The 144,179-nt window shown below is 41.3% G+C and overlaps 4 protein-coding genes and 1 long non-coding RNA gene across 10 annotated transcripts in view; 3 read left to right on the top strand and 2 right to left on the bottom strand.

Moving 5' to 3' along the window:
- Positions 1 to 4,717, bottom strand: part of LOC309694997 (uncharacterized protein) — a 14,364-nt gene extending 9,647 nt beyond the window's left edge. Inside the window, exon 1 of the mRNA XM_082515355.1 lies at positions 4,622 to 4,717. The gene's annotated coding sequence lies outside the window, so the exon portion shown is untranslated. The remainder of the gene's footprint in view (positions 1 to 4,621) is intronic.
- A 5,644-nt stretch (positions 4,718 to 10,361) lies between these two features.
- Positions 10,362 to 20,903, top strand: LOC309694994 (uncharacterized protein). Its single transcript, XM_082515350.1, has 2 exons — positions 10,362 to 10,453; positions 10,686 to 20,903. Exon 2 carries the CDS (start codon positions 16,477 to 16,479, stop codon positions 17,716 to 17,718), a length of 1,242 nt encoding a protein of 413 aa, XP_082371476.1. The 5' UTR covers positions 10,362 to 10,453; positions 10,686 to 16,476; the 3' UTR covers positions 17,719 to 20,903.
- A 27,443-nt stretch (positions 20,904 to 48,346) lies between these two features.
- Positions 48,347 to 69,915, top strand: LOC309694999. 4 transcript variants are annotated; one of them, XR_014273012.1, is made up of 4 exons: positions 48,348 to 50,711; positions 51,485 to 62,331; positions 62,546 to 62,677; positions 63,017 to 63,738. It is a non-coding gene; the product is annotated as an uncharacterized lncRNA (long non-coding RNA). The 4 variants fall into 4 exon arrangements; XR_014273010.1 differs by lacking the exon at positions 63,017 to 63,738 and adding an exon at positions 69,520 to 69,915 and having other exon boundaries at positions 48,347 to 50,711; positions 51,485 to 62,677; XR_014273011.1 differs by having other exon boundaries at positions 48,347 to 50,711; positions 51,485 to 62,677; positions 63,017 to 63,739.
- Positions 69,916 to 74,388: 4,473 nt separating this feature from the next.
- LOC309694995 (uncharacterized protein) lies at positions 74,389 to 86,571 on the bottom strand. 2 transcript variants are annotated; one of them, XM_082515351.1, is made up of 6 exons: positions 86,330 to 86,571; positions 84,870 to 84,938; positions 84,662 to 84,772; positions 83,947 to 84,100; positions 83,816 to 83,871; positions 74,389 to 82,822 (listed from the first exon to the last, which is right to left on the bottom strand). In XM_082515351.1, exons 1-6 carry the CDS (start codon positions 86,426 to 86,428, stop codon positions 82,730 to 82,732), a joined length of 582 nt encoding a protein of 193 aa, XP_082371477.1. In that variant the 5' UTR covers positions 86,429 to 86,571; the 3' UTR covers positions 74,389 to 82,729. The 2 variants fall into 2 exon arrangements, with proteins under 2 accessions (XP_082371477.1, XP_082371478.1); XM_082515352.1 differs by having other exon boundaries at positions 86,419 to 86,571.
- An 8,423-nt stretch (positions 86,572 to 94,994) lies between these two features.
- On the top strand, positions 94,995 to 117,015 carry LOC309694996 (UDP-sugar transporter protein SLC35A5-like). 2 transcript variants are annotated; one of them, XM_082515353.1, is made up of 5 exons: positions 94,995 to 95,836; positions 95,990 to 97,293; positions 115,103 to 115,168; positions 115,253 to 115,521; positions 116,145 to 117,015. In XM_082515353.1, exons 2-5 carry the CDS (start codon positions 97,206 to 97,208, stop codon positions 116,211 to 116,213), a joined length of 492 nt encoding a protein of 163 aa, XP_082371479.1. In that variant the 5' UTR covers positions 94,995 to 95,836; positions 95,990 to 97,205; the 3' UTR covers positions 116,214 to 117,015. The 2 variants fall into 2 exon arrangements, with proteins under 2 accessions (XP_082371479.1, XP_082371480.1); XM_082515354.1 differs by lacking the exon at positions 115,103 to 115,168 and having other exon boundaries at positions 95,000 to 95,836.
- Positions 117,016 to 144,179: the final 27,164 nt, after the last annotated feature.

Here is a 144,179-nt window from a genome sequence, read left to right as displayed (position 1 = left end):
CTCCAAATGCTGTTGCGCAAATTTTAACCGAGCCTTGACATGCTTTTTGTTCAGCAATGGAGTCTTGCGTGGTGAGCGTGCATGGATGCCATGGCGGTTCAGTGCATTGCTTATAGTTTTCTTTGAAACAACAGTACCTGCTGATGCAAGGTCTTCCTGAAGTTCTGTCCGAGTGGTTCTTGGCTCTTGGAGAACCCTCCTGATTATTCTTTGGACTCCTCGGACAGGGATCTTGCGTGGAGCACCTGATCGTGGCAGGTTTATGGTGAACTGATGCACTTTCCATTTCCGGATAATGGCCCCCACAGTGCTCACAGGAACATTCAGCATTCTGGAAATGCACCTATAACCATTCCCATCAAAATGCTTTTCAACGATAAGATTACGAAGATCTTGAGAGAGTTCTTTGCTTTTACCCATCATGAAGTCTTTCCTGTGTGCCTTCTGGGTAATGAGGAGCCTTTATAGGCCATCAATTAGGACTAAAGCAGCTGATATCAATTAGTACTGATAGGGGACAGGATTTCTCTATCAATACTGACAGATTTCAGGTGATCTCCTGGCTTTCTATGTCATTTTGCCCCTTGTTATCTCCATGTATTCAATACTTATTCCCTGTGTCATTTCACTTTATTTATTGTGGTTTAACTTGTATACTTATATGTTCTGATTTGTTTGTATGACGTCAATATTTGGCTTGATGGCAACATCTGGTGGAAATGTTGTGTCAATAGTCCACTTGGAAATCCCCTTACTGATAAAAATGCTGATGTGTCAAATACTTATTTTCCCCGCTGTAAGTGCTACAGGAGGAACGTAGCATGTTGAAGGTGGGGGCAATCCCCAGATTCATCATCTCCCAGGCTGCCTTGAAAAATACCGGTAGTCTATGAAGAACACCTCCACTAGAACTGTGGAAAAAAGTCGGTGCCTCCGAACCGCCTTCAACATACTCTCTGATATGATTGTAACGCTGCAACCAGGTATACTCATTCTTGTACAGGGGGACAGCTGCTTGCCCATGATATCTTTGAGTTTTGTGCTGTTTAACCTAATACATGAAAAGACATGTTTATTCAGCTGAATAAAAAAATGTCTATGTATACTTAGATTTATATCGTTTTAGTACATACACGGATGATGCGGGCACCCTGCTTAGCTTTTTCTGCCATTTCAACCTCCTCAGTAGTCATGTTGATGATCACTCCCTTTCGGTGACCAGTTATGGCAATAATATATCCGCCCAACAGTCCAAAAAACAATTTCAATATTGTTCTGCTCTGGGGTTGCTTCTCGAGGTCATCTGTAAAAACACAAAGAGAACACTACATGTATTAATATGCTATGCTAACACATACACTGCATTTACATGTCCAGTCCCTTGTGCAGATTATAGAGGGATTTTACAAGCACCATGTCTCAAGGACCATGCAAGCACCACAAAGTATCAAACAAATTTTCCAGACCAACCATACAAAAAACCCAGTTTCCAATTACAAAACCCTGTAATGTGTCTTAAGATAGAAGATAGAAAGAGATAAAAGTCTCACGCCCCGTGCCGCCTCTACATATAGATAACAAATGCAAATGTGTTTGAGTAGTAGAAATGGCTGTTATAATGGCTGAGTGTGTGTGTGTGTGTGTGTGTGTGTGTGTGTGTGTGTGTGTGTGTGTGTGTGTGTGCGCGCGCGCGCGTCTGTGCGTCCAAAATATAACTCTAAATATTGAATGTAAATCTGTTCCAGATACCATAACTTGTAACTTGTTTTACTGAGGGTTAGTTATGCTCAGTTTCTGGCATGTTGAAAATAAATGAAACAAAGGAAAGAAAATGTGTAAGTTAACCAGTGTAATGAATCTGAGAATACAGGGAGTGCAGAATTATTAGGCAAGTTGTATTTTTGAGGAATAATTTTATTATTGAACAACAAACATGTTCTCAATGAACCCAAAAAATTCATTAATATCAAAGCTGAATGTTTTTGGAAGTAGTTTTTAGTTTGTTTTTAGTTTTAGCTATTTTAGGGGGATATCTGTGTGTGCAGGTGACTATTACTGTGCATAATTATTAGGCAACTTAACAAAAAACAAATATATACCCATTTCAATTATTTATTTTTACCAGTGACACCAATATAACATCTCCACATTCACAAATATACATTTCTGACATTCAAAAACAAAACAAAAACAAATCAGCGACCAACATAGCCACCTTTCTTTGCAAGGACACTCAAAAACCTGCCATCCATGGATTCTGTCAGTGTTTTGATCTGTTCACCATCAACATTGCGTGCAGCAGCAACCACAGCCTCCCAGACACTGTTCAGAGAGGTGTACTGTTTTCCCTCCTTGTAAATCTCACATTTGATGATGGACCACAGGTTCTCAATGGGGTTCAGATCAGGTGAACAAGGTGGCCATGTCATTAGTTTTTCTTCTTTTATACCCTTTCTTGCCAGCCACGCTGTGGAGTACTTGGACGCGTGTGATGGAGCATTGTCCTGCATGAAAATCATGTTTTTCTTGAAGGATGCAGACTTCTTCCTGTACCACTGCTTGAAGAAGGTGTCTTCCAGAAACTGGCAGTAGGACTGGGAGTTGAGCTTGACTCCATCCTCAACCCGAAAAGGCCCCTCAAGCTCATCTTTGATGATACCAGCCCAAACCAGTACTCCACCTCCACCTTGCTGGCGTCTGAGTCGGACTGGAGCTCTCTGCCCTTTACCAATCTAGCCACGGGCCCATCCATCTGGCCCATCAAGACTCACTTTCATTTCATCAGTCCATAAAACCTTAGAAAAACCAGTCTTGAGATATTTCTTGGCCCAGCCTTGACGTTTCAGCTTGTGTGTCTTGTTCAGTGGTGGTCGTCTTTCAGCCTTTCTTACCTTGGCCATGTCTCTGAGTACTGCACACCTTGCGCTTTTGGGCACTCCAGTGATGTTGCAGCTCTGAAATATGGCCAAACTGGTGGCAAGTGGCATCTTGGCAGCTGCACGCTTGACTTTTCTCAGTTCATGGGCAGTTATTTTGTGCCTTGGTTTTTCCACACGCTTCTTGCAACCCTGTTGACTATTTTGAATGAAACGCTTGATTGTTCGATGATCACGCTTCAGAAGCTTTGCAATTTTGAGACTGCTGCATCCCTCTGCAAGATATCTCACTATTCTTGACTTTTCTGAGCCTGTCAAGTCCTTCTTTTGATCCATTTTGCCAAAGGAAAGGACGTTGCCTAATAATTATGTACACCTGATATAGGGTGTTGATGTCATTAGACCACACCCCTTCTCATTACAGAGATGCACATCACCTAATATGCTTAATTGGTAGTAGGCTTTCGAGCCTATACAGCTTGGAGTAAGACAACATGCATGAAGAGGATGATGTAGACAAAATACTCATTTGCCTAATGATTCTGCACTCCCTGTAGAATAACAGTGATTCTAATAACAGGCCTCACAGAGTGTCTGACCTTGGTGTGTGTGTTTCTGTGTGTTGTGTATAATGTGACACAGTGGAGCTAATAATCTCAAAGAATATCTGACAAACAAAATGTATGTTTTCATTAAATCATAAAATAACTAGAGAAATAAATGGTAATTAACTGAGTTTTAAAGCATTCGAATTGGAAAGGGATTAAGTTACAATGGATGTTCTTGTGAAAATGTCCTAAAGACAAATCTAACTGAAGTAGAATCACATAAACTGAATGAAACATGAAGTGATTGAATATGAATTCTCTATGTTAAGAATAACAATGAAAATGTAATGAAGCATTCACAATTTTAAAAGCTACACATTGATAGATAAGGTGTGGGAAGATATGACGTCCAGTAGGAGAAGGGGGGGGGGGGGGGGTGAACAGGTGAGGTGAAGAAGAGATTTTGTGTTTTTCTTTTTTGTCTTCTGCAAGATGAGCAGCCCAAAAGATTGGATCGAAGAGGTTCACAGTTGAAAACCTGTCCAACCTGTGAATTCATTCCTTTTTGTCTGCTCATTGTTGCTGTGTTAGGCGGTTAATTTAGAAGGATTTTGATTTACATCCTTCCTCCAACCTCTCCTCACCAAAGAAAAGAACACACTTAGCATTAGCTTAGAGCATCTTAGTTAGATAAGTAGAGTTTAAGTAATCTGATTATTGTTTTGTGATTATTTTATTTTCCTTATTCTTATTTAATTAAATTTCCTGCAATTAAAGTTTAAATTGTGGACACCTTTTATGAAACAATAAAAGTAAAAGTCTTATTCTTTGTAAGTGCAAATACCTCTTACACTTTATTCTAGCCATAATAATGAAAATTATCTTTACAATCATCCCAGAAATAACAAGATCAAAATGTACAGGGCTCCATCTTAAGGCAGAGCTGCACATATTTCACTGCAATGGTGATGTGTTTTAGCTCTGGCTTCATGTGCATTACATTGACCAAGCTGCACATTATTCTTAAATTTAAACTGGACATTAGACAGAAAAGACATAAGCTCAGTTTCAGTGTGTGGGTCACTGTGATGTAAAGATCTGTAGGGGCTTTGTCTTAACCCAGATCTGAAGTCTGTATAATCCCTCTTAAGTAAAATGAACATTCAGTGTCATTGTGATCATTGCAGTGATCCATACCCAGTGCGGCAGCAATCTTCTGGGGAGCCTCATCAATGAACAAAGCATGTTTTTCTGCTTTGACAAGTCTTTCTAAAAAAAAATGTAAGCACAATACCTTAGACACTTTATTATTAACATCATGTCATTAAAGTAGGTAGAGGTATAGATGTGTATTATATACGTACTAGACTTAGATCTCCGCACATTCAGCTGGTGCACGACTACTTCACGGCCTACTTCCGATAACCATCTTGTGATTGCCTGGACATCATGTCTCTCTGACAACATTTGCACCATTGGGACGTGAGAGTTGTCCCTTCCTGTTAACACACCTTGATACAGGAAGATATTTCCAGACAAACCATTAGGCCTGAGAAGCTTTTTTACAACTGAGCCAGTCGCATCAAAGGCAACTATGGGGTGCTTTTCAATCTTGTACATCAGCATTTGAGTTTGACTCCAGTAGTGACAGAAGAACTTGTCTAATCCAATGTCCCAAATGCTTCCATTGTGAGGGGAACTGTATTTTAATGAGTGGAGAGACAGTATTGGGTTTTTATGAGCAACTTCTAGTTGATTTTGTTCATGTTTGGCTTTGCGCAGAGTTGTCAAATTTGGTAGATGGCTTGGCTCTGGATCACCAAAGTCCATCAGCTTTTCTGTCTCTGATGCTCTCCACACATGGGGCTGCAGTCTGCCTTCACAAAGTTCTTTTTTTACTTGTGCCCTCAGACTTCTGGACACGGCTCTCCTAGAAAAGCCAGTGTGCATGGATTCATCTGTGTTTGCCATTACACACTTCAGCACCATTGGGCAGTGATTTTCAGGTTCCTTTTCACATGTAATGTACAGCTGGCCACTACACTCTTTGCAAAAGCCTCTGATTTAATAAAACAAGATACAGTTCTGGGGTACACCTTGGCTCGTTTAAAAGTAATGGTGCATGTACTTGTAACCTCTTTCCAGATTCCCTGGTTTACAACATGAGTCCATGTACCTGGTTTCAAAATTGTGTATTCCCTTTTCTTGAAAGTATTCTTTTTGTATGTGACTTTATGTGGAATCATATGTATCCACTGTTCAAATGGGAGCTCCACATTGAAAGTCTTGCAGTCTTTGTTTTGAAAAGGAGAGCTGCTTTGTTCAAAATCATTATCATTGTCACTACTGTCTGTGTCAGTCAGTCTCTCTTCATCACTGTAATCCAGAGCAGCCCATACATTGTGTCTGTTTAATTTAACAAAAGTGTAAAGAGCTTTTGGTGTCATCTTTTCACCAAGTTGTTTGCATAGATTTTGCCATATGTCATCACTTGGAGTTGAAACTTTTCCATTTTTTATGACTGCTTCTTTAGAAGCACGAAGGACTTCAAATACTGCAATTTTGTCCACCACTGATTTCTTTGGCATCTGTCAAGCAAAAATTAAAAATGTGATATATTACTGCTATAATTTGATTATAACTTTAATTCTACATCTTTAAGTGGACATAAAATTACTTACTTTTATACACTGTTTTGACATAGTGAATTGAAGTGTTGATGATTGCTGTTGGTCATGGAATCTAGCTTAAAAATGCAAATAAGATAGCTAGCACATGTTTTCTTCAACTCTTGTTTTTTTTCTCTCAGAAGAAGAATGTGTATGATAGCACCCCCTGGTGATCACAAACCAAACACAGGTCGCTATGTTTGGTTTTTTTGGCAGAGTTGTACCAGTTTATCCTTAACAAGATCTAGTTCAAAATTCATTTGATCGGTATAAAAATGAATGTAGTCAATGTTCATAGCTCATCATCAAAATACTTGTAGATAAATCCGTGCACTGTTGAGATAAATCTGTGTCTGTGTCAATCCCACACATGTTTAATAGCCCACTCATTTAATAGCCTTTTGTGACCATGGCTACAGAAGTTTGACTCTTGCAAAAAATATAAATCGGCCCTTTCAGGTAACATTGACAGTTACCTAAGATTTACAGTTCTTCAGGCTGTTTGGAGCCTTTGAGTTCAGATTTGCTGAATCACTGAAGTGCACTCCTGTCCTGTGTATGTTAATTTTATACAACTTGCTCATGACAGCCCACATACAAATGACAGCACTTTTGTTAATATTACCATTTGACTTAAAAGCTACAGTTCACATATTATTAGGTTAATGTTTTAACAACCATTAGCATTTTAGCATAAACCCTGCTGGTAGCACACTAGATGGAGTAAGGTAATGTTAAGAAACATGGTAGTCAGTGATCCACAACCAGCTTATTGGCTCAAAACACCTTATCTAATTATAAACTGATACGCACCTACTGGCATGCCCCTTTAAATTTCTTCATAAATGTTATTTAATGTTATTATTACGGCAGCACGGTGGTTAGCACTGTTGCTGCACAGCAAGAAGGTCCTGAGTTCAATTCCACCATCACGCCAGGGTCTTTCTGTGTGGAGTTTGCAGGTTCTCCCCGTGTTTGCGTGGGTTCTCTCCAAAGACATGCAGCTTGTGGTGATAGGTTAATTGGTTAATCCGAATTGCCCATAGGTGTGAATGTGAGTGCGAATGGTTGTCTGTCCCTGTGTGTTGGCCCTGTGACAGACTGGCAACCTGTCCAGGATGTACCCCGCCTCTTTATCTTTAAAATAATAGCGCCACAAACAAAATTTTTTGCAGCACAAACCAGCACAAACATAGCACAAACCTGTGACATCAACTTTTGTTTGATTTGGGTGATGTGGGGGGCTGGTTGACCTTTTGACGTTTGCATTTTCATTAATATCTTTAAAACAGAGGCAGCACAAACGACAATTTTAGCAGCACAAACCAGCACAAACGTAGCACAAACTTTTGACGCCAGTTTTTTTTTGATTCCATTAATGTGGGGGGCTGGTTGACCTCTGATGACCGCTAGAAATTTTTCTTGAATATCTTTAAAATGAAAACGGCAAAAAATAAACTTTTGCAGCATGCACAAACGTAGCACAAACGTTTGATACCACTTTTGTTGGATTTGAAGAAGGTGGGGGGGCCAACTTCACTCACATGCCGATCATGCAATAACCCAGCCCTCTGTGGTAGATCTCACTGACAATGAACATAATCGGGCCGCTGATGATCTGTTGGTGGAAAACATAAATTAAGAACCATCAAACCACTTTGTAAATAATGATGGAGCTTCCATAAGTGGATATTTGGAACTGAATGACACATTACCATGGGATGGTCTGCCAAATGTAGGTGAAAGTGAAGATTCTGTTGCAGTTGTTATTATTAGTGGGGATAACAGGGTGGATATTAGTGTGGTTGAACTAAACCCTGAAACACTGTTTACAGAAAAAGAGTCTGATCCACCTCATCACACATTGTCTCTCTCACCGGGGCTGACAGGAGAGGCCAATATTCCTGACCAAGCACCCCCTGAACCACGATCTTGTCCCGTAATACTGACTGTTAGAAGAGGTCATTGTCTTACTGATTTGATCAGTGCCATTCATCCGGCATGACTTTCAGTGTGAAGAATGGCAGGCTATAGCTAGAATGTTTGTTGTAGGGTGGAAACAAGCTGGTTACTTCCCAGTGAAGCTTGCAATACCCTTTCTGGAGGAGATACAGCTCGACAACCAGTAGTTTAAAAGATTCCTTTCTTTTGTATGTCTCACAAGAAGAGCGATCTGTTCTCCTGAAGGCTTTGGATGACTTCAATTCAGTGGATACAGATGAATTGCTGGAAGTACTTGATGCACATGAGTGCAAGCAGGTCCCTACCAAGGACACACTGCTCCCTGTTTTGGCACAGACAGGACAAAAAGTACTTATTGAGGCCCCAATGTTTGTAATCAAGTGCTGGCGTCCCATTGTGGGTTCTGTAGCTGGTTTACTCCCACCAGAAGGACTGCATCATTTCATTGAAGAAAAAAAACCAACTGTAAAAACAGTGAAGGAGCTTCTAGACTTTCCAGAGGAGATGACAGCTGCCCAGTCAACAGTTTCTCGTTACCTGAAAAGGTACATTGGAGAAATTGATTTCAATTATCTTCAGCTTTTCCTGCAGTTCTGTACAGGATCCAATCTGTTGGATAAAGCCATACTAATTGAGTTAATAGAAACTACAGATTTCCTCCACAGACCACAATCCCACACATGTGGATGTGTACTAAAGCTGCCACTTGGTTATCACAGCTATCCAGACTTTTGCAGTGAATTTTACAGCATTCTCGCAAGCTCTATGTGGGTGATGGATGTGGTGTAGGTCAGTGTTTTCCAACCTTGGTCCTCAAGGCACTCTGCCCTACACGTTTTAGGTTTTCCACCCTAACAGTTCATAAAAACACGGGTGTAGTTAACAGTAACATGAAGGAATGAATGTGAATGTTCAATAGACTGGGTGGTTAAGTTCTCTTAACAGTGCAGCCTTTTTTTCCCCCATCTGGTCAGTAAGTGCTTCCTTAGTCCCCCCCCCCCCCCCCCCCCCCAATTAAAATAGTAAGCTAAAGGGAATGTTCAGGTTTTTTGAAGTGGAGTTACCTGTAGTAGACAGCACTTAGCACTCTGACTTTGCAGAAGCAGCAGTGAGTGTTGGGGACAATATAAGGCAACAAATTGCTTGGGGAATGAGACCACAAAATAACACCAGTTGAAAATACATATACATATTTAAATAATATTTTCAGTGCTTCACCTGGTGGGAATCCTAAACATAGAAGTGCATCTGTTCCTGCTGCACACATTGTTACTGTGTTTCTGGTTAGTGCCAAAATAAATTACTAATTTTAACATTCTAATTCTAAAGCAATCTAGGATTGCTTTAATCTATTCCACAATAACAAAACTATATGCATCCCTGTCTGCAATTATTCGGGCTTGCAGTATAAAGAAAAAAAAGTCTACTGTTATAAAAACTGGTTAAAATATAAATAGTTGATAAAAGGTTTAAAAATCATATGCTTTGGTACAAATGTATTTCATTTACAGTTAAGAGTCCAATAATTAAAAGGGTTTCATGATTTAGAGTTATTTTCTGTGCACAATAAATATGTTGGGGTGTAACCTAAGCTTATTTACCCATCTAATGTCAGTTATCTCAATATTGTATTGTCATTGGTTGTTGTGCTGACGAGCCAGTCAATGTCATTCTTTTCTGCTATGGGGGCGGGACGAGTGGTAAGTTTGTGTGAATCTGTGGGAGCGGACACAGAAGCTAAGTCCGAAGAGAGAGATGTCGTAAGGCAGGGGTGCTCACACTTTTTCCTCATGTGAGCTACTTATAAAATGACCAAGTCAAAATGATCTACCCACTACAAAAATCCAAAACATATACTTATTTATAAATATATTGAGGATTCTTTATATCTACATACATGCATAACCGCAATATCCAATATTTCACAACACAATTAACTATGTAAATTTTTTGTCATTACCTGAGTTTACTCTGATGACTTGCACTGAATTGAATCAGCCAGGGATGTATAGTCCGGACAGTAGCTGCTGACGGCCAGGTTTAAGAGAAAAAACCGAGAGCTAAAAATTGGAGTTAACTCGCTGACTAGCTTGTCAGTTTTACTACACTTCGCGCCGCTGTTTGCGCATGCGCAGCGACCTAAGCGTCAGAAAAAATCTGCTGTCATCTGACTGGCTTCCCTGTATCAATCAAGTGACGGGATGGATGATAGGCTGGCATCTATTTTTTTAATGCCATGCGATCTACCAATACTACCTTTGCGATCGACTGGTCGATCGCGATCGACGTATTGAGCACCCCTGTCGTAAGGCAAACGTGGTGTGGATTTTGCATCTAAGTGTATCATTGAGGTCGACTACCCGTGGTCCTGATATTACTTATTTGTGATCTGCAAGAGGTAAATGAGACTGTGTGCCTTGACATTTGTACTGTAACTATTCGTTATAGTGGTAAAATGGCGTGATATGTGATGCTAACTAGCGGCTTGCTAATTAGCGCAGCTTACCGCATTATGTGGTGTGATGCCATGCTGTATGTTTAGCTCTGTGATTTTCAGTCAAAGCATGCTAATGCTAAATCGTTATGTGATAGCATTTGGTATTGTAGCTCAAGTGTTTTAATATGTTTAGAAGCCGATGGACGCTCTGAAAGGAGAGGGAGAGAGAGGTTTCTGCCCGGATGGACCCTGCTGTTTTCTTACCCCTGACTGTCTACACTACTGGTGAACTAACTGCCCGTTTCTGATTGCCCCACTAACAAACTCATTGGACTTGTGAGTACTAACTGGAACTAAAGTGCACGTATTTTGTTTTATGGCTCGGTTTGAGTGAAGCGGCCATCAGTTTTAGGCCTCACCGCACCCGAACTTCGAATCAGGCCTGCAACAAGCACCGTGCTACAGGTGTAGTGTGGACAGATTAAAGCAGGGGTGTCAAACTCAAATACACAGTGGGCAAAAATTCAAAACTGGAACAAAGTCGCGGGCTAACATTAATATTTATTGAAAAAAAAAATCTTCCTCCAGATATGAGAATGAATCTTTTCTTATGGACTCAAACAAGTTTTGCTGAAAAACTGAATATGGAACAAGCAAAGCTTAATACTAAACAATATATATATTAGCTGTATAATACCATTAGGCCAGCTCTAATAGTAATTTGGTGTGGCTTTGCGGGCCAAATGTAATTAGGCTGCGGGCCAAATTTGGCCCGCGGGCCAGAGTTTGACACTTATGGGTTAAAGTGTGTGTGTGTGTGTGTGTGTGTGTGTGTGTGGGCCCACTGTTACAAATTCGGTTTAAATTGAGTAAGTGTGTAGTTTTAATCAAAGTTATTATCAAAGGTTGAAATTCATCCCTTTTAAAGGTGTGATCTGTTGTAACTGGAATAACAGTTGGCACCTAAGAAAGAGGTATTTTGTGTTGATAATCTTTTATTGAAAACCCATGTAGTCACTCTTACAGTAATTTTGTTTGTTTATTTTAATTCAATTCATTTTATAAAAGTAACTGTTTATTTTATTTCTTTTTGTCTAAATAAATACCCGGTGAGGGATTTAATTTGTGTAAAATACAGTTGTGGTGGTCCTTATTAATTCAATTAGAGGGTATCAGGTAGGGCTGCTCGATTATGGCAAAAATGATAATCACGATTATTTTCACTGAAATTGAGATCACGATTATTTGACGATATTTATTTAACCCTTTAAGACCTACCATAGAACCAAGTCCGCCAGAGCTTATATTATTTTTTTTTTACATGTTGTAGTGCCATTTGTGGGAGCATTTCAAGTTGCTATACATCAGTACAACTGTTATAGCCCATATTTTAATAATATGTATGCATTAAGTCCATAGTAACAACATTAATTGCAAACAAGTGCAATAAACTATAAAACAAATTGAAAATTGTTGTTTTTTTACATATATTTCTACTTGGAGAAATTTAAGAGGTTTATGCCTCAAAACTTTAAATACAAAAAAGTTGCAAAAAATAGTTTACAACAACAGGAAATTTATTTTGAGTGTCTTCATAGTTTTATTTTGGAGATACAGCAATTTTTATATACTGCAGGAAAAACAAAAAAACAATCCTATGATGCAAATTTGCAAAGAAAACAGCATGTGCATCAAAATAAACTATTTCCAGCAGTGCAATTCGAGTTCTAAGCATCCCAGAAACTATTCAGAAAAGTCAAACATGACTTATAAAAACACTAGTATAGGCTTTTATGGCCTACAAGTAAAAAACTAGATTTTCTGCAAAAATGACGTCACTTCCAGTTTCGGGCAGGAAATGCGATAGTTCCCGTTGACGTTTTTTTCAAAGTGGGAAGTATTATGAACAGCTGATGGATCGGCAAAGCGTGTTTCTGGAATATTATGTTTTTGTTCCTGCAAGCGCTTTTTTATGCAATTTTTGCAAAGCTATATGTGGAAGGAAACCGTGACCGAGGACAAGCTGATGGCATAAGATGCAAGTACAACTCCTCCGGTTTCATATGCAAAACAAATTATTGCGCTAGCTTACATGGTTCAGGTTCTACAGGGATTTAAAAATAGTTACACAAAACGGAGCGTGCAGCTCTGACCGGCTTTAAAGGGTTAACAATAACAACGTATTGAATAATGACTTTAAAAAATAATATAAAATAGTGTGCAAATACTGATAACAGTGCAAATGTTTGCAATATAAGAAATAAATGAAAAATGTAAACATCTATGTTTAGTGACCTTTGCAGTGTTGCTCTGTGGTGCAGCTACGACACTGTAGCAAAGTTTACACACTATGTCTACTTGATCCACGTCTGACTCCGCCAACCCATAATGTTTCCACTCCACTGAAGTTTTTTTTTTTTTTTTTACCTCTCTTTTCAACCAACGGCAGTCACTCTCCTCTCCAAATAACTTCTGCTTAGCTTTCCGAGCTTCCCTCGGGTCCTCTTAATTGTTGTGACGCGTGTTCGAAATGGAGAGAGGTGCGCTTGATTTACCACACGGAGCAGCGCGAGAGTAAAGCACGAGGGAGGGGCTAATAATCGGCTCAGTCATTTTTAATGATCGTTGAAAGCCCAGATCGTAATCGTGATTAAAATTCGATTAATTGAGCAGCCCTAGTATCAGGTATCATTATTAGTAGCACTACGAACCCAGGCCCAGTCTCATTGTACTATATACTCTAGCTTTACCATAGCTACGTGGGACCTGGGTTACATATAGGCTCAAGAAACATTTCTTGGCTGCTAGGGTGCATACACACAGCTTGGCAGGTCCTGTGCGTTTGCCAAAAAACCCACCTAAAAAACCATCTAAAAACCCCTGGATCTTGACATCAACTTGTCTTTTTGTTTTTATACATTTTTATCTTCTGTGGAGTTTGACATGTCCAAGAAAGCTGGATAATTATACCACTTTCCCAGCCAAATGGAGTCAACATCTTTTGTTCACAAGATTCTTGGATTTTGTTCATGCTAGACCACCCCCAGGTAAACATGAACAATCAAATATACCACAACTGTCGCTGGAGATTCTGAAACTTGTTCTGATGCTACTTTTGGCTGGTGATATAGAACTAAATCCTGGACCTAATTCAAACATCAGTGATTTGGACTGGCTACAACTAATTAGCCTAGGCCTGCCTGGGCCTCCACCTCGGCTGCCTGGGCCTCCACCTCGGCTGCCTGGGCCTCCACCTCGGCTGCCTGGGCCCCCACCTGCTGTACCCAAACTACAGTCTCCGGTAAAGGGTTTCTCATCATTAAATGCTCATAGCATTGTCAACAAAAGGACAAGAAATCCTGCTATTAAAATTTACAGAGGAACGAAGATCTGCAAGACATTTAATCAGGCTAAAGTAATCTGGGACACTAAAAATAAACCAAAGGGGCTTCTATGTGGACACATTAACATTCGCAGTATGTTACCAAAGCATGAGCAACTGGAACATATTCTAAGCAATTCCAATATTTCTATTTTGGGTATCTCTGAATCTTGGCTCACAAGTTCTTCTCCTGAGTCTGCGGTTGTCTTTCCAGAGTACACAGTATTCAGAAGGGATAGAATTGGAACAAGAGGAGGAGGAATACTTGTGTATGTGGAAAAAAAAAAAAAAAAAAAAAAAAAGCAAACAAAAAAAACACCTGGATTGCTCTTTACTTAGTTCACCAATAGATGTCGAAATAGAACATATTACTGTTAAAATCACTCTTTCCCCAGAAATGTCATTTACGTTGATCTGTTTATATCGCCCTCCTTCCGCAAAGAATATTTTTTATGAACAACTACAGATATTACTTAAATATCATGCTATAAATAATAAGTCTAATGAAATAATTGTAATGGGAGATTTTAATGTCAACTGGGACTGTGAAAAGGACAGAAAAACACTCAAGGACATAATGGAGACTTTGAACTTTACTCAACACATTGAACAACCCACAAGAATAACAAGACACTCTAAAACTAAAATAGATCTGGTTTTCAGTAAGAAGCCCGAGCGAATTATTAAATCTTATAATTTTATCACTGGTATTTCAGACCACAATTTTATATTATTTTCTAGAAAACTTATAAAATCACGGGTTAAGAATGACTTTCAAAGTTCATCTAATAGGAGATCCTTTTATGAATTCATACCAAGAAGTCGGCGACAAAATGTAGCAGAAGCATTAGCATCAGCTAACTGGGAGCGTTTATTGTGTAGTGATGATCCACAATTCTGCAGCAGTCACTTCACTGACATTGTCAAGGATGTTATATCAACATACTCCATTAGAGGTCGACAAAAAATAAAGACAACATTTAATTTGCCCTGGTTAAACAAAGAGTGCAAGAATTTAATGAAAACAAGAGATCAATTACTAAAGCAGTTCCTGAAAACCGGTCTAACTCTGGATAGACAGAGATTTACTTCAATGCGGAACAAAGTAACAAGAAGTTTGAGACAGGCCAAAGCAAAATTTTTTATAAATATAATTGAAAGAGCCAAAGGTAATGGTAAAATTATCTGGCAACAATTAAATAAATTACTAGGCCGTCATTCAAACAAAAGTAAAAATACAATTGAACTTTATCTAAATAACTCTATTGTTAGAGAGCCTCTATCTATTGCCAGTAACTTAAACACTTTCTTTATTTCATCTGTTAAGGAGATCAGTCAGAGCTTTGACTCAGTCGTATGCTCTGATAATGTGAATGATGCTGGTCAAAATTTGTTCACCATCACTCATATTTCAGACACTGAAGTTGCTAAACTAATTACAGGTTTAAAACAATCAAAAGCACTTGATGTATATGGTATTAACACAAACTTCCTAAAGGAACATATGGATTTTCTTGTACGTCCAACAACTCATGTTTTGAATATGTCTTTCAAACACTCCATTGTTCCAACAGATTGGAAAATTGCTGCAGTTACACCAATTTTCAAAGCAGGTGTGAAGACTGACATGGCTAATTATCGCCCCATAAGCATACTCCCGGTCGTATCTAAAATAGCTGAGAAGTGGGTGGTTAAACTCGTCACTGCTCACCTAGAAAACACCCAACCCTCATTACATCCATTGCAGTTTGGCTTTCGGGCACATCACTCCACAGATACTGCCCTGTGTATGTTAGTGGAGAACTTAAAGAGCTTGCTGGACAAGAGTCCCTGTGTTGGAGCTGTATTTTTAGATCTGAAGAAGGCTTTTGACTCTGTAAACCATCAGATATTGTTGTCCAGATTGACTCAGTTTAATATCTCCAGTCAGGCTCTTCAGTGGTTTGCCTCATATCTCTCACACAGGAAACCGTGTGTGGTGTTGGATGGGGTTAAATCTCCATATTTAGACTGTGATACAAGGGTTCCTCAAGGATCTGTTCTTGGGCCCTTATTGTTCTCTCTTTTTATCAAGAACTTACCTGAAGTCTGTCCAAATATATTTGCTCAAATGTATGCGGATGATGCAGTTATATATACGCAAGCAAATAGTGTCCAGCAGGTGGCAAAAGATCTTACAGCTGCTTTACCATTAATGCATAGCTGGCTGGAGGACTCATGCCTAATGTTGAACACCTCAAAAACTGTCTGTATGTATTTTTCAAAACGCCCCTTAAACTTGAAGCAGTCAAACATATTCCTGGATGGAGTCGAGCTTGAATTAGCTCCAGAATTTAAATATCTTGGGGTCATTCTAGACCCAACATTATCCTTCAAGAGTCACATAAGTGACTAAGCCAAACAGTGAAGCCACGAGCCTGCACTACAAAGACTCGTAAACAGGCATAAGTTTTGGAAGTTTTGGAAGTTTGGTTTTGCCTTTGCTGGATACTGATCTGAAACTCTTTTCTTGCTGCGTCACGACTGACTTTTTAGCTAACGTAAGCTAAAGTGACAGTTTCTGTTTTTGTTTTTGACGCTGTTGCCGGTACGAGATTCCGGAATGGCACCACTTACCTCAACATCCAGTTGTGAAAGCTGCATCAACCTGAGCCAAAAAGTGATCGAGCTGGAACAAAGGATATCCACGCTATACCAAATCCAGGGGGCTGAATGCGAACTTGACACGATCCTCCTTGGCAAAGCTCAAACCACCGCTACTAGCGCTGAGCTAGCCGACACAGTGCACCATCCAGCTGCTGTGTCCCAAGATCCCGCCAACAGTCAACACAGGCTCTCAACTTGCGTCGCTGGTGCTTCTGCCAAGGACAAGAACTCCTGGTTTCAGCTAGTTGCCAGACCCAAGGCTCTGGTCAGCTCCACTCCACTCCAACCAGCGCCATGGACCACGGTTGAGACGCGTGGTGGCTGCAGAGGGGGCAGGAGGATCCGTCTCTCGCACCCTCACCCCTCCGGTGCGGTAGTATTGGAGAATAAATTCAATGTCCTGGATCCTGTGGACTTTCCTCCTCTGACCGCTAGCCCTCGCCATCCCGCTGTGTCGCTGAGGTCTGCGCCATCTCCACCACTACGCCCCCGGAGCCGCGGCGGGCAACCCGACGCTGTGGTGCGGACTAGCCGCGGAGAGCTGTGCTTTACCCCGGCTCCTCGGAGAGGAGGACCCACGGCGCGGCTACCTGGGAGTCACTCACGCAGTCCGCCTGGCGCATCTCCATCTGAACACCCCCGATGTCGCGGCGCGGGCGTCTCAGATGGCCAACAGCCCCCGGTGGCACCTCCTCTCTCCACGCTGGTCCTCGGGGATTCCATCGTCAGGAACGTGCGGATGAGGGGGGCGCTCACGCTGTCGTTCCCGGGAGCCATAGTGGACAGAATTCCCAACATTCTGGCATCCCACCCACAGGTTAACCGGATCATCATCCACATCGGCACCAATGACATCCCCAAACAGCAATCTGAGCTGCTGAAGCTGGACTTCCTCCAACTCTTCAGCCTCCTTGGTCAGTTGCAGGTGAGTGCTTTTATCTCCGGGCCCACCCCCACCTGTGGCAGAGGGATAGGCCATTTCAGCCGGCTGCTCAGCCTTAACACCTGGCTTTCCTCCGCCTGTGTCTCCCACAGCTTGGGTTTTATTAACAACTTTGATGCCTTCTGGGAGACGAGGCATCTTTTTGGGGCAGACGGGCTCCACCTCAACGCCTGGGAACGCCGTTTGCTGTCCGCCAATTTGGCATTTGGCGTACAGCACTCCCTGTCACTACCCCAAACCGACATTACCTGCTGATCTGTCTGCCACTGACTGATGTTCCCCTGGTCCCAGCTCCTATATTTGTTCCACTTTTAACAGTAATACGCAAAACTCTGGACTAGGACCTCTCTCTCCCATAGTCAACACAATACCCGTCATAATCACAAACAGAGAGCAACAGAATTATCATAAATCCAGTAACTCCAAAAACATTAATAACCTCCGGCCTCTTCAAAAATATCAACATCCATTCAACTCTATTGTCAAAAATCCACCAGTCTCAATCAGTATGGCACTTTTAAATGTACGCTCTCTGTCGAACAAGTCTTTTATTATTAATGATTTAATTTTAGATAGTAGACTTGACTGTTTATTTTTAACTGAAACATGGCTGGGTTCGGATGCACCAGTTGTTCTCACTGAGGCCTCCCCACCAAATTTTAATTTCTCTTTTTCTATTAGAAGTGGTAAGAGAGGTGGTGGGACTGCATCTTTAGCCAACAACACACTCACCACCAAACAAATTTTATTTGATCATTTTACCACTTTTGAATTCCATGCTATTGTTTTCAGCAGCCCTCCAGTTTTATCTGTCACAATTTATAGACCACCCAAAGACAGCGCTGCTTTTATCAAGGAATTCACAGAATTTTTAAAAAACATACATTCAAACTATAATATGATAATTTTAACCGGTGATTTTAACCTGCACATAGATAATCCTTCTGACCCTGCAGCAAAAGAATTCTTAAACATTCTTCACTGTTTGGATTTTACCCAGCACGTCACGCAGCCGACTCACAACAGAGGACACACTCTGGACCTGGTCATCACCCATGGGCTGTCCACCAGCGTGTCCTCTGTTGTTGACTTGGCTGTCTCTGACCACTACTGTGTTTTTTTTTTTTTGTTTTTGTTTTTTTTTTTTTTTTTTAACATCACCGGTTTTATTCAGCGGGAGACCTCGGTGCGAACTGTGAGGAGGCGCTATCTAACCTCCGAAGTGGCTGCAAATTTTACCAGGGTTTTAGACGAATGCCCCCCTGTGATTTTACCTGCACCCTGCGATTTGATTTTTAATTATTTCAACAGCAAACTGAAGAAAAGCCTTGACTCCGTTGCTCCACTCACCACCAAAAAGATTAACGTAAAACATGCATCACCCTGGAGAAACGAAGAAGTCAAAAAACTCAAAAGAAATTGCAGGGCAGCAGAAAGGAGATGGAGGAAAAATAAAAATACAATCAACCATCAAATATTTTGCGAGCAACTTAAAATGTACAATAATACATTAAGGAAGTCAAGAAATTCATACTTCGCCAAAATAATCAGTATTAACAAAAATAATCCCAAGGTCCTCTTTTCCACCATAGATCATTTATTTAACCCTGATTTTAACAGCTCCCAAAAAAGCCCTACAGACTCTCTCTGTGAGCAGTTTGCAGACCACTTCAGGGGAAAGATCAGCGCCATCAGATCTGATATTTTATCTAATCACGATATGATTTTAAACACATCTGAGGGCTCGATTGTACCTGAGGAGACACTGGACAGCTTTGTCCTGGTTAATGCTGAGAACCTTCAGAAAGTTTTCTCCACAGTGAGACCCACCACATGTCTTTTAGATCCAATCCCTTCTTCACTCTTTAAAACACTTTATGGATTCTTTGAGGCTGAGCTTTTATACATGATGAATTGCTCTCTTCAGTTGGGTGTCTTCCCTGCTGCCTTTAAAACGGCGGTGGTGAGGCCCCTTCTGAAGAAGAGCAATTTGGATTGTAATGATTTTAATAACTACAGACCTGTATCCAACTTGCCATTATTAAGTAAAGTCTTAGAAAAACTTGTTTTTACTCAGATTACTAATTTTCTCAATGATAGACAGATCCTGGAGATATTCCAGTCTGGATTTAGGGTGAACCACAGCACAGAGACGGCTCTCCTAAAGGTTCTAAATGATCTTAGATGTAACTGGGACTCCCAAAAGCTCTCAGTCCTGGTGCTACTGGATCTAAGCGCAGCCTTTGATACAGTAGACCACGCTATTCTTTTAAACGGATTGAAACACATGGTGGGCCTCTCTGGTGCTGTACACAACTGGTTCACTTCCTATCTCTCTGACAGATCTTTTATGGTGAGTATGGATACATGCTCCTCTAAGATCCATAAAATGACATGTGGTGTGCCTCAAGGGTCGGTTCTAGGCCCTGTACTTTTTAATTTGTATATGCTCCCTCTCGGCAGTGTCATCAGGAGGCATGGAGTGAACTTCCACAGTTACGCTGATGACACGCAGCTGTACAGCTCCGTGTCTCCTGATGACACCAGACCAATGGATGCCCTTTTTAACTGTATCTTAGATATACGATCCTGGATGGCAGAAAACTTTTTACAGCTTAACCAGGACAAGACTGAAGTTTTAATCGTCGGTCCTGAGGCTCAGAGAGAGAAACTCTTGTCTAAATTAGAGGCATTTTCACTATGTCCTTCGCTACAAGTGAAAAACCTGGGTGTTATTTTCGACTCTGAGCTTGGTTTTATCCCACATATTAAACATGTAACCAAAATTGGATTTTACCATCTAAAGAATATAGCCAGAGTCCTCCCTATTCTCTCTCGGGCCAACACGGAGATGCTGATGCATGCTTTTATTAGCAGTCGCATTGATTACTGTAATGCCCTGCTCTCTGGTCTTCCTAAGAAGAATATTTCAACTTTACAACTTTTACAAAACTCTGCAGCTCGTGTGCTGACGAAGACCAGAGGGCGGGCCCACATTACACCGGTTTTAGAATCGCTGCACTGGCTCCCCGTGTGTTTCAGGATCGATTTTAAAGTTCTTTTATTGGTTTTTAAATGTCTTAATGGTCTTGGGCCTTCTTATCTCTCAGATCTGCTTTTACCATATGAACCCTCGCGGACCCTGAGGTCCTCTGGTACTGGCCTTTTGATTGTCCCTAAAGTCAGGACACACTCACGGAGAGGCAGCTTTTCAGTGGTATGGTCCTCGTCTGTGGAACAGCCTGCCGGAGGAGCTCAGGGCCGCAGAGAACGTACATGTTTTTAAGAACAGGCTCCTTTGCCTCCCTCCTGCTGTGTGCCCAGCCTGGAGGCTGCAGTCTGTGACCGGCTCCCGGTGCAGACGGCTCCCTGTTATAGTGTTTCCTCACTTGGCTCATGTGAACCCAGCCCAATTTTTATTCTTTAAGTGTGCGCGTGTGTGTGTGTGTGTGTGGGGGGGGGGGGGGGATATATGTGTATTGAGAGTGTGGGGAGTGAGTTGGAGGGTGGGGTGGGCTGCTTTTAACTATGTAAAGCACTTTGTGCTACTTTTTTTTTTTTGTATGAAAAGTGCTTTATAAATAAAGATTGATTGATTGATAAATAAAGTTTCCCAGGTACTTAAATTTAATAATCGAAATTTTAATCATATATGTAATAATTTACATATGAATGTTGCAAAAACTTACTTTTACTCAATGATCATCTCTCATATGGACTATTGTTTGACGTCCTGGTCACTTGCTTGTCCAACAACACTTAAAACTATTGAAAACATTTATAAAAGAAGTTTAAAACTACTTGACAAAAAACCGACTTCCCACCACCACTGTCATGTGTTAAAAAAACAAATTACTGAACTTCAATAACTTAGTGAAACTTAAAAGAGTGTGTTTAATATATAAAGTCTTATACTCCCTTGCTCCACCACCACTAAAGCAGTTCATTAGGCATAAAGAAAGCTCAGACAGGACCACTCGAGCTACAATCCGAGGAGGCTTGTTTATACCCCACAGACGGACAGCATTTGGGCAGAACGTCCTCTCTGTTAAGGGTGGCCATCTGTGGAACAGTCTTCCTCAACCCATTAGAGCAGGGGTGTCAAACTCAAATACACAGTGGGCCAAAATTCAAAACTGGAACAAAGTCGCGGGCTAACGCTAATGTTTATTGAAAAAAAAATCTTCCTCTAGATATGAGAATGAATCTTTTCTTATGGACTCAAACAAGTTTTGCTGAAAAACTGAATATGGAACAAGCAAAGCTTAATACTAAACAATATATATATTAACTGTATAATACCAGTAGGCCAGCTCTAATAGTAATTTGGTATGGCTTCGCGGGCCAAATGTAATTAGGCTGCGGGCCAAATTTGGCCCGCGGGCCAGAGTTTGACACCTATGCATTAGAGAATGCTCTATTGGTCTATTTTTTATGCTTAAGGACAACAGATGGAAATTAGCTTTTGGCTATAATCTGGCATGTTTACATTCATGTAATTTTTTTTTTTTTTAACATTTATGTTCATTAACATGCACTGTCCTAAATAAATAAATAAAATAAAATTTCGAGCATTGGTGACACAACTATGATTCTACTTGGTCTTCTTGTCTAATTGATCACAACATTAGATATATTGCCAGTCTATGTGGTTGTTATCCAAGGTGCTCTTGTTTTTGTTAGAAATGAACACATTTTTGCTACCAAAAACTATTATGAACAACTTTTGATGCTTTAACAGTGTGATAAGTTTAACTCAATCCCAAAAGGATTTATTTCTCTCTAACCTGTATCATGTTTTAGTTTAATACTCCACGCTTTGTAGCTACCAAGAAAAAGCAACACTTCATGATGAGTTCATTTACTGACATGGATAAAATGAAAATTATGTTATACAGTCTTTTCTGATAATTTTGATACAAAGACAAGATAACCACACACTGGAGACAAATAATTACTTAATAATAAGTACATTAAGCTGTAGGAATAAGTACTAAAGTACAAAATGTACTACATTTGTATGTTTGTGTCTATTTAAGTAGCCTCAAATAACTGTGAATGAACTGTATCCCTGAGATGAAAATATAAATCAAGGGCCTGGGACATGGTAGATGGGAATTCCAAGCTTGATTCCTCCATTATTATTGTGCACAAATCAAACACTTGCACATCACATGGGACTGAACTAACAAAAGTGCAGCTATTTTTACACAAGGTCAAATCTTCTGTTAGTGGAACGAGACAGTCTTCTGCACCCTAAAGGTGAGGGGCCATGTGCATGAATTTGTTTACAGGTGCACAGTGGGAGAATATGTGAGGTTTCAATTTACTTACAAATATATATGGGAGGTTTCGCACAGGGCAGCGTGTCTGAAACGAGACAGAGGGAGAGAGGGCAATTAGCAAGCTGTGCTGCCTGAAGTGGGATGTGACTGTACTGTGGAGTATGAAGAGAGCTTACTTGGAGCCGGAGTGAGCGTAGCTGCGGGGAGAGGCCATAATGGTCCAGTGTGTCGGGGAGCAGAGAGGAGAACCTCCCTCTGAGCGAGGCAGCCGATAGCAGTGCATAGCAAGGCAGGCAGGCGGGTGGTTTTTCTTTTTCCCCAAGGACCCAGGTGATTAAACTGCTGCCTCTGACTGCCGGTGTTGTGCCAAAAAGTGATCGCCTGCTAAAAGATGATTTCCAATGTTTTTGTGTGTTTTTTATGTGTAATATCGGGGCGACCGTGGCTCAGGGGGTTTGGAATCGCATCTGTAACCGGAAGGTCGCCGGTTCGATCCATGGGCTCTCTGTCCTGGTCGTTGTGTCCCTGGGCAAGACACTTTACCCTACTTGTCTACTGGTGTTGGCCAGAGGGGCCGATGGCGCAATATGGCAGTCTCGCTTCTGTCAGTCTGCCCCAGGGCAGCTGTGGCTACAACTGTAGCTTGCCTCCACCAGTGAATGAATAGTGGTATTGTAAAGCGCTATATAAATCCAATCCATTATTATTATTAATATCTTCACATATGTTGTGTTACGAGTTCAAAATTGGGGATGGAGACAAGAGAAAAACCATAATAACAACACTGGTCCGGTCGGGTTGAGTCAAACGATGATTCTAATGAACACACACGTGGGAGATGGACACTGTATGCAGACAGCCTCAGATCTCAAAATGGTGGAGCATTGCTCAAACTCTTATAGCCTCTGGTTCTTCCATCTTATCATAAAAGCCAAAACATTCACATGCTTTTCTCTCACACGGCGCCTAAGCTACGACCTTGGCTCCCCGTTTATCTGCTCCTGCTGAGATGGGGCAGAAAACTCCAGTATATTCTGTCTCTTCTAATCAGACAAATAAAGCGATGACTCTCTGCGAACAGTATTCCTTATAACTCAGCAGTATAATGCATCATAAACAATATCATTCATTCACAATAAATCAGCAGTTTACTGTAATGATTTTTGTCATATCGTAAGACGATTTGTTTTGTTTGTTCCGCTGTTGTACGGCACTACGTTGCCTGGCGGAAGGGCATGTGATCAGACACACAGTATCGGGGTTTAAGAGTGGTATGTTGGTCACATGTCCATCCGCCAGGAAACATAGTGCCGTACAAGTAGCGCGAAAAACAAACTTCAAAGTAGCGCTACGCGTTCAGCGGGAGTCGTGGATGGTGTGCGGCAATAAACTTGCGAAAAGCAAGTTATGCTCAACTCCACCGGTGGAATCTGACAGCGTGGCAAAGTGTGAAAACATCCATCCATCCACCTGAGCCTAAAAGGTAGTCTGAATCTATTTTTCTGGTGTGCTGTAGGTTATTGTTATGTACTACATTTGTTAGTCGTTTATGAAGCACAGTACATGTTTCGTACTTGTAATTACCGCTACTTGTACATATACCTAGAAAGTTGTGCAAATATGTGCCCATAACTTGTTTTTCAAAATATTAATAAAAGGGGTGTGTCTCCAAACAGCCATCTCTTTCCTGACAATTCGCTTTGTGCATATTCTCTTACATATGATAAGTCAACATTGAAACACCTGCGGCTTTTAGTCAGGTGCGGCTAATGTATGTACAAAACTGGATTTTCCCCTGATTTTAGCTTGTGCGGCTAATATTCAGGTGCGCTCTGTAGTCCGGGAAATACGGTACATTATAACTAATCTGGTCCTTTTTGTCCATTTAAAATAGAGGTGTTGAACTCCAGGCCTCGAGGGGCTGTGTCCCTGCAGGTTTTGGATGCGTCCTTGATCCAACACAGCTGATTTAAATGGCTAAATTACCTCCTCAACATGTCTTGAAGTTCTCCAGAAACCGGAGAATGAACCAATCATTTGATTCAGGTGTGTTGACCCAGGGTGAGATCTAAAACCTCTGATTTAAAATGCTGTACAAAAGGCAGGCTCTCATCAACAAATACGCGTAGATTGTTTAACTTAATAGACTACTCATGCAGTAAAATCATTGAAACCATAATTTTGACTCCTGATGCAAAAAAGGGCGTTTGAAAGAGTTAACTGCAAATTTCTATTTGCAACCTTACACAAATTTGGTTTTGGAAACTCTTTCATAAGCTGGTTAAAAATATTATATAATTCCCCAACAGCTTGTGTCAGAACAAATGACCCGACATCCTCCAGCTTCTGTCTCCTAAGGGGCACCAGGGAGGGATGCCCACTCTCCCCTTCATTGTTTGCAATTTTTATTGAGCCACTAGCAGCAGCAATTAGACAGGCTACAACAATTAAGGGCATAAAATGTAAGACCGTAGAACATAAAAGCAGGCTTTATGCGGATGATGTGTTGCATATTTCTAAATTCCTTTGGAAAGATACAGAAGGGTTGCATTGTTGTACTTTGTCATGTTTCTCAGGTCTTTGTCTGAATTTCTTATGAACATTACTTGTCATGTTCTTATGTTGTTGCTAAGGATTGTCTTATTGCACTGGAGTCACACTGGGTTAAATTTTTACACTTGGGTTATAAGGGGTATTTATTATTTTCTTCATTATTGTATTTATGGGTTGTATGGAAGCCCCAAACGCAATTTCATTGTTCCTGACAATGACAATAAATACTTAAATCTAAATCTAATGAAGGTCACATCAGGAGCTTTTCTCAAACACATTTCCAATCGGTTTATTTTTTTACAAGAAGTGTAGCTCATACAATGGTATAAATGTATTATTTGCGATACTTTATAAAGATGAAACTCTAAAGATTTGAGTTCATGCACATTGTGAAACAAGAATCTAAATATTTGTGTCACAATGCAGGCTATTGTGCACACAACACATTGTGGGGTAAGAGTAATGATCGGAATGGGGCGGTGATTGAGGAATTGATGGAGCTAAAGATTTATGTGTGTTTGAATGATGGAGGTGGGACTAGGGTCAATGTTAGGACGGGGGTCGAATCATCAATTGATCTTACACTAGTGTCGGACTCTTTGGCAGGCATTTGTTCATGGGAGATATTAAAAGGGACTACTTTAGGGAGTGACCATTATTATATTATGATAAAGGTAGAGCTGGGTGTTGAGAAAATGGATATGAGTGGTGTCCAGAAGTGGTGTTTCAGTGGTGCTGATTGGGATACATTTAGATTAATTAGTGATCAGGAAGTGCAAAGGATCGATGTGAATGTTGAGGTGGATGATTTAAATGATTCTATTTGTAAGGCAGTATCGGAGGCGGCAGGTAGGGCAATAAAGAAGAAGGAAGGTACAAGGGAAAAGAGGATTGTACCTTGGTTTACAAAGGAGTGTGAGGATGTGATTAGATATCGAAATATGGCTTTTAAAATTTTAAAGAGGAATCACAATTTTCAGAATCTTGTTGGATACCGAAAGTTACAAGCTAAAGTAAGGCTAACCATTAAAAAAGCAAAGAGGGATTTCTGGAGAGGTTTTTGTAACTCAGTTGGGAGGGAGACCAAAATACACAGTGTGTGATCGATGATTAGAAGGATGAATGGCATAAAAAGGGAGTATGGGTATCCAATTATGAGGGATGGAGAAGTAACAGCGGATAAAGATGAGGACAAGGTTAACATGTTGGCAAAAGCGTTTGTCAAAATCCATAGTTCAGGCAATGTTGGTGAAGAAGGGCGAAGAGGCAGAGAATTGACAGTCACAGAAAATAGAGATGTATTGGGTATGGTAGAAGATACAGTTGATCTATGGACTCAGACAGAGCCCCAGGCCCTGGTGTGGTGTAGATGGCCTCAAACAGCAGCACAGATCCTGGTGTGGTGTAGTTTGCCTCAGCAAGTAGCACAGGCCCTGGTGTGGTGTAGTTTGCCTCAGCAAGTAGCACAGGCCCTGGTGTGGTGTAGATGGCCTCAGCCAGAAGCACATGCCCTGGTGTGGTGAAGATGGCCTCAGAGAGAGCCACAGACCCTGGTGTTTTGTAGTTGGCCTCAGCGTGCAGCACAGCCCCTGGTGTGGTGTAGTTGGCCACAGCCAGAAGCACAGGCCCTGGTGTGGTGTAGGTTGCCTCAGCAATAAGCACAGGCACTGTTGTGCTATAGATGGACTCAGACAGAGCCCTGGCCCTGGTGTGGTGTAGATGGCTTCAGCCAGCAGCAAACGCCCTTGTGTGGTGTAGGTTGCCTCAGCAAGAAGCACAGGCCATGATGTCATGTAGTTGGCCTCAACCAGGAGCACAGGCCCTGGTGTGGTGTAGATGGCCTCAGACAGAGCCACAGACTCTGGTGTTTTGTAGTTGGCCTCAGCCTTGGTGTGGTGTAGTTGGCCTCAGCCAGAAGCACAGGCCCTGGTGTGGCGTAGGTTGCCTCAGCAATAAGCACAGGCACTGTTGTGCTGTAGATGGACTCAGACAGAGCCACAGGCACTGGTGTGATGAAGATGGCTTCAGCCAGAGCCAAAGGCCCTGGTGTGTTGTAGTTGGCCTCAACCAGCAGCAATCGCCCTTGTGTGGTGTAGATGGCCATCAGATCTTGTTCTTTTACAAAGTTATTCGTGGACCGGCATCCTTTCCTTAATAAGGTGCGGCAAGGTGATAATATCACTCATCTGGAAGAAATTCCAACAATTTCAAAATATCACATTTGTTACAAAACATCTCAAAAGCATTTCATCTTTTGGATTATAGTACATCTAGAAGTGCTTTGTCGGTACATTTTTTTTTTTTGTTTTCATATCACTCAGTGCTCGGTTGTGAAAAATCATCAAAGTTACAATTTTCGCTGCAGTACCGCTGGTTTCAGGAGGGCGCCAGCGCTCCATGGAACACCAACTTGGAATGGGAAATTATATTTGGAATTGCCGATCCCTTTATTCATTTGGATACATTTGCACGTCACACTTGGACTTTAGATTCCTGCATTGATGGATGTGCCATTTGGAAGTTCACTTTTTATTCTTACATTAATACGTCTGATACAGCAATTAACTGTTCTTTCCTATATTTTTGGATGTTTCAAATGTATTTCAAAAGATGAATAAATTCCATAGAATAACTGTATGTTTTTGTGGTTATTTAATAAAAACTTTTTATGAATACCTTGACAGCATTACACTAATTACATGTAAGCAAGGAAATAATGGGAACTGCGGGAACTGAACACAGTTTATTTAAATTAATAGTTTGTCTAATTTCTTAGATAAGCCAAGGTGACAGGCATATCTATTTGATCTGTGTGATCTGAAGATTAGTACACGATAGGTGGAAAGAACCAAACAAACAGTGGCAGAAAAACAACATCTAAAATAGAAATAGAATAGACAATATTCACAGGAAATCGTATTCCATATATATATCGGGACTTATAAATGCAATGCTTTGCACCTCTGGTATGCAGACAGACATTATGGTGAGAGTTTTGAGTTGACATTATTGATAAGGAATTTGAATGCAGTTTTATTTACCCATCCCACTTTGCTTGTTATTGTATTGTATTTTGCGATTAGATTAGATTAGATTTGGAACTACTGTTAACGGATGTCATTAAATTGACCTCACCTGTTTCCCATCATCATTGTCCTGTTTATTTAAGCCCTCAGTTTCACTCAGTTTCTTGTCTCGTCACCGTCAACTCCTAATGTGTGTTTCCAATCCAGCTCAGTCATTCAGTTCAGCTTAGTTTAGCCTTTTATGTTCAGTTCATCTAACCACTATAATAAACACTGTAAACTTTCTCAGCCATCCTATGTTTGGGTCCTCTCTTCTTCCATCCATTTTAGCTCTGGGTTTGCCACTTATCTGTACTCTAATTTTGATAATTGCACAGTACCAATTGGCAACTATTTTCAATGATGTAAATATGTAAAAAAAAAAATAGTGTGCTTCTGTTCTATGTCCTGTCCTGTTTTTTTTTTTTTTTATATATGTGTCTTTTTGCTGTTGTTACAACCAAATTTCCCCTTGTGGGACAATTAAAGGATACTCTACATATGTGATGAAAAGAGTTCCAATCAGCCCATAGATGAAAAAGGCATTTTTATCAAAGTTGGGGATTAAAGATGGTTTTACCTTTTTACAAGTAGCTTGAAACATTATTTATATGATACAAGGATCAAGAAGTGGTCAATTTAAGATCAATTCAGAATTCAAGATGAATTTGATGATTAGAATATCGGATCTTCCTTTCGGAATGGTTGTAAATCATGATGTTATGGCATAGTATATGGTTTTTAATCTTTTTATCCAATACTTTACAGGTGTGGTGAAAAGCATTCCTGAAAAAACTCAGTTCACAGTGTCATTGAAATTAAAGTTTGTAATTCATATAATTTATACTTATCAGGGGCAGCTGCTATCACGCTGACATATGTTACGAGACCACATCATCAGAGAATTGTCTGCTGGACTGAATGAGTAAGCAAAGGTTATAATCCTTTTAGATTAGGAGATAGACAGTGGGGAGTCAGGTAGGTGAATCATTCAGCAGTCTAATGTAATGTAAATCAGTTTAACAAATGCAATAGTTATCACCTTCTTCTAATTCAGGAGAGTAATGCAAACTAAGACTACATAATAATTCACAATCTTTAATTAGGGGTATAACATGGCATAAAATAATATTATAATCTCACACTGTTGTGTGTGCCTTCGCTCCGCTCTTGTGGGGGGGGGGGGACTTTTTCGCTTTATTTTGACCACGAAAATGGCGCATCAGGCCAAAATCCTTTCCACGCCCACCCCTGTGACATCACGCTCCAAAGCCATATGGTAACTAATGTTATAAAAATGCTCCGCCCCTAATGAGCATTTGAGCAGCCAATCATAATCATCTATGTCATGTGATCATGAGTAAGGCAGCGGATTTTTCTACTGAAAGTTTCGAAGCACCATGGATGAGGAATTTGAAGGTACCAGCTCTCAGGTATGAAGCTAACTTTCAAAAGTTACATGAATATAAACAGGTACCTTGTCAGGGGTTTCTTTGTTTGTTTTTGTTTGTTTGTTTTTTTTAACCCTGTCCTGTCTGGCAGGTATATTGCAATCAGACTTGTGATCTGAATGCAGGGCTCTAGAGTGCGACCAATTTGGTCGCAAATGTGACCAAATTTTTCAGTGGTGCGACTAAAAATAAATATTTCGTCGTGCAACCAACTATTCTGGTAACAAAAAAAATATCTCTGCAACTCTCGGTGTGGTCAACAACAGACACACATTATGCCCCTATCGTGGACTAAACCAATCAGAGATAGTCACCGGCGGGACCTCTCTGATTCACAGATATCACAGAGCGGACCCCACGCATCAGAATCAGCTTTGTCTTTCTCGGCTTTCTCACCCGACAGCCCGAACACGGACACACTGTCGGAGCTGTCGGGTCCGTTCTGTGTTTACGTCTGTTTTGCGCTGATTCTGAGCTGCAGGTTTTGTTTCTCTCCAACCAAAATTCGCCGAGCCAGCAGCAAAAGAAGCAGCAAACTACGCTTAACATTTGATCAATGTCGTCATGAATTCCCTCTGACTTTTGCTGTTTTGCTTCCACCACGATAAAAATCACACTTCGTGCAGAGCTCTCTCTTCAGGAACAGTTTCCCGTCTCAAATCTCTGTTTTCGGCATTATTCATTCGCTTGTTACCCATCAGTCTACCGTTGTTTACAGCGCTGTCTTTTTCTTTTTTCACTTAAATGACCTCGGACAAGAAAGCCTAATTTCTGCTGTTCAATACTGAAGAAATTTAAACTTCTTAAAATTATGCAAAATTGCAGAATTTTGCAGAATATTTTTAAGGTTATCTGCTATAAAAAGCCAGACCAGGAAAATCTTCTTCATGTTTTTCTGTGTTTTATTCTCAGTTACTTTCACACAAAGGCATGTGCTGTGATGTTCACAATTCTGATGAAGTCTCACATGTATTAGTACTGATAAATGATCAGAACTATAATATTTCTGACTGCCTGAGGCTAAATTGAATCAAATCAGGACTTTGAGAACTGGAATTGAATGGATTATAGAAATCAGTGATGATACCCAGCCCTAGTGAGCAGCCTAGGCCTGAGAGAAGTGGATATAGCTGTGGGTAATAAGAAAAGATGAAAAGAACTATTGATAACTTTTTTGTTAAGGCCTGATCTGTCTGAAATTCATAGCCAGTGATCTGACACGGTGCCATCAATCTTTGAATGCTGAAAAAGCACAGTGTATCCAGGAAACACATTATATGCTGCAATAAATGCACTGCCCAAGTGTCCCCTCTCCCCACTGCCTTTCAGCAACAGACAGCAGCAAACAGGTCGTCAGAGGAGGCCGAGATGATGATTAAGTTTAACATTTTCTACAATATTGACAAAGCACTTTAAGCACAAGTTTGTTAATTAATAATTTAGAAATGAATATTGTTTGTATGGACTTCCCCCCCTGTGATGGACCAAGTTGAAAAACAGGAGTCGTCCCAGGAATTATTAGAGAAATATACTTTTCATTTATTTAACCCCAAAAAATTATATTTACAAAAGCAATAAATGTTGAGCTCATAAAAGAGGTCAAAGAAACAAAACTGAACACAGGCAAAGACTGCAAACTTAACAAACCAAATGACTGCCCAAACATACATAATTGACCTAAACATGAAATGACATACAAGGGTATATTTAATGGCTGATCAGACCATTGTGACACATGAGGGGTAACAAACAAAACACAATCATAAATCACAAACAATGCAGTACAATCTAGTTTGTTAATAAACTAAACACTAAAGAAGAAAATCAAAAAACCCCATTAAACCCTAAACTCAAATATTTAATTAAATACAAATACTTTGTAAAGAAAACACACATTCCCCCCCTTCAGCAGGAAGTGGTGGTGTGGTCCAATTATCTTCCTTCATATTTAATGGTTTCAAACCCTGGCTACCATCTTTTGTCCAGCAACTCCCAGGGATGATGGCAGGTAAGAAATAAAAAGACAAAGGTTAGTCAGAAAGCAAAGAAATGAAGTAGTATGAATTAGAGATGGCACGATACCACTTTTTTATGTCCGATACCGATATCATAAATTTGGATATCTGCCGATACCGATATGAATCCGATAGTGTTTTTTAATCAACAAAACAGTTTTTTTAAATATCTTGCTGCATTTTGTATAAGTTCATACTCAAGTTTAAAACAACAACTACACTAAAGCTATTCTGTTATACCTGTATGCAAAAACAATATTTCATAGTTCAGCAATACTGATCAATCTAATAAACTTAAACCTACACCATCCTCCCTATTCTGGTATTTTAAAGAGTACTTAGCGTAAATATTAAGCAACCTAACTAATAGGATTCCAACTCCCAGCAACAACAAAAATAAATAAATAAAAAATAGGGAACCACCCCTCACGCTCCACCTCATGATGCTTAATCGACGTAATCAACCTTAATTTGATGCAGTGTGAAAAAAAATGCACAGAAATCAATTATTTTTCAAGAAATATTAAATAGATTCAACATCTTTCTTCAACAAAATTGCAGACTCCACAGATGGTACCTTCCCAAAGGAAAAAGTACTATAGCTTACTAGGGTATACACTCAACAAAAATATAAACGCAACACCTTTGTTACTGCTCCCATTCCCCATGGGATGGACGTAGAGACCTAAAATTCATTCCAGATACACAATATAACCATCCCTCCCAAACAGTGGTCACAAATCAGTCCAAATGTGTGGTAGTGGGCACATCTGCTATATTGAGATAATCCATCCCACCTCACAGGTGTGCCACATCAGGATGCTGATCTGACATCATGAGTAGTGCACAGGTGTACCTCAGACTGCCCACAACAAAAGGCCACCCTGGAATGTGCAGTTTTGTCTCACAGCAAAATGCCACAGATGCCACAAGCAATGAGGGAGCGTGCAATTGGCATGCTGACAGCAGGAATGTCAACCAGATCTGTCGCCCGTGCATTGAATGTTCATTTCTCAACCATAAGCCGTCTCCACAGGCGTTTCAGAGAATATGGCAGCACATCCAACCGGCCTCACAACCGCAGACCTCGTGTAACCACACCAACCCAGGACCTCCACATCCAGCAGGTTCACCTCCAAGATCGTCTGAGACCAGCCACCCAGACAGCTGCTGGAACAATTGGTTTGCACAACAAAACAATTTCTGCACAAACTGTCAGAAACCGTCTCAGGGACGCTCAACTGCATGCCCGTCGTCCTCATCGGGGTCTTGACCTGACTCCAGCTCGTCGCCGTAACAGACTTGTGTGGGCAACTGCTCACATTCGATGGCGTCTGGCACGTTGGAGAGGTGTGCGCTTCACGGATGAATCATGGTTCACATTGTTCAGGGCAGATGGCAGCTGAGAATGTCCCAGTTCTTGCATGGCCAGCATACTCACCGGACATGTCACCCATTGAGCATGTTCGGGATGTGCTTGACCGGCGTATACGACAGCGTGTACCAGTTCCTACGAATATCCAACAACCTCGCACAGCCATTGAAGTGGAGTGGACCAACATTCCACAGGCCACAATTGACAATCTGATAGACTCCATGCGACGATGTGTTGCACTGCATGAGGCAAATGGTGGTCACACCAGATACTGACCGGTTCTGGGTCCCCAGACCCCCAATAGCGCAAAAAACTGCACATTCCAGGGTGGCCTTTTGTTGTGGGCAGTCTGAGGTACACCTGTGCACTACTCATGATGTCAGATCAGCATCCTGATGTGGCACACCTGTGAGGTGGGATGGATTATCTCAATATTCTTGAGATACCCCAATATTCAGCAATTTCCTAATGTTGTAAACCTCAACATCTGGCAATAAACCCCATTCTGATTCTGATTCTGATTCTGAATATAGCAGATGTGCCCACTACCACACATTTGGACTGATTTGTGACCACTGTTTGGGAGGGATGGTTATATTGTGTATCTGGAATGAATTTTAGATCTCTACGTCCATCCCATGGGGAATGGGAGCCGTAACAAAGGTGTTGCGTTTATATTTTTGTTGAGTGTATATTAGACTTAATAGTCACTATATACAGTAATTGACTTCAATTCCTTTTACATCAAATTAAAACTTTGGGTGTCAGATAATTATTTATTAAAAGCTAGACATTTTAAATGAGAATAAGAAAGAAAAGTATGTCTTTGTGCCCCCTTTTCCCTGTTAATGCCCTATCGGCCCCCCTGGCTAAACTTTGCTAGATCCGCCCCTGCACAGTTACCAGCGTCAGCTACGTAGAAAAAGATCCTGGTGTAGAAAGTAATATTAAATACATTCTAACAACAGCTTATCAAGCTTAAACGTGCTGCTGTTGTTCAGCCGCTGGTTTCCTCTTTCTGGTGCAAAGTGGGCCAAAAACAAACAAGAGAGACGTACTGGCGACAGAAAAGCTGATCAGCTGATCATTAAGCAGTTTCATGATTGAAGTAGCATCAAGAAGAGGCAGTCGCTTGTTAAGCTTAACGCAGGAATGCTTTACAAACATTCAGAGATGGACTTACACACTTGCTGTACTTCTCTCGGGATAACTTTGTCGGAGATGAAATGCCGGGTTGCTAACGAAGCTCCAAATGCTATCCAGACCACTGACAGGTCCTGTATGGCAAGCCATTAGAGCCAAAATTCACCACTTTCCTAACCCGTTTGGTTAAGAAATGGCGTAAAAAACGCCGTTTAATTATTCAAAACGCCAAAAAAAAAAACGGCGTTCTGTTCCGACAAACGCCGCTTTTTCCGCCACTCGGATGGCGCCCTGAACGCACCATCCGAGTGACGTAAAAAGCGGCGTTCATAGACAGACGGAAACGCCGTTTTTTACGCTACTCGGCACAAAACGCCGTTTTTATGCATCTTTGAACGGCGTTTTTTACGGCGTTCTCTGCCAGCTGTAACGGCGTTTAAAACGGCGTTTTATTGAAATTATGCAGGGCACTCCCCATGGTTCCCTCATCCAATTACTTTCAACTCATTTCACCCAATCAAAGAAGAGGAAGTGCAGACCACACTAATGCATCACCGATTCACCTTGCTGCTAAATGATTGCCTATTCAGTACCAGTGCTTGTCACAGTATTCACTTGTATTATAATCCCACTATGCATTTTGATGTGTTTAAGGCATGATCGAGCAAACAAACGACAGAATACTTTTTCTGAAACCTTAACTGTGTTACCTGTTATGGCAGCTAACAGGTAATGAGCAGAGCTAGCTCTGCTCATTTCTGAGCTTCTTTCTTATTTTCCTCTTTACTTCTCTTAACCTTTAACTTATGTTTTAGCAATCAGATCCTGCCATCTTGCATTACCGCTTCGCGCTAGTTATGTTGACTTTTCTCTTCTTTTGTCTCCACTTTTTTCACCCGTGTTTGGACACTCGGCGCATGGCTCCTTTGTTTACATTAGGGATCAGCTGTTAGCACTGCGCCCTGCAGCTGCGCTACCGGCAGACAGACCCTACATCCCCAGTGAGGGAAGAAACGGGGGTGATGTCTCCCGAGGACACCTCACACACCATCTCTCCTTCCTGTAATCACTTTAAATGTGAGATCGCTCCCTGATATGATTGAGGAGCCAATGACGCTAACCCGGTCACAGTGGCAGTATCCCGGCACTGCCCGGTACTCCCTCTGTGAGTAGACTGCCCGGCTTCCAGCTGCTGCGGGCGGACAAGACGAGAGACAGCGGTGAGAGGAAAGGAGGGGGGCTGGCAGTGTTTGTTAAAGACGGTTGTGGTATCTCTGGGCACATCGCTGTGAAAGAACAACTCTGCAACACAGACATTGCGCTATTAGCCGTTAGCATCCGTGGAGGTAGCCTGTGACTCTCTGTGGTCCGCAGACTGCAAACGCAATCTCCGAGAGCTCTTCTTCTAATATCAGGGGACTTTAATCATGTCTCGCTGGACTCCACACTGCCCACCTTCACCCAGTATGTGACCTGCCCCACCGTAGGCAATAAAACATTGTACTTAATGTATGCCAATGAAAAAGTGGCATACAGTTCATCACCTCCCCCTGCCCAGGGAAGATCCGATCGTAACCGAGTGCGTCTTGTCCCTGTGTGCAGCCCTTACTGTGCAGGGAGCCACTAATCACCCACGCAGTGCAGAGATGGTCCGCAGAGGGCATATAAATAAATAATAAAAGCAAGTAAATGACAGTATGCTCTTTTTTCTTTTCGAAATAAGTGGAGACATTAACTTTGATTAAAATTCTTTCCCCCGCCATCTCCCTCCTAAGTGGTTAAACTGTCACACTGCTAGACTGCAACTGCACTCTTTGGTATCAACTTCTGTAATCCTGTAATTTCTGTGTAAAAGAATTAGATTGTGTATTATATTGTTAGTTTATACACCTGTGTGCGTGTGTATTTATGTATGTCCATACACATATATGGATTGTGTTTTACTTTTTTGTGCTTGAAAGACGCCCTCAAATGGAACCAAATTCCTTCTATGTGTCTTAGCAGGGCAGGATTGCTTTGAGTAATTATTATTTTTTTTTTTAATACAATGCTTTGCATTGTATCCTTGCCCAAGGATATTTGGCATGCAGCCAGGAGGCAGCCTGGGATCGAACCACCGACCTTCTGATTAGTGGCTGACCTGCTCTGCCACCTGAGCTACAGCCACCCCAGAAACTTACTTTGCTTATAGAGCGCTATTTTGAAACACAGCCTGGGGTGATAATGCACTCATAGCCTGACTCGAGCACAACAGGCAAATTGTTCAGAAGAAAATGGGAAAAATGTTGAAACTGGGAGTGATAGAAGAGTAACACATTGTGTAGTGTTTCCTCATAATTCTTGTAGGGAACAAAGATGCGTCTATATAATCTATAATTGTTAATCAGTTCTTGATAATCCCCTTTCCGAAACACAGACTAATCAGTGATTACTACCACCTGGACTATTGAGTCTTGTACTAAATTAATCTGGATTAAGTTAAAACCACTAGTGCTAGGGTGACTTAACCAAACTCAGATTGCCTATAAAACATGGGGTGGAATCAAATTAGCTATACCAATGGCTGCAGAAAAGTGACAGTGGTCAAACAACATCATTGAGCATGACAAAACACTTTTGAAGACAGCAGTCTCCAGATACCTCATCATTGAAGACAAACGACACACATCTATTGTGGAGAAAATTCGGTTCAAATCAATTTTATTTATATAGCGGCAAATCACCACAACATTCGCCTCAAGGCACTTTATATTGTAAGGTAGACCCTACAATAATACATACAGATGTAAACCCAACAATCATATGACCCCCTATGAGCAAGCACTGTGGCCAAAGTGGGAAGGAAAAACTCTCTTTTGACAGGAAGAAACCTCTGGCTGAACCAGGCTCAGGGAGGGACGGGGCCATCTTCTGCGACCGGTTGGGCTGAGAGAAGGAAGACAGGATAAAGACAGAAGAGAGAAAGAGATTAATAACAGATATGATTCAATGCAGAGAGGTCTATTAATACATAGTGAGTGAGAAAGGTGACTGAAGAAGAAATGCTCAATGCCTCATTGGAATCCCTCAGCAGCCTACACCTACAGCAGCATGACTAAGGGAGGATTCAGGGTCACCTGATCCAGCCTTAACTATATGCTTTAGCAAAAAGGAAAGTTTTAAGCCTAAACTTTAAAGTAGAGATAGTGTCTGTCTCCAAAATCCAAACTGGTTCCACAGAAGAGGGGCCTGAAAAGTTATGGCTCTTCCTCCTATTCTACTTGTAAAATACTCTAGGAGCAACAAGTAAGCCTGCAGTGCGAGAGCAAAGTGCTCTAATAGGGTGATATGGTACTACAAAGTCATTAAGATAAGACGTGGGGCTGATTATTTAAGACCTTGTATGTGAGGAGCAGGATTTTGAATTCAATTCTGGATTTAACAGGGAGTCGATGAAGAGAAGCCAGTACTGGAGAAATATGCTCTCTCTTTCTAGTCCCCGTCAGTACTCTTGCTGCAGCATTTTGGATTAAATGAAGACTTTTCAGGCAGTTTTTAGAACATCCTGATAATAATGAATTACAGTAGTCCAGCCTAGATGTAATGAATTCATGAACTAGTTTTCCAGCGTCGTGCTGAGACAGGATATTTCTAGAGATGTTGCGCAAATGAAAGAAAGCAGTCCTATATATTTGTTTAATATGTGCATTGAAGGACATATCCTGGTCAAAAATTACTTCACGGTTCCTCACAGTGTTACTGGAGGCCAAGGTAATGCCATACAGAGTAAGAATCTGGTTAGATACCATATTTCTAAAATGTTCAGGGCTGAATAACCTCAGTTTTATCTGAATTTAGAAGCAGAAAATTAGAGGTCATCCAGGTCTGCCCTGGGACAAACTTGTTGGACTTACAACAGATGGAGCACCCGCAATGTGTGGTGAAAAAAGTGAACTATTTGGCAGGATTCGAGTAAAAGATGCAGGATGTGAAGTGTACGGGTGAGTTAACAGCATATCACTGCATCATACACCAGCAAACGCTGTGTAGTAAAGTCCTAAAAATGGAGCATGTAATGAGTACTGTAACGCAAAAAGGTCAATTGTATTCTAGCTAAAGGTTTAAATTAGAGATGGCACGATACCACTTTTTTTTTATGTCCGATACCGATATCATAAATTTTGATATCTGCCGATACTGATATGAATCCGATATAGTGTGTTTTTTAATCAATAAAACTGTTTTTTATTATCTTGCTGCATTTTGTATAAGTTCATACTCAAGTTTAAATAAACAAAACACTAAAGCTATTCTGTTATACCTGTATGTAAAAAATACAACAAAATATTTCATAGTTCAGCAATAGTGATCAATCTAATAAACTTAAACCTACTCCATCCTCCCTATTCTGGTATTTAGACTTAACAGTTACTATATACAGTAATGGACTTCTATATATTTTGCGCAAGATTAAAACTATGGGTGTAAGATTCAGATAATTATTTATTAAAAGCTAGACATTTTAAATGAGAACAAGAAAGAAAAGTATGTCTTTGTGCCCCCTTTTCCCTGTTCATGCCCTATCGGCCCCCTGGCTAAACTTTGCTAGATCCGCCCCTGCACAGTTACCAGCCGTCAGCTGCATAGAAAAGGATCCTGGTGTAGAAAGTAATATTAAATACATTCTAACAACAGCTTATCAAGGTTAAACGTGCTGCTGTTGTTCAGCCGCTGGTTTCCTCTTTCTGGTGCAAAGTGGGCCAAAAATATATTTATTTATGACTTTTAACCATTATTTCAAATTCAAATAATCCTGTTTGAAATATTGATTCAACTTATAGAATCAAATTTCTGCTAGCTGTTTTCTGTTGCAAAGAAATCTAGTACAATAATATTTAAATTTACATATATTTTTTCACATTTTCAATGCCAATTTTGTGTAATATCGGAGTTTTCCACTACCCGTGAATGCCTCTTTCTTTACGTCTCCGGGTCACTCCTGCATCTCCGTCCACTTTCTCACCAATCACTGCCGGTGTTCCAGATCTACTGGCGTTTAGATCAACTGGCGTTGGTCGAACAGATATGTGGCAGTCTTGCGTTTCAGGAGCTGCTACCGACAAACCAGCGAAAAAAAAAAAAAAAAGCCAAATGTGTCATCTGTGACACTTGTGAGGTTATCTCAAACACACTCTGTCAGCCTCGATGCTGTTGAACAACAAAATGTTTAAAAATGTCGCGAGTTTACCTGGTGATATCTTCATGGGCGACGCGATCGCGAAAACAGCAAACAATTAACACCACGCCGATGTTGTAAACGATCGGGAGACTCTTGTCGTCGTTATCGTACCCCTCGAACGTTTTATTTCTCCGGTTTCAGCGTTTTTGCTTCACAACTACAGCGTGCAGTTTACTTTGTGCACTAACATGGACTCAAATCAACCAGCGTCACCTCTGACCAAGTGCCACAGCCTACAGCCAGATCAACTTGTGACACACATCTGCACGACGTTTGAATTCGTTTCATGCACATTTGTACCTTTCAATTGTGTCTGTTTGTGCGTCATGCAAATAAACCTTTGAAATGAATGAAATGACACTAATATTTCACTAGTGTTGTAACATCACATGTTGTTAGCGTAGTCTGCCTGTGTCTTTTCTCCGCGAACAAACATTTTAGAGTTGGTTGTACAGTCTGCATAAGTGTGGTCAATCTAATAAACATTTGTAAGGAGATGGCAGTTACTGTGAATGTACAGCAGGTGATTAGTAATAAACAGTCAGACAATGACTCTGACAATCTCTTTCAATCTTGCAGATTGAATGCACTTTCTGCGGAAAGTGGTACCACACAGTGTGTGTGGACTTCCCCTGTGCAGAAGGCGACTACAAATGTTGTGGGTGCTAAATAAACAGAAAAAAAGTGATCCCTGTTGTCTTTGCTTACTGATTGTTTTTAGTGTTGACAATCCACATTGCTGGCATTGCATCTTTCAACATATTTGTGGGTAGATTTGGATGTACCAGGGGTTAGTGCAGCCACTCAGCCTCTACTCAATGTGATCATAGCAGCAGGTGCAGATGTGTCACAAGTTAATCTAGTAGTAGGCTATGGTACTATGGCGTTATTTTTGTGCCACTATTCTGAGCGCACGTAAAAAAAAAATTGAGCGCACGTAAGAAAAAGTTTGCAGGTGCAAATGATGTATTTTGAGGAGAAATTTATTTTGAGCAAAGAAAAGCTGAATTTGAGCGAACAAAACTAATTCCTGCATGCAAAAAATGTATTTCAGTGTTTGCTATTATCCACACACACACACACACACACACACACAGGCAGCCCCTCTCGCTCAGTTTTTGCATTTGCGCTCGCTCGCAATGTGTCGCTCGCGCTCTCAACATTTCTGCCCATGCGTGCTCAACTCTCTTTCTCTACGCCGTTATATTTGTCCCACAAAACCAGCCAATCACAGACTGGCCCATCGCGTATAGGTGTAACGGAGTAACAGCCAATCAAATCGCAGCTTTTCAGCCAGTGTAAAAAGAAATATTTTTTTTCCACTGAACCGTCTCAGCGCAGGTTCGAGTCCTGGTTGGGACAAAGCCTGTGTTACATTATCAAAAGATAAACACCATTTTTAATTTAGTTAATGTGGATAAAATTTATTTTTCACTTTGCTTTTTCTTATTATTTGATTATCATTCTATTTATATCATAGTGTTTTTGGCCTGTGGAGTATTATGTACCAATACTGTGTAAAGGAATATCTTTTATTTATATTTATGTATTATTCACATTATTTTATTGTACAATGCTTTGGTGCCACGGGCTTTTAGCATGCCTCAATGTCTCACACATTCATGTTGCTAACGGAAGGTATCTCAGGAAGCTGGAAGCAGGCATTCACACGGGAAAAGTTCATCTTTTGTCTTGTTTATATCTATTCATTTTCCAGCACAAACTCAGCACTGACATCATTACTTTATTCCAGTTATGCTCTTGCCTGCCTTCACCGAGCATGCCAGCCTCCACTCTGCATGCTTTAAATCTGTTGCTCTTCTGCTTCTGCCATTCTGCGTTTCAGATCCTCAGCTATGCAGCCCGCCTCCTCTCCTTTCTCCTCCTCACCGTGGTCACTCAGAACCCTGTCCCAGCTTCCATCTTCATCACTACCAGCATTTTGACTCTGGGGTGTGGCTTGTGCAAAATCCTGTCACTGCTGAGATTTCTTCTGCTATGATGGGTCATTGGAATTTAACTGCCTAACAGTTACATTTATTTCTGTATCTCAATAAATCATGTTCAGTATATCCACATGATCTCTCATGATCAACAGTTTCTCCCCCATTTCCGTTTTTCTTCCACCCATCTTTGTCTCTCTGCCTTGTAGAAAGGAGACTCCTGAAACTCCTTCCAGGTCATCTCCTTGGCCATGCCCTTGTCCCTGTACAGAGAATGCACTTTTGAAGGGCAGTAGATATATTTCCCTGCCACTCCAGGGAAGCCTGTGTGAACATGTGGGCTATTTGGGCCCTGTTTCAGATCCATGTGGCAGAACCTGTAGAGGCGGCCTGTTTGTTGGGTTTCTGGCCTTTTCCTCTTTTTCTCCATCCTTTCCTCTGACCTCTTCCTGGTAGCATCCAGTTCCCTTTGGAAAAAGTCTGTCTGGGCAAATTCCTCAAAGGGCATTTTAGGGTCAGTGATTCCCTCAGCAGCATAAGTTTGATGCACCTTGTTGGAACAATAGAAATAGCGCACAGGCCCTCTCTGGTAAAAATAATGGACGGTGGATCCATCTGTCTCATATTGAGACTTGGGCTGTCCACAGGCAAGACAAGTCTTTGTCTGCCTTTTTTTCCCCTCAGTCTGCTGCTGCTGCTGCTGCTGCTGCGGCTGCTGCTGCTGCTGCTGCTGCCTTTCTAAGATGCCCTCCACAATCTTCTCTATTGAGACTTGTGTCAGTGGTGTAGACAGGGCAGGAGGAGGCGGGTTAAAGACGGCAGGCTCTACGGTGACTACAGGGACACTAGTTGTTTCACTGCCTTCAGTTAAAGACTGCCACAGCTGCTGAGTCTCCAGAAGTTTTTCTGGGCTTATGTTCAAAGATGAATTGGTGTTGAGAAGTTTTGCCAAGTGCTTCACATACCGGGATATGTGCGCCTTGGATGTGGGATGCAGCAGGCTGTTGGGATCATTAGCAGAGCAATGGACCATGTCTGCATGATCTTGATCCACAAGCTTCAGCATGTCCTTCTTCCCATGGTACTTTTGCAACAGATCATGTATTGCCTCTTTCATGGGTCATGGCCAGCGTGTGTGGTCCAGCACAAAAACCCATCCACCTGTTTTTATAGGTCCAGTGCGAGCACTCCTTGGTGAGGCCCGCAGCGGCAGAGGTAGAGCTTCAGAGATTTCTGGGAAACAATAGTAATAGTTACTCATATATCATGTAATGAACTAATAATAATAACTTACATATTAATAATAATAATAATAATAATAATAATAATTACACGGAATTATTTAACAATACCATTATGTTAACTTACCCATGACTGTTGTATTTATTTAGTTATTTATTTAGGACAGTGCATGTTAATGAACATAAATGTAAAAAAATAAATTACATGCCAGATTATAGCCAAAGGCTAATTTCCATCTGTTGTCCTTAAACATAAAAAAATAGACATAATAATTCATAAAAATTCATCATTCATTCATAATAAAAACTCCATCACCAAACTTACACACACACACCATTCTGTTCCCAAATAAAACATTAAAACTATACAGCTCATACATGATCACACACTTGATTTGTCTATAACCAGTTTTTAACCTTTGCCTTAAACAAATTGAATGTCGAGCATTCTCTTATGGGTTGAGGAAGACTGTTCCACAGCTGGCCACCCTTAACAGAGAGGACGTTCTGCCCAAATGCTGTCCGTCTGTGGGGTATAAACAAGCCTCCTCGGATTGTAGCTCGAGTGGTCCTGTCTGAGCTTTCTTTATGCCTAATGAACTGCTTTAGTGGTGGTGGAGCAAGGGAGTATAAGACTTTATATATTAAACACACTCTTTTAAGTTTCACTAAGTTATTGAAGTTCAGTAATTTGTTTTTTTAACACATGACAGTGGTGGTGGGAAGTCGGTTTTTTGTCAAGTAGTTTTAAACTTCTTTTATAAATGTTTTCAATAGTTTTAAGTGTTGTTGGACAAGCAAGTGACCAGGACGTCAAACAATAGTCCATATGAGAGATGATCATTGAGTAAAAGTAAGTTTTTGTAGGTTGCTGGGTGTCTTCTGATGCTAACTCCTACTTTAAAAGTGCACCAGAGAAAGGGTGGGTGACAGGTGGTGCTGGGTGCGGAGGATGCCACACCAAGCGGTGCCAGGCTGGAGAAGGGTCCCGCTGCTGGAACCTGAAGTTGGGCAGCCACAGGTTTTGGAACAGAGGATGGGGGCTGAAGGGCAGCTGGTTCATCTTTTCTCAGAGTTTTGTGTTTGTCCCAGTTCAGAGGGACTGGACGGCAGCCTGGCTCTCTGTATTCAAGCCCAAATTGCTCTCCAGTGTCTCTGTCAGAGAGGTGAAGTGCAGTGTACTTCTCCTGACCAGTCACTCTTCTGGAGGCTGCATTCAACTCCACCACTAGAGCTGGATCAAAAACACAAGGTAGCATGACACCTGGCTGCTTAAGGTCCACCAGTCTTTGGTAGTTCCATCGTGCCACCCCTGTCATGCCCTGGGCCTGGAATAGTTCAGTGGAAACGTGAGTCCCGGTGAGCCACTGGGCCTGGTGGAAATGATAACCCTCCTGCTGTGAAGTGCCTCGGACAGGAATCCAGATGGGGACCTTGGCACCTTCACCAGGGACATGGTTAAGCTGAAGAGTCCCACCGTACCTAAACATTACACCCTCTGAGAGTTCAGGGTCACTTAGGCAGCCACGCAGAATGTGCACTGCGTCACGTCTTCAGCATGGATGGCTTGAAGAGTGGGACGTTGTTGGGGTCTGTGGCCAGGTGAAAATGGTTCAGGACCTTTTCCACTCTGTTCAGCAGCTCAGTGGGTTGTGGTATTTGGATCCTGCAGTGCTCCCTTATGTGTTGCTTTGTGGGATTAGCAGGATGGATGCCACAGAACTTATAAGCATCCTGGAGCCTCTTCAGGTCTGCCTGATCAACCACTGAGAATGCCGCAGAGAGAAGCTGGCAGAAAGTGCTGAACAGAGGAAGATGCTCAGAGGTACACTCCCGCAAAAATCGCCTCAGGCAGTGGAACAGGTCCAGTTTTACAATAATGTTCTTGTTGTAGTGGGTTCGAGAGGCACAGCTGTTTGCCACTGGTCCAGATGTGGCCGCAGCAACAACAGCAGGAGTGGTTTTCCAGGCATCCCACGATAGATTTTCGACAGGGATGCAGTCTGGGATCTTAAATGGAGCACAGCAATCCCTAAATGTAAGAAATACAAATACATGTAAGTATATGGAATATTATGTGTGTGCATCAAATTGATCTGAAAAAGAAAAACTCAGTTTTTCCAGACAGATTAGCAGTTTGAATGACAACGATGATTACGGTTTTTACCTGTCCACCCAGTGGTAGCCGGCCTTTTCCACTCCTGCATCACTGTACCTCTTGGCCATTCCCTGGTACATGGGCTCCAAGGACCTTTCTGTCTCATACTGAACCATGACCCACGAAACAATCAGCCAGTTTTCATTCATTATGGAATAACTGGACATGACCCCAGATGCCAGCATGACTTTTCGTGCCACCTTCCTGATGTGGTCAGACCTGGAAATGTGGCCAAAAGTGCCCTGGAGGCGTTTGGATATGGCTGGATGTTGACGTCGGAATTCGTCGAGCAGGCAGTCAGTCAGGTAATGGCTGGACACAGAGACGCCACACCAGGCATGTGGGTCTTCATAAGACCTGAACTCCTGTGCCTTATTTTCCTTCCTCAGGAACTGCCCAATGGTCCTCTGTGCATGAGCTCCTGCCTCAGAATCCCAGACCGATCCTGTGGCATGGAGGTACGTCAGGTGAGCTCGCTCGTACTTGAGGTGCATGAGTTCATTTATTTGGTTTGCCATGTCTGTTGGAGATTTGCCAGTCCTCCTGAGCTCATCCATAACAGACTTGCAGATGGCCTTTTTGTATGTAAGAAAAGCAGGGAGAAGGTTGGTAAACCTTTTGGGCAGTTTCTCCAGCCATCGTGGATTGTCAGCAAACCAGTTCCTGCGACAAGCCCTGCAGCAGAGTCGTGAGGACGGGATGTAATACTGACCACTGGTGCCAACAATTACACGTGTCCTGCCCACACCAGCAGAGACCACTTGTGAACGAAAGCAACCATGGAGACATGGCAAGATATAATTGTTTCTTAACCTGACCATGATAGCACTCTCAGCTTTCCAAATAAAGAAGGGGTGGAGCTGGAAGAAATTTGGGGATAGAAGGTCAGCCACTGTATCTATGATCACAGGCTGTGGAGGGAGACGCCAGAGTGAAACTGCATTCACTGCGTGACGCACTGGTCGAGACCCAGGCCACAGTCCAAGGTCCTGAAGCTCAGTCTTCATCCACAGCTTCTGGTGCGGAGAACAATTCCAGCTGCTGAGGTCGTGCTCATAACCAGCCAGTGGAACTGGAACAGCTGGCTGAGCTGAGATTGAAACATAAATATTTGACAAAACAGTGTTACTCTTACATTGTTTCTGTTGGAATACACAGAAGAAGAAAAAAAGACACGCTGTATACGCTCACCATGACAACATGAAAAAAATGGGGAGGACAAACAAACCTGGAACATAAGGTCAGTGGGAGAAACTCAGAGATGGCAGATGAGGAAGACTGGACAGAGAGACGCAGAGGAACATAGTGAATGAACATAGAGGACCGACACAGGTAAGGCTGATAAAAACACTCAAACACTAAGCACAAGAACCAAACCCTAAGAACTAATACCAAAATCAGAATTAACACAAAACCAGTGTTGAGAAGGTTACTTTTAAAATGTATTCCATTACAGAATACAGATTACATGCCCCAAAATGTATTCTGTAACGTATTCCGTTACTCAATGAGAGTAACGTATTCTGAATACTTTGGATTACTTAATATATTATCATGCTGTTTACAACTATGTGAATGTACTATTGCTGTGATTTATTACTGTTACTGAAGGTCCGCGGCTCCGAACTGTAGTAAAGGGACCTCTGACTAATACGGTTCCATGTCGGGCTCGTAGCTAAAAACTAGCTTTACTTTGTTGTCTGGGTCAACTTTGCTTGCGAGAGACAGAGAGAGGCGTTGAAAGGCTGCTCCAACAGTTACTCATATTTTGTATTTTAAATACGTAATGGCGGTACATGTATTCCGTTACTCCCCAACACTGCACAAAACACAAGGTGATACCAAAAGGAAACACAAAACACTGGGTCAAAATGACCCACAGGATTTTGCCATTGAACAACAAGAACTTTATTGAACTTTATCTGAATATTGTTGCATATGAACATATGTGTGCAGGTGCATGCATGCTTGTGTGTGTGTAGCTATGTTTGTGTGTCTTTATTGGCAGTCATTTTCCTTTCCCATCAGTAACACCGTCTGCCTGCAAAGACAAATGCAGAGAGGAGATTCTTAGTATTTGTTGCAGTAACTTTCATCTGATATTTCACTTGTTGTTGGCTGTGTTACTCTGTTAACTTACATTCACTGGCACACCATCATTGCTGGACTGAGGCTCTTTTAGACTTGTAGTCAAGACCGCCTAATCCGAGACCAAGACAAGACCAAGACCAGAGGGTATCGAGACCAAGACCGAGACCAAGACCAGAGGGTATCGAGACCAAGACCAAGACCAAGTTGAGACGAGACCGAGACCAAAAAAGTCTTTAAACTGCAGCCAGATGCTATTCTATATACATATGCAGGACACCTTAAACTAGTTTTTTAATTAAGCAGCAAGGCAGAACAAAGTCGGGCCTGTATCAAGACACAGGGACTAAACCCCAATTCAACCAGACCCAGAACTGATCCGGAATTAAAACAGGACTACAACAGTAACCAAGACAGAACCAGAATCAGAACTAGATGATAGTAGCACTAAAAATCATCATAGACCTGCACTACAGTTATTTTTTAATTCTACCAAAGTCCACTATTTAGATTGAGAAAGTTTATATAATTATTAATAAATGTAGAATTTGAAAAGGAACAAATGGTATCTAAAAAGAAACACTAGGTACATGTTCTGATGAGTTTTGGCAAACAACCATTTGACTAACATGTGTGTCTCACCTGCTCTTGTTCCATCTCTGTTCTGTCGTCATTCTCTCTCTCCCTCTCTGCTCCTCTCTCTCCCTCTCTGCTCCTCTCTCTCCCTCTTTGTGCTGACAATCAAGCCAAACACCAACATCATCAAATATACAGTTGAAACCAGATATTTATGTACTCTTCAGATAAAAACACAAACACTTTTTTAATTGTAACATCAAATCAGACAAAATGTTTATTTTTTTAGATTGATAAATATAAAAAACATATTTGTTAACTTTGAGAGTAAAGAGAGAAACTATCTGTATTTCTTAATTGCAAATGGCACCAAATTGTATTCAAACTGAGCCACACTTATGGAGCTCCACAGTTCTTTTCCTGGTGTTTTGGTTGACATCTCTTGATTTTCCCATGTCACAGAAACAGGCTCTGTGTTTTGCCTTATATGCATCCACAGCTGTGCCACCAATTTACTCACATGGACTCTACGAACCTATCAGAAGCTTCTTCAGCTCAGAATTGAATCGTCTGGAGTTTTCTTATTAATTAACAATAAACTTAGTGTACATGTGCTCCTACATTTGATCAAAGTGATTAAAATAGACAGCTCCCTCTTTTTATTCTGACATTTAACTAATTCAAAAGATATTTCAACATTTATTTATCTAAAACAAAAGTTTACTCTAAATTGATGTTTAACAGTAAAAAAAGTTTATGTTTTCTCCATAAAGTGTATGTAAATATCTGGTTTCAGCTGTGAATATACTGCTGTGTATTGAAATTCCTCTTGTTTTGCATAGATATACTAAACAACATCCAAAGCATAATATATAAAATAACATCTACCTGAGTTTTTTCTTTGAAAGAAGCTCCTTATGTCCATTGTTGTGTTCATCGGTACACAATTGAAACCGATTTAGAGAGTTTGTTTAGCCATGGAGGGTAACAACTAAAAATATGAAATGTAAGCTAAGACTCTCTAAAAAAATCAGCATTGCTGTTCGGCTTTTCATTTATCCATTTGTTGATTCACCCGAAGAGCAAGTAACGCAACCAAGTGATCAGTTTGATATCAATCTTTTGTGATACACCGTCATATTTACATTATTAGTTCAGTACGAATGATTTGCTTTGGTACCTGGTCAAACTTAAGCTCTCCTCTGTCTGCAGCAAACTTGCAGGCAGCAGCTTCTCCCCCCTTGCTCACATGGGTGCTGTGCTCAGTCACCTAGTGCCTGAGCTCGGATCATACCAAAATTAGGGGGAATTTACGACGGTGCGCTCTGTGCTTCGTGTGTTGTTTTTGTTTTATACAGTTGTCAGTCAGGCATCTAACTAAAAAATTACACTCCAAAAGATCCCATGCTTCTGAAAAAATGACCCGGGCTTAAGCCCAGTAAGCCACCCCCCCCCCGCTCCGCTGATGGTTGACTCCAAATCTCCCGAACACTATGTCGATTTGAGAACGCAGGACCGAAACAGCAAGACCAAGACAAAAGTCCGTCGAGACCAAGACGAGACCAAGACCACTTTTACGTGGTCTCGAGACCGGTCTCGAGACCAAGACCGGTCTCGAGACATCCAACTCTAGGCTCTTTAACGGCTTCAGAAATCTCCAACTTCCTAGTTTCATCCTGTGACTCCAGGTCATCTTTTTCCACCAGTGGTGGTTTATTGCTTTTCACAGAGTCCTCAGGAATTGGAGTCCTCGCTCTTGTGAGGGACCAAGCAGCTAAAACATAGAGGACACAGGCAAAAACTATCTTCAAAAAGGGTTTTCTTTACTTTAACCCTCAAAAAGTCCAAAATTAACAAAATTCAAAAACATACTTTGCAGGCCCATAAAAGAGGTCAACTAAATATAACTCTACGAAAAGTAATTTCCAGAAACTTAAACAAAACAAAGTGAGACACAACTTAACTGACAAACTGACCTAATTACAAAGACACATGAGGGTAGCTTTTATAATGATTTGGCCAAACCATTTACACACAATAGGGGGGAAACAAAAACGCACACTAATATTAACTAAGCACAGAATAACCGAACTAAACCTAAAACACCCCTCCTCCTGGTAAGCCCATGGTTGGTCCTGCTGAGCAGGCATTTTGTTCCCAGAGTCCTCAGCCACGCCTTTTGCCCAGACAGGAAACAGCCACCGCCCAAACCCAGGTAACTCAAAGAAAGAGAAACATAATTACTATAACAAAACATTTAAGAAAAACCACACAATGTTACTATGTGCGTGCCTCATAATACCAATGTTAGGTTTAACCAAATGATTAATGAATTATATTAATGAAGAAAACTGCAAAACAAACTAATAAAGTGAACAAATGGACTGATTTACCCATGTGTGGCTGATGCCATCACACTCTTCTATCCATTTTCCTCTTCTTGTGAGGAGCCCACTTGACTAAGGACTTGCAATACTGTGTTGAAAGAGAAATTATTTTTAAAAATACATAAAATATAAACAAAAACATTAAATGCAGTTCAGATGTTTGGTGCACATAGCGTGGCATGTTTCCAAAGACACACTGCATACAGAGGACATCAGCACAATGTTGGAAGCATTAGTGATGTATATTACATAGCTGGAATGTCCAGGGACAGGGATGAAAATTATGGAAGTTTAGCTATTTGCATTGTATCATTGGAAGGACTAAGGATTAGGATCATAACAAAAGGAAAGAATTAGTGGTTAGGATTGCACTTACCTTGAAACAAATCTTTGCCAGTCTGCTGTACTCTCATCACACTAGGGCTGGGACAACGCGTCGACGTAATCGATTACGTCGACGCAAAAAATACGTCGACGTAAAAAAATCTGCGTCGATGCGTCGTCACTTTCAAAAAAAGACATGGCGGCAGCGAGTAGCGGAATCATGAGTGAGGAAGTTGCAGTCAACTTAAATCACTCCACCCAAACACGCAGTTCTACAGTATGGGGATATTTTAACAGAAAAGGAAGTGATTCAGTCGTTTGCCGGCTTTGTGAGGTGGAAATGGCCTATCATAAAAGCACGACGGCTATGCACCAGCACCTCAAACGACGGCATCCAGGAGCAGCTTCTGCAAAGGACAAACCACCGTAAGTTTTCAACTTTTTTACTAACGCTAGTTTTTACCCGTTAATTCATCCAGACCCCCCCCCCCCCCCCCCCCACGTAGACGTACACTCACTCATAGACACAGATAAACACCCAACCTCCGTAAATGCAAAACTCATTTAAGCTGCTGAGCAGTAACATATAGCAGCTGCTGTTGTTATTGTTTTTTTGTATGTGGCCCATGCTGGCAAAATGAGTCGGAATGCACGCAGGCTGATTATCAGAATCGGCGAAAGGCAAAAATGTTAGACAGCGAATTGGCCGCAGGAGAAATATTAACAAGGATAATGCACCACCTGCTAAACGTAGCCGTCGTGGACAATGTTACAACATTGTTAAAGTGCTTGCAAAAGCAAAATGACAATGAACTCTTGATTTGTCAAATTTAATGTGTTTCATCCTATTTGAACGCTGTTTTTATACATAATGCTTCTCCAGCTTGATCTTATAGGTCAAAGTTATGCCATCTAATGACTAGAAAGCAGTGCACCAGTAAAGGTGCCATCAGCTATGGCTGTTTAAACGTTATCTTTTCCAGCCATCATGATTACTGCATATCATATGTTCAACATTGGGGATTATTATTAACCTCTTACTGTTATGCTATGAAAGCACATGGCATAACAGTGTGTGTGTATCTATCTATCTAGCTCAACCAGATCCTTATCAAATTATTTTGATATTATGCTTTCCATATAATTATTTTGTAATTATTCGAATTCATCTGTGTGCTGTGTGTGATTTATGATTTCAGGAATAAACAGAAAAGTCTGGAGGACTACTGTCAGAGAAGAAGTACACCATGCACCCCCCAGGAGGTGGCTGTACTTACTGAGAGCGTCTTAGCTATGATTTTAAAAGACAAGAGACCACTTGCTGTGGGTGAGGGATTCAAAGAAATGCTGACCACTTTCCAACCAGGTTACACTCTGCCGTCTAGGCGTCATTTTACAAGCATGATGGAGAGAAAGTATGAAACTTCAGTGGAGAAACTAAGGAATGAACTAAAACAAGCCACATCCAAAATCTCCCTTACCACTGATGCTTGGACAAGTCTGGTCACAGAGTCCTACTTAGGGGTAACTTGTCATTTCATTATTTGTTCAAAGACGCCATTGCTGCTGTTTGTATATTATTAATTTTTTTGCTATGATTTCCTTTGTTTGTTTTGCAAAACATTTAATTTTTTGTTAAAAACAGAAGATTGTAGTACAATGTTATTGTGGATTTTGTTTTGTGAATGAAGAGCACTTTTTGGCAGAAAGCAAAGTGAATGTTACATTTTGTTTGTTTAAAGACACCATTGTTGCTATTTATTTGAAATGTTTTGTTAACTTTTCCTTAATTTTATATGTTTGCACATTTCATTTCTTGTTAAATGCTATCTCTATTGTATTGATTGTACGACCTCTACAACTTTATTTTGCAATTTTTTTTTATTAAAAGGTCTTCAAATGAATAAATTTGTGTTTTTCATTTATATACATAAATTAATAAATGTGAAATTGCTATACAAGTCAAATAATGGGGAAAAAAATCGTTAATCGAATCGAATCGAAATCGAATTGGATTGAAAAATGAATCGTTAGATTAATCGATGCATCGAAAAATTAATCGCTATATTCATTGATTAGGAAAATAATCGTTTTGCCCAGCCCTACATCACACGCTGACGTTATTGCTCCTCCCCCCAAAGTTCATGACGAATCAGATCCTTCAGCCAATCACATGATCTAATTTACCAACATAGTTGATGGTACCAGTAGGGGAGACCGGGGATAGTTGTAACGTGGGTCAGTTGTAACACTTCCAATTTCTCCAATCAGGGCTAAGTTTCAAATGATGTGACTCATCCTGTGCATGCCCAACTCAGTTCTGCTATCACATGTGAAAAATCAGCACATTTCGTCAAACACAGACAATTTAACACGAAAAAAAGCAATTTGTATGCCAAAAAGTAAGTTTTTCTACTTTATTTCAATTTCTAATAGCATTATCTGCTTTGCAGTTAAACTCATCAAACCTAAATTATGTTATTTGTATGTCTATGGGGATATATTCTGTTCTATTTAGTGCTAGTGTTTTAGCCGTTGGCTGTAATGTTAGCTAGTTCATGGCTATAGGAGTCTGGGTCAGTTGTAACAGCAACAGTCTGGGTTAGTTGTAACAATAATGCAGATGTTACAACTTACCACACTTTTACTTTAACTTATATTAAACAAGTTGGGGCAATGATATCAGCAGAGAGAGGTTCACTGGTCGGATTTGTATATGCGGTTAATGCCATTGGCAACACAATTCCCCCACTGTTTGTGTTCCCACACATACATTATGCAGACCACTGTGTCAGACCAGTAGGAAGTACTGGTTGTGGAAATAAATCAGGATGGGTGCAAGGAACAGATTTCCTCATCTTTCTGAAGCACTTTGCAAACCACACCAAGGTAAGCCATGATAAAAAGTAATGGAATTGCGATGCTGGTGAACAACTACATTTTTTCAGCTTCATTGTTATGTTCAAAATTGGTGCAAGATGCCCACTGAGCCAATGAGGCCAAACTCAAGGAAGACCAACCAAAATGAATGAAATATTCAGTTGCAGAAAATTCCATAATTTGTCTTTTTTGGGGGGGTTGGAATATATTCAAAAGCTAGATTTCTGCATTCTGTCACACACACACACACAGCTACATAAATGGATGTAAGTGCATTCATGTATTGAATAAACAAAGATTACTGTTAAGTCTAATTGTTGAATGTCGCCATTGTGTTTCTTAAATTTGTATAGTCTTAGTTTAAGCAGTAGGATCAAAGCCATTCCTTTGATCCTGACCACCTCTCCAGCCACTCTGTGCTGGGGGAGGTTTTATTGTAGATACATCCTAACTTGAAGATCTGTTTGATGTTTGGTAGAGCTTCCTACCCTTTGTATGGTTTCACTGTGTTATCTTTGGTAAACCATACATTGGGTGTGGGGGAAGACTACCCTCTTTATGACCAAGGATGTTGTTCCTGCTTTTAGGTTTTATGACCCTTTGACCAACACACACACACACACATTCTCACATAACACACACACATTCTCACACACACACACACACTCAGTGTATACATTTACATACAGTGCCTTGTCTTTGTAACCAAAGGGGGGTTGCAAGGGGAGGTGTTTTGTAAACTATTGTTTGAAGTTTGTCAATAAAAGGCGGCGAGAGGAGGCCACCAGTGTGGTCATTTCAACGTGCTGGTCACAGACGAGAGGCCTCCCTTGCGCAAGAAATCGATCGAACACTGTTGCCTTGCTTTTCTTTCATGGGAATAAGTCTTGGATACAGCGGGGTCTGAGTTTAGACCCAACATTTATTTGGTCCTTCGGAGCCGGAGCCTAACACATTGCATCCACCGAGGAGAGGGAGAGGACGCCACCGCAACGTCTGGGATGATTGACGTAAAGCCCTGGTGTTTTTGGCTTGCCACCAGGCCGGGAAGTTTGCGCCTGACCTCCCCTCGGGATGGATGACGATTGACGGGATCCAGAGACTCTTCCCATGAACGTAAACAAACAGTGAGTACAGAAGGCCTTAGAGAGCGTCTCTATAACCGCGTGAATGAATGTGGGATCCTAGAAACGCGTCACCGTGATTCTGCGTGAAACGTTTGAGTCCCGGGGAGCGCTGGTCACGAGAGCGCACGTGGACCCAAAACAATAGAGAGCGGCTACGGGCTGTGCGTTAAACGTGAGTCCGGGAGCGCGCTAGCCGCGTGAGAGAGACGCAGGCTTCTCCGCCGTTTGGGGCGTAGAGAGTTCTCCGCCATTTGGGGCGTGGAGAGAACCTAGGTTCAGAGTCCGGAATCTCCGCCATTTGGGGCGTTGGAGAGTGTCCGAAGGTTGAATTCTCCGCCATATGGGGCGTTTGAGAGTTTTCAACAGAGAGCGCAGGCTGTGCGTGCAGACGCAAGCGATAGGCCTATGTTGTGTGTGTGCGGGCCAGACGTGGTCTGCGTGAGTGTGGCTGATTGTTGTCTTGTAATGGAGAATAAAATGTGTAAGTCTGCCTTAGAAGGAGATGTAAAATTTATGCAGAAAGTTTTACCAGGCAGCACGCAGTATGTAGGTTGTTGGTATAAGAAATGTGGATTTGAAGGGACATTAGTGGAAGTTAAGTGTAAAATGCTGGTAGAAAGAATATCTGTAAGTGTAGCAGGTAAAACAGGTAAAGCGAAGCAGAGGAAGGAATTGCAGTTAGCAGTTGCTAAGTTGTGGCTGGAGCAGGCTCAGAGGAGGAGAGAAGCACAGAATGTTAAAAGAGCAATATTGCAAGCAGTAGTTGTGAAACCTGAGGATGAAACTACAGCTCAATCCACTGCAACTACTCTAGAACAACACCGTAGAAAAGCATTAGGAAGAGCAAGAATGTTAGCAGAAAGTAGAGTCAGAGAAGAGCGTGAGAGAGCAGAGGTAGAAGTGGAGGAGAGATTAGAGGCATATTAGGAGCAGCATTGAGTCCAAGACAGACTAGGCAAGAGAGGAGACAGAAAAGATGAAGAAAGTTTTTCTCCTGATCAATTCCGCGAGTGTGAGAGTGTCTGACGTCATGGTGTGTGTGAAAGGTATCCAGCTGGGGCAGACGTGATTCTGCAGGTCACCTGCCCAGTGGACAAAAAGAAATAAAATAGTTGTGTGGATGAATGATGGCACGAAGAGTGTTTGGTGTTTCTCAGTCTGAAACAGCTGTAATGCTATTTTCTGTTTTGGAGAAAAGTACAGTTAAAGAAAAAAAACAGAGAGAGATGTGTGTTGTTTTAAGCAGTGATGAGAATAATGGAAGTGTGGTGAGAGATGAACACAAAAACATACTGAAAATGCATTAACTATACTAACCCCACATGCATATACACATACAATGATACTCATGAGACCAGACAGCATCTTAAGCATGAGATTCTGTTTGTCATCTTGTCCAAGTCACTAGTAAGATGAAAGTGATACATAGACTAGTGGACTGAATATTATAGGAGGACAGATGGTTGCATCATAGAGGAGGAAACAGAATGCTGATGAGAGGTCTTAAATGAGTGAGTTGAGTGAGCTGATTGTGAGTTTCTGGTGTGTGAAGAAGTTTTACCATGGCACACATTTAGTTACATGAGAACTAAAACTTATTATGTGCTAAGACAACAGGGTTATGCTGTATGTTGTGTGTATGGCTGATTGGATGAATGTTTGAGATTAAACTGGCTGTTTGATTTGTCTTTATTACTAAAGTTGAACCTGCCAATTGGGTTGTTACGATTTATCCCCCTGGCATGAAGAACACGTGTCATGACTTAAACAAGGCCTTTCTTTCCATTATTTTCTTTGATTTCTTTTATTTTCTTTCTTTTATTTTGTTACTTTCATGGTGCACTGAAAGTTTTGTTTGATGATCTCTGTTGAGCAGATCTGCACGATTAGAATCGAAGCGTCGTCGAGAAAACTGTTGCAAAGTGAGCTTCTCCAAAATTAAAATGGGCTCTTATTTGGGACAATCAGGAAACAAGTTCCTGTCCAAAAGGATTCAACGAGGAAATCCAGTCTAAATTATTTTTCTTTTTGAAATGACGTTGTTTTGCTGAGCGTGGAAACGGATGCGACGATAATTTCCACAATTAGCTAAAGAAGGAATCACTGAGTGAATGAGTAAGAATTTTAAAATAAATGGGGAACTGACTGACTGACTTAACACCATTGTGTGAAGTCAACCCCCGCTTGACAAAGGTGTGGATGTATCTCTGTGTGTGTCTCTGTTACAGGAGCAGAAAGATGATAGCAACATCTGAGGTTGTGTGATGGTTTAACCTTTTAAATGCCATTTTTATGTTTGTGAATCTATCAGAGGTGTGTTATTCATGGGCTTGTGGTACTCACAGAAGTTACTGTGAGAAAGTGTGTACACACCTGCGCAGCGCTAACATTTGCATTTTTTCTTACAGCATTGCAGTTTTTCATGTGATTTGATGATGTGGTTTTTAGCAGAACAACTGGTGGATGTTTGTTTCTTTATTTCAGGTTTTGTTTTCTTTAAGAGTGCATGTAGCATTCAGCAGAAGTGGACAAGTGACATGAGTAAAACAAATAAGAGATTACGATATTTATGGAATAGTTTATTATGGGCTCATTTGCTGGCCACTTTTGGACCCATAATAATATATGAGTGGAGTGACTTTGCTTAAGGGAAGTCACCGATTACATTAATGTTAACTGAGCACATGGGATGATCCATGTTTGAGGCGAATTATGGTAACAATAGTGATTTAATGATTTGAGAAAACCTGCACATGACACTTGTCTTGCTGATGCTGAATGCTTGTTACCCTTGTGATATACTTGTTTATAAGTGTGAAGTTTGATTTTACTTCCAGATCTTGTTTTCCAGGCCATGATGGTGAGTATGCAGGCTCCTGGTGGAGCCAGTTTTTAAGGCAGGGATCCAGGTTTGGTGAGTTGACGCATGAGAGTGTCCATGCGTCAAGAGGTGGGGTCCAGAAGTAACATTAAACAATGTTTACTATTATTGTTGCAGTGATTTGTGTGATTAGCTGTTTATTTACAAGTATTAAACCTATGCAAGTGGTGCATCCATGTTCAGATGAGGCTTTGATGGCCTATAAGTGAAGTTCACTGATTACAATGTGGAATAACATTGAGATGTTAAATAATTTGGAATAAATTATGGGAAAACGTAGGAGTTTAATGAGTTTAGAATAAACCTGCAATGATACTTGTCTCTGTGATGCTGAATACTTTATTACTCTTATGATCTACAGTTGGTTGCGAATGTGAAGTTGTTTTAAATTTAAGACTTTGTCTTCTGTGATACAGGAGCTGGGAGCTAAACAAGCTGAACATTTAAGTGCTGATTAATGTTTTTACACAGGGTTACAGCTTGGAGTGAAGCTGCTCCAAGGGACAAACCCTGGAGATTGTTTTAGGGAGACTGTGCAACACTCTTGTACATGTCTCATTGGGGAGTTGACACATGGCGAAAGCCGTGTGGCGAGAGGAGTGTCATTTTTTCAATTTGTAGATGTCGTGAGATGCCATGATGAGAAGGAGTGACTGAGAGGATCGCCCACAAAATGGAACCTGAGGGAGCGTGCCAAGCTCCAAAAAGTGACAGCGCAGAGGAGGTCCAGCGATGGACTTGTGGTTCTGTGAACAGCACAAATGCAAGGTGACTGTAAAATAACTAACAGCACTTTTTCCACAAGTGAAGCCAGTAACTTACTATCCTAAAAGATTAGCTCTAGTTGCTCGTGCTTTACCTCCATGCGTGAGATCAGTATGTGCAGCAGCTTAAGCTGTACAATGTTTCAATAGTTTATTTCACCTTTTGCAATTGTTAGTTCCACACGAGGTAGATGTCTACTACTGCAGACTAAACTTACATTTCTGTCACCTACAAGACACTTGTCTTTAATGTTACTGTTACTCTCACAACCACACATATTACCATAAAGTGGTGCAGAATTCTGAATCTGTCCAACCCTTTTTGCCAACGGAGGAGGGCACTTCTCATGAGTGTAGAGAGCGCGAGGAGAAGACGTGTAAGCTGAGGAATGACTTAATAGATGTGCCACTCGTTGAGGGAAAGGTTTGGTTTGTTGATGATTTGAGTTTTACAACAGCAGAGGGACAGACTAGAACACGTTTTACTGTAGCAGACAGTGAGAGAGAGTTATCTATGTAGGACAACTAGCATGTTTCATATTTGCTTGAGCAGCAGAGATGCTAGCTTTAACGGAAGCGTGTAAAGCTGTAGAGAGACAATATACACTGATAGGCAGTATACATTTGCTACTGTACATTTCTTTGTAGTGCAGTGAGTGAGACGAGGTATGACAACCTCAACAGGGAAACCTGCAGAACACACCAAACTCTTGCAAAATCTGCTGGAGGCAGCGTTATTAACCAGTGGAATTGCCGTTTGTAAATGTGCAGCACACATGTGAGGGAAAGATCCGGTTGCATTAGGGAAAGTTTTTGCAGATAAGATCGCAAAAGAGGCAGCTTTAGTTAAACATGGTGTTAACCTTTTATCAGTACAGCATTAGCAGACATGCAGGCCCACTCACCTACTGCAGGACAATAGTTGTGACTTACAGAGGGAGCAAGCTTGCAGGATGATTTTTTATCTGTGTGATAAACCAGTACTGCCTAATAATTTGTATAAGACTGCTGCTATTTTGAGCCATTGGCTATACCATGTCTCAAACAGGAGGGAGATGAGCAGTCGTTATACTCACTCTAGGATTATTAAATACTTTTAAAAAAAAACTTTTTTGCAGAGAGAACTAATGGAACAGTAAAGTTAGGATTTAGGAAGACAGGCAGGACATGGTTAGACTGTATAGAATAAGTACACGAGGATTACTCCAACAGAGAATGGTCTGACTCTTTGAGATTACACATGTTAGAGGATTTAGAGTTAGAGTTAGAGTTCCAGTCTTCTGTAGTGATGATAGAAAAGCAGAAGAGAGAGCATATTAGCAGATTAGATGCTTGAAAATGTTTAAAAGTAAAGTAGTCATGAGAACAAATGATCTGCCAGATGATTTTGTTTCTTCGCAGGAGCAGAGCCTGAAGTCTGGAGATTGGATGATGATAAGGCCATGGAGAGGAAGTGCTGGTCCAGTCCATGGTGGGAAGGTCCATATCGGATGCTGCTGACGACGACCACAGCAGTGAAGATTGCCGGAAGGAACACTTGGATATATCAAGCGCACTGCAAGAAGGTGACACACATCCAGGCCAGCTCGGAGTAAGTGGCAGGAAGACCGGGAACAAAGGGGGGGGAAAGCCTCCAGGGCCCCTCGTCTCAATCCGGTGAAGAAACCAACTGAGCCACAGGTACTCATCAGAATGGCTGGGAATGTGCTGTGCATCTTCTTGTGCCTGTGGACCCTGAGTGGGATGACAGGAGCGCATTGGGACAGAGCAAATCACACCCAGTACCCGCATGGGTTTTCAACCAACTACTGGTGGCAGTTTAAGAACACAACCGGATAGCATCACTTGGAGCGAGACAGTTTGTTTGGTTGCTTTAGCAACACATCCAGGAACACTGCCAACTTTTCAACTGCTCTGAACCTGAATGGAAGGTTGATTCACCAGTAGCTGGGAAGGTGAACTGCTCTGGTGAGACAGACCTGCTCGTCTGACTCAAAGAATATGACTTGTTGCAGGACATTATACAGTTAAACGAACTGGAAACAGGCCAATTGCCTATGTGTACGAAGGACAATGGATTAGCCCAAGTTGGAGATTAACCATGGAACATGGCAACATCACTTATTCTTTTGTCTTTTGCAAGAAGGATGTAAACAGAGAAGCCTTTTGTCTACATTTACATCATGAACACTTGAGGTTTTGAGCCAAGAAGATCAAAACAGCTTGATCCAATTTCCTTTACAAAGCTTTTTCTGTGGTGACAACAGGACAGGAGAAGAGTTGTAAATGCAGATAATTCACCAGTTGACTCTAACCCCCACAGGATGCCTACAGTGAAAAGATTTGGGGGGTTGATAGGAGTCATAAAGAAGGGTGTTGACCAGGCTGCAGCTTTGAAGTTAGCTGAGAGCCATATGGACAAACAATAAAGTCAACTGATGCGTTTAAATACCTATGTCTGTATACAGTTGGATTGTAGAGACATATGATTTTTGAGAATGATGATTCTTCTTGTTTGACCTTTGACATTCAGTTGTGTACTTGAAGAAATACATAATGAATTGCACGACAGGAGTAGATCCGCCACAAGACTGGATAGCTTGGTTACCGTCTGGTCCTTGGTGGCATCTTCTTTTGAAAATATTAATTCCTGTTTTTGAACTGTTGATACTGATTTGCTTATGTATAGGATGTAGTTTACTGTGCATGAATGAAATCTACACTGACACTGTCAAACAAAGGGTGCATAAGTTGAAATTTAAGTATACAATGACAAAAAGGAGGGAAATGTTAAGTCTAATTGTTGAATGTCGCCATTGTGTTTCTTAAATTTGTATAGTCTTAGTTTAAGCAGTAGGATCAAAGCCATTCCTTTGATCCTGACCACCTCTCCAGCCACTCTGTGCTGGGGGAGGTTTTATTGTAGATACATCCTAACTTGAAGATCTGTTTGATGTTTGGTAGAGCTTCCTACCCTTTGTATGGTTTCACTGTGTTATCTTTGGTAAACCATACATTGGGTGTGGGGGAAGACTACCCTCTTTATGACCAAGGATGTTGTTCCTGCTTTTAGGTTTTATGACCCTTTGACCAACACACACACACACACATTCTCACATAACACACACACATTCTCACACACACACACACACTCAGTGTATACATTTACATACAGTGCCTTGTCTTTGTAACCAAAGGGGGGTTGCAAGGGGAGGTGTTTTGTAAACTATTGTTTGAAGTTTGTCAATAAAAGGCGGCGAGAGGAGGCCACCAGTGTGGTCATTTCAACGTGCTGGTCACAGACGAGAGGCCTCCCTTGCGCAAGAAATCGATCGAACACTGTTGCCTTGCTTTTCTTTCATGGGAATAAGTCTTGGATACAGCGGGGTCTGAGTTTAGACCCAACAATTACATGTTAATATTTTGTTAGTACCCTTATTTCATTGTGTTACATTTTACCCCAGGATATGTTACAACTAACCCAGACTATGGGGTTAATTGTAACATTTCACTCTTCGTGTTTGAGGCCATACCATGCAATGGGTAATTGTGCTGCAGAGAAAATAGCTGCACTATTTAATAGCAGAGACATGTAAATACTTTGCATTACATTTTGAATCCACTACCTTAAAAGAGCTTCAATTTACAGACAGAAATGTCAAAAATGTTACAACTATCCCCGGTCTCCCCTACTTGGAATGGAAGACGACTCGTTTGGAATCTTTTATGCAATTAAAAATAAACTAAATATAATTAAATTAATATATTAACAGCTTTTAGGAATTGTGTTAGTGCAATGTTTAACTCTTTTGAAATCACAGCTTGTTAAAATGATCTTTGATTTTCCAAATCCTTGCTGGTAGATACTCCAATAAAATAGCTTCAAACAGACGTGGTTATGAACTTATTGACAGCAGTACACTAACTACATGTAAATAAAAATTAACAACCGCAGGAACGTAACAGCTTAATATAATTTGTAGATAACAATTTATAGTTAGATTAATTTCTTATCTGGGTATTGGACATACAAAGTTATGTTGCAATGTAGGAAAAAATTATAAGAACAACAGAATAGTTGGTGCTGATGTCAGAGATAAACCAGGGTGAAAGGCATCGCCATCTGATCAGTGTGATGTGGAGATTAGCAGAAAGTAGGTGGAATAAACCACACTAAGTGTGAGAGAAAAACAATGACAAGTAAAATAGAAAAGACAATACTACAAAGGAAATAGTATTATGAATACAACACTTTGTATCTCTGATATGCAGACAGAATCCCAGCCGGTCACAGCATATGGCAGCCCCTTCATGAGCCTGGTAGTGCTGGAGATTTCTTCCTGTTAAAAGGGAGGTTTTCCTTGCTGCTGTCGCCATAGCTTTTGATCTTTTGTGTGAGTGTCTCTCTCTCTCTGTGTGTGTGTGTGTGTGTGGTGGTCATGTTTGTATGTCTTGTCTAGCATTTATTTTTCTTTCCCATAATTAGAACTCCTCGGCTGCAAAGACAAATTTATGGTGGCGATTCTAAGTGCCTTTTGCAATCTTTTTATTCATTTTTTAATTTTTTATTAATGATTTGTTGTGTTCCTGTGCTCCATGAATTTACAGTGGATGGAACGTCATTGCTCTGAAACTGAGACCCCTGAAGAGCTGCAACAACCTCCCTGGTTCCAGCTTGATCCACTAACCCTGATTGGAGAACCTTCAAATAAATCCATCTTCTCCATCTTCTCCTAAAAGGTAACAACATGGACTCCTAATTCAAGCCTGTTTCCACTGCCACTCCTCTAAAGTTTGCTGTTATACAACAACCGTTCAGCGAATAAGAACACTGAATTCTGCTGTCTTTTATAGGATCTTGGAAAATAGGAATACCCATTAGGAATTTTATGTGTAACTAATACAACTAACTTAATAACAAGATTTGCACAGCTACCATTAGGAATCATTTTATTTGAAATTATACCTTGTAAAAGAAATCAATAAACTTTGACTCTGTAATATTAAATAAAATGTTGCACAAATGCCCATTTTTTTTCTTTTTAACTAATCTCACATAACTTTATTAATCCCAAAAAGGGCCATTTTTGTCTGCTCATTCACCCTCCGCCTTCGCTGGAGGGTCCGTGGGACCGCCCCAGCCTTCGTCGTCTGCTGGAGGGTCAGTGGGACCGCTCCAGCCTCCATCAGCTTCGTCTGCCTTCGTTTCAGCCTTCGTTTGTCTGAATCAAACTTTTCACTTGGGGTTACATGTTTGATTTTTGGGTAGGGGGAAATGTTACGTTTCGGTGTGTCAGTGTTTTGTTTTTGCATGACTTATGTATTTCCTGCTTTACTTTGAAAGTCTGTGTTATCTTAGTGTGTTCAGTTTACATTTTCCCTGTCTCGTCAGTTCTAATTTGCCCCAGCTGTGTTTCCCTCCTGTGGTCCATTTCCTGATTGCTCCCTCTATGTATTTAAACCCTGTGTTTCAGTGTGTCATGGTCGATCTCCCCCGTGTTGTAAATAGTTTGGTGTTTTGTTGTAAATAAATAGTCTGTTGTAAATAGTTGTGAATGGGTTTGTTAATACTTTCGTCATGGGATATTTTCGTTTTGGGATTTTGGTGGAGAGCCTTCGTGGTTTTATTTTCCTTATCTTTGTTTTTCTACGTTGCACCCCGGTTGCCTAGGCCGGGGTGTAACATAATGATCATAAATATGAATCCAAACGACCCCTGTCAGCATTTAGTAGTCTAACAGCTAAAGATTAGTACAAATATATTACATTGCATTTTTTGCTTAGTCTTGGGAACAACAATGAGCATCACATTTGGATTCACCTGTAGTTTTCTTTTCTTGTCTGCAGTTTGAACCACCATAAATCTTGATGTTAGACAACCTTTGACATTTATTATTTATTTATTTATTAAGTATTTATTTAGGACAGTGCATGTTAATGAACATAAATGTAAAAAAAAAGTACATGAATGTAAACATACCAGATTATAGCCAAGGGCTAATTTCCATCTGTTAACCTTAAGCTTAAAAAATAGACATAATCATAAAAATTCATCATTCATTCATAATAAAAACTCCATCACCAAACTTACATATACACACCATTCTGTTCCCAAATAAAACATTAAAACTATACAACTCATACATGATCACACACTTAATCTGTCCATAACCAGTACATCCCCAGTGTGAGAATGAAGACTACGTATTTTGACATTGAACAACAACACTTTTATTGTCTTTCCTCAGTGGTTTGTGAATGAACTCATGAAAAGTTGTTGTTGTAATAAAGCAGTAGCAAAATGATCATGTAGAGTCCAATGATCGCAAAAACAGCAATGAGGATTATCCACATGAACAGTTTGTCCAAACGTCCACATCTGCATCTGAAAGTTATCAGTTTATACAAAGAAAATGTAAACATCATTTGATTTATTATAATGTGTAAAATATAAGGGTATAAGAGAAATTGCTCTTGCCTGCAAGATTCTGCTACAGGATGTTCAGCCTGGTGGCTCTGGATTTGACCAAAGGGTGCTATATTGGGAGCAACGCATTGCATCTGCATTTCCACTGCAGGAATTACAAATGACATTTCAGGAGCATCAGTTGAGACCACTCAATCTGAGAAATCAAAGAGGTGTAGATCTAACACACTGGCACATACCTGACATTCTCACAGGAGGAATAAGAAGGAACAAAAGACCCAATTTCAAAAGATAAGCTGCACACAGAGGAAATATGAATTACCGGTAGTATCTTGGAAGGATTAGTAATTTCTATTCAATAAGTGGAAGATCTATGAATTAGAGTGAAAAAACTGGAATTGAAAGAATTATTATTGATTTGTATTCTAAAATTGGAACCTTTAGGGATGAGGATTTTAAAAAAATAAAATTAGTCATTTGGATAGAAGGAATTGTGATTAGACTTACCGTTTACTAAATCACACCTCTCGGGACTTCTGGTGACATCACTCTTGATTAGCAAATCAGACAATGCATTTCTACAACACATTGCAGGACAGTGTAACTTGGAATGAGGGATGACTTCTTAGGAATTTTGTGTAATTAATTCAACAAACCTAATGAATTGCATTTGGTTATCATCCTTTAGGAATCTTGTTAGTGTACTATAACTTTAATCTGGAATTACAAAGAAAAGAATAAAACAAATTTTTTGAATAAAGGATTTTTTGAATCTACAGTTAAAATGGGACTTTTTATCTATAGTGCTTCAGATAGTCAGTAGGTATACAATATTATTATATAAGGATTACATTACAATGCTGATTCTTACATTCAGCTGCAAATCTTTGCATTATATTCTTTTTGAATACCATGACTGTGGACTTTTCCCATCCTCCATCAGTGTGAGAAAGAAAACACAGGATTTTGCAGTTGAACAACAAGAACTTTAGTGAACTTTATCTGAACATTGTTGTATATGAACATATGTGTGCAGGTGCATGCATGCTTGTGTGTGTGTAGCTATGTTTGTGTGTCTTTATTGGCAGTCATTTTCCTTTCCCATCAGCAACACCGTCTGCCTGCAAAGACAAATGAAGAGAGGAGATTCTTAGTATTTGTTGCAGTAACTCATTTCATCTGATATTTCACTTGTTGTTGGCTGTGTTACTCTGTTAACTTACATTCACTGGCACACCATCATTGCTGGACTGAGGCTCTTTAATGGCTTCAGAAATCTCCAGCTTCCTAGTTTCATCTTTTTCCACCAGTGGTGGTTTATTGCTTTTCACAGGGTCCTCAGGAATTGGAGTACTCCCTCTTCTATCCATTTTCCTCTTCTTGTGAGGAGCCCACTTGACTAAGGACTTGCAATACTGTGTTGAAAGAGAAATTATTTTTAAAAATACATGAAATATAAACAAAAACATTAAATGTAGTTCAGATGTTTGGTGCATGTTTCCAATTAGGATCATAACAAAATGAAAGAATTAGTGGTTAGGATTGCACTTACCTTGAAAAAAAATCTGCTCTCTGCTGTACTCTCACCACACTTTGATGTTATTGCTCCTCCCCCCAAAGTTCATGACAAATCAGATTCTTCACCCAATCACACGATCTAATTTACCAACACAGTTGATGGTACCAGTACTTGGAACGGAAGACGACTCGTTTGGAATCTTTTCTGCAATTAAAAATAAACTAAATATAATTAAATTAATATCTTAACAGCTTTTAGGAATTGTGTTAGTGCAATGTTTAACTCTTTTGAAATCACTGCTTGTTAAAATGATCTTTGATTCTCTTTTTTTTTTTTTGCCTGTCCCGTTTGGCTCTTTTGACATCAGAATTATTGTCTAAAGGCAAAGAAAGATGCCCAACGGATTTACTTTACCAAATTGACCATCCCAGCCTTGCCATAATGATCCATTTGATTCACCTTTTATTGTTTATTTTATTTTCACTTGCTGAATACGGGACAGACTTGACTGGGGGAAAGAAGGGGAGAAAGAAAGAGGGAAAGAGAAACAGCTGAGAAGAGGGACGGGGGAGAAGGGCAAAAGACAAAAACCAACAGAATGGGCAGAAAAAAAAAAAGAAAATGCATCTATCGATCACCTGGATCACCTGTTGAGAAAGAAAAAGGAAAACAAGCAGAAGAGAACAAGAGTAATAGAATAAACAACATCACAATGATATATGGGAATATGACAGTAAATACTAAATATTAAACATTATTGTGCAGCACATAAGATCAACAGAACACAGTGTGCTTTGAGGTAGGAGCCAAAAAGGGTGTAGTTTGTGTGTGTGAGCACCCGTGTGTACACCTGTGAGCATGGACGCGCTTGTTTTTTTAAAAGGTTCCTTCATGTAATGATCTGCTGAGGGTGTGGGGGGGCCACAGCCCCGTCCTCCAGGGCATGAAGCAGGTATGGAGGAGATCAAAACTCCAGACCTCCAGAGGCCCCCAGAACACAAGAGACCATGGAAGATCAACAGAGGGGCAGCCGCGCCACTGTCCGAGAAAGAGCTGAGGAGAGTCCCGGATGAGGGCTCACTCAGCAGCCGCAGAGCAGAAGCCAGGGGGAGTTGCAGTGACGCGCCTGTGAGCTCCGCCGGCAGCCAGCTGTGGCTGAGTGACCGAGCCCCAGGCCGAGAGGCCGGGGGCACCCCACCTCCGAAGTGGCCCGAGCGAGCCCCAGGCTCCAGGCCCCGATAAGCGGCCGCCAAGGAGTGAGCCGGTGTGTACCTGGACGCCCATCCCCAGACACAAAGAACCACCAACGCACCGATGTCTGAGGGAGTCCGCCACTGGCATGGGAAGTGGTGGTGGGGGGAGATAGGCCTCCAAACCTTGGAGGGCCTGAGATGTCCCCAGAGAGGTGCCGTCTGATACCCAACCTGACATATAGACACAGACATACAGGCACACACAGATACAAACATCCATTCCCACCCTCACGCTCTCATATGCACTTACTCCACATTCAACCAACGTGGAGACAGACATAAAGAGACGCTGTACACACAATCACACTCCCCAAGCGTACTCTACGAACCGGGTCTAGGTACCCTTGCCCCTGGAGGGGGGAACTGCACCCATGATCTTTGATTCTCAAAATTCTTGCTGTTAGATACTCCAATAAAATACCTTCAAACAGACGTGGTTATGAACTCATTGGCAGCAGTACACTAACTACATGTAAATAAAAATTAACAACCGCGTGAACGTAACAGCTTAATATAATTTGTAGATAACAATTTATAGTTAGATTAATTTCTTATCTGGCTATTGGACATACAAAGTTATGTTGCAATGTAGAAAAAAATTATAAGAACAACAGAATAGTTGGTGCTGATGTCAGAGATAAACCAGGGTGAAAGGCATCGCCATCTGATCAGTGTGATGTTGTGATTAGCAGAAAGTAGGTGGAGATTAGGGGAAACTAGGTAGAAAGAACCACACTAAGCGTGACAGGAAAACAATGACATTTAAAATAGAAATAGAAAAGACAATACTACAAAGGAAATAGTATTATGAATACAACACTTTGAATCTCTTGGCTTTTGACGGAGGTCGTTGCAATTTCTCCTTCTCCCTTATCTTTCCTGTTTGGCTTCTCATATCTTTTGTATGGTCTGTCTTATTCTTTAATAATGAGAGAGTCTACCAGACTTGTTCTCTATAAACCTAAAGAAGAATTATGGATTTGATCAACTGCTCCCTTAACAAGACTGACAAACTCCTGGTTGGAGCTGGCTCGGACCTGGCTTAAAGAAAAACAAGAAGCGGCTACAGCTGTTCAAAATCCCACAAGGCTGGCCGACATGATAGACGATGGGCAGGGCTGTGAGTACTCAGACTGTGGTTTTTTTTGACACAACATGGACAAGATCTTGGAAAAGCTCATGGCTCTGCTACATGGTTAAGATTTTGGAGAACAACAACAGGAATTTAGAGACCTGGTCACCAGTGACGGACATTAGACCTACTGTAAATTGGAAGCAGTTTGTTCGCACTAACCAAAACAACTACCATCTTCACCTCATGCGGCCCCCTTGGCACCGACTGGATGCTTGAGGCAAAAGCTGACAGGAATAACAATTCTCCTTTGATAACAAGACCATTTATTGTATCTCTCTCCTCATTCAAGACCATGTGCGTCGACCGAAGATAGTTGACTTTTACCGAACAAAGTGAAGGGACACTTTCACTCGGCAGGACACAGTCACATTCACACTGACACAGATCCCCCCCCCCCCCCCCCCCCATCCCCATCTCCCACCCCCGCCAAACACCTTCGAAGCTTATGTCTTCTATGTTGTGAGATGTGATGATTCATGTACTGAGGTGTTTCTATCTGTTCTCAAACTGATCTCCCTGTGTGAGCTCAGTCTTGGGGGAGTTCTTTTTTCTCCTCGTCTTTCCTCGTGTTGTGGATTTTCCATTGTTATGCCTCTCTGAACTGTCTTCCCTATGTGATGTTTGTGTAATATATGTATGTTCGGAAGGGTAAGCTGGCGCTGGCAAAAGGTCGGCACCCTTAAACCAATTTCCTTCGGGGTCAACCTTTGGTATCAGTAAGGTTTTATTAAATTGAATTGATATGCAGACAGATTCCCAGCCGGTCACAGCACATGGCAGCCCCTCTGTGAGCCTGGTAGTGGTTTCTTCCTGTTAATAGGGAGGTTTTCATTGCGATTGTCACCTTAGAATTTGCTCACAAGGGCCATAGTCATTTTGTTCTGTTTTCGTGATATTATTGTAAGGGTCGTTACCTTTCCAAGCAGCTCGAAGAAACTGTTGGTGGAATTTGGCACTATATGGCACTAAGCAAAACTGAATTGAGTTCACATCTGACAATAAATAATCAATCACCAACCAATTAGATATATATTTCTGACTAATCTTGACCTCTTAACTGTTTGTGTGTGTGTGTGTGTGTGTGTGTGTGTGTGTGTGTGTATGACAGACAGAGAAAGAGAGAGAGAGAGAGAGCCACTTGCTGTGTATTTAAAAACCAAACACTCAAACAAACCAAAGAGAATGTCAGACGCAGAAGGAGATTGTATTATTTGTGGCAACCGATGATGTCTTGGTCTCCACTTGTAGGCTGTGTCTTGAAGGCATATGTGTGGACGAGGAGATGACAGGAAACACAGAGCGTCAGCAGCAGCCATCTAAGCTTCACAGGGCACACACGGCACCACACAGACAAATCACTTTCCTGAGGCCCAGCCCAAAGCCAGCCGCCCGCTGCCTCCTCATCTCCTCCTCCTGGGACCTTTAGGGAGTACTCAGCACCCGCAGGTAAACCATGCACTGTCACAAAATCTCCCAGCATCACAGGCCCTCTCCTGACACTGAAACCTCTCCTCATTTCTGTTATTTTTCCCTTATCTGTGACCCGCTCAGTGTGTGTGTGTATGTTTGTGTGTGACAGAGAGAGAGAGAGAGACACTTGCTGTGCATTTAAAAATCAGAGACTCAAACACACCACAGAGAGTGACAGACGCACAATGCAATTCTCTCCTGGCTTTTGCCCCCATTTTATTTGGGTTTTTTTTTAATTTGAAATATATATTTTTGAAGTATTTTACACATCTCCTCCTTTCCTTATATCTCTTTATGGATTTCTCTTTTTTTGAACACTTTGGTTGGAAGGTAACTTCTTCATGGAACACACATGCTGTAGTACAGCACTTTTTTCACCTGAAATGAAATATAACTTAAATCACACTTCTGTCAAGTGGCATCGAACCTATAACATAACGTGTAGCATGATCTGGTTGGAATGTAACTTATAAGTGAAGTCACATCTGGAATCAGAACACAATGAACGTTTACTTATAAATTTCTGAACAAAATTTCCCTCCTCTTCTGGACGTATGCCTGGTATGATCGAGCAGCCATAGCAGCGGCCTTACATTGTTGGACATAACTGCGGTACCCGTCAAGAACTGGGACTGCAGAGTCCGGGTTGACAAACCCTGTCTCCTCTGGAGTCCAATCCCTCCTCACGTTGGCTGGCATGTACACAGCTCTTGTGACCACAGACTCTGGTACTTCGTCCTCTAGCAATAGAGGAGCTTTCAGTTCCTCCATATCCAGCTGGACTGTTGGAGGCATTTTCTGGTCTGGAAGGAATGGACGGTGCAACATCTTGTAGGGGATGTCATAGTGGAGCTTGTAAAATGTAAATCCAGATGTTCTTTCGCATGGAGAAGTTGACAGGATCTTGTATTTCTGCAGCTCGGATTGGCTGATATTCTTCTCGATGAGCAGGTCCTTTATATTCTCAAATGACACATAATCACCATTCATCAACATTCCGATTGAACTGGCCAGAATCAAGATGTTCTTCTGGGTCTGTACAGGGACTGTTCCTGGGATCCTTTTCAAAACGTCAGCCAACCACGGCATGCCATGTTCCTGGTATCTTTCCAACTTGCGGCCATAACACATCGAACGGCGCTCCATTTCCACTGCAATGTCTCCAACCATGGCTGACGCCCGTGCTTCCATTGAAGGCTCATGGTGATCATTGTGTACTTCAATGAAGTGCTGAAAGTTCCATGAGGCCGTGGTCGTGCCTCTGACATCACGATATTTGATTTCGGGGAACCACCTAAGCTTCAGCTGCAGGAAACCAGCCATCAGGCATTCGTACACATCTTTCCCTGCCTCTTGAATGAGGATCCTGGCCCTGGAGAATGTAAAGGGAGTTGGAAATGTGTCCCTGGTTGCAAGGTTGCCTACTAATGTTGACAGGTTAACGTGTCCCTTGAGAATGTCAGGGCACTTATCTCCCTGGAGCGCAGAGATGGGGATCTCTTCGTTTCTCCCGAAAAGATCCTGGAGGAGAAGGACTACAAGTGAAGGGCCAACTACAGAAGGCTCAGCCTCCATGTTACATGTAAGAGAGAACAGCCTGTGGATTCGATGGGTCTGGAGAGCATCCTTTGTCCAGTGTAACACAGGTGGAGGTGTGTCCTCACTTGTTGGCGCTGTGGCAGAGCCAAGCGCCATGAACCCCCTGATATGAGTGGCACTGAACTCATGACGTGAGCTAGTGCCCATTGCTGAGGAGTAGACATTGTCCACATTGGACAAAGGGTGGCCGTAAAAAGCTTCTTCCAGCGCGAGCTCGAGCTGAAAGGCTCTCCACGATGGGATGAACCCACCTTTTCCCGAGTGCTCATTTCCCAGAGTCCAGAGCTCGTCGGCCATGTAGGTGAGACATGTACAGAGTATCTCCTGGACACTACAGTCTCCCTCGTCCCATTTGAAGGGTATCACCATTGGGAGTTCGTTTAAAAACCATTTCAAATGACGAAGGGAGAAGAAATGAACAGCGAGAATAGGTTCGATCAGGCATGAGAGGTCCGCGGCGTCCAGCGCTTGCACCATCTCGATGCGTAAGGGATACTTGCACATGGCCTTGTTTGCAAGGTCCCGCATGTGTACGTAGTAGTCCTGCGCACGGGATTCGAGGGCCTTGGTATAGTTGGGGTGGCCGAGCCCACCGATGACTATCAAGCCACTTACTGGGTGACGGAACGTTGCCAGAGCGTGGGTGTGGGGACTGTCCATGTAAAACTGCCAATGGTTCGCAAACAGCAGGTCGGCAATAGACCCCAGAACTGGACTGACGTCCACCTCATGTTCATCCAATTTAGTCTGCATGTTTGCGCACTCGTGCATTGACATGGCAGTATAGAATGTTGTTCTTGGACCGACCAACTTCTCTAACCCTGCTCTGGACCAAAACAATAGGGTGTGGGGGTCCTCTGTTGACAATGTGCACGCAACATGTAAAGACAAGCGAACAATGTTGTCAAAGTCAGTGATGTCGGACAGAATCAGCGGTTCCTGGGATCTGTGGCCAAACTTGTAGACATAGAAATGTAAATCCAACGTCTCATGTTCAGGTAGCAAATCCTTGGATTGATCGAGAGTGCGCAGCAGGAATTCCTGGTCCTGTGGTAAGACTTTCATGTAACCTTTGTTTTGGAGGATAATCTTTTGGAGCGAGGGTCTACAAAGCTGTTCTGGTGGAAGTGCTCTCAGACTCTCAATGAAGTTCATCAACATCGCATTGATGAGTTCTATGGTGTTGAAGGACAGATATCCAAATGTGGAAAATACCTTTTCCATCCCATAAGGGGATTTCGGGATTGCTGTGACATGGAGTTTGAATCCGTCATTGAGCTCAGCTAGATCAATACCTCGCAGCCTGTGGAGCACTTCTAACCCTTCGCTGGAATACTTTGTACGATCAATGTGTTTTTTAATGATGTGCCAGGAATTTCGCAGCTGGGGGTTTCTGCATAGTGAAAGCCTCAACTTGGAGAATTGAATCTTCAACTTTTCCAAGAAGTTCAGTTCGATGACTATCCCATTGATATTGAACTGAGCAGCTAGTTGTTCAACGGGACTGTCAACAGTAGTTGCTTGGAGGGGAATGAGGATGTCAGGGTCGGTGAGGAAGTTCAGCACACTTGGGGAGCACGTGAATGCTTTGGACAAAGCACGCATATTTTCCCTGCCAACATCATCCATGGCTCGTGGAATCTGGTAAGTAAAAAGAAGAAAAATGGGGTAAGTACACACAAGACCTGCTTCTGCGGTCCCAGAAGAGCCTTTTCAGGGGTTGTCTAATTCAGAATGGGAGGTCAATTTCCTACATTTTCTCTAAATTAATGATTGTAAGTAAGACATTAAGGGGTGAAAAACATTTATTGATTTTTCAATTCCATCAAGGCGCTTGGCATCATTATTTTAAAATACATGTACACATGAATCCTCTGCAGATGCAGACAATGCTGAACCATTTAAAATGACTTCATTTGACTTAGGGCTTTCATAACACTTCCGTGTATTTATATTGAACTTAAACAAGGTGATTCCGATTTTTTAAAGCAGTATTTTTGCTGACAGTTGTTAAGGTCTTAACGTGTGGTGCTACAAGGTATAAAGGTATGAACAAGTATTGCATTTTGTTACTCACTTCTTCCTTGACTGTAGACTTTAATTATGAAAGACCCCCCCACCACACACAAAAGAATAACCTCATGCGGGAACCTAAACATTAGTGATTTATATACAATACTTGGAATTATAGCATTTAAATTCAACACAAGAGCTTAGGGATTTGGATGTTCCAGTTGGAAGGAATTAGTTAATTTTATCTAAACTTACCTTTATGTAATTCCACCGTCTTCAACTTAATGAACACTAACAGCTCTGCATATAATCTATGGGGATCTTAGCATTCAGATCTTTCAACCAATCGTGCTCTCTGCTTTGGTCATGTGAGAGGAGGAGAAAAAGGAATACTCCTTTCAGTCAGATGCAGATATCCCTGTTCCCGTATGAAGAAAGGAATGAATGCGTTTATGTTTTTGAACAGAAACAGGAAATACACACTCAGACTTTGTCCCGACTGCCGTTAGACCAAAACCAAGAGAAGAAGAGAGCTCGGCACGTCACAGGAACAGGAAGTGCTCAAAGTCCAAGCACCATTACCTTCAGAGGTTGCGACCTCTGGAGGATGACGTTGGACAGGCGCTTTAGGCCTGCTGTACAGGTTTTTGATTGGACGAACAATGTTTAGAGCTGTTCTCTGTCCAGCTTATCGCCGCCCACCGAGACGAGGCGGAGCAGAGATGGCAGCTGCAGTCTGTGGCGCGGTCGCAACAATATTCTCCTGAAGTCTGAAGCAGGAAGTTGAACTTCCCCGGGTCTGAAACGAGACGCTCAGACTGTGAGGCAGCAGCGCCAACCACTGAGCTACCCTGGCACCGCTGTCACACACGCGATGATGTCACCTTCAAGCTACGCTGCGGGACGTACCTGCTGGCTGTAGCTGAAGTTCACGTCTGATCTCGTGGGAGAGTCAGCCACGCCTCCTTCCTGCTCATCCTTTCAAAATAAAATAGAAACAGACTGATTACAGCTTCATGGGGTCTGTGGGGATGAACAAAAAGTATTTGACCAGCATAATATAATCTGCAGTATGATCATTGCTTTAACAATGTAACAGATAGCTTTAAGAAGGCCTTAAGATGCTTATGCACACAGTTATTATGTTTAGTAGAGGTTCTTGATTAAAACATTTATTTAGTAAAAGTCATATCCATAGTTTCAGTTCGATTATTACATATACGAGAGTGGTTTCTGTCTCTCTGTCTGGTGAGGGGTCAGGAGCTAGTCGCGAGGTGAAACAGGGTGCAATTGTGGTTAGCACACAGACGCAGACACACACACACTTTTAGTTAGATTCATTTATGGGGGAAAGTTTAATTATGTTTTGCTGATGTTGCAAAGAGCAGTTTGTCGCAGAACTGCTGCTGAGGTGTCAAGATGACAAGCGAGCATCCGGCAGTGACAGGATGCACCTGTTATGAAGATGGAAGACGATGTTCTTTTAAACTGTGTTAAAAGGTTATTGTGGTTTTGATTTGACGTATGTATATATCCTGTCTGTGACGTATGAAGGGGCGTCAGTAAACAAACCCTGATGCTATAAAATATCTGTTCATGCTTTGATTGAGTCGAGGACTACTGGCTGTCTGCGTACAGAGTGTCTTCCCACGCGTGTATTCATTAAAATCATTGTTTGACCAAGACCTACTGGACCAAGAGTTGTTTGTACTCTCCCTCCTCAATTTTGAACCTTAACATTTGGGGGCTTCGTCCGGTGGTTGAGGAGGGAGGATTGGAGGTTTAGATGGAGAAATTTGGTCTTAGGTGGTCTGACGGGCAGACATGAATTCCAGTGGTCGAAGTGAGTGGGCATAAGCCGGCTTATCCAAAAGGTAAGGCACTACCTGTTGAATTATTTCCAAAGTGTGCCAAATTGGATATGATAAAATTTAAGTCTACTCACTGAAGTTACTGGTGGATGTCTGTTTTGATTTTGATGAAAAATCTCATGAGTTGAAGCAGTTAGAGTTCTGCTAAGAAGAATGAAGAAATGAAAGCAGTAAAGTCTGCTAAAGCAGTTAGAGTCTGCCAGGAAAAGTTTAAATACTGGGTTGAAGTCCCAAAGAAATTGAGTTAGAGTCTCAAGTAGTTTGGTAGGGAATTGGTTATTGTGTTGGTTAGAGTCCAAATTTGGTCATAAGAGTGGACCTGAGCGGTCATTTTGTGAGTTGGAGTCTCCATTTGACCACTAGGTTGCACCTGCCTCAGTTATACACTTGTTTTGGGTGTTGATTGTTGTTTCAAAGTATTATAAATTATTCTAGGACGGCAGTTCGAGTCTGCTAGGAAGCGCAGTTCTCGGAGGTAATGCTCCCTCCCGGCCAAGGACGCTTGGCCCTGACCTATCGGCGAATAGGGTTAGTACGGTTGGCAACCGGGGAGAACTTGGGAACCTCCAAAATAGCTAGGAGTTAGAGTCTCCTTACCGTTTGGAACGGTATCTGCGCTTTTTTGGGCAGCAAAGGTTGGACCTTGGGTGTTGGACACTTTTAAATTGAGTTAGGGATTTTAGAAATGAGGCCAGAAACAGTTAAAGTCTTGATACTGGTTAATTGGTCGCAAAAAACTCAGGGAGTTTATCCGCTGGGCGGTTATTTTAAATTTGTCTAAAATTGTGTAGGCACTAAAGCTGACAGATCTGACAGTGGTTGTAAATATAAGACGTCGTTGTAATATAGAATAAGAAAATTTGGTGTGAGAGATCTCTGTGTGTCGAGTCAGTAATGCACTGACTGCCTGCTGCTATTTTTAGATGTGTGTGTGTGAGTGTGAAAATGCAAGGCAAGGCAAGGCAAGGCAAGTTTATTTGTATAGCACAATTGAACAATAAGGTGATTGAAAGTGCTTTACAGAGACATTAGAAACAAGAACAAATAAAAAGCATGATTTAAAATTGATTAAAACAAGCAAATAAACTAACTAACTAACAAACAAACAAACAAACAAACAAACCAGTATATAAAATCAAAACAGATAAAATCAGAACATGCTTAATAATGCAAATTAGTAAGCAGTGAACTGTTTAAGCCACAGTTGGTTTTACAAATACTGCTGCAAACATTGTTGAGTGTGTGTTTAAAATGCCATTCATGTTTATTAGAGGACTATAAATAAAGTTTTGAGTTGCCGTAGTGGATGTATAGTAATTGACTGAAGTTGGATGTAGATATATAAATATATTGAGTGCACTGTGTATACTTAAGATTAACATATTACTTTCAGTAGTAACTTCTCTCCAGCAATAGTTGCTGGTGTGTTTTATTTTTTCAATTTCTTGTGTGAATGCGGTGACTAGAAGGTTTTGAATGATGAATAAAGGTGTGAGAGGTATTTCTTTGGTGATGTAAAGTAGGATGTTTTAAAGTTTGAAAGTGTTTTTAATTTAAGAGATGCATGAGTGATGTTATAAGAGTTTAGTTTATTTAAAAGGTGTGTGTGAGAGGATTATGAAATCATTGTGTGAATGATGCTACATTTTAGGTCAAAAGTTAGTAGAATTACAGAGGGTTTGTAGATTGTAAATACAAAATAAGTTTGATTAGCCTGGAGAAACAGCAAAGCAGCTTGAGCTGCTCTGAGCAGCTGCGTGCTGTGTGTGTGTAACAGGAAATGGTGTGGGTGACAGGAAGTTTGCATGCCCATATAAGGTGACGAGTGAGCACCCAGAGAGAGAAACAGATGAGTTAAACTCTAGGCAGATAAAGCGAATGGAGGTTTTGAGAAAAGAAATGAAAAGGATATTAATTGTATGTTTTAGTGTGTCAACACAGATTACAGATAAATGAAGGTGGACTTCTCTCAACCTGGAATTTTGAGTACGGCGCCAAAACCACTAGAGTAGCATAATTGGGAGAAAACAGGCCAGAGTTTGGCTTAAAATTTTACAGCTTGACCTCGCACTTGTCCCCATCCTGAGAAGAAGCTCAAAGGACAGTTAATCTCCTGATGAAGACCGACAGAACATCGTGGACTTGAGAAGAATTAATAGCAGGCAAAAGACAGTGCAACGGAAACCACACTGACGACACCAGCAGCAGCATGAAAGGAACCACGAGGTGGAAACATGTACTGTAAATTACAGGCTGGGCAGTTGAACAGTGGGATAATGAACGGTGGTAAAGCACTGGACACTGATTGTCAGATTTGTCTTGCTTGGAGTAATCTTGAAAGGGACGAGTGAAAGGATCAACAGACAAGAAGAAACCACGTGATGAACCATGCACGGTGGACAGCAGGCTGGTAAGAACAGTGTGACATGACTGTTTAAAGGCACTGAATGTGGTATTTTGCCAGGCTGGGACTTGATCCAAAAGGAAAATACTGAAGAGAAACAGAGAAGAAACAGACTGTGTTTGCTGGAATTCAAGACAACAAAAGGACACTGAGAGAAGAGGACAGTGACCAGTGAGAGGTGAAGCAGGACGAGTTCGACTGTGAGAATACAGGGTGTAATTGGACTGAAAGTGAAGCTTGAACTCATGATGGTTTAGAGATGTCCACCGTCACAAACAAAGAGGTAAACAAGAATAGAAAACACACATAGACAAAGTGTTACATGTGAAATTATTTCTGGAAAGAATCAGAAGTGAGATAGTTTTGAATTAAGAAATCAGAGAAAAGATGCATGAATTAAACCTGACTATAACATATAGAGGCAATGAAGAAAGCAGCTTACACTCACTGAACATTAACAAAATACATAGGAAAAGCAATGAAGACCTGCTTACACGTATATACATGACATAAGTTGGGATTTCTGACCAGAGAAAGGGACACGGGTAGTTTAAGTACTTATGATAATAATGAAAATGTCTCAGTTGTGTTTCTTTAGGGGCTAAACAGATCTGGATCAATTTTCCACGTGCAGCGGTCGGAAGAGACCTGTAGGTTAACTTGACTGGACATGCCAAGGCAAGTTCCTGGTTGAATTGTTCACAGCGCCATGTCTCCATAAACCTGACAAGTGGGCCCTAACTTCTGGCTGAGGAGCAGGAATAAGGTGGGAACTTAAAATTTGGGTTAGCAAATTTGGGAAAGAAACTGACGGCTTAAGTGGAGAATTGTGCAGGAGTCTGACACACTGCAAAAGCAACATATGCAAATTCACATACACAAGCAGAAAATGCATTAACCTTATGAAGACAAGACAAGCTCATCGAGATTAATGCATAGATACAGATTAAACTTGGCTAAGAACTAGAGATGGCACGATACCACTTTTTTATGTCCGATACCGATACCGATATCATAAATTTGGATATCTGCCGATACCGATATGAATCCGATATAGTGTTTTTTAATCAACAAAACTGTTTTTTAAAATATCTTGCTGCATTTTGCAAGTCTGCAAGTTCATACTCAAGTTTAAAACAACAACTACACTAAAGCTATTCTGTTATACCTGTATACAAAAAAAATATTTCATAGTTCAGCAATACTGATCAATCTAATAAACTTAGACCTACACCATCCTCCCTATTCTGGTATTTTAAAGAGTACTTAGCGTAAATATTAAGCAACCTAACTAATAGGGTTCCAACTCCCAGCAACAACAAAAATAAAAAAATAAAAAAATAGGGAACCACCCCTCACGCTCCACCTCATGATGCTTAATCAACGTAATCAACCTTAATTTGATGCAGTGTGAAAAAAAATGCACAGAAATCAATTATTTTTCAAGAAATATTAAATAGATTCAACATCTTTCTTCAACAAAATTGCAGACTGCACAGATGGTACCTTCCCAAAGGAAAATGTACTATAGCTTACTAGGGTATATATATTAGACTTAATAGTCACTATATACAGTAATTGACTTCTATTCATTTTACATCAAATTAAAACTTTGGGTGTCAGATAATTATTTATTAAAAGCTAGACATTTTAAATGAGAATAAGAAAGAAAAGTATGTCTTTGTGCCCCCTTTTCCCAGTTAATGCCCTATCGGCCCCCCTGGCTAAACTTTGCTAGATCCGCCCCTGCACAGTTACCAGCGTCAGCTACATAGAAAACGATCCTGGTGTAGAAAGTAATATTAAATAAATTCTAACAACAGCTTATCAAGCTTAAACGTGCTGCTGTTGTTCAGCCGCTGGTTTGCTCTTTCTGGCGCAAAGTGGACCAAAAACAAACAAGAGAGACGGACTCACAACAGAAAAGCCGATCAGCTGATCATTAGCAGTTTCACGATTGAAGTAGCAGCCGGAGAGCGAGAGGCAGTCGCTAGTTAAGCTTAACGTGGGAATGCTTTACAAACATTCAGAGATGGACTTACACACTTGCTTTACTTCTCTCGGGGATAACTTTGTCGGAGATGAAATGCCAGGTTGCTAGCGAAGCTCCAAATGCTATCCAGACCACCGACAGGTCCCGCATGCCACAGCTGCTCTATCACGTGATGCATACTGCTCCGACGTTCTGAGGCGAGTTACGGCGTGTTGCAAGTTTTGTGAGGTGCTTTCGTGATATTTAATGGATCGGATTACATTTTTTATTTTTCTCCGATATCCGATCCAGTAATTTAGGTCAGTATCGGACCGATACCGATACGTAATATCGGATCGGTCCATCTCTACTAAGAACACAAACATATGCAATGAAGAACAGCTTGCTATTTTGTGTGAATGATACAATGGTATGAATGTTTAATAAAATACATTTGTGTTTGTAATTGAGGAATAGAAGAAGCCATATGACAAAGGGGGTTATGTTTTATGCTGAACTGAAGTATGTTACAGAGCATAAGGGGGTGATTTTTGTGTGCAAATTGTGTGGTTTTAATGAGACTTTTGGTGTATTGAGGAGGTGAAATTATGTGGTGGCAAGACTTGTGTGTTTAAGGTTGTTGAGGTTGTTGTGGTGAGGGGTTGATTCTGTCAGTTAGGTTGTTGTTGTTATTTTTGTTTTTAATAGAGGGAGTTTTAGGAAACATGGACATGTCTGGGAGGGGCCCATTATTTTGTAACAGTGCACTTAAAGAAAACCTGTCAGGTGATTTTGTTTTGTTTTTATGAGCTAACAATCAGCTCTATTTTTCATTTCTGTTTTAAGCAGGCCTGCAACAGTGAATAACGGCGCTGAAAATTCTCGGGAAGAGCAAATATAAGGTGGGCTTTCCAGATTACAATTGGCTGAGGAGAGCTACCTGTGGGGACTGATCAAGGTCGTAAGTCCCTGTAAAAAGGATTTTATGCGAGTCAATCCAGTCCAAAAGCATAAAGAAATATTTTCCTATGGAAAATAAAAAATGACTGAGCTCATTTTGCTGAGGGTGGAGTATCTGATCGTGCGGGAAGCTCCACTATCAGCAAATACATGGTGTGACTGCATGTGAGTGAATGTGTGACTGAATGTGAGTGAGGATGAATTAATGTGGACAAACAATTTGTTTTTACCAGAGAAAATTTCTGTTTTGTTTTGTTGACTGGGGTTAGATTATGGGATTATAGTATATTGTTGGGAGAATGCCAAATGCTAAAGGGGAAATATTTTTTTGATGTAACTCAGTTACCATTAATTGTAGAAACACATGACTGATAACTGTTCTGTTTTAAGTTTATTTTATGACATACATTGGATCATGAGTGGGGAAACTGAGCATTTTTAAGTTTTGTATAGTATCTTGACACATGAAATGTATCAAGATAAAGGGGGGTTTAGGGTTTATTAATTTAATTGTTTAATAATTTAGGATCATTTTAGGACCTTTTGGGTTTTTGATCATTTGGATATGGTAAAACTGAAACTGTTATTTTTAAGTTAAGGTTAAAGGATTAAAAGTGAACTTGTCACGGTTTGCGAGGCAAGCCGTGTGGAGTTGTAGAAAAGGACCCAAAAGGCGGCAGCTCTGGTGCAGGTGAATATTTATTTACAATGGTGGAAAAACAAGAAACCGGAAACCTAAACTGGGTAAGCTAATAACACAAACCAGAAACGAGGATGCAGGGAGGTCCGGGGAAATACACAAGAGACGCAGGGAGACCGAGGGGAAACAACACAGACGAACCAGCAACTACCATAACAGAAGACACAACTTAAATACACCCAGAGAACACAGGGAGATTACACACAGGTGGGGAACACAGGGGATACTGATAAACATAACGAGACAGGGCAGGAGTGAACACAACATTACGCATATGGACGAGAGACTGTCAAAGTAAAACAGGAAGTACACAGAGGTTCAGACAGGAGGAGAGAAAGCACGGGGAGAACACAGACATAACAGGCTGGGGGAAACATGGAATAAACACAAAGAGAGACGAGAGCTCATAAATAGACAGAGGGGCACAAGGGGGTAAGAGTCACAAAGGGAAAAAACACTTAGGGAACACCACAACAGGACACCTCAGAAAACCTGGCCTAAATAAGGAGCGAAAATACAAGGAACCAAGAATACTGGGCCAACATGGCCCAGGACCATGACAGAACTGAATCCTGTTTAGAAGATACAATGCCGGTTTTTCAAAGCTGTGAATAAATCTTAGAGGGAAAATTAGTGAGGGTTGAAGGAGTAGAACAGGTTTGATTTTTTTGATCTTTAGAAGAAGTGGTTATAATGTAGGCGTACACATACAGATATTACATAGGTTTATCTTTAGGATAAAGGGGGAGCTTCTACGTAGAAATGATTTTTATACATATTGCATTTTGTGCTTTTAAAGGAGTTGTGGCTCAAATTTGTCTCTGGAGGGTCACGAGCCTTTGGCTAGCGCTATGATTAGCCAATCTACTGTGAGGATAATATGAGTTCATGAAGGATTGCACACGCTTACAGACACAGAGTTAAGAAACACACGACAGTATTGATTCCAGGCAAAAGGCCTTAAATTCATTTAGCTTTTAACTGAACTTAAAGAAGGACCAAAGAGGAAGGAAAGCATATATTTTGGTTAAGTCTGATAAACTAGAATTAGGAGGTATTGTTACATTAAAGGAGCAAAATGAAATAAAAAGGCTATACCAAAAACAGGTGATAACATAGGAAATGTGAGGTTAAAATGAAGTTAACACATAGGAGTTGTTTCAAGGCAGCATTTAGCTATGATGAAATGTATACAGGAGTAATTGCTTATATGCTTAAACTTAATTGATTAGAATGGTTGTTTTCTTTTGGATCTTTTAGAGTAGAGGAACTTGCAGCAGCGACAATTTGTGCACAGGATGTTGATGATCAGATAAGGGAAAAATAGAGCGAGCAACCGGACGTAAAAGCAGGGCTTAAAGAGTTTTAAGGTGATGAGTAACGTTGAAGAATATATATAAATACAAGTCAATAAGTTAAGAAGATAATTAGGATCAGGCTTTTGATTAAAGAGTCCCAAATAGGATAAGTTAGGGAGATGCAGGAAAAGGTGTTTTGTTTCCTTTGCAGAAGATCGATCTCGGCGTCCACAGGAGGGGCGAGGATCCTGGAGATCTCGAGGCCTGCAGAGAGGGACCGAGAAAACCTAAGCTTACACATGGAGTGTTCTCGAAGGGGAGCTGGTGTTTATTACCGGACCAATTAGATGACATGAGGTTGTCTGATTTGCTGAGCGAGGACACAATGTATTGCGACCTCTCGTGTTCCAGAGGTCGAAAGGGGGATTGTGGGGATGAACAAAAAGTATTTGACCAGCATAATATAATCTGCAGTATGATCATTGCTTTAACAATGTAACAGATAGCTTTAAGAAGGCCTTAAGATGCTTATGCACACAGTTATTATGTTTAGTAGAGGTTCTTGATTAAAACATTTATTTAGTAAAAGTCATATCCATAGTTTCAGTTCGATTATTACATATACGAGAGTGGTTTCTGTCGCTCTGTCTGGTGAGGGGTCAGGAGCTAGTCGCGAGGTGAAACAGGGTGCAATTGTGGTTAGCACACAGACGCAGACACACACACACTTTTAGTTAGATTCATTTATGGGGGAAAGTTTAATTATGTTTTGCTGATGTTGCAAAGAGCAGTTTGTCGCAGAACTGCTGCTGAGGTGTCAAGATGACAAGCGAGCATCCGGCAGTGACAGGATGCACCTGTTATGAAGATGGAAGACGATGTTCTTTTAAACTGTGTTAAAAGGTTATTGTGGTTTTGATTTGACGTATGTATATATCCTGTCTGTGACGTATGAAGGGGCGTCAGTAAACAAACCCTGATGCTATAAAATATCTGTTCATGCTTTGATTGAGTCGAGGACTACTGGCTGTCTGCGTACAGAGTGTCTTCCCACGCGTGTATTCATTAAAATCATTGTTTGACCAAGACCTACTGGACCAAGAGTTGTTTGTACTCTCCCTCCTCAATTTTGAACCTTAACAGGTCACTGATCACATGACCTCTTCACACGTGCAAATTTCAAACCAATTTTCATGTGCAACATTATGCTGACCTGCATCACACTAACAGGAGACAGAGGCAGAGGTCAGCCCTTACCTGATTGGTGGAGGTCTCAGTGGCGCTGTAAACTCCGGAGGTCTGGAAACTCTGATCTGAAATAATGTGAGACAGAGTCACCAACATGGCTGCTGCAGGGAGGCGTGTCACAGCGGGATCACGTTACTCACCCTGTGAACTGTAGATGAAGTCAGCATATACATGTCCACATATGGGACACTTGTGTCCATTTCTGACATAGTGATGCCTTTGAGACTTTGAGGCGACAGCAACCTGTTGCCGTTCCTCTGTCCTCTGCGGCAACTCACTGCTCACGAACGCCCCCTGTACACAAAAAGAAGACGCATACAACTACTAAAAAAGTTTTATTTTTTGTCTTACTCTTACTTAATATTTACAAATGCCAATGAAAATAAATTATCTGCAGTACTGTTAGTAATTCTGACTACTTTTGATTTGACCTTTATATTTCTTTGAATATATATACTGTCTTTGAATTCATCTTGTGTACGAAACCCACTACTACTCCTCCTCATGACCTCACTAAAAATGGACTGGAGCTAACTCACCTCTTCCTTAAACTCATCTTTTCTCAGTTGTCTTTAAATTTATCTGGTGGAGGTTTCCCATCATCACTCATTTCTAATCTTCTTCTAAATCTTCTCTTTAATTAATTATTGCCACATTTAATTAATTATCTAATGGTGTATTTAATTAATTCATTATGGCAGTCCTGGTGTTCCATACATATGAGCTGACCATGTGACGTAGAAGAATACAAAGACATATTTTGTTGAATGTATAGATTGTGGAAGCAGTGAAACTGAGGATGAATTTCACATCTCTTTGTGGCATAGGACACCCAGTTTTGTTTTTCATGGCTACCTTAGGAATCCTTTTACGTTCTTGTTCTTCCTCCTCTTCTGAATAGCCTTCAGATTCATCCTGTGTGGGTTTCCAGTCATCTGTCCCATCATCTTCAGATGAGCTCACAGACTGTTATTAGAGCAGAAAAATATATATTTTGCCCATTTTCCATGGATGTGTGAAAACAACATATTTACAGAAACTTAGCTGGATTTTTCTTGCCCACCTTAGGAACCCATTCTCTTGCTTCACTCTCCTCCACACCTGTCCTATCGCTTTTAGAAAAGATCACCATCTGTTTTTAGAAAAGTAACAGAACAAAACATAGAAAATAAAATAATTTCCAACAGTGCATTTTGAGGTCTAAGCATCCCAGAAACTGCACAGACATATGTCAGACATAACTTAAAACCACCAGTATAGGTTCATCAAGGCCCTGAGGGGAAAAACTACGTTTCCCACAAAATATTATGTTACTTCCGGTTTTGGCAGGTAATGGCAGACATGCATCCTTTTTTTATTTTTTTTTATTTTGTTTTTAAAATTTTGGTCGCCAACGGAGAGTGTTTGGTAGCGCTGTCCTCAGAAAACACCGTTTGTACTGTTTCGAATCATAACTCTGGTTTTACGTGGCCTATTAACACAATTAAGAGAATATCATTTGAAGTCCGCACTTTCAACACAAGTTGAAATGGAGACTGGGGCTGTGTCCCAATTCAGAGACCGCACGCTTGAAGTACGCATTCTGAGTGCGATTACGTCACCGCCACGTGACGACTGTCCCAACTCGAAGCGTACTTCAAATGCGCCGTCGATTTCCCCAAATATCAAGCGTGGTCCGGTGCACGCTTCGTGGTCCCATATATCCCACAATTCATAGCGCGGCGGTGGGTGTGGATAATTTTGCTGCAAAATCCACATAAAATGTAATAAATAAATCATATAATACAAAAATCAACTATTCACATTTCAACTTTTAACTATTTAAATTTTCAGCTTTTTCCTTTTACAAATTTAAAGTGAAAACAACACAAAACACTGCAAACCACAACACAATTAAATATAAATTATAATATGAAAACAAAAAGAACATGTATATTCTCTGTCATATGGGCCCGCATGAATAAACTTTCTGAATCCTTTATCATCTGCAACCGAAAATAGTTGTGGATGATTACTATACCTTTCTATCCCTGGCTCTCTTTCTCTCTCTCTCCCTCTGGCTGTTCCTGTGCTACTGAGAGTAACTACCGCCCCTCCCCCCCTCTGCCCACGTGCAGAGTGAAGCGGAAAAAACGTGCGAGAGAGAGAGAGAGCGAGAGAGAGAGAGAGAGAAAAAAAAACCACGTGACGGCTCGCGATAAGGAGCCGGCTCCCGTCGTTCACGTCAAAGAGACGGCTCTAAGAGCCATTTCGTTCGCGAACGACCCATCACTAACACACACACACAACAGCAGCCCCTCTCGCTCGGTTTTTGCATTTGCGCTCGCTAACAACGTGTTGCTGGCGCTCTCAACATTTCTGCCCGTGCGCGCTCAACTCTTTCTCTACACCGTTATATTTGTGCCACAAAAACAGCCAGACAGGACAGGGTTAAAAAAAAACCCAACCAAAAACAAGCAAACGAAAAAAACCCGACAAGGTACCTGTTTGTACTCATGTAACTTTTGAAAGTTAGCTTCATACCTGAGAGCTGGTACCTTCAAACTCTTTCTTCTTTCTTTCTTTCTGACAGTCGTATTGGCGGTTGGCAAACAATTGAAAGGTGCATTTACCTTCATCCATGGTGCTTCGAAACTCTCACTAGAACAATCTGCTGCTGTACTCATGATCACATGACATAGATGATTCTGATTGGCTGCTCAAATGCTCATTAGGGGCGGAACATTTTTATAACATTAGTTACCATAGGGCATTGGAGCGTGATGTCACGGGGGTGGGCGTGGAAAGGATTTTGGCCTGATGCGCCATTTTCGGGGTCAAAATAATATGGCGTTATTTTTGTGCCACTATTCTGAGCGCATGTAAAAAAAAAATTGAGCGCACGTAAAAAATGTTTGCAGGTGCAAATGATGTATTTTGAGGAGAAATTTATTTTGAGCGAAGAAAAGCTGAATTTGAGCGAACAAAACTCATTCCTGCGTGCAAAAAATGTATTTCAGTGTTTGCTATTATCCACACACACACACACACACACACACACACACACATACAATGGCAGCCCCTCTCGCTCAGTTTTTGCATTTGCGCTCGCTCGCAATGTGTCGCTCATGCTCTCAACATTTCTGCCCATGCGTGCTCAACTCTTTCTCTCTTTCTCTACGCCGTTATATTTGTCCCACAAAACCAGCCAATCACAGACTGGCCCATCGCGGTGTAACGGAGAAACAGCCAATCAAATCGCAGCTTTTCAGCCAGTGTAAAAGATGATTTTTTTTTTTTTCCACTGAACCGTCTGAGCGCAGGTTCGAGTCCTGGTTGGGACAAAGCCTGTGTTACATTATCAAAAGATAAACACCATTTTTAATTTAGTTAATGTGGATAAAATTTATTTTTCACTTTGCTTTTTCTTATTATTTGATTATCATTCTATTTATATCATAGTGTTTTTGGCCTGTGGAGTATTATGTACCTATACTGTGTTAAGGAATATCTTTTATTTATATTTATGTATTATTCACATTATTTTATTGTACAATGCTTTGGTGCCACGGGCTTTTTAGCATGCCTCAATGTCTCACACATTCATGTTGCTAACGGAAGGTATCTCAGGAAGCTGGAAGCAGGCATTCACACGGGAAAAGTTCATCTTTTGTCTTGTTTATATCTATTCATTTTCCAGCACAAACTCAGCACTGACATCATTACTTTATTCCAGTTATGCTCTTGCCTGCCTTCACCGAGCATGCCAGCTTCCACTCTGCATGCTTTAAATCTGTTGCTCTTCTGCTTCTGCCATTCTGCGTTTCAGATCCTCAGCTATGCAGCCCGCCTCCTCTCCTTTCTCCTCCTCACCGTGGTCACTCAGAACCCTGTCCCAGCCTCCATCTTCATCACTACCAGCATTTTGACTCTGGGGTGTGGCTTGTGCAAAATCCTGTCACTGCTGAGATTTCTTCTGCTATGATGGGTCATTGGAGTTTAACTGCCTAACAGTTACATTTATTTCTGTACCTCAATAAATCATGCTCAGTTTTTCCACATGATCTCTCCTTATTGAACTGCTTTTGTAGATAAGCTTCAAGCCAGAAAGCAACAACACCTAAACCAAAAATATTATCATCAGAAGTGAGAAAGTGTCTGGACTCCAGCTGCGTTGCATGTATTAAAGATAACTTCAGACACTGTCTGGTTGTCATGTCTGAAACAGGCTGTACAGTCACACAGATAAAAGACAGCAGTCATGTTTCTAATATTACAAATCAACCAGAAAGATTATGAAGATAAAAGCTGTGAGACCCCACTAGAGAACGGATGGCTTGTTATCATTACATGAAGTGATTTAGAAATAAGCTGCCAAGTGGCTGCTGCTGCTGCTGTTGCCTTTCTAAGATGCCCTCCACAATCTTCTCTATTGAGACTTGTGTCAGTGGTGTAGACAGGGCAGGAGGAGGCGGGTTAAAGACGGCAGGGCTCTATGGTGACTACAGGGACACTAGTTGTTTCACTGCCTTCAGTTAAAGACTGCCACAGCAGCTGCTGGGCAGCCACAGGTTTTGGAACAGAGGGTGGGGGCTGAAGGGCAGCTGGTTCATCTTTTCTCAGAGTTTTGTGTTTGTCCCAGTTCAGAGGGACTGGACGGCAGCCTGGCTCTCTGTATTCAAGCCCAAATTGCTCTCCAGTGTCTCTGTCAGAGAGGTGAAGTGCAGTGTACTTCTCCTGACCAGTCACTCTTCTGGAGGCTGCATTCAACTCCACCACTAGAGCTGGATCAAAAACACAAGGTAGCATGACACCTGGCTGCTTAAGGTCCACCAGTCGTTGGTAGTTCCATCGTGCCACCCCTGTGATGCCCTGGGCCTGGAATAGTTCAGTGGAAACGTGAGTCCCGGTGATCCACTGGGCCTGGTGGAAATGATAACCCTCCTGCTGTGAAGTGCCTCGGACAGGAATCCAGATGGGGACCTTGGCACCTTCACCAGGGACATGGTTAAGCTGAAGAGTCCCACCGTACCTAAACATTACACCCTCTGAGAGTTCAGGGTCACTTAGGCAGCCACGCAGAATGTGCACTGCGTCACGTCTTCAGCATGGATGGCTTGAAGAGTGGGACGTTGTTGGGGTCTGTGGCCAGGTGAAAATGGTTCAGGACCTTTTCCACTCTGTTCAGCAGCTCAGTGGGTTGTGGTATTTGGATCCTGCAGTGCTCCCTTATGTGTTGCTTTGTGGGATTAGCAGGATGGATGCCACAGAACTTATAAGCATCCTGGAGCCTCTTCAGGTCTGCCTGATCAACCACTGAGAATGCCGCAGAGAGAAGCTGGCAGAAAGTGCTGAACAGAGGAAGATGCTCAGAGGTACACTCCCGCAAAAATCGCCTCAGGCAGTGGAACAGGTCCAGTTTTACAATAATGTTCTTGTTGTAGTGGGTTCGAGAGGCACAGCTGTTTGCCACTGGTCCAGATGTGGCCGCAGCAACAACAGCAGGAGTGGTTTTTCAGGCATCCCACGATAGATTTTCGACAGGGATGCAGTCTGGGATCTTAAATGGAGCACAGCAATCCCTAAATGTAAGAAATACAAATACATGTAAGTATATGGAATATTATGTGTGTGCATCAAATTGATCTGAAAAAGAAAAACTCAGTTTTTCCAGACAGATTAGCAGTTTGAATGACAACGATGATTACGGTTTTTACCTTTCCACCCAGTGGTAGCCGGCCTTTTCCACTCCTGCATCACTGTACCTCTTGGCCATTCCCTGGTACATGGGCTCCAAGGACCTTTCTGTGTCAGACTGAACCATGACCCACGAAACAATCAGCCAGTTTTCATTCATTATGGAATAACTGGACATGACCCCAGATGCCAGCATGACTTTTCGTGCCACCTTCCTGATGTGGTCAGACCTGGAAATGTGGCCAAAAGTGCCCTGGAGGAGTTTGGATATGGCTGGATGTTGACGTCGGAATTCGTCGAGCAGGCAGTCAGTCAGGTAATGGCTGGACACAGAGACGCCACACCAGGCATGTGGGTCTTCATAAGACCTGAACTCCTGTGGCTTATTTTCCTTCCTCAGGAACTGCCCAATGGTCCTCTGTCCATGAGCTCCTGCCTCAGAATCCCAGACCGATCCTGTGGCATGGAGGTACGTCAGGTGAGCTCGCTCGTACTTGAGGTGCATGAGTTCATTTATTTGGTTTGCCATGTCTGTTGGAGATTTGCCAGTCCTCCTGAGCTCATCCATAACAGACTTGCAGATGGCCTTTTTGTTTGTAAGAAAAGGGAGAAGGTTGGTAAACCTTTGGGCAGTTTCTCCAGCCATCGTGGATTGTCAGCAAACCAGTTCCTGCGACAAGCCCTGCAGCAGAGTCGTGAAGACAGGATGTAATACTGACCACTGGTGCCAACAATTACACGTGGCCTGCCCACACCAGCAGAGACCACTTGTGAACGAAAGCACCCATGGAGACATGGCAAGATATAATTGTTTCTTAACCTGACCATGATAGCACTCTCAGGTTTCATTTTACATTTTATGCACAGGGCGATTACATCTGATTGGGTCACTTCCAAACTCGTCCTGCCTTTGTCATCATCATCATCTTCATCTTCTTCATCCGCTTTATCCGAGGCCAGGTCGCGGGGGCAGCAGCCTAAGCAGAGAGGCCCAGACCTCCCTCTCGCCAGCCACCTCCTCCAGCTTATCCGGGGGAACACCAAGGCGTTCCCAGGCCAGCCGAGAGATATAATCTCTCCACACCCTCACCCTGTACACACCCTCAATCCTGCTGCAGGTGCGAAGATGGTCTGGCAACGCCTTGAAGAGTGCTACGGCTCACATGAGGCTATTGAAGACGCACTCTTAAAAAAGGTAGAGGACTTTCCCAAACTCACAAACAAAGACAATGTTAAGCTGCAGGAACTTAGTGACATCTTATTGGAGCTACAGTGTGCTAAACAAGATGGCGCACTCCCAGGACTTGCTTACCTGGACACAGCCAGAGGAGTCAGGCAAATAGTGGAAAAACTTCCCTTCAACCTACAGGAAAAGTGGACAACTGTAGGAACACAGTACAAGGAGACTCATAGTGTGTCATTTCCTCCTTTCTCAGTTTTCACACAATTTGTCCAGCGGTAAGCGAAAATGAGGAATGACCCAAGCTTTGCTATGTCCAAGGCCAACACCAGTGTCCCTTCCCCCACAGAAAAGCTGAGGTCTTATAGTCGCAAACCTACCGTGTCAGCACACAAAATGGACATTACGGCAGACCCGGACCAGAATAATCTCAGTCCAAAGAAAATGGAGGAACCGGATCGCCAGTGCCCAATCCACAAAAAACCACATCCACTCAAAAAGTGTAAGCTCTTTAGAGACAAACCTATTGAAGAAAGACAAGCCTATCTCAAAGAGCACCACATATGTTACAGATGCTGTGGGTCTGTCCAACACATTGCGAAAAACTGTAAAGCAACGGTGAAGTGTATTGAATGTGACAGCCTTAAACACTTATCTGCAATGCATCCTGGTCCTACTCCTGTCCCTAAGAGTACTACACCAGGAAACAACGACAATGAAGAGCAAATCGAGAGTGCACCTTCAGTCGAGTCAAAGTGCCCAGAGGTATGTGGCCAAGGTGATAGCCCACGTTCATGTTCTAAGATCAGTCTGGTCAAAGTGTATCCCGCAGGCCAAAAAGAGAGAGCTGTAAAAATGTACGCTGTAATAGATGATCAGTCAAACAGGTCACTGGTTAAGTCAGAGTTTTTCAGCCTTTTCAAAATCAATGCCAAACCCACTCCATACACCTTAAAGACTTGCTCTGGCAGAGAACAAGCCTTAGGTAGGAGAGCTGTAAACTTCTTCCTCGAGTCCTTGGATGGAGAAGTCAACATCCAACTACCCCCTTTAATTGAATGTGACTCTGTTCCAGACAATAGATCTGAAATACCCTCTCCAGAGATTGCTCAGCATCACCCACATCTTCTTCCAGTGACAGATAACATCCCACCTGTCGACCACCACGCCCCAATCCTTTTACTCCTTGGAAGGGATGTCATCAGGGTCCATAAGGTACGTGAGCAAATCAACGGACCCAATGATGCACCATACGCCCAAAGGCTAGACCTGGGTTGGGTTATTGTGGGGGAGGTGTGTCTAGGAAAAGCACACGGTCAGTCAGAGGTCAATGTCTATAAAACACACACCTTAGATAATGGACGTGCATCCTATTTTGAGCCTTGCCCAAACACAATTCACGTTAAAGAGAATTATGGGGTCACTATGAATGCAACCTGCATCACAGACAATTTGGGACACTCTGTGTTTGTTAGATCTGAGGGTGATAACAAACAAGCCATGTCTATCGACGACAGAGCATTCCTGACAATAATGGACAATGAAGTTTATCAAAACCAAGAGAACAGCTGGGTTGCACCTTTACCCTTTCGCTCACAGAGAAGGAGGCTCCCTGACAACAGAGAACAAGCCCTAAAACGCCTCTGCTCTCTCCGAAAGACTTTGGAAAAGAGACCAGAAATGAAAGATCACTACATCCAATTCATGCAGAAAATGTTGGATAACGACCAAGCCGAGCCTGCCCCGCCTCTGCCGCAAAATAAAGAACATTGGTATCTGCCCACGTTTGGTGTATACCACCCACAGAAGCCACAACAAATACGAGTCGTGTTTGATTCAAGTGCAGAATGTGGTGGAATTTCGCTCAATCAAGTGCTTCTTGGTGGACCTGATTTGAACAACTCCCTGTTGGGAGTGCTGTTGCGCTTCCGCAAAGAGCCCATAGCCCTGACAGCCGACGTGCAGCAAATGTTTTACTGCTTCGTTGTGCGCGAAGACCACAGAGATTATCTCCGTTATCTGTGGTATGAGGACAATGACATTACAAAGAGCATAGTCGAGTTTAGAATGAAGGTCCACGTGTTTGGAAACAGCCCGTCACCAGCTGTCACCATCTATTGCATGAGACAGGCAGCACAGCAGGGTGAACGAGAACACGGATCTGATGCAAGACAGTTTGTTGAGCGTCAGTTTTATGTTGACGATGGTCTCACATCAGTCGCCACACCAGAGGAAGCAATCAACCTGCTCAGAAGAACGCGAAACATGTTGGCAGAGTCTAACTTACGCCTTCACAAGGTGGCATCAAACTGCAGTCAAGTCATGGAAGCTTTCCCTGTTGAGGATCGTGCAAAGGACCTGAAAGATTTAGACCTAGGAGTAGACCCTCTTCCAGTTCAGAGAAGCTTGGGACTCTGTTGGAACCTACAATCTGACAGCTTCACTTACCAGGTGTCAAATGAGAGCAAACCATTCACACGGAGGGGAGTATTGTCGACAGTTAATAGCCTCTATGACCCTTTGGGATTTGCTGCTCCCATAATAATGCAGGGCAAAGCATTACTCAGAGAACTGTCATCTGATGGAAAAGACTGGGACACACTCTTACCCCCTGAGAAACAGGAGAGGTGGGACTCATGGAAAGACTCTTTGCAAGCCCTTGAGAACCTCCAAATACCAAGGTGCTACAGCCCAGGTACGTTAAGCACAACGAAAGTGAAAGAACTTTGCATTTTCTGTGATGCCTCCACTGTCGCTATAGGTGCAGTAGTCTATCTGCGTACAGTTGACAGTGAAGGACAGTGTCATACTGGGTTTGTGATGGGGAAGTCTAAACTCGCACCTCGCCCCGCACACACTGTACCACGCCTGGAACTATGTGCTGCTGTGCTCGCGGTGGAAATGTTTGAGCTCATCAGAGATGAGTTAGACATTAAAGTAGACAATGTGACTTTTTACACAGACAGTAGGATTGTGTTGGGGTACATACACAACACCTCCAGACGATTCTACATGTATGTTGCCAACAGGGTTACGCGCATTAGAGCATCCACCCATCCGAGTCAATGGCATTATGTACCAACTGAGTTAAATCCAGCTGATCAGGCCACTCGGTTCATTCCAGCAGCAGACCTGCAGAACAGCACCTGGTTCTCAGGTCCACCCTTTCTGTACTCCGACCCACACAAAGAACCGCACACTGGTCCTTTCACGCTCATCGAACCTGAAAGAGACGGAGAGATACGTCCGGAAATAAAAGTAATGAAAACTACTGTAGCAGAGCCACAGTTGGGTTCTGACCGTTTCAAAAAGTACTCAAACTGGATCACTCTTTGCAGAGTCATAGCCAGACTCATTCATGTAGTTACATCCTTTGCACAAAAGACAAGTGGACAAAGGGGATGGAAAGGTTTCAGTGAGACACCGAGCGTCCAAGAACTCACCCGAGCCCAAGTAGTCATCATTCGAGCTGTCCAACAAGAAGCTTACAAAGGGACGCTTGAAAACATTAAAGAAGGAAGGAAGGTCAGTGGCGTGTTTGATACACTCAAAAAGCTCGATCCTGTGGTGGACAAAGACAGTCTCTTGCGAGTTGGTGGACGTCTTTCCGCCGCCGATCTCACAGAAAACGAAAAGCATCCTCTGATTATCCCATCTACCAGCCACATCGCTATGCTAATTGTGACTCACTACCACGAACAAGTGGCTCATCAAGGAAGACACATAACTGAAGGAGCTATCCATGGTGCTGGGTACTGGATAATTGGAGGGAAGCGGCTTGTGTCATCTGTCATTCATCGGTGTGTCACATGTCGCAAGTTGCGAGGCAAAATGCAGATCCAGAAAATGGCAGACTTGCCTGCAGACCGAGTCACCCCTGAACCACCCTTTACCACTGTAGGCCTAGATGTATTTGGGCCATGGACTATTGTGACGCGTCGTACAAGAGGTGGTTGTTCCCAGAACAAACGTTGGGCTGTGTTATTCACATGCATGTCAACTAGGGCTGTGCATATCGAACTGATAGAGACTATGTCTGCTGATAGTTTTATCAATGCATTAAGAAGGCTCTTCTCTATTCGGGGCCCAGCCAAGTTTCTGCGCTCGGACAGAGGCACGAATTTTGTGGGCGCTTGTAAGGAATTAGACCTAAACTCAGGAAACAAAGCAGTAGGAAAGTACCTGCAAGAGAGAGGGTGCGTTTGGACTTTCAATCCCCCTCATGCGTCTCATATGGGAGGCTCGTGGGAGCGCCTTATAGGCGTCGCCAGGCGGATTCTGGATGCAATGTTGCTACGAACTGAACAAACACGCCTTACTCATGAAGTGTTGTGCACCTTCATGGCCGAGGTGATGGCAATTATTAATGCAAGGCCTCTTGTCCCCATATCCACCGACCCTGACAGTCCTGCAGTACTCACTCCAGCAGTGCTACTAACGCAGAAGATGAGTGCTGTGTCCGCCCCACTTGGGAACTTCTCATCAGGGCAGCTGTTTGGGAAACAATGGAAACATGTTCAACTCCTCGCTGACACTTTTTGGAAAAGGTGGAAGGGAGAGTATTTATCCACCTTACAAGGTCGTGCAAAATGGACAGAGACTAGACCTAATGTCAAAATAGGAGATGTGGTCCTGCTAAAGGACTCCCAAGCCAGCAGGAACGAATGGCCCATGGGACTAATAGTAAAAACATTCCCCAGCAGCGACAAGAAGGTCCGAAAAGTGGAAGTGCGGACTGTAAAAGATGGGACTGTTAAAATGTTTCTCAGACCAGTTTCAGAGATTGTTTTGCTTGCAGAGACTGAATGAATATTCTTCAATGCTAGATGATGTTTGAATATGTTGTATTGATGTTTATTGTGATATAATGTGTGTATATCAAGCGGCGAGTGTTATGCCCTTGAGTCAAAGGTCAGCGGTTGGTGTGTGTGCTGATTGAGCCACATAAGCAGAGTGATAAATAAGCTCAGAGTGAGACATCATTTCCACAAGAGATCTTTGTATCCTATGTGCGGAAATGGAGCGAGGGAGCGTCCTGTTCACTAACCTATCTTTGATGTACCCTTTCGTTTATGATGTCGTGAAAAGTGCTCCGGCAGTTATTAAATAGGGACTAGTTCATGTTCACACTAAGAGTGCTCTACACGTTCGCACCTCGGAAAACGTTCGTCTTTGTGAGTATTGACATGTGTAGAGACAGTCGTTATATGTGTTTACATGGAGCGAACTGTATGCTGATGTAATGTACATGTTAAGCTAGGCTAATCGGCAAGTTGTTATTAAGATGTGTATTAGCTAGCAACTTATTTTTATTTTCTGTGTTTCAGTTACAAATAAGAAATAGCAAGGAGAAGCCTTGAGAGACATAAGGCTTTAAAAGGATCTTCAATAAAAACAAGAAAGTCAAGCCTTGTGTGGAAGACCTCTTCTATTTGTTCGCTAGCTGTCTAACCTCACAGGGTCACGTGTCGTGAGGGCAGCATAATCAGGGTTTCTTACCATCACTGGCTCTGAACTTTGCAGTGATATACTCATCTCCAGGGAACTTGGCTCTTTTCTTGTTGGCTGATGCTCTGGGACAACCTGACAGACTGAGAGAAGCAGCTGATGAGGATCAAGAGCTCTTACATTCTCACACAAGGCTGAAATAGTGGACATGGATGAGAAGGGAGACACACACACACACACACACACCTTGAGCAACCCCTCACTTTTTCAGATTTTGCCAGGGAAATGGAAAATAGGTTTTTATTTAAATGTACAAACATACATGAAAATACAGCAAAAATAGAATTTGTACATTTCAAATGAGCTTTATTGTAAATATTTTGCATGGCCACCTTTATTATTTGTCAAAGAACAATTCAAAAAACCCTCATGGAACTGAGTTCTTGGGGCTGGTTAACCTTAAATTGTGGCCCACCATTGGATCCAGCCCTGGGTCCATGGGGCCTGTTCGGGCACAGCACACAAAAATAACATAGTTTTGCCACCCTGTGGATCCACCACCCATGGGTGCAAGCACTGTGGTTGGGTGCAATGTTTCTCTATAGAGACTTCAGTGCCCACAATGTTATTGGAAATCTGTGCAGTGAGTGAGTGAGTGAGTGAGTCCCATCCCAGGGGAGGGTGGGGTAAATAAAGTCATAATGGGCCATGTTCAGGACCAATTCGGAGGAATCCAGCTCATCTGTACCTGTCACGGCAGTGGGACCAGGGGTGTTGTGAAGCAGTAGAGCAGTATCAGAGCACCAAAAGGGCTGTGGCTTTGACAATTGTAGAATCATGGGTGTGAGCACCATGTTTGGATGAGATTCACCCTCGCATCTCAACATTGACACTGACATTGTGGGGCTGTCAAATTTAACAAACAAATGTAACAAATCTAAGCATGTTTTCAGCAGGTGTTGGATTCAACCCCTTGTCTCTAACATTCTTGATTTATATTGACAGGATTGCAAGGCATTTCCAGGTTGAGAAGGGTGTGGAAGAGTAGAGCGCAATCTTCAGCATGCACTGGTGCAGTTTGCAACAGAGTGTGAAATGTCTGGGATGAGAGTCAGCACACCCAAGAGTCTGAGGCCATGGTTCTTTGCCAGAAAAAGAGTGGAATGGTCTCTCTGGGTCAGAGGTGAGAGGCCTCCTTAATCAAGGGAGTTCAAGTGTCTTATTCATGAGTAATGAGTAACGGAGTACAGGTTGGACTGGCAGATTGGTGTGGCATCAACTGTAATGTGAGCATTGTACTGGATTGCCATAGTGAAGAGGAAGCTGAGCTGAAAGGCAAAGCATTCAATTTACCAGTCCCTCTACATCACAAGAGTTTTCTCTGTAGGATGGCTGGGTTCGGCTTTAGAAGAAGGTTAGGGAGCTCAGACATCCAGAAAGATTTCAGAAGAAAGCTGTTTCTGCGTGTGAAAAAGAGCCTGGGCACCTCCTTTTGGAAATGTTCCAGGCACATCTAACTTGGAAGAGACCAGATCTCCAACCCTACTGGCTGAAATGTACCACTAAACCATGACAGAGTTCCAGTTTTTAAAAAAAAAAAAAAAAATACAACTCCCTGTAAACAACTACTATTACACCTGACCTTTTCTGAAAATATTTTTTTTATAATTCCAAATTTGAACTCATTACTTCATAAGACCTATTGCCTCTGATTGCCTCACCTTGAGGCAACAACTGTTGCCTCAAGGTGAGGCTCTAAATGGGTGATATGGTACTACAAGGTCATTAAGATAAGATGGGGCCTGATTATTAAATACCTTTATGTGAGGAGCCAATGAAGAGGAGCCAATATAGGATAAATCTGCTCTCTCTTTCTAGTCCCTGTCAGTACTCTTGCTGCAGCATTTTGGATTAACTGAAGGCTTTTCAGGGAGTTTTTAGGACATCCTGATAATAATGAATTACAGTAGTCCAGCCTGGAAGTAAAACATGCATGAATTAGTTTTTCAGCATCACCCTGAGACAGGATATTTCTAATTTTAGAGATATAGTACAAATAAAGCAGTCCTACATATTTGTTTAATATGGGTATGGAAGGACATATCCTGGTCAAAAATGACTCCAATGTTCCTCACAGTGTTACTGGAGGCCAAGGTAATGCCATCCAGAGTAAGAATCTGGTTAGATACAGTATTTCTAAAATGTTCAGGGCTGAATACAATAACCTCAGTTTTATCTGAATTTAGAAGCAGAAAAATAGAGGCCATCCAGGTCTTTATGACCTTCCTGCAGTTTAAATAATTGGTGTGTGTTATGGATGATAGATAAAGTTGGGTGTTATCTGCATAGCGTATGTATGTATTAATAGCTCTAACCTTAATCCTACTATTGATCTTGTTTTTAATGTGTCTCTCTTACTTTTTGGATCTTACTGTGACTCTATCCTGGGCATAGATATATTTGGCTGTGACTGACCTTCTTGCTTCTTCATGATGGTCCCCATTGGCCTGTTGGGTACCTATGTACCTGGAGCTGTGCTACACGTATGCTATCGCACCTTCTGTGAACTTCATCCCTTTGGTTTGGATCACCTACAGTTAACTGATGTCTTGCTCACTCCTGGTGTATAGTTTCATGACATCCTTGTACAGGAGTGGCTGAGGGTTATTCCACTCATTTCACTCCTGAAACGATATCTGTATCCGCTCTTAATGAACTGGCTTAGAAGGTTGAGGTCTATCCAGGCTAGGTCCACATGTAGATGGTTCTTTTTTCTTTCTTTTTTTTTTTTTTTTTTTTTTAACGCAGCTTTTTCTATGTGTTTGGACCTTTTGTCCACACGTAAACAGCATTTTGGATCACTGAAAACTGAGATTTTTAAAAACTCCTGCCAGGGTGGAGATTTTTTGCATTTACATGTGGACAAGGAAAACTGAGATTTAGTCACGCAATGTCAAAGGTGTGCGCCACATTATTGTTTACATGAGATGAATTTCAACAATGGTGGATATAGACAAAATACTGTTGCTGTTAATCTTACAATCTACAGTTCTTACACGCTTACATATCAAAACACAGTTACTGTCCCTCCATTTACAAAGACAGAGGCGTCAGAGTGAACTTTGGACGTGGCTTCTACATTCAGCTAGTGATGGGCAGATGAAGCCCCATGAAGCACTGAAGCTTTTCATCCAATTGGTTCACCCCAACGCGAAGCTTCATGAAGCTTCATTTGCTCTAGCAGGACACCTACTGGACGTAAAAATAATAGCTGGCATGAATTTGAAGAGTGTGGCATTTTGCACACAGCCTGTAAATGTCAACAACAAAAGGAGTGTGTAAAACATGTATATTGTAGTGATGGCAGTATACTGTGTATATTTATAGTGGCAGTATGGAAAATGATCATTTGGAAATGCTTGAAATGGAAATGATCATTTACTGTGAGGTGAGGTGTGGACAGTAGTTGTGCTTTTGTAACGTTGAGGTATGGACAGCTACACACTGAGCCTCAGTCCTGCCTGTTCACATTTTATTCTGTAAAATCTAAATTTTCACTGCTTTTACGACCTTTTTAGTGGGGAGAACATAGCTAGGATTTAATGATTTAACAAATCTTTTAAATCCTTTGTCCTCCACAATGCTAAATGGCTGTGAGTCCTCAATCACCATGCTGACCAGGTCTTCTTCTATTTGAGATTGTTCTCCTGAGGAAAGACAATAAAGATAAAGCACAAATATAAATATCACACACGTAACTTATAACAGTTGTATAATATTGTTATATCATTTAGTAACATTACTGCATGCTATATTATCCTGGCATTTGATGGCTCAGCTGGTCTTGCTCCACAATCGGTGTTCCCCTTATTCTCATGCAAAGCTCTGTAGTGCCTAAGCATGGATGAGGTGTTGTTGTTATATCCCAGCTCCCTGGCACATAGCAAACACTTCACCTTGTACAAAAGTAACGACAGCTTAACATAAATTGTATTGCACCATCAGTATCATGAAAATACATCTTCTGTAGAAATTTACATACCTTGTTGGGAGGAATAAGATCAAAATGTTCCCACACAGGGGAGGACATCCTCCTCTTCTTAGCTGGCTCGATTCTCTCCTGACTTTCTCTCCTCACTCTCCTAACCCTCCAAACTCTCTCCAAACTGTCTCTAACTCTCACTAACCGCAACTCTCCATCAAACACCCACATTTTGAATGGAGTCTGAGGGGTTTATATCGCTGTCATATCTCGCGGCAAAGTTCGAACCGCTTCATGAACCAGTCACGTGGTACAGCCGGGCAGCGAGGCTTCGGACGTCATCATTTTCAGCTCCTCCCATAAATGAAGCAAGCCTCGATACGCGCTTCGCGGAAACGCCCCCTCCATTACTCGACACACGCTCCGAAGCCTCGATACAGAACGTCCCATCACTACATTCAGCACAGACACTTTCACAACCCAAATCCTGATGCCAACGCTGTCGTTGGGTTTGAATACATAATTAAATCATGTATTCTGCATGGATTTTGTCCATTTTTGAGTTTTGAGTCTACACTAGCCATATTTCACAGCACTGTGACTTATGATTATGAATCACTCAGACTAATGTAAAATTTTCAGTTTCTTTCTTAATTGAATAAACTCTGGCCAAGAGAGCCAGTGAGACAAAATTCAAAATACTGTCTTTACTTTTTAACATTTGAAATGATACAGAAGCTTGAAAAGTAACACAAAATTAGCTGTGTTTCCAGAAAAAACACAAAAACTTTTCAGAAGTACTTAAGGTTTTGTGAGGGCACAAAACCCTGTTTAAGCTTCTAGACTTCTGATTGGCCAACATTTCTATACGGTTAGGATTTGCCATGTTCTTGACAGCGTTTGACTTTATTTTTTGCGTTTACATGTAGATGGAGATATTTTTCAAAACTGCATGTGTGGATGGGATTTAAAGTAAAAAAAAAGAAAACTGAAAATATCTGTTTCAAAAATACGCACGTAGGTGTGGACGTAGCCCCAGAAGAGCAGTGGGGACAGTACATCTTGGTATTTTCAATTGAATTAAATTTTAATCATACAGTGCTAAATCATAACAACCGTTACCTCAAGATTCTTTGTATTATCGCGAGTGATGGGAGAAGGGAGCCGGAGATCGACAGACGGATTGGGGCTGCAGTAATGCAGACGCTGCACCGGTTCGTCGTGGTGAAGAGGGAGCTGAGTGTAAAAGCGAAGCTCTCAATTTACCGGTCGATCTACGTCCCTACCCTCACCTATGGCCACGAGCTGTGGGTAGTGACCCAAAGAATGAGATCGCGGATACAAGCGGCAGAAATGAGCTTCCTCCGAAGGGTGGCTGGCCTCTCCCTTAGAGATCGGGTGAGAGGTTCGGCCATCCGGGAGGGGCTCAGAGTAGAGCAGCTACTGCTCCACATCGAAAGGAGCCAGCTGAGGTCGTTCGGGCATCTGACAAGGATGCCCCTGGGCGCCTCCTGGGTGAGGTGTTCCAGGCATGTCCCACCGGGAGGAGGCCCCGGGGCAGACCCAGGACACGCTGGAGAGATTATATCTCTTGGCTGGCCTGGGAACGCCTTGGTGTTCCCCTGGATAAGCTGGAGGAGGTGGCTGGGGAGAGGGAGGTCTGGGCCTCTTTGCTTAGGCTGCTGCCCCCACGACCCGGCCTCGGATAAAGCGGATGAAGATGGATGGATTGTCCTCTTCACAGGGTCAGTGTGCTGTCCTGTGACAGCCCTGAAGGTGGTGTAAGAACTAAAACTCCATCATTCATCTGAATCATCATAATTCATCTTCTGATACTTAATATCTATGATACATTTCTTTTGAGCCAAAGTAAACCAAATTATAATCTGGCAAACACACACCCAGTGCTAATGAGCTATTGTTGCCAACCTGAGCAGCTCAGAATCTTCTTTGTCATCCTTGGTAGGAGTTGATTTGACTCTACTTTTCTTGGCTCGGGGGCATCCAGACAAACTGGCACAGAGGAAGAAAGTGGACCACACAGAAAAGACAAAGCTTTGCTTAAACATGGGCTAAATAAAATTCTTTAAAAGAATGATCTCAAAAAGTAAAAAAGTCATTTGTATATTTTGAAACATGTAAGCTAATATGGGTGAGGCTGATTCTGTTTAATGTGCATTTTAACAGTTTACAAGGACTCAGTACATTTACAGTGAGTTTATGTGAACATTATATTCTGTTAGCTTAATGTTTGTCACTCAATGTCAGCTTCTGTCTTAGTGAGACTGGTGGACTGTGTAAGCAGTAGGGACCAAGAAAATAAGTCTACACACTCTACACACAGACTTTTTTTTTTATTATTGCCAAAGTGTGACATAAATACACTGAGTAACTGATGTAGTCTGTAACGAATATGTGATTAGAGAGGCAAACTCTCACCTGCAATGTGAAGCATAGTTTCCAGTGATGTGGCCTGATCCATCACAACCTGGAGTTGGACACCTGAGACAAACACACCCACACCTATCTGTGTGTGCGTATGTGTGGTCGATTTTCATGGTGGAGTTGGTCAAAGACCTCCCAGGCAATGAAGCATGTGGTGCAATCCAATTAGGCTGTCAGTAGTACTTCAGGTCTCCCAGCCCTTTGCCACACCTTTTGCCAGACAGGAGGAGACACCAGGTGTTGCTGTGGATAACAATATCATCCAAGTAAGCAGCAGCAAAGTCAGAGCAGTCATGTAATACCTGATCCATCAGCCGTTGGAAATTTGCTGGAGCTCCATGTAGTCCAAATGGTAAGACTGTAAATTGGAAAAGCCCCCATGGTGTTCTGAATGCTGTGAACTCTCTGGACCGTTGAGTGAGTGGGACCTGCCAGTAACCCTTACACAGATCTATTGTGGTCAGGTACCTTGCTTTTCCCAGACGTTCAAGTAGATCATCAATTCTTGGTGTCGGGTAGGAGTCAAACATGGATATGGAGTTCAGGTACCTGAAATCAATGCAGAACCTCATACTCTCATCCTTTTTGGGTACCAAGACCACAGGGTTGCACCATTCACTCTTAGATCTTTCGATGATCCCTAGGGATAACATCAAATCAATTTCCTTCTTCAATGAAGGCAGCAGACGTTCCGGGATCCTGTAACTTAATCGTCTCACAGAGGCACCTTCTCGTACCACAATATCATGTTCGACAATGTCAGTTCTCCCTGGATTCTCTTGAAAGACTGCTGATTTACACATTTCTCTCACCTGCTGCTGCTTGTCCTCTGGGAGATGGCTGAGATCATAATCCAGAGAGCCAGCAGGTGGTAGATATTGCTCATCTGCTTCATCTTCTTCAGGCACTCGCCGTATGAGCATTGCATCTGCCTTGTGTTCAATACGCTCCACCCACTCCTTCAGAAGGTTTATATGCAAGACCTTGCTTGAGCGCAACTGCCCTGGGGTGGACACCTCATATGTGGTGGGTCCCAGCTTCCTCATGACTTCAAATGGCCCCTGCCACTTTGCCAACAATTTGTTGTTGTCACTGGGGAGGAGCACGAGCACCTTTTGTCCTGGCTCAAACGCACGCTGACGAGCAGATTTATCATACCAAGACTTCTGCTGCTGCTGGGCCTCCACCATATGTGATTGAGCAAGTTCACTCATTTTCTCCAACCGTTCTCTCATCTGAATGACATAAGACAAAATGTTCTTGGGTCCCTCCTCCGCCTTGTCTCCCTCCCAGATCTCCTTTAACAGAGTTAGAGGGCCGCAAACCTCATAACCATACAACAGCTCAAAAGGTGAAAAACCTGTGGAGGCTTGGGGGACTTCTCTATAAGCAAAGAGTAGATATGGCAGCCATTGATCCCAATCGTTACCACTGTCGTTGACAAACTTCCTGAGCATCTGTTTCAATGTCTGGTTAAACCGTTCTGTCAGCCCATCAGTTTGAGGGTGGTATGGTGAAGTTCTCAGACTCCGGATACCCAACAACTGATAAACTTGCTTTAACAAAGTAGACATGAAGTTAGTGCCTTGATCAGTTAGTATTTCTCGTGCAAAGAACTGCACTAAACAAAATGCAATGGGCTTGGCCTTTATAGATTTTAAAGGGAACACCTCAGGATATTTTGTGGCATAATCTGTTACAACAAGCATGTAACGATTTCCTGCTTTGCTCCTCTCAACAGGCCCTATTCATCCATTCCAAGACGCTCAAAAGGAGTGCCGATGACAGGGAGAGGTTGGAGTGGAGCTCTATGGGGGATTTTAGCAGATGTTATCTGACACTGTGGGCAACTTTTACAAAACTGAGCCACATCTTTGCTAAGACCAGGCCAGTAGAAATGATGTTTGATGCGAGCTGTGGTCTTGTGTTTACCAAGGTGGCCAGCCCACGGAATAGAATGCCCTAAGGTGAGAATGGCGTTTCTAACCTTCTGGGGAACCACCAGCTGCAGCACCGACCCCTGCTGACGATAGAGAATGTCATTTTGCAAGATGTACTCACTGTTAAGAACCTGCTCCACTCCAGCTTCCTTTTCTTTGGCCTTCCGGAAAAGAGATATTAAAGATTGATCAGATTTTTGGAGTTCAGCAATTTCAGTTGGAATATTAAACCCTAGGGGTGACGGTGTTGGCTCGGCGTCTGTTAGTGTATCCACAGGTGAAAATTTGAATTTCTCCTGCCTTCTTTGTCTGCGGGTCTTCCGTGGCTTCACCACAGTTGTCTCAAACTCCTCATTAAAAAAAGGCAGGGCACTCAGGATCTCAGAGTGGGTACTGACTTGCTTAGCCTGAGCTCTGGTAACAGCTACATTACACTCCTCAGTCTGCTCAGACTCCAACAAATCAAAAAGCACAGGAAGGTCACGCCCTAACACGACAGAGTAAGGCAAACTGTTCACAACACCCACATTCAGCAGATACATCTGGTCCTGAACTTTAATGTAGATGTCAGCTGTCGGATATCTTTTCTCATCTCCATGGACAAAACAGATTGAAATTGTATCACTGGTGCGAACAATATTAGGTGGGGCAAAATCTGAGTGAATAAGAGACCGAGAACTGCCAGAGTCAAGAAGGGCATTGAGTAGAACCCCATTCACTTCAATCTGACTCATTTTGATGGATTTGTCACTCTCCTGCTCAGGATCAGCATTAGAACGAGGGGCAAAGCACATTTGCACCATTTTAGCAGAATTTCTTGGGCACATAGGTTTTGTATGGCCCTCTAATCCACAAAGATAACAAATGAGCTTCTTACCAGAGGCCTTTGGTGGTCTAGTGATAGACTGAGAGGTCTTACTGGTGCTTGTATTTGCTGAATCCAGATGGTTTTGCTGAGATATCTTCCGGGTGTCCCTCGATGCCTTCCATGCATTATGGCTCCATGCTTGCCCCTTCTTTCTGGCAGCAACAAAAACATCAGCTAACCGAGCCGCTTCCATTGCTGAACCAGGGTTGTGTTCTCTGATCCAAACCTGAAGCTCAGGAGATAACATTCTGAGAAACTGCTCCAAGATTATAGTTTCACCAATGTCATGAATAGTTTTACCCTTTGGCTGGATCCATTTCCCATAAAGCTCCTTCAGTCTCGCATATAGCTCACGAGGGCTTTCATCTGGTTGAACGTCCAGGGATCTGAATCTTTGCCTATATGTTTCAGGGTTAATGTCATATTTTGGCAGAATAGCTGATTTCACTTTATCATAGTCTAATGAATCATCAATGTCCATGTGAACATAGGCACCTCTAGCTTTACCAGTAAGCAAGGGTATCAAATGAAAAACCCAATCTGATTTCTGCCATCGATAAGCTGTAGCCATACGTTCAAATGTGATCAGGAAATGTTCAATATCATCAGCTTCAGTTAATCTTTCCAATCTGCCCTCTATTTGTAGGGGAAACTGAAATGCTGGTGAAATGGCTGGATTGGAATTAGTCATAACTGGTTCAGCCTGGGCCTGCTGAGCAGAGGAAGAAGGATGAATATCAAACTCTAATGATTCAGAGCGAGCTTCTGCAGAATCTGATGGTGCTGTTCTGACTTGGATTTCTGACTGCAGAAGTCTAAACTGATGTTGAAAGGCTTTAAATCGCTGTTCTTGTCGTGCATTTAACTCACTCTGTTTTGCATCCCGGACATCCTGTTGTTCCATGTGAGCATGTAGCATATTGACTAGATCAGACAAAGTAGGCTCCTTTTCCACTCTCTCCACAACTTCAGTGACTCCTGAGGCTCCATTTTCCTCCTCTTCGCAGGTTTGCTGAGCAGATCCCTTTTTCTTTTCATTCTTGCCACCACGATGCATTCTTCTTCCTCATGGGGAAAACAGAAGAAAGAAAAAAAAAAAGACCTGTGTCCAATACTGGATGATCCCACTGCTGCCACCAATTGTCAGGGACCAAGCAGTAAAGCATAAAGGACACAGGTGGTTTTAATTCAAAAAATGGGTTTTATTGACCCAAAAATATGAAAATATATATTTAACAAAGCCAAAACTTAAACAGGCAGACCAATAAAAGAGGTCAACTCAATAAACTCAAGATTAGTGATGTGTCCTGTGTGTCGAAGCTTCGAATCGTGCGTCGGGTAATCGCGGGGGCGTTTTTCTGAAGCGCGTATCGAGGCTTGCTTTGATTACGTAGGCAGTGACGTTCGAGGCCTCGCGGGCAGTCCGTACCACGTGACTGATTCAGGGACTGGTTCACCGGTTCGCGCCAGATTCGAAATAACATGGGCAGGAAAACAGCTGATTCCCCATCACACCGTGTTGTGGAATTGGATTACGTACGTGCTACATAGTTACTTGTGCATTTCTTCTTCGATGGAACCAGCAAGGAAGAGATGTTTTGTTTTTTTTAAATTTTGTCTCTCCTAATAAAGTATGCACACAGTAATAAATATCACAAATGATAAACACCAAAATATAAATAAACAACACTACACATCCTATAATCTGATTTCTGTCTTTTAGTTTATTAAAAAGTGAAGCACCAAACACTAGTTTTTGTCATTATCCAGATGTACATAAGGTTTACACATCATTATAATCAAAGAGCCCGCTTCACTTGAATTGTCCACTTGATGGCGCAGTAGAGCAAATGAATCATCACAATGCTTCGAACCATGAGTCGACCAATTGGATGGAAAGCTTCAGTTCATCATGAGGCTTCATCTCACCATCACTACTCAAGATAATAATTAACAGAACCTCAAACAAACATATGACAAACTGACCTGCTGAAATGACACACAGGGGGACTTAAATACTGGTTTAGCTAAACCAAATGACACACACGGGGGAAAATAAGATGGCTGCCATATAACCAACTAATACAAAACATTTAAACAAACATGAAACACCCCCCAGGCAATGAAGCATGTGGTGCAATCCAATTAGGCTGTCAGTAGTACTTCAGGTCTCCCAGCCCTTTGCCACACCTTTTGCCAGACAGGAGGAGACACCAACCCCCAGGTAACTCAAACAAAGAAAGATGTATTAATATAACATAAAACAGAACTTTGACCTTGCAAGGTTAATATGTGTGCACGCCATATAAACATTGGAAGGTGTGATGGAAAAATGAATACATTTAATAAAGAAACGATATTGAACAATAAGTAGAATATTTTAAAGTAGTGACTGTAAATTAAACTAAAGTGAACAGCGGGTGGTGAGGTGTGGAGCTTACCATGTGTGGCATGCCATCACAAAGTGACACTGTACAATAAATTGTACAGAGGTGCTTACCTGTTTGTTGACTAGTTTAAAATTAATCAACAATAAATTATTTGTCCTGATGTGAGTCTTTAGAACATTTCAGTACTCTGTCTTGGAAAACAAAGTCTTTCCTTATTGGAGCCGCACCAACTTTAGGTCACTTCCTTCTGCTCCACACTGTCAGCTGCTCAGTGATTCAGAATGGTGTAATGCTCAACTTCCCAACTCGAAACCTATCCAGTTGATCAAAATTTGAAGTCCAGAAAAAAAAGCACTAATTTCATGTTTGACTAATGAGTTTGGCAGGCACGTCTGTTGGATCACTGATGGCTGTGTCTTTTAATTTCTCTTATAGCTGCATTCATTACTGTAGTGCTGATGTCTTTCTTTAAAGAAACTGTTTGAGATTTTAGGGAATTTTGCTTATTTGCTTCCTTGCTGCAAGTAGGATGAAGAGATTGATCCCATTCTCGAGTTTGTTTGGGAAATATATTAAGTTACAGCTATTGGCCAGTTAGCTTAGCATAAAGCTGGCTGATAGTTGTATTTGACAGAAAACTCAGTTAATTACTGAGGAGATATTTAGATTATTACAGAAAGGAGGCAACATCAATTAATTACTGAGGTAATGCTAAATCAGAAATTAAATCACATATCATGCTTCATCTGTTGGAGCCATTTTTTGGCTGGGTGCAGAGAAGTCCATGCTATCTGCTTATCAGGAAGTGGCTGTGTTTGAAATATAATAGGCTAATAAGCAACTGTTCCAGATGCCCATAGTCTGACATTTGAATTCATCTGTATTTTGGCAAGAAATCAAATAAGCACTTTGGCCAAAATGTTAAACCTGTCCTCACACTTAGCGATGGTGCTCTGAGTACTGACATTTCCCTCTGGCCAAAGCTCGAAGCCTGGAGTTTTGCCAGGTGAAAGAGCCTCTTATGAACTGTCAATATTATGTCATGCTATTACGTCTCACCAGCAGCCGCCTCCTGTTTTCAAAGTAATCCAGAAAGGAGGCAAGGGCACCCTTTGGTGGTGGCGTTGGCTTTTTAGTGGGCTTTGGATAGTCCACTTTGACGCCTTCTTTCCATTTTTCTTTCCCCCAATCTTTCCCTCCTTTCCTGGCTTTCCTCTTCTGTCGGCTTTCTTGGCACCCTTGTCATTCGGTTTCTTCTTCTTGTCATGCTTATCGTGCTTTCCCTTCCTGGTAGGAGTGATAACAGTGATGACTTCTGACTCCTCTGGATTGCTTGCTGTTGGCTTGCTAGGCTCATACTTGTCTTCATACTCGTTAGTCAACACCAGCGCACAAAAGCAGATATTATTTTTCATTTTCTTCACTGATTCAAACATTGTGAGAATGATTTGGTCTTGAGCTGGTGTCGTGGTAAACTTTTCTTTGTACACATAAAAAATGATGGTGAAATGAGTTATGGATCAGCGGCCTTTTTGTGGTGGGTTTTCTGGTTGTCATTGTAGTTGCTCTGGTTGTTGTAGTAGTCGCAGTGGTGGTCGTGGGCTGGGTTGAAACCCAAGTTAGTAAAAATAAAACAAGCCATTAGTAGGATCAAGAAATTGAAAGCCAAAATTGTGTTTCTACAAGAAACTCATATGCTAGGCAGTGAGACAAATAGAATCAAACACAGATGGCCAGGTCAAATTTTATCACCTCCTTACTCCTCCAATTCTAGGGGCGTTATGATAATGATACACAAATCCATACCTTTTCATGTTGAGCATGTGCTTCAGGATTCTAATGGACGTTTTTTTTTAATACTACAAGGTAACCTACTATCTACTAGACTAAATTTAATTAATACTTATGGCCCAAATGAAGATAATCCACATTTTTATAGCAATTTATTTCTTAAAATTTCAGATTTACAAGGTAAATGTATAATTGCTGGGGATTGCAATTTGCTTTGAACCCACAGAAGGATAAATCGTCAGGCATGGATAACACTTACAATAGAACACTAAAGGTGATCAAACAATTTATGAAGGAGTTCAATATAACCGACATATGGCGCGATCAAAATCCAACCAAATTACAATATTCTTGCTGGTCAGGTACACACAAAGTGTATTCCAGAATAGACTACTTTTTGGTATCAACTGAGCTGGCTCCTTATACAAAAGATATAGTATACAGTATAAGGAAATAATAATATCTGACCATGCAGCCGTTACTTTGACTTTCATAGAGTCAAAACTGATTAAAACTCGAATTGAATGGAGGTTTCAATTGAAGTGGATGCAAGACAAACAGTTTCTTGAGTTTTAGGCAAGCAAATTAATGAATACTTTGAGCACAATTCAAATCAAACATCGGCAAGTGTGAGATGGGACGCCTTCAAGGCATACTTAAGAGGGCAAATTATAAGCTATACTAGTAAGAAAACAAGAGAACGAAACCAAAAGATAAAATATCTGGAATAAAAAAATAAAAATGTTAGAAGAGACCAGCTTTCAATCAGGCCAGAATAAGGAGGACAATGTCAAAGAATTATTACTATTGAGAACGCAATATAACGAAATGACAAGCGAAAAAGCAGCTGTACATTTATTGAGATTAAAGTAACAATCCTATGACCAAGGTGAAAAACCCAGCAAACTCCTGGCTTAGCGTATAAAACAGCAGCAATCTGAAAGGGCAATTACCAAACTTGAAACTTCAAATGGAAATATCATAATAGACCCAATCGAGATAAACAATGCATTTAAAGTTTTTTATGAAACGCTATATAATTCAGAATGCAACAATGAGGGTGCCCGCAGGATTCACCATTATCTCCACTTTTATTCCTTTTAGCTATTGAACCTCTGGCAATAGCGGTTAGAACCAGTGGACAAATACAAGGTGTTAAGATTGGTAGAAAGGAGCATAGAATTGCGTTATTTGCTGATGATGTCATATTATTTTTAAAGCAACTAAAAACTTCTGTGTCTGCTGTAAAGGATTTAATAGACCAGTTTGGGGCCTTCTCAGGGTATAAAGTAAATGTAACAAAATCATCATTAATGTTACTTAAACAAGAGCTTTACTGTTAATTCTGAATTCACTCATCTAGGCATTAAAATAAAAGATGTGGTGGTACTTAAATATAATACAATTCTACAGAAAATTTCCAAAGATCTGGAGCGTTGGATAAGTTTACCACTATCTATAAGTGTTCTTAAAATAAATGTATTACCTAAACTCTTGTATATGTTTCAGAATGTCCCACTGGCTCCTCCTGCTGGATTGTTTACCAAACTAGCGTCATTAATCAGAGAGTTTATTTGGAACAAGAAGCATCCCCGCATTTGTTTGTCTTTGTTGTATCTTGCCTTTGATACAGGGGGGTTGAAATGCCCCAACTTTTACTGGTACTATCTGGCTATTCATCTAAGGACAATAATGTTTTATTTTTCATGGAAGCAAATTCTCTTAAAATGCCATTAAACTTGTACTTATACTCTGCACAGCCAAAACAATTAAAGAAAGAAACAAATAATCCTATAGTCCGAAATATGATTGAAGTTTGGTTTACAATAAAAGAAATTTTGAATATTAAGAATAATCTCTCTCATTTTAGTCCTATTTGGGGAAAATGCCTTATTTGCACCAGGAAATATGGACGCAGGGTTCCAGGGTTGGGCAGAAAAAGGTGTTAGGAAAGTGGGTGATCTTTTTTGTGATGGAATAATGGTTCCATTTGAGGATTTAGCCTCAAAATTTCAAATCCTCCAAAAACACTTCTTTAAGCATTTACAGATTTGAAGCTTCATTTCTTCCATGCAAAATCAGTCTCTCAACCTTCCCCAGTTAACTAATTTAGAGGAGTTAATGGTGGAGGGAAAAAAAGTGGTAACAAAGGCTTAATTTCAACATTCTATAACTGGATTCAATTCAATTCAATTCAATTTTATTTATATAGCGCCAAATCACAACAAAAGTCGCCTCAAGGCGCTTCATAGATACAGAGAAAAACCCAACAATCATATGACCCCCTATGAGCAAGCACTTTGGCGACAGTGGGAAGGAAAAACTCCCTTTTAACAGGAAGAAACCTCCGGCAGAACCAGGCTCAGGGAGGGGCGGCCATCTGCTGCGACCGGTTGGGGTGAGAGAAGGAAGACAGGATAAAGACATGCTGTGGAAGAGAGACAGAGGTTGTCTCTGCCTCCCCAGAAACATCAGTTTCTAAGTTATAATCTTGGAGAAATGACCTAAATATTAATATTTCTGAGGAGACATGGAAGTCAATTTGCTTAAAATGACCCCAGGTATTTAAACTCATTTACCTTTAATACCTTTACTCCTTGCATATTTCAGATGAGCTGACCATCTGATGTAAAAGAATACATATTTTGGTCAAGGCATTGAAACCGAGGACAATTTTGACCTTTTCCGTGGCCAGTGGTCAGTGAAAACACTAAAAACAAGTGCAAGAACATACATTACATACTTTTCTCTTGCGCAACTGGTATGTCACTTTTTGTAGATGCTCCACCTCCTTTTTCAAATCCTGTTTAGTTTCTCTTATTGTGGCTCCGGCACTACCGGCACCCTCACCCTGACCTGGGCTCACCATCTGTTTATGGTACAAATTAAATATGTTTTGTTCATGATGGAGTAAATGATTATATATGAAAGAAGTCCAAACAATCAAAACTCTTACCAAGGGAATCAGGGCACACATTGTTACTGCTACACTGGAAGAGCGTTCTGTCTAAAAGCTCCTCTGTTCCTGATGACTGCTGCTCTTGCTGGGAAGCATGTATAATGTAAACAGAATTGGTCCTAGCACTGAACCCTGTGGAACTCCATAATTAACCTCAGTGTGTGAAGAGGACTCTCCATTTACATGCACAAATTAATTAATTATCGGAAATAATTAATTACATAAATATTTACAACAAATGTAATTAATTAATTATTGACACATTTAATTATTTATTTATTTATTTATTTATTTATTTCACATTTTAATTAATTATTGCCACATTTAAATAATTATTTAATTGTGTATTTAATTAATTCATTTTGGCACAGTTGACTCCTTCAGGTCTCACCATGAAATAATTTTATCTGTCAACCTCACCCATCAAACTCAGGAGGCGGGGTTAACACTGATCGAGTCAAAACCATTGCTTTGGCCTGGTGGCCATTGTTTTTAGCACACAACAACCAGCATGTGGAAACTCACAGAACTGAACTTTGAAAAACCCTGTTTGTGTGCCACCAAATACCGTTTTAATATTTTTTTTAGCGAGAATGTAGTGATTTAATCTTCATATGTCTGGTCGGTTTGTAAAGATACAGCCTCTTTGCAAAAGTGCTTCGATGATTTTGGAGATGTCTGCCCAGGATAGACCCGTTTGCCTCGCAAGCAATCAAGTTGTTATTACCACTGACAAAGCGCAGGCCCCGGTACACAGCTGTAATAACCCCCGCTGACACTGACTTCTTTTACTGAGGTTATATTTATCGGGGTTTTATTTCCTGATGTTCAGTCGCCAATTCTGAATTATAACTAACATTAAAAACATGTTTAAGGAGGAGAGAGAGCAAATAAATTTGATTAAGAGCTGATCTTTGGGTTTTTGTTCAGTAATCAGCGTGACCTGCGTATAAACGTATAAATGAGATAATGTTGGTGTTTCCGTCATGTAGTAACTGCTGGCTTTAACTGTACAAAGGTTGTTCGACACTATGAAACACATACAGACTTCATGATGTTCGGCTAATATTTTTATTGTGAATAGTAATCATGAGGGTAAACGGCCCTGTACACCACGGAGCGAGGTCAGCATATCCACGATATCTTCAGCTCTATGAGTTAACAGTTTCCCAGCTGACTAGTCTAACTGACATGTACGAATATGTCACGGGTCATATCAATATGATTTTACAGAAGATCATCCTTATTACTGCCAACTATTCCAGAGACGTGAAAATCTACAGCATAAAGAACAAAAAAATATAGCAGTCTAACGCAACACTGTAACAGAGATGAACCGTCAGTTTGTCGCAGATCAAAGTGGAATGAAAGTGATTGGTTGAACAGGTGTTCGTGATCTGTGTTTTCTGCATTTTCATCAGCGTACGAGACTCAGCAGCAGATTAGAATAACAGTTACACATTTAATAAATCACCAAATGAATACACGCAAGAAACGAGCAAACCTGTTCCGACAATTTGAGTTTGTGTTCCCTCAGCTGCAGACTCGCTACTGTTTAAATGTTTGAGAGGAAGATTAGATATAAAGCAAACGTCAAACATAGACTCAGTCTGCGTTCACATTTGATATGAGGCCAGGACGGATAATGGCTGTGTCCTGTTTGAAGATCATATATGTAAAATTGTTGTCTGACCTCCGTCGATCCAGCCGCTCAGAGTCCGTGGTTACCATGGTTACTGCATAAGCACCTATAATGTAAACAGCTGACACAGCGGAAACCTACCGGGAGCATGGGTGTTTATGTTTTTCATTGCAAAAGAACTGTCTGTCTATGTTTCAGTGCCCTGGTCTGCCGCAGTTTCCACCAGCCCCACTCCAGTCTCAGCAGTTTAGTGACCTGACTGTTCCATTTTTAACTTTTGGTGTTTCTGCCTATCACAAGATTGATAACTTCAGTCAGCACTGTAGTGCATCATTCTCACATCAGAGGGACATTTGAATACTGTTTTATACAGCATATGACTGGAAGATGAATATCAAGCAGGCATAAGTGTGATGTTGATTGAACTGAGATCTCCTACTGTCATTTCTGTTGCTGGAGATGTCCACTCTAATTTAATTTAATTTAATTTAATTAGTTTGCTGCTTTGAATTATATGCAAACATGTCCATGTGGATTATATAAGTTGCTTGAGGAAGAGAAAATATGTTCATCAAAAGAAGACAGTTGAGGTATCTAACCAGGATTCCTCCTGGACTCCTTGGTAGGTGAGATGTTTTTGGCCATGTCCTACTGGGAGGAGGTCTCAGCGGGCTTGGGGAATACTGTGTCCTCCAGGATGAGCTGGAAGGCATGGCTGGGTTGAAGGAAGTCTGTCAAATTGATAAGCAGAGGAAGTGGTGCAGCACCTGGTTCTGTTTGTAGAAGCTCAGATGTAGGGGCAGCCAATCAGATGAAAGCTGGCGTAAATAGAGGAGGGGTTGGGGTGGGGGCTCCAAAAGACTGTAGCATGCAAAACCACTACTTTGTACAATTTCTGTCGTCTACAGACAAAATAATCTTAACTTGTGATCTTGTAAGCTGCTGGTACTTGAGTTGTTTTATGCCTTTGAACAGAGCCTGGTGGGTATTTGGTCCTGCTTCTGGCATCAGTGCTAAGTTACACTAATCCAGCTGCTGGGTGTAATTTGTTATTAACTGGACTAGTTCATTTATCTATCTCTAGTATGCATTTGAAGAACTCATAATCTTCTGTGTTCTCCCTAGCTGCCCTGGGCTTATCCGTGGCCTTCATCTTAAAATTCAGAGACAACATGTTCCATGTGCTGACTGGCCAGTTCACTACTGTTCTGGTCACAGGCCTCTCCCTCTTCCTCTTTGACTTCCACCCTTCGCTGGACTTCTTCCTCCAGGCACCCACGGTCCTGCTGGCCATCTTTATCTACAATGCCAGCTGGCCCAAGGACCTGGAATATAGCCTGCAGCGGGAGAAACTACGGGTCATCAACGGGGAGGTGTTTGAGAGGTCAAGAGGGGTAGGAGACAAACCACAAATCCTCAGTAGTCACGCACACAAGCCCACACACTCCTTTTCCTCACACAACTTCGCTCACCTAACCCCGATGTATATCCACTTCCTCTACTCCCGCCCACATACCAAGTGCTCTGCAGGAAACTTGGCTCTTGTTTCTCTGTAATGTCATTTCTTGAGTGCAAGAGGAAACCTGATTCCCAGCTATGAAAATAGCATCCAGGCTCATGCTGGAGCCTTACGTCATAGAATTCCTTTAGTAGTCAAGTGTTTTTTGATGGAAGAAGCTATTTAACAATACAGTAGTCTGTGGGGATACTATCCTGGAATTCTTTTCATCCCCAGCGTCCTGTTCTGTATTGAAGAAACCCTGTAATTCAGGTGAAATGCCAGGTTTCAGGTGTTTGTTTCTTTGCGAGAGCACTAACAAAAATACCCTCTCCATTGGCAGCCGTGGCTTTAAAATGCACGGTACTTCCCCGGTGTTTTTCGGGGAGTAAATACTGCCCTCCACTTTCTGAAAACAGAAAAAAGATGTGCACAGTGCCTCAATGTCTGCAGATTTGTCCACTGGATTTGATCACTTGTTCATTCATTCTGATGCCTTGTCTCTTTTTTGTGTTGCAGGACAGTGAGGAGCTCGATCTCCTGACAAAGGTAAATGCAGACAGTGTTTCTGATGAAGAGTCCTTGTAGTAATGACAGAGCTCACTCCCAAGTATCCAGAGGATACTCTGCATCTTTCCTGCTGCTGATATCGAACTGGACAATTGACTGGATGGAACATGGTCACAGATTGTCTGTGAAAGCATTTATTTGAACAGTGATAAGCAGGTAAACGGTGAAAGATACTGTTGATAGATTATATGATAGACTCCTAGTATTAAAAACAAAGTGTTTAATAACAGAATTAGCGAAATGTGTATATTTTGGAAACGTGCCTGTCTGTGGATGACTGCTGTCATTCATATGGGGGAAAGTACCAGCAACGCTGTTTGTTGGAAAATAAGTGATACTTTTGGATTCATTATGGATTCCTTTTATGGACAGTGTATTTCTTTACATGATTCCTGTTGTACATGCTGCTATTTGACTGCTTGCTGGTGCTGGACGTCTAAGGACCAGAAACTGCAGTTTCAGGATTGTTTTGATAATAGATTTGTTTGAAATTGTGGTGATTTTGAATCTTTATCCACACTATGATGAATTCAGTTTGTATTGTACTGTGGAAGAGGCAGTTTATTTTTTTTATTTGTTTATTTTCTGAGCCAGAATAAGTGGTATTGACATAATTGCCACTAATGCCTGACTTTCTGTCAGCACCACAAACTCCCTGCCTCTCTTACTTGGGGCTTGAATATTTTCTTGTTAAACTGTAAAATAACATTGTCTAAAGATTGTTGTTTGTGCCATTAAAATCCTCACGTGTGAATGCATTTTCTTGTAAAATAAATGGCAAGTTGTTTTACTTCTGTGCAAGTAATGCAATTTAATACAATCGCTGATGTCTTGTCATAAATTTGTGCATTTATTTAAATACTGAGGTTTTCTGGAGGAAGACCTAAAGGGTACTAGCTGCTCTAACTCCATGTTTTTCTTCTATTACTTTGCACATGCTTGATAGCTGTTTTAGCTCCCTATCAGTTCCTTTAAGCCAACTCTTAGATATTTTACCCACCTGCTGAATAACAGTGTTCCACACCCACTAACATTATACAGATCCAAGAGAAGAGAGACTGTAACGCAGTCTGATGTCTAAGCTTTAACCCTTGTGTGGTGTTCATATTTTTGTTACTCAGCCAGTGTTCATGCGTCTGGTGGACCCACTAGAGTTTTGGCTTTCCAAATTAACACTATCAAACAATTTTATGTTAAATTACTCAACAGATGTTTACTTCATCCCAATTACAAGCCATATGAACAGCAAAGATGGTTAATTTTTTTCCCTTTCCCTTTGTTAGATCACATTTATGAATTAATGTGCTTCTCGTTTTTTTTTTGTTTTTTTTATAAAATGTTATAAAAAAAATAAATCAGTTATAATCAAGTGGAGTGAGTGGAAAGACACAACACATTTACACGTGAAGCAATATGTTTCACAACTAAATGGGATCAGCTGCTCATCAATGGTGACATTAGGCCCAGGGTTGTAAAACAGGGGGAGGTGGTGCACACACTTATCCCACACTGTCCTGATGGCAGCTAGCTTGTCTCTCTGCCGTCGAGCTGGTCTGTCGTCTCGGTTATCAAAACGGATAATCCTGGAAATTTTGTGGAAGTTTTCCAGAGACATTGATGCACGGAAAGGTTCTTGCCAGTTTCTGCATCCCACAGGGGTTCTGTGGATTCCCCTTCGGACCTGAAAACTCCTGCAAGGATAAGAACCCCAAAGTAGGCCTTTGGGGTTCTTAGATGAATTTGTTCCATCTCCTTCCACCTCTCTCCAAAAACACACCTTCCTTCTAGATTACTGCAATCCAGAATAATTTTCTGGATGGAATCTGGGATGAAAAGCTCAAATGAAGACTTGATGTCCTGCACATGAGTAACTGTCAGCCGTGTTGGCCCTGGCCAGTAGCAGCTCTGCAGGGTGGCTCATTTCTTGGGCAAGAAGACCATTCAATTTCACCAGTTATTGACATCCATATTTCTTCACTTGCTGTCTGGTGGGCTTGTTCTGGTCCTGGAGCTGGCAGCAGATGGGGTGCTCGTCTTCGTTTTGTTACTAAATGGTGCTCAACCTCATCCTCTTCTTCAAAGTCCCTGTCAGACTCTGAATTTTCAGAAATGTGAAATATTCTGAAACCTCTTTGTCAACATCATCATCCGAAGCCCCTCTCTTTTCCAAAATCAATTGGATGGCCCTCACAGCAGATAATCTTTTGCCATCTTGATCAGTTGTGATAAAGAACCACACTGGCAAAGTCTTATTTATAGTATTATGCCCCTAATTTGCAGGTAATTTGCAGACAATCTGCTACGCAGCAAAAAGCAAGACACAAGGCTCTGGTTTACTCATGCATGAGGGAGATCTGCCTGGAGCCAAGTGTCGTCCCACCACTTGACCTCTGTCAGACTCTCAGCCAGGCTCCCCATAGCACTCCTTTTATTGTGGTTACATGAATATGCATAGGGTCATTAACATATAGCATCTTACATAGGTATACATGTGAACAAAGAATACTGTGTGTGTGTGTGTGTGTGTGTGTGGTCAAAAGGGTCATATAACATAAAAGCACGAAGGCAAACATCCCATCCTTGGTCAGGAAGAGGGTAGACTAGACTAGACTAGGGCCAAAATACCAGCTACTGTGTGTGCAAACCTGGTAAAGACCTATAGTAAACGTTTGACCTCTGTTATTGCCAACAAAGGTTATGTTACAAAGTACTGAGTTGTATTTTTGTTATTGACCAAATACTTATTATCCACCCTGATTTACGAATAAATTCTTTACAAATCCTACCATGTGAATTCATGGATTTTTTTTTCACATTCTGTCTCTCACAGTTGAAGTGTACCTCTGGTGCAAATTACTGACCTCTGTCATCATTTTAGGTGGGGGAACTTGCACAATCGGTGGCTGACTAAATACTTTTTTGCCCCACTGTATATTTATATGGCTCTTTGAGAGGATATTGATTGACAGTAATGCATTCCCAAGTCCCTCCAACAGGACTTGAAATTGGTGTGAAATATAAGAGCTGCCCAAAAACATGTAACGTTTAAGAATTTCATCACAGCGTGAAACCACAGTTCTCAAAAAAGCTCACCACACCACCTTCTTCCTTGACAACGTCACATTCAGTGAGTATATGTTTATAACTCTTCTTTTCAAAACAAAAATGTGAGTGTGTGTGAATCTCCAATCATCTCCTGGATGATTGAGAATGCATCAAGACGTGAGTGTGTGTGGTTCATTTAGGGGACATCTTTACATTTTAGAGTGAAAAAACAGCTTGACTTACATGCTTTCCAAATTCACACCGCATTAATTTAAGTATTCAACAAGTTAATTGATCTACACAGCACGGCCATTCTGTTATGGGGCTGCCCATCACACACTAGCTACTTTTGGCTGCCCCTTTATTATCAATATAACATGGCTTGATGTGACTGTGGTCTGGCCCTATTTACCTAAACCTGAATTAAATTATTCACAAGTCACTACAACAGGTATACTTGACCGATGCAAAGTGCGCTGAGAACTTGACATTAAGGAGGACTGAATGCAAGTCCAACCGGGCTTACAGGATACCAGTAAAGGCAAAGAGTCAGAAGTGGACAGGATGTTCAAGGACGGTGCCGAGCAGCAAAGGAACAAGAGTTTTGGCTGATTGGTATTTCCTGTGTGGACATAAAGCCTATCTATCACTCCCTGAGGGATGGGGAGGATTGTGTGCCGTGGTGAAATTATCCGATCATGTCTTCTTCATGGACAGAGTTGAACATCACGCTAGCAACCGACAGAAGCGTGAGGTGAATTTAGCCTCACCTGACTCGTTTGGAGTGACAGTAGACACTGGAGTGCCGCGAGAATTCCGCATTTGGAGTGGAGGAGCTAAGTTCTTCCAAAGTTTGATCCCAAACATCGGAGTTGCAGAGGTGCGGGATCATGTGGAGATCAACCGATATGCCCTACTGCGACACATTAATCTCACTAAGACTCTGGGAACAGCCTTAGCGGAGGAGCAACAGGCCATCAGAACGATGGTACTGCAGAACAGGCTGACCCTAGACTTGATAACAGCATCACAAGGAGGTGTGTGTAAGCTGATTGGAGAGACATGTTGTACGTTTATTCCGGATGGATATACGACTGGAGGAGACATCTATGAGGCACTGCAAAACTTGACTGCTCTGCAGAAATATGTGGCAGACCACACATCAGGAGGAGACGCGTCACAAGGCTGGATAGCCTGGTTGACATCTGGACCATGGTGGAATATGTTCTTAAAGTTTTTGACTCCCATTCTTACATTATTGGCGTTGCTTTGCTTGTTTACAGGTTGCATTTTGCCATGTGTAAGATCGATGGTGAATAAAATGATTGCTAACACCTTTACCAATTACATACTGTTGCAGCAGAGTGACATGGATACTAGAATAACTGTAATTGGTCGTTTAGTGTGGGTAAGACTACACATGCTTTATGTAAAGCATTATTTTTGCCTGCTTCATTTATTCTTAGCCACAGCACTGGCCATAATTTTCCTAAATCACTCTCGACATAGTCAGGTCACTCTTGGTCCTAGATTGTTGATTACCTGACAGGACAACCACAATAAATGCATCTTCAACACAAGGTGTCTGACAAGGTGATCAGCAAAACAGTGGCATCACAAGAGACGGTCCTCTCCCCTTTCTCTTCACCCTCTACATCACAAACTTCAGCCACTGCAAGACCTGCCATCATCATTTTCTGATGACTCTGCGGTGGTTGGATGCATCACTGAGGGTGATGAGTGCCAGGCTGTGGTGGACCCCTTTGTCATGTAGTGTGAGCAAAATCCTCTGCAGTTTAAAGTGAAAAAGACCAAATAATTAATTTTGTACTTTAGGAAGACCAGGAAACCCGTGACCCCTGTTTTAATCAAAGGGGTCAATGCAGACATAGTGGAGCACTGTAAATATAAGTACACACTGAAAATAAACTGGACTGGGTAAAAAAACACTACTGCACTCGAGAGTGCCCAGGTAATTTTCTGAGGTGGTTGACGATTTTCTATGAGTTTGTTGTGGCCAGTGCCATCCTCTTTGCTGTTGCATGCTGGGGCAGCAGGTTGCAGTTTGCAGATGCCAACTGGCTCAATAAAGTGGTCCACAAAGCCGATAATGTTGTGGGACAGTCTGAAACAAGGACAATGCTCTCAGTTTTGACAGCCCTATTAATTGCACTAACATTTGACATTTTCAAGGAGATTTGCAGAGCTAAGGACAGAACCACAAAAAGAAGTACAACCGAAGACAATATAAAGAAAAAGAAATGTCCTTTCAACATTAAAACACTGGGAGTAGAACCAGGAAGGGTGACTGTTTTATATCATCCCTCTAAAAGGATAGGAAGATAAAAACACTGAATCACCATAAAGTGGAAACTACTCACAAAAGTGCTGATGCTGCTCCTAATCATAGAGAAGGTTGGTTTTCCTGGGATACCAAACTTCCTCCATGCATCTTGAAATGATGTCAGCATCTTAGAATAAGGCCCTCCATCAGTGTTGGCAAAAATCAATTGTGATGATACACCAGGCTATCTGTGGTGGTGGTACACAAAGCGGTGAAACCATATGTATTCGTCGTTCATTAGCGGAACAAGTGCATGGCCAAATGTTTCTTTGGTCTTGTGCTCTTTTACCTGTAAAAGAATCAGCAACTAAATTACATTGCACACAGTCATTGATGTCGCTGGTAAGAAAAAACCTTTAATCAGGGAGAAAAAATAATTTCTTAATGATTTTACTCTGATTATCCGCCGGCCATCACCATCCGCTTCAGCAGTGCCAACTTCGTCAACTGTCATATTTGATATGACGCCTCTTCTGTGCCCAGTTGTGCAGATGACAAATCCAGCCAGAAGACCATAGAACCAGTCTAGGTTCTCAGTTGTGGGATGTTTCTCAAGCTCGACTATTGAGTAACATAGAGGTTGCACGATAAGACACAAGGGATAGGGGAGCATATCCCTTATATTGCTATATACTCCCCCTAATATAATCCTATATAAACCTCACAAATGCTACTGTTTGTATATGTATTATATATTTGAACAAAAATCAAAAGTCCAACAAGTGATTATAAATGAGCAGTCTGTTCTAATTGAAAGCAAAAAGTTCTGTCATATATTTCTGTAAATCTGAGATTCTGAACTATATATATACATACAGATTACAGCTGGTAAGTAAATATTATATAATTTCTCATTAACAGAGATATTATTGGGGTTATTAGAGTTGTCCTTATGGATAAATGAACTAAACACTTACCAAGTGCTTCAGGGATGTGTGTGGTGGTCTTCTTGAGAAAATCAGTGATGTGGACAGGATCTACAAGCATTTCTAAAAGACACAGAATGTTTTTATGTTCCTGCAGCTCCAGTCATGCTCATTCATGCTGCACGCAATGATGTAAATATAAAACAAGTTGTAGTTTAGACCTAATTTTTTTCAAAAAATTATTTTGTAAGGAAGAAGAACTGGCGATCAGAGCTCACAGTATATGAAAATGAATTGGATTGCCATTTTGAACTTAAATCTTACTTTCCCAATCCAGAATACTAACCCTTTCAATTTATTTATCCTACTTCCTAAATTTTCGAAGTTTACTAAGCTTAGTACTGAATATAACACATTCATGTGAAAAAAGGAAATATCAATATCCTAAATTTTGATAGTCTCATTTCCTTTACCATTTTAGTCTTTGTGTTTTTTGACTGTATAGTTCATTTTATCATTAGGTATCTTTAATTTGATTACTAGTTTGCTTATTGTTTAGATAGACATATTTTAGGTTTTTTCTTTCTGCGTTTGTATGTTTAGTTATGTTTTCCCACTGGTTAGTTGCTGGTCATGTCTCCTGTTTTTGGTGACATTTTTCTTTTGTTTAGTATAACTTTTACCCCTCACTTTCAACCTACCACAGATGTAGACAATTTTGTTGTCTACATCTGTGGTAGGTTCTCTCAGCTATCTTTACTTCCTTCTTACTTTGGAATAAGTAGCTTTGGTGTGCCACTGTTTCCTTGTGGTGACAAACTGTTTTGCTGCCTGCCTGTTTGTGTTACTCTGCATTTCCTAGTTTCTATTTTGTACAATGTATACCTTTCCAGTGTACAAAATATATACTTAAATACAATTTATACCTTACATTATAACATTTTGAGTCCTCCTTCCTCACTACATCACAGTAATGACATCATGACATTTATAAATAATGTATTTATTACACATGCTAAGTAACGACAGTGATGAATAAGTAGTAAAGTTGGATCTTACGTGATTTTTTGATTTGGATGTCTTGCCTGTGGGTTTGTAACTCCCTTCTGCTCTTCTTCATCTCCGACTGAAGTGCAAATAAAGTCCCCTTTAAAGCCTTACGGGAGGCTCTGACCTCTGGCAGTTGTGCATCAATCAGAAATTGCAAGAACGCCCTCACACTTCCAATCCAGATCCTTTTGGTTGTTACAGCATATTTATTCAGATACGTTGTCCATCTAAAAAGGCCCACAAACAAACACAAATCAGTAATCACTTTAGTATTATTGAGATTACTGGACTAATATATCACAGAAATTTGTAAAAATGTACTCAGTCAGTCTTTCTCTGTTGTCCATAAATGCAAACGTCATTGCAGGAACTTGATTGTGAGACATGAAATATGCCCAGGCACGGACATATTGGACCCGTTGTTTGGCATTTTCAACGTCCTTTTTACCTGTCCCACAAATGTGCTGAAACCAAGCATTCAGGTCTTTCTCTGTTTAAAATAAAGTGTAGTAACAACATAGCAATTAGAAGTGTCATGACAAACTGATGAGGTACAGAAAACATTCTTCTAATTCATTTGGTTGACAATGATATTTGGAAGATATTGCTAATTAGTAGTATCTGTTTAATTAGCGGGATGTGAGTTCCAAAATAGAACAACCAGATATACAAATTCAGATTACACTACACAAGAAACAATATTATTGCCAAAGAATTCATACCAAATTTAGGAAGCCGGGCTGTTGGGTCACGTTTACTTCTTTCAAATTTCTGGCGCTTTGGGGGGCTGAGAGGTTTGAAGCCAAGTTTATCCTTAGTGGATTTCAAACTTTTCAGATTCCTTTTCAGGAGTTGAAGTAACAAATCCTGTTCTTTGCACTTTTTGCAAGTCTGATGTTGGACTTGAGCATCATCTAATTGATTGAGAGGGGAATGGACTGAGCTGTCTTCTCTAATCTCCACACAATCTTCACTGGTATCACTGCTATCACTTCGCTCCTCTTGATCACTGCTTTCAGTCAGCTGCTCTATGTCCAGTGAGGTCACCATTGGAGGCTGTGGATTTGAACGTCTGAGAGCTTTGAGGGCTTTCAGATTAGCCAATCGTTTCGCTGTCCTTATTACTTTCTTCTGATCTGATTTCTGAAAGGGTATAAACAATAGAACAGCAATGTTTGAGAAAGTTAGTGAAACATGTCACATAAGAATGCATTCTAATTTAACAACAAAATGTAAGCTATACAAAACACTAACCTCAATCTCACAGTGGACATTTTCCAAGTGCTTATCCAGTCTTATACGGTTTTTAGCTTTACATACTGGACAGTCCAGCCTGCCCCTGTAACTGCATATCACATCCAGTTTGACAAATGTAACTACAACTTTAAATTGTTGCAATGTTTTGTCATATACTGTATGACAGTGACTTACACTGTAGAGCAGTAATTTAGCAGTAAATGTAATTCTTCTTTGTTTACAACATGGTGGGTTTTTTTTAAATGCTGCCCAACTGCAACATATGGAACCAAGCATATTGGGCATTCTGTCATCTGACGTGGCATTTTTCCTGTAGAGAAGAATACACACCAGAACAGGTGAATTATTTGTTGAATTATTTGTCTTGTTGGTATATGTATGATTTGTATACATTTTACGTCAGATAAAAACTTTGGTTGTAAGATTCAGATAATCATTTATTAAAAGCTAGCTGACAGCTGGTAACTGTGCAGGGGCGGGTCTAGCAAACCTTTGCCAGGGGGTCAGGTAGGGCATTAACAGGGAAAGGAGGGCACAAAGAAATTTAGATTCAGATTCAGAAGACTCTTTATCCCCGAGGGGCAATTTAGAGACTGACTTTGCCAACCGTACATACAATACACAAACATCACATTGGGGAGACAGGTGTAAAAAGTGGAATATTATTTTATGCCATGTTATGCCCTTAGTTAAAGATTGTGAATTATTAGGTAGTTTTAGTTTGCCTTATGAATTAGAAGAAGCTGATAACTATTGCATTAGTTAAACTGATTTGCATTACATTAGACTGCTGATTTATTGTGGATGAATGATATTGTTTTATGATGCATTATACTGCTGAGTTATGGGAAATACTGTTCGCAGAAAAGACATTGCCTTATTTGTCTGATTTCAGTGAAATCAGAAACAGTGAGACTTTCTTCGGTTGGACCCGTTATGGTTAAATTTGTCGAAATTTGTTAGGTGCTGAATCTGTCAGGCCTTTCAGTGGTTGTAAATATAAGACGTCTTTGTAATATAAAATAATAGAGTTTTGCCTGAGCTTTGTGTGAGACTCTGTGTGACGTGCAGCTGCAGCGCTGCAAGCTATTTTTAGACTGTGTGTGAACATGCAAATGAGCTGGGAGGAGTACAGAGGACTTTTGTTGCTGTTTAGCGTGTTATTGAGTTTTATAATTTTGATTTGCAAACAATGATACATGCCTGTAATTAAAACGCTGATTTTACTGATTATAATATTATAAATAAGGTTTTGAATGACTACGCTGAATGTTTGATGTTCGGCTGGGTTTTGATATAGAAGAGACAAATCGTATATGATTAAGACCGGCACCTCAGTCGGCAGATTAAGATTGTGATGAAAATGATATTAAATAAATCTCTCAGTGTGTTGATACAGGTGGCTACGGGCCTGGACCAACTGCCCCCACAAGCACAGCGGCCGAAGCAAATTATAGTTATGGAAACCAAATTCAGCAAGAATCAGCAGCTGTGGAAAAGACAGCAGCTAGCAGAGAGTTAAAGGAGAAATTAAGAGGAGTTTTTAACATATAACATTGGGCCCAACAAACTTGTGGAGGTTGGGAAGGCGTCCGGAGCATCACAACAAAAGGTGAAACAAAAACACACACAAGCAGAGAAATGTGAGAGAAAGGCTCCTTTTAAGGTAACGCCTAGTTTGAGAAAAGTTGTCTTGCTTTGGGTTGTTTTTTATAAGAACAGAAGAATGACAGAGACTAAAGGGGGAGGCTGCAGCGTCACATGAGTGTGAACTGCAGACTTAACCCTTTGGTTGCTAATTTTGAGTTATTGATGTTTGCATTAAGAAAATTGTGTTATAGTAGCTGTGTTTCGATTAATGTATCATTATAAAATTGTTGGGAATGTTAAATGCTAAAGTGAAGAAAAGGTCCGTTTTCGCCCATGACTGAACATGTTATTGTTAACCATAGCAGGCCATTGTAAAAATTCAATTAATGGTTATAAAAAAACAATAAAATAAAAAATCCTCCACTGAGGTCTATGAATAACAGGGGAATGATAGACTTGCCAAACTCAAAAGAGAGATATATAATGATAAACACTGGCCCCCGCCTTTTGGGTGCTTTTTGAAATAGTCAGCAATTTAAAACTAAGAGAGAACCGATAGGGGTGGTGCTGCACAAGAACAAGAGTAAAATAAAGTAAAATATTGTGTTTAGCTTTGAGAAGTTTAAATTAAAATGTAACATTACACTCAGAGGATCAATATGAAGGTCAATATATCTTAAGTTTGTATGAAGTACATGACTGGTGACTGTTCTGTCTTGAGCTTTTGTTTTTACAGCACCCACTTGGCCACACCAACAGTTTCTCGCCACCGAAAAAGGGTACTTGCAAAGAATAGAGAATGGGGAGGAATATCATCAAAACTGGGAAAGGTAAGCCCCAAAGGGGGTGATAATGCCATGACTTTCACTTATGGTCAAATTCTCAAAAGTTGACCCCAAACTTGAAAATTCTTCAAACATTTAGAGACAGAGTACATAAACATAATGTCGTAAACCACATAAGCATGGAGTATTTGACTCAATAAGATAGTGAAATAACACGCAGTAAAATGTTGATCATGTTGATTATGTTTATTCCAGTGTGCAGAGCAGGGTTATTATTATTAAAGAAAATAAATGTTATTTAAATGAAATAACGAAAACTAGAGGTGGAACAACGTTTGCTTTAACGGAAATAAAATCAAAACAAAAAGGAAAACTACCTAAAACTGTAATGAATGTTCACAAAATTAGCCAAAGTCAATTGGATTTATTGTAAAATGTGTTTAGTTTCATTGATGTGTGCGCGCCCTACAATAGCTAAGTTAAGGCGCTACGGTAGTCGAGTCGTCTGTGCGGCTGCTCCGTCCACGCGCAGAATCATGTCAGGAAAGTCGGGAGAAAGCGCCAGAGTCCAATTGAGGATCATTTTAATATGACTGTTCTTTAGACATAACAAGAGTCTTGTAGTGGAGAGAGACATAATGTCCTCCTGAGACCCAGAGAAAAAGATAAAACAGGGAGAAAAATATTTTCGTTTTTTCTTCTTTTTTTTTCTTTTTTCTTTTAAATAAATCAAGTGTTATTAAAATAACAATCTCATAAGATGAAGATCAGGGACCAACCCAGAAGTCACTGACACTTCACTAGCTGTAAACTATTGGTTCAGGAATAAGTGATGGCACTGAACTTTCTGTTTCACAAAAGTCAATTTATTTAGGATATCTGAGGAAGTACTGATTTTATTTGGAGACACAAAGGAACATTTGGCATTTCCCTCTTCACACATCTGTTTCATTGTTACACCCAACCATTCTATAATTGAAATGCCTTGGACTGCTAAACAGTTCAGGCAAGTGGAGTGAAACGTTTGGTTACACTTTCGTCTGATTGGAACCTCCTTTTCTTGAGTTTTGGAGAGAACTCTTCATTACTGATATCATTCAGGTCATACCCATATGTTTGTCCCAGGTTTCTCAGTTAAGAGGACCCTGAACTCGAGATACAGTGAATCCTTTTCGTATATTGAGATCACTGATAACTTTCAGCAACGACGTGATCTTGTAGAAACAATTAGGGGCCATGGATTCATCTATAATTGCGACTCTTATTTTTACTTTAGTGGAAAACATTTCTGCATTTCACCCAGATTTTATTTTTAACTTAAAAATTAAAATTTCCGGATTCTCCTACATATCGGTTTTGAACCAGATACGATGATAGATATCAGGTGGCCCTGTGTTTTTCTCTAATACACCTGCCACTGCATCTCGATAATCTTTGTGTAGTTCCTACTGGGGTCTCACTCTCTCCTATTTGGCTCACATGACTCTCATTCCTTGAAAAAACTATGCTTGAATCTCGCTCAGTTATTCTGTTAAGAATTCTCCCTGCCTTTGTCAAAGAGTTCTCTACTAGAAAAAAAAAAAAGTGAAATAAATAAATATAAGTACCAGGTCCCAATGTACATTAGAGCACACATTAATAAATTAGTCATGTTTTCTCTGAAACTAAATAAGCCTAATCCTAAAGATAACCTAAGATCATTTACTAGATGTTTAGTTTTGAAAATTAAGTAAAATCTGAGTTTAAATAAAAATATCTTAAATGTAAATATCATGCTTACCTTTTTCTTCCAAAAATGTGCTTGTGGGGATGCCAGCCATTTTGAATAGGAAGAACAGTTGGCAAGGCCGTACCCCCACATATGGGATAAAAATTTTAACATCAGGACTTAGATGAGTGGTAAGTAGAGTATGAGAGCTACAAGCAAAACTAAATGTGTACTACAGTGTGCAAAAAATGAAATACTGGGTCATCAGGGGTTATGAGGGACATTTATAAAACAAAAGTCCCACAAACCTTGAAGTGCATTTGAAAAGCTCACACAAGAAGGTTAACCTAGTTTACCTAGAAGACCTCATCAGGGGGAGCACACTCCCCCTCCTTGAAGAGCTCACCCACTCAACCCGCATCCCCAGAAAACAGCTAACCCCAGATAAGGCAGCGTGATGCATCCCGAGACAACAGGACTGGGACATCTAAATAACTGTGTGAGTCAATCGCCTTCAAAAGTTTATCAATTTACTTGAACCAAAATTAGGAACACCCGGTGCTGCAAGAGTTAATAGTCTTAATACCCAAAGATAAGCAGAAGAGCATGACTGATAGGATGGAGCTAGGATTTGGCGACACTTAATTTTTGCAAAACACAACTAAAACTATAACTGGCACTGATTAAAACTGAAATCTAAACTAAGGATTTTCAGAAAATAAAAACTAGACTAAACTAGCAAAGAATTGGTAAAAACTAATTGCAACTGGTATAAACATCAGGACTGATGATTATTGAAAATCTGGAGGTAAAACTAAATGAAAATAAAAACTAATGACAATGGCGAAACGTTTAAAACCCTGGTGCAGAGATTGACAAATCTGACCAGGAAATGTTATAAAATGGATTGTCAGAACAGTCAGCGTTAAAGTTACTTTTGACAGTCCATACTAGGATGGCATTGGACATTATCAGGGCGGAAAAGGGTTAGTGTGACCAAGGTGTGGTTTGGCTTGTTGTATGTATATTTCGAGATCATGTGGCTCTGGATGGACCAGTTACCAGGGCATGGAAGGAGGACAGACTAATTTAAGAGGAGAAGGAATTTCCTGGGATTGAAGATCCTCTGGGTGAGTGGTTGATTAAGAGCATGTATAAAATAAAAGCTATCTGTTGTTATTAATTGGTAATAGATTGATGATTGGCCACATCTACAGCTGTATTGACTTGTGGTGGATGTAGTCTGCTTCATGTTTAAGTAATCTAATTAACAGATTGAAAATAGACCCATTAAAGGAAGAGTAGGCAGCGCCACCCTCTCAGATGTCAGTCATGAAGGAGCTCAGTGATTAATTAGGTGAGCTGCATTCATGGCTGAATCAAAACAGAGTTTCCCCCTGCTGTGGTCAGTGAGGAAGAAACCAGGGGAAAATCAAATTTAAGAGGACCATCTATAAACATTTATGTGTCAAGTTAAACGGGACAAAAGGGGGTGTTTTACTGTTATTTTCACATCGGCATTATTATTGTATCAGAATCAAGTACTAAGCATTGCATTGATCATCATTTATTGAAGTTTTTGACATTATACTAACATTTGTGTTTCAGTGATTGTTATAACCTCAGGTTGATCTTTTATTCACAGGTGTTAGGGTAATCAGATAATCTTTCTTCGCAGGTGTAACCATGATTATTTTTATACATATTGCAGTTTGTTGCTCATTATAGAGTTGTGCTCAAGCTAATAAGGGTTAAAAGCTACAGTCAGCGCGATGTTTGGCTGATCTATGGATTTGAGTGACTTGAAGCAAAGAAGGCCGCACGCGCTTACACACCACTGATATCATCTTATTGTTTGTGATTTTTATTCAATTATGTCTTTTGCTAAGTTTAAGTAGTGGTAGTTGATTGAATGACATTTATAAAAATATTAAATACCTGAGTCAGAACATTACACGCAGATCAACTTAACAATCTGGGAAACCTTGTAGCTGCCTAACCTTTTCTTTAAATGTTCTAGCTCCGTTGATTTGACACATTGGAATGTGTCAAAAACTTGATTTGTGTCTTTAATAATTTAGGTATGGTAAAGCTTAAGCTAATAGTGGCCCGAGAAGTTTCTGGACTCCTTTTAGAGAATCAGTGAGAAGCATAAATCATTATTTCCATGTTTAAGCATCGATCATTGAAATGAACTGAAGAGCGTTTAGAAGATTCGTTAATTTGTTTGCCTTTTGTTAAAAAGAGTGGTTTCAATAATTTTCAGACAAACCTTGCAAATGTGCTTATAATGAGTTGGCACTCGGCCTTTTGAAGGTCAGAAGCTTCGTTCGGCGTGATTGTCCGGACTGATAAAGTGTAGGAAATGCCTTGAGTGCAGAGGGCTAAATGCAAACACGCTTACACACACATAGGATATGATTAGAATAAGTCCCTGGAACATTCTGACTGTTTTAAACCAATTCTGAATCACTAGAAGGTCAGTAGATAACAACATTAGATTATTAGAGCTAGGCAGAGAGGTGTTTTGGTTTTCTGTCTCTTGCAGAGAAAGGAACAGACACCAGACGAGGTTACAGATATGCGAGGATCCTTCGCAGCGGAAACAGATACGGTGACTGCCGAGACACCACCTGGGTCCAAAGGTCATGGCGTTTGGGCTCCAGCTAGTCACCACAAAAGGATGGATCCCATAAACACAGCAATAACCATGAAGGGGTTGGCGGAAATTCGGGAACACCAGACCAACGAGGTTCGAGAGGCTCTTGGGCAAAAAGGGGGACACGTTCCTGTTCCTTTTTCTGGAGGATACACAGATCGTTGTTTGAAATCGGGGCAGAATAATCCCCTGATCTGTGCCACGACTGAAGGGTTGTCTAACCCCTGAGGTTGAAGAAAGAAGAGCAGAGGATCACCCAACTGGAAGACACTGGTAGCTGCAGCAATAAAATAAAGGTTAAAAGTCCCTTGGACAGAGGTTCTAGTCTGAGTACGTCTGAAGGGTATAAGGTAGCACCAAATAAAGTTGTGGGAGAACTGGGGAGTGTCATCTGTACCTGCTATTGTTGTAGTGATAGTTTGTCTTGCACCTGAACTGCGCAAACACAGAGGTCATCTCACATATGGTTCGCCCATCAGAGGGACAAAGGACCTCAGGAGTGAGAAGAGATGATCCCGGCCACACTGGATTAGAGGGTGTTGGTGAGCTCATTATTCTAACGAGCTCATCAGGGGGAGTGTAAAAAGTGGAATATTATTTTATGCCATGTTATGCCCTTAGTTAAAGATTGTGAATTATTAGGTAGTTTTAGTTTGCCTTATGAATTAGAAGAAGCTGATAACTATTGCATTAGTTAAACTGATTTGCATTACATTAGACTGCTGATTTATTGTGGATGAATGATATTGTTTTATGATGCATTATACTGCTGAGTTATGAGAAATACTGTTCGCAGAAAAGACATTGCCTTATTTGTCTGATTAGAAGAGAACAGAACATGCTGGAGTTTTCTGCCCCGTCTCAGCAGGACCAGATAAACGGGGAGCCAAGGTCGTAGCTTAGGCGCCGTGTGAGAGAAAAGTATGTGAATGTTTAGGCTTTTATGATAAGGTGGAGGCTCCAGAGGCTATAAGAGTTTGAGCAATGCTCCACCATTTTGAGATCTGAGACTGTCTGCATACAGTGTCCATCTCCCACGTGTGACCATTAAAATCATCGTTTGACTCAACCCGACCGGACCAGTGTTGTTATTGTGGGTTTTTCCTCTGGTGTCCATCCCCAATATTTTGAACCTTAACACAGGTCAGGCTAGGTAGTTGGCCGGTCAGCCGCATGAGCAGCGACCTGGAATTGAACAATGGGAAATACACAACATCAAGAAAAACAACAAGAAAAACGAACTCCCCCAAGACTGAGCTCGAACAGGGAGATCAGTTTGACAACAGAAAAAAACAACTCTGTGCATAGCACATGAAAAAACTCTTAATACACCACAGAAACACATGACAATCGGCATGGATGGGTAAAAGGTGAGAGACAGCCAGTTTAGACAGCACATCTAGGCCTGCAGCATATGCGCTGGTCCCCTTTGATCTACCGTTTGCATCGGGAGGGAATAAGCGTCGAAGGCATTTGGAAGGAGAGGGGGGATGAGTGTATATCTGCATGTGTACAGTTGTGGTCAAAAGTTTACATACACTTGTAAACAATATAACATAATGGCTCTACCGAGTGTCCCATTATTTCTAAAACTCTGATTTTCCTCTGATAGAGTGATTGGAACAGATACTTCTTTGTCACAAAAAACATTCATGAAGTTTGGTTCTTTAATAACTCTATTATGGGTTAACAGAAAAAAGTGATCACATCTGCTGGGTCAAAAATATACATACAGCAACATGAATTAGCAATTTTGGTGACTTAGAAAGTTGTCAGTGAACTGAGCTTCATAGCATGGCCTCTTAACTTCTTGTGAGTGATTATGAGTGACGACAGCTGGTGACTTCTCTTAGACCAGTTAAATAGGGCTCATTGGATACAAACGCCCACAAATGCTACAATGGGAAAGTCAAAGGAGCTCAGCATGGATCTGAAAAAGTGAATTATTGACTTGAACAAGTCAGGAAAGTCACTTGGGGCCATTTCAAAGCAGCTGCATGTCCCAAGAGCAACAGTGCAAACAATTGTTTGTAAGTATAAAGTGCATGGCACTGTTTCGTCACTGCCAAGATCAGGAAGAGAACGCAAGCTATCACCTGCTGCTGAGAGAAAATTGGTCAGGAGGGTAAAGAGTCAACCAAGAATCACCAAAAGGCAGATCTGCCAAGAATTAGAAGGTCCTTATGAATAGTAAGTTTTCTTATAGAGACATTCAAGCCTTTGACTTTTTGCTTTCAGAAGCCTTAGTTCAGCTATAAACCCGGGTGCTGACTGAGAGAATGATACAGATTCAGTTTTGAGTGGGGCAACAGAGTTTAGAATACTGTTGAGACTAGAGTTATAATAGGAATCCAAGTGCTCTTGGCTGAGCAAGTTATGAAAATGCAAATGACTAGAGAAAGCAAAAGAAACGTTCTCAGGATTGATTTTCTTAATATTCCGAAAAGAAATTGTACTTGGTTATAGAAAAGGTAATTTTGCAATTGAAAGAAAGAAGCAAGTCATCAGAAATTAGCAGTTCATTAGCTTTGCAGTTGGAAGGAGTAAGTCCAGAGCAACAAACAAGGTCCAAAGTATGGCCTTTAAACGGTGTACATTTTAGGACATACTCAGGTCTCAGACAAAAAGTTGTCAGGTCACAGACAGAAAAATGTCAAGTTTCAGGAAAAAGCTGTCAGGTCTCAGACAAAACGCTGTCAGGTGTCAGGTCTCAGACAAAAAGTCGTCAGGTCTCAAAAGTTAGGTCTCAGCTGTCAGGTCTCAAAAGTCAGGTCTCGGGTCTCAAAAGTCAGGTCTCGGGTGTCAGAAGTCAGGTCTCAGGTGTCAGGTCACAAAAGTCAGGTGTCAGGTCACAAAAGTCAGGTGTCAGGTCTCAAAAGTCAGGTGTCAGGCCTCAAGTGTCAGGTCTCAGGTGTGGACGCTGCTAGCACGGGGTGCCCACAGAAATGCAAAGCAGGAGATGAAACATAGCTGAATATGTTTCAAAACCAACTTCATTCTAATCCAAAGACTAGAAAATATGGTGAAGCATATCTTCCCTTTGGCTTCACCTGCACAAGTGCCAAGGTAGGTCAAACAGCATCCCACATTCTTGATTTTTAGTTCACACACACTTGTTGTATTGACTAACTACTCCTGATATTTTGGAGATGTTAGCTCTTTATACAGTAAAGTTACAGCGGGATACAAATAATATCAGGCTGATCCTGCCACAATTTGTTCCCCCGGTTCAAATCACAAACAGTATCCCACAGTTGTTTATGTTTTTGAACCCATTTTGCACAGAGAGGCATTTTTTGAAAAATGTATTGATAGCAATGTTGAATATTATTACACAGGAAAAAAACAACGACATGTAAAACAATTACACCTTGACGCCTCTGCCTTTCTAAATGAAGGGACAGTAACTGCATGTGTATATGTAAGCATGTAAAACCTGAAGATAGTCAGATTAACAGTATTTTGTCTCTATCTGCCATTCTGCAAATATACTAAATATTCAGGTTAAGAAACAGTCTGGATAATTCTTAGTATTGTTCATGGTTAAATGTACAGTACTCAGTACAACTTACATCCTTTGAAAGAAATAATTGAAGCATTAATTTTTGTTGTCTGCAAAACTGTAGAACCGAAAAAATGTAACAATAGAACTTCAGATCCCCAGTGTGTGAGGACAGAGAAGGATTGCTTTTATTTCAATTTCGAGAAATAAACTTTATATTTCAGTTTGTGATGATTCTGTTCTCATCATGATTACAGAAGCTGCCATCAGATTCAGACCTCAGCACCAACCAGTGACAGCAGACAGAGCATCCAACATGTTCACAAGTTAACTGCAAAATTAATTAATGAAAACAGTACAAAGGTTCAAGTACCACTTGTGCTGTCAATGAAAGCTGCAACTGTTGTGTTGTGTTGTGATAAAACACTGCAACTGACTGGCAATACACAACAAAACACAAAAGCCAAGCCATCATGAGTAGTTTTTAAGTGTTTAGTTATCCATCAGTAAAACATGAAAAAAAAGGCCCTGAACTGAACTGCAAGTGTGCATGTCCAGGTCGGTCAAAAAGGATATAGGGTACATCAGTGAAGTAACAATTTTTTGTTGATCATAAGGAAAACTCGCTACTCCAGAGATGTGGTTGTTCTGTTTCTCAGCCAAGATGACAGCAGTTCACACAAAGAAAATATATTAATATATTATCATGCTGTTTACAACTACATGAATGAGATTTATTACTATTACTGAAGGTCTGCGGCTCCGAACCGTAGTAAAGGGACCTCTGGCTAATACGTCGTAGCCGAAAACTAGCTTTACTTTGTTGTCTGGGTCATCTTTGCTAGCAAGAGACAGAGAGAGGCGTTGAAAGGCTGCTCCAACAGAACTTATTGTTTCGGAGGAAAACACAAACACGGTGTACAGTCGAGTCTTAATAGCTTACTTACAACTGGGCTCGTCAGGCACTCTTCTTGGCTGCAGTGGTTATTATTATATTTACATGCTTCCAGCTCCCGTTTCTGCTCAATGACAGCTCGTACTTTTCCACTCTCCTTTTTCTCCCTCCTCGCACTCACAGACACATAACGGGTATGGCAGTCCATTCTCCCTGCAGCACGGACTACACTGCCGATGAGGCTACATTCTTTAGGGCTATGTCTGTAACACTCTCCCTTTTAGCTTAGCACAACAACAACAAAAAGGCGCTCTCTCACCCTGGAAACACACAGTCGCAAAGAGAGCGCGCGTCACCATGGCAACCATAACGCTGCTGCCTGGAACAACAGAGCATAGCTGTCAAACAAAACCCAAACAATCCTGACCCGCAACAATACAGTTACTCATATTTTGTATTTTAAATATGTAACGGCGGTACATGTACTCTGTTACTCCCCAACACTGTCTGTATGAATGACAAAGGGTTCAAACAACTTGACAAGGTTCTCCATCTTGGTCCAATCACTTGTGAGAAGTGTATCCATCCCCAGCTTCTCAAGTAGTTGGTTTAGTTCAGCTCTGGTTTGGTACTGTTCCAACAAGTGGTACAATCCCAGATCAGACTTTTGTCACACCTTTTAAACACTTCTTCATTTGTCACTGATGATTTTCTTACAGCATGTACCAGATTTCTTGCTTTAGTTATGACTGAATCAGCAGTTGGGTGTTTCATGGCATCTTTCATTGTGAGATGGAGAGTGTGCGCTAGGCGCGGCATTCTGTGGAACTTGCTGCTTTCCCCATATTCTTGCAGCTCAATGTCTAAAACCCCCCCCCAAAAAACAGACAATTATAAAACGTGTAAACATTATAAACATAGAAGCAATAATCTAAAAATCTTGTTATATTTCCACTTGAGGTATGTATTTGATTTGATAAAAACAATTTCTCAAACTACGGACATTAGCTCTGTGCTGCAGGTCTCTTCTGCAAGCAGACCTGTTTTAAATCATTTTATTTCTTAATAGTGTGAGTCACATAGCTATGAGTTAAACATAATCAATATTTAATACTGGACAAAAGATTAGTCAAGATTAGTTGGTTACGTTGAAACCAAGCACACCATTGTTTTTCTTTTGACCAAATTGTGCTCTGCCTAGATTGATTACAAGAAGGCCTATGACTCAATGCCCCACAGCTGGATACTGGAATGCCTAGAATTGTACAATCAACAGGACCCTAAGAGCCTTCGTTAGGAACTCAATGGGGATGTGGCGTACAACACTAGGCCAACTTCAAGCTCATAGCACAAGTCACCATTAAGTGCGGGATCTACCAGTTCAAGTTCAAGTTTCTTTATTTGTCACATGCATAGTCATACAAGTATAACACACAGTGCAATGTAGCCTGACACGCTCCTCGACTTGTGCACAAATTGGGGGGGTAGAGGAAGACCATTACATATAAATATATATATATAGTATGTACATTGGGTGAATGTGCAGTAGCAGCAGCAAGCTACTAATAATTATTTATAGCTACAATAATATAATAATATAATATAATATAATATTATATATATATATATATATATATATATATATATATATATATATATATATATAATATATTAATATTAATATAATAATTATGAAATCCGGACTTCAGCAATTATTGACCTGTTGAAACGCTCAGCTGTGTCCAGGTTTCAAAGGTCTAAGTGGTGATTTAAGGAAAAGCTGAAGAATTAAGAAGAAAACAGACACTGTCAGGTTGCTGGGTCGTTGGTCCACCCTGACAGTGAGTTTATTTTGTATTTATGATTGCTTTTTACTGCATTTTTCAAGAAGTTCAAGTTTTTGCAGTTAGTACGAAGTTTTTTTGTATTTCTAGTTCATGTTTTCCTGCCTCTGGCTCATTCCTGTGTCTCATCTGAGAGTCTGTTATGTCCTTTGTGTATGTTTCCTCAGTCATGTCTGTGTTTCCCTCCATTTCTCTAGCTCACTTTCTCTTTCTTCGTCTCTCGTCTCCCTTTTCTGTTCCCATGTCTCCCCTGTCTGTCATGTGTATCCATGTGTGTTCTCCCTCAGTGTTTCCTGTTTTATTTTGACAGTCTCTCTCATCCTGCGTTCAGTGTGTTTAGTCCCAGCTGTGTTCCCCATGTGTTTCTACTTCCCTTGTCACTCTCATGTGTATATATTGTGTGAGTTTCCCTTTATGCCTGGTCAGGTTGAATGGGTCAGGTTAAACGTTTCAAGAACTTTTCATTTTACACAAAGCTTTCCCTCCATCAGGCAACCTACTCCACAGCGTCCCAATATACTCTTTGTTGATTGGCTCAAAGCTCTAACAGTTGAAAGTTGATATAATGCTGAATGGTCTATTTCAAAATGTTTTTAAAGACGTCATTTTTGATTGTTGATATGTTTTTGATTAACATCATTTTAATATTTCTTCGAATAAAGAGAACTGAAACATTTTTGCACACTGCCTCGATTTTTTCTTAACTTCCCTCTTTCATCCAGAAAGAAGAAACAACAACAACAAATATTACTAAGAAAAATGTGCACAGCAATCACCAAACGCTCGTGTTGTGCAAGTACTATACCAAACAGCTATACAGGCCTTTCATATATATAAAAATACAGAACTTTAAGATCTACTGTTTAAACTTTTACATGCTATCTGAACTTAAGCTATTTGAAGACTTAAGAAGTGTGTTGAATTTGATCTTGAGTTTAAGTAAAGAAGCCTACTTTGCCCTGTTTCACAGAGTATGGCTTGGTTCACTGCGTCTGAAAATTCACAAGTTTTCAAAGGGGAAAGAAATTATGTATCTCTATAACCCACAGATACAATAAAATAATTCTGATTATATGTCTTATACTATGTATTAAATACAAAATCCTGCTCTCTTACACACAGACACACAAGCAGTCACCACCACATCCATTAAAACCAAACATCAGCTGAGCACTCTGTGTTCAAGACGGTCATTGTGCAGACATATGAGACACAAAAGGAATTTGAAAGCCCAGTGAGCACGATTAAAGGGCAGGAAGCTCCAATTAAATCTGCAGGTCCACTTTATCCCCCCTGACTGATTACTCATGACTTACAGTACATATCTGAACTGATTTGGTAGATGAGACACTTTGATCATCTTCTTATTTTGTCATGGTACCAGCATTTCTAAGTCTTAGGCTTTTGTTTAAGTTTCCAGTTTAAACATTTGTATTTCTAATTTTCTTAGTTACTATCTGCTCAGGTTATATTTATAGTTCTAGTCTTTAGGTTTTTGATACTGTTCCTCCCCTGTTTTCCTCATTTCATGTTTAGTCTCTGTTATGGTTCAAAAATTGAGGAAGGAGAGTACAAACCACCATGGTCCAGAAGGTCTTTGGTCAAACAGTTGATTTTTAATGACACATGTGGGAAGACACTCTGTACGCAGACAGCCAGTTGTCTTCGACTTAATCAACACATACACAGATTCTTATAGCATCAGGGTTTGAATTTACTGACGCCCCTTCATACGTCACAAACAGGATATATACATACGTCAGATCAAAACCACAAAGACCTTTTAACACAGTTTTTAAGAACATCGTCTTCCATCTCCCTAACAGGTGCATCCTGTCCCTGCCGGATGCTCGCTTTGTCATCCTGACACCTCAGCAGCAGTTTGGCGACAAACTGCTTTTGCAAGCCAAGCAAAACATAATTAAACTTTCCCCCATAAATGATTCTCTCTAACTGAGTGTGTGTGTCTGTGTGCTTAACCACAATTGCACCCTGTTTCACCTCACGACTAGCTCCTGACCTCTCACCAGACAGAGAGACAGAAACCACTCTCGTATATGTAATAATCGAACTGAAACTATGGATATATCATCTACTTAAAATAAATGTTTTAATCAAGAACCTCTACTAAAAAGCTTAATACAAGAATATAAAAGTATAACAGAATCTTTTAAATAACCTAGCAATTAAAATAGCCTCGTCTAGCCTGCTCCTCAGAATAACTTTCGGTTTCAGTCCTGCAAACTCTCTGCAACTTCCTGTTTCCTGTCAGCCTGTCACTTAATCTTTCTGAAAGACACACACTGTTTAAACCTCTGAATACAATATCAACTCCAGATTATATTTTTAATGCAATGGTAATGATAATAATTATTTAGCAATAGCAGTAAAATAATTTCCCTGCTCCACATCTCCCTTGTCTTCATGTTCATTTATCTCCTGTGTCTGATTTCCGTGTTTCCTTTCTGTCTCCCCAGTTGGCTATGTCCCTATGTCTGTCTCGTCCCCAGTCCCAGTGTCAACCCCACGTCTTAGTGTGTGTGCATGTTTCCTGTTTTATTTTGATAGTCCCATGTCCTGTGTTTATTGTATTCAGTTTTGCTTCCTCCCTGTCATGTCTCTTTGTATTTAGTCCACCGCCTTCCTCTGCCTGTTGTTGTGTTGTCTCACATTGCTGTGTATTCCCCTGCTGTCCTTGTGTCCCTCTCTTCTCTTATTCTCCCCAGTTCCTGATCCTGGTTTCGAGTTTTCAGTTCTCAGTTTCCAATCACTGTTAGGTTTTGTTTACATGTATAGCTTAGGATTTTGGCTGTTCCCTGACTCAGGCTAAGGAGGCACTGAGAGCTGGCCCAGGTCATTGGTCCTCCTCTTCTACGGCGCTGCAGCTTAATTCCTCCATTACTACGTCACCACAGCAGCAGGAGTCTTCTACATCACCACAGCTGCAGCAGCGGAAGAAATTTTCCATGTCTCTCCTCCTCCAGGTCCCAAGTTTTTTTTTTAAAGACAAAGCTGTCCTGATCTGAGTGTTTAGATTCTAAAACTGTTTATTCTGACGCAGTTTCCTCCATTTTTAAAAAAAAAAAAAAGTTTTCATCATGCTCCTTCCAAGCCTGGAAGTATTACTACAGAGACTGGTAACTCCAGCTCAAAGAATTTAGAAGACTGTTTTCTTCACACTCCTCCCAAGCCTGGAAACTTTATAGCCCCTTTTGTGTTAGTACCTTCGCGCATTGACAGTTTACCGCAGTTTTCCATTAGGTCATAGTACCTGGTACCTGGTACCTGGTACTTTTTCAGATCCAAACGATCCGAGCAGGTACTAAAATGTGATGTCGTCACACTGCATGACACTGATTGGCTGGTCAGTAGTGTCACTCAATGAGTCATGAGAGCTTCTCATTCACGAAAGTCAAAACCGTCATCTTTGAAACCCAGCAACGAGGGAAATAGCTCCCAAAAAAAAAGAAATGCGGTGATCCTTGAGTCTGACGAAAAGCCACAGACCAAGCAGTAGGTATATTCTTGCCTAAATGTCCACCTTTAGTCTTCGTATCGCACATTATTGACGTCGTGGGACGTGCAGATGCATTGCTATGTTGACAAGCATGCACACAAGGTAGTACTAGGTTGTAATGGGAAACCAGTCATTCCAAGCCAAGTTGTGGTGATAAGGGGGTGAGTCGATCTGAGTAGCTGCTAATGGATAAGGGCCTTGAGATTGTTTATTCCAAGGCTTTGTTACCCAGTTCCGGATAATAACAGTTTTTCTGGAACTGTTGTGCAGCTAAACTGGGCCAATTACAAATTGAAACTTTACCCAGGCGGAATTCAGCAGTGTAGGGACTAACGCGTTATTAAGTAATGCGTTACAGTAACTACGTTATTATTGTGATAATGAGCACGGTAACTAGTTATTATGTCAAAATCAGGAACACGTTATCGTTACTGGGATTTAGATAGGCTCGTTATTCATTACTTCTTGTGGTGGCTATCGCGGCGCATCCACAGATTCATTAGCAAGTGGTGGAGGCCAGCAGGTGGATGAGGGAAAGGTGAGGCAGGAGGAGCAGAGACCCGAGGAGTCCGAGTGTCAGGTGAACTGAACTTCAGGTAAGAAGGTATGACCTGCAGTCTGTCTGGGTCAGATATAAACTACGTTTAAGTGGAGTTTATTTTCGTTATGCTGACTTTTTCGTACTGGGTACTAGCTAGCATCACAAGTTTCTATACAGCTGGGTGGGTGCTATGATGTTACTGATGTTGAACTTTATTTTGTTCATAAGGTTAGTTAGTAGAGTTTCCAACCGTCCCGTAAAAACGGAATCGTCTCGTATTCAGAGAAAATATTATGCGTTTCGTATTGAGGTGAAAAGGAACGTACACTCAACAAAAATATAAACGCAACACCTTTGTTACTGCTCCCATTCCCCATGGGATGGACGTAGAGACCTAAAATTCAGTCCAGATACACAATATAACCATCCCTCCCAAACAGTGGTCACAAATCAGTCCAAATGTGTGGTAGTGGGCACATCTGCCATATTGAGATAATCCATCCCACCTCACAGGTGTGCCACATCAGGATGCTGATCTGACATCATGAGTAGTGCACAGGTGTACCTCAGACTGCCCACAACAAAAGGCCACCCTGGAATGTGCAGTTGTAGTAAGTGTAGTTGTAGTGCAGTTGTACCCTCGGGCAGACTCACTACTACCTACCCCCAACAACAGCATCCAGCACACATTAACACAAGGCTCCAGCCTGTCTCTCTCAACCACCCAGGTTAGGAGGGAAATGAGGAGGATTAAAACCAAGTTGGCATCAGGTCCTGCGCAGACCAACTGTGTTGGGTGATGTAGAACATCTCTAACCTGACCCTGAGGCTGGGGAGAGTCCCACAGTTCAGGAAAATCTTGACATTCAGTGAAAAAATAAACAATTATATTAAACAAAATTGATTCCAAACAGAAACAAAGACATTTCAGGTTTTAATCTTGCTGCACATTGTGGCTGGGTTTAACAGCAGGATGCAGGAGAACAATGAAGAGACAAAATCTGAATCAACATTTGCGATGTAGTCATGGTAGTCATGGTACATAAGAACTGCAGGCACAATGCAGTTCTTCTCCAGGACTTTATCACGAGGAAGAGCTGCAGTCAAGGAACACGGATGCATAAGCTGCAGCAGTACCTGTGGAAGAAGCAGCAGTCTGCATCTGCTTCCACAAACGCTCCAACTAAGCCCCTGGGTAAGTTGTTTTAATAATATTTTAATAACATTGTTGATGTGAAATAAGTTCAGTATATATTTATCTAATTGTTGCCTGCATCACAGGGATGGATGAGGATAAAGACCTGGAGGACGCAATGCTGAGCATCTCACCTCCAAAACTAGACATGCAGAGCTGTAAGTACTGCGTTATTACTAAATGTCAGACATGATAATGGCTAAGTCTGTTTAAATCTCATATGCCTCTGTCCTCTGGCTCTGCATAACTAGTCACTGTGCCAGCAGCAGCAGAAGGGTCCACACCCAGAGGATCTTCAGCAGCAAACACGGGTTTTCAAATGAAAGGTTTCAGAACTGGAGTACAATTGTTTTCCATGAATTGCTCTCCAAAGCTGAGCCTGAACTTGAACTTTTATATATCGTCTTGTTCTTGTTTTTGTGTGTTCTGGCCACGTTCTGGCGATGTTCCTCTAATAGTATAGTTGTATGCTGGCATTATACTAACTGTCCTAAGGACTATGAATTGATACCTACCATCATGAATTGATACCAACCACAAAGGGTGAGTATGTGTTCTTGTTCTCTATGAATGTGTTAAAAACAAATTAAGTAGCAGTAGTTACAAACACCCGAATGCATTTTGTTCACTGACTTATACCGCTCCTCCTGCTTCGATGTGAAGAGGTTAAAATGATTTGGTTTGTCATTTCTCTTGCATATGAATAAATTACATTTGTTTTGCAATGAGAAACAGGAGACCAAGATGGCGCCGCGTATGGATGCCCTGGTGCTTCAGTGCGTTACTTTTGTTTTGTTTTTGTGCATTTCTTCTGTGTCTGGGCACTCCTCTGGATACTCTTACACCAGAGAAGTGCTTCTTAACTACAGGACTACAACACCTGTGGATTTATTTCCGATATTTGTCGCATCTGCGGCAGATTTACTGCAGACTCTGATCAGGAAAGTGAGACGCCGAAAGAGAGGGAAGCGAGCCGGCGCACTCGTGCGTCTGAGGAGACGCGGACTGCGAACTGCTCTTCCTGGGATCTTCCTTTCCAATGTACGCTCACTCGGGAATAAGATAGACGAACTGTCCCTGATGAGAAGCATGAACAGAGACTTTGCCTCCTCCTGTGTCTTATGTTTTACGGAGTCGTGGCTCAGCGAGAACATCCCGGACTGCGCGCTTGAGCTGGAGGGTTTTC

This window comes from Aulonocara stuartgranti, assembly GCF_965226115.1.
Source record: "Aulonocara stuartgranti genome assembly, chromosome: 19".
NCBI lineage: Eukaryota > Metazoa > Chordata > Actinopteri > Cichliformes > Cichlidae > Aulonocara > Aulonocara stuartgranti.
This window is presented reverse-complemented; position numbering and strand designations above follow the sequence as displayed.

Excerpts from the sequence above, each read along its gene's own strand:
- LOC309694994 (XM_082515350.1), top strand. The coding sequence starts at position 16,477 with ATGGCACCACTTACCTCAACATCCAGTTGTGAAAGCTGCATCAACCTG.
- LOC309694995 (XM_082515351.1), bottom strand. The coding sequence starts at position 86,428 with ATGGATGAAGGTAAATGCACCTTTCAATTGTTTGCCAACCGCCAATAC. Across the intron at positions 84,939-86,329 it reads TTGAAGGTACCAGCTCTCAG|ATGGTGATCTTTTCTAAAAG; the intron begins GTATGAAGCTAA and ends TTCTAAAAACAG. Across the intron at positions 84,773-84,869 it reads CAAGAGAATGGGTTCCTAAG|TCTGTGAGCTCATCTGAAGA; the intron begins GTGGGCAAGAAA and ends CTCTAATAACAG.
- LOC309694996 (XM_082515353.1), top strand. The coding sequence starts at position 97,206 with ATGTCTGGGATGAGAGTCAGCACACCCAAGAGTCTGAGGCCATGGTTC. Across the intron at positions 115,169-115,252 it reads CACTAATCCAGCTGCTGGGT|CTGCCCTGGGCTTATCCGTG; the intron begins GTAATTTGTTAT and ends TGTTCTCCCTAG. Across the intron at positions 115,522-116,144 it reads TGTTTGAGAGGTCAAGAGGG|GACAGTGAGGAGCTCGATCT; the intron begins GTAGGAGACAAA and ends TTTGTGTTGCAG.